The following is a 144179-nucleotide window of genomic DNA, read 5'->3' as shown; positions in this document are numbered from 1 at the left end:
CTATGTAAATTATCTTTCCTATCTCGGTTCAATGGGATAGCTCGGCGGGACTTACCATTCCAAACCCCACTGATTAGCACCAGTGGTCGATGACCATCTACGGAGGTCTAAGGTTACTACTTATACTAGGTAGATCGATAACCGGGGCTAACCCCTCCACCCACCTGCTACTGCTACAGAGGACAAGTGGACAATCTTCGATTGTTCATTAGGTTATATCTTTCGCTTATTGCGATGTTGTGTTACTCCCAGTACCCAGCGATGACACTTACATTATTACTTTTTCTGGACAATCTTCGGATGTTCATTAGGTTACATATTTTGCTTAATGCGATGTTGTGTTAGTCCTAGTACCCAGTGACAACACTTACAGTAGTACATTTTCTTGTTTACTTTATTTTGTGATACTATCACATAATCGATGAGTTAGACTAAGTACTTTAGTACTATACAATTAAAGGAAAACTATCATTTTACTTACAAAACATTCGGGTCTTGGTAGAAGACTACATTGTCATAAACAAAACATTCGGGTCTTGGTAGAAGACTACAGCTCAAACTGATAGAAAATAAGGGATTTTCTAGGGTTTTTCATACTTACATCATCATTTTCATTTAAAGGTTTACATGACTTTTAAAATAGCTTTTAGTAAGCAAGGCAATGACACTTAAATACTTATGAATTCACCAGCTTTAAAGTTGATACTCTCTTTCAAAATAACTTGTATTCTCAGGTCAACAGTAGACAGGTACGATGGCCAGGTTTTGAGAAGACGGAGCAGACAAGTCTCGTCTTTTATTTTGATTGTATATTTTTGGTGTCTTATTACAATGAAAGAATGCACATGTATTAAAACTTTACTTATAATGCAATGGATGATGTTGTTACTTGTTTATTATATTACACTGTTGTGATACTGTACATGACGTCCTCCACCCTTGAACGTTTCCGCCGTTCGTGGTTTTGGGGTGTGACAGATTGGTATCAGAGCATTGTTTATAGTGAATAAAGTATATCAACCCATAAAAGATATACTAACTATAAATACATCAGGATTAAAACACTCTGTCCAAGAGTTATAGTTTTAAATAATAAAATATTTAACAAAGTATACATGCCTGCATTCATACTAAAATCAGTGTCACAACGACAAGAACAAAAGTATTACGATTGTTGAATATCACAAGTAAGCCTGGGGATATATGGTTAGTCTTAAGAATGACATAGCCTGATCAACTATGCTGGTCCGAGGAGTGATTAGCATATTCCCAAGAATGGTTGTGATGTGGCAACAAGTCTAAAAACTTACCAACACAACCATAAAGAAATACCATAGGGGTATTTGGTCTTACTATAATTATCTTAGTCAGTTCATCTATTTAGCTATTTCCTACATCCCTTTTCTCATGTAGATTAAAATGGCTGGATTTCACCACGGCGATCCGTACTTCCCGAACCAAGGCAATGCTGGTTGGCTAGAGGCAGAACCAAAAGATGATCACCCAATCCCTTTGGATGATCACCATGCTGAGGGTTTTTCCGATAGTTCTGACTCGGAGCCAGAAGTCAACAACCTACCCCCAGCTGCTCAAAACCCAAACCTGAACCCCCGCCCTGTGTTTCAAGGACCCACACCCTTGTGGGCCACTAACTTGATTACATGGAGTCATGAACAGGGTCAGCCCATTCCTTACAATGGAGACCGAAGTTTCTACAACCTCACTGAAGGAGGTTCTGCTGATAGAGTCCTACCCATCATGGTGCGTAGGATTTCTCAGAACACGATATTGGCTCAGGCGACTATCAATCAAGTCTTGGAAGTTGACGCCAACTCTGGTGTTAACACTGTCCACATTTGCCAACTAGAGTTTGCTCATGTAAGGACTTTGGCCCGCAATGCAAATCTGCAGAGGGAACTTGCTGAAACCCAAGTTGAAGTTAGAGAACTTCAAGCTCAGCAAGCAAGGTCGGACAGGCGTATAAGGGACATTGAACGTCTACTGTCAGGATTGAGGACTCATGCTAGCAGTTCTCGTCGCCGATAGAATCTTGTCGACTCATCTTTTGGATATAACCTAGTTTATGTAAAACTTTGGTCTAATTTCCTGTCTTTATAAATCTTAGACCTTTTAGGTCTTGATCTAGTCTTAATTCTGTCAAAATTTTCCATCTTGGTTGATGTAAGGCCTACTTCTAGGACATTTTTCCCGAACTTGTTACATCTGTAATTCCAATATTATTGACATATATCTAATCTTACGAAAATTATTATCCAAATGTTGTCATTTTCAGTTAGTCCTTCTATTCATTCTGTTGTTGGGCTATGGGGATTTAGCCCATGGGATACATTCATTAATCATTTATTCTTATCCATTTCGTCATCTTTTAAACATATAGTTAAAGATGCTGCCACGCAGGAATCCAAGGAGAAACGCAAACAACAAAGCACCAATACCACCACCTCCACCACCACCAGTACCTCTTCAACCACCAAATCCTTTCGATGCCAACATGTTCCAGGCAGCTGTCACAGCAGCAGTTGCAGCTGCTGTGTCAGCAATCAACGCTCCTACCCCTAGTGGATCAGGAACAGGTGCACCACCCTCGAACCACGGCGAAAGCCATGGACACCCTCGGGAATGCACCTACAAGGACTTCACAAACGCCAAACCCCGCAACTTCAATGGTACTGGTGGGGTTATGGTGTTAAGACAGTGGATTGAGAAGATGGAATCTGTCTTCGAAATCTGCGGATGCCTTGAAGGCAACAAGGTCAAGTTCGCAGCTTGTACCTTCTCTGACAGAGCATTAACATGGTGGAACGGCCATGTTAAGTATCTGACTCTGGTGGTGGCATATTCCATCAGCTGGGAAAATTTGAAAGACATGCTGATGAAAGAATATTGTCCTCGAGGTGAAATACAAAAACTCGAGCAGGAGTTCTGGGGTCTGCAAATGGTTGGATCCGACATCACGACCTACACTAATAGGTTCTGTGATTTGGCAAACTTATGCCCTGATATGGTTGTTCTCGAGAGCAAGAAGATAGAAAGGTATATCTGGGGAATATCGCCCCATATCCAGTCAAGTGTGCTAGCCTCCAGACCTATCACTTTTGATAGTGCCAAGGAACTGGCACAATCTCTCATCGATCACCGGAAACCTTAGAACCCAACAATCCCTACACCCGTACCCCAAAACTCCAACCCCGACAACAACAAGAAGGGGTGGAATAAGAGGAAAAGAGGGGATTCGCAAGGATCCTCCAATAAACAACAACTTGTGGCGATCAATGCTGCCACAGTGAATCCTGTTGTCCCTGCGAACCCCTTACCAGCAAAAACTTATGCTGGGTCTCTCCCGAAGTGCAATAAATGCAGCTTCCACCACCGCGGGCCTTTCAGGGAGATGCAATGCACCAACTGCAATAGGAAGGGGCACACATCCCGTTTCTTCCAGGCTCCAACAGCTCAAGCCGCCCAGGTTCCTAATGCCGGTATTGGCCAAACTTGCTACGGTTGTGGCGAGGTGGGTCACTACAAGAGGAACTGCCCTAAAGCGGGGATGGCTGGAGGAGTGGGAAGAGTTATGGCTCTAGGCCACGAGGAAGCAGTAGTTGATCCTACGATAGTTACTGGTACGTTCCTCCTCGATAACTCATATGCTTGCATACTTTTCGATAGTGGAGCCGAGAAAAGTTTTGTAACTCACAAATTTGCACACCTACTTAAACAAAAACCATGTGCATTAGATAGTTCATTCACGGTAGAAATGGCTAACGGGAAAATAGAGAGTACAAACTGCATATACGTAGGTTGTACCTTAACTTTAGATGGCCATACTTTCAAGATAGATCTCATGCCAATCCAAATTAAATGTTTCGACGTTATCATCGGTATGGATTGGTTGAGTCTTCTTCGCGCCGACATTATGTGCTTCGAAAAAGCAGTTCGTCTTAACCTTCCTAACAACGAAACCTTAGTTATCTACGGCAACAAACCTAGTACGATCCTTCGCATCATTTCATGCATTCAAGCCAAGAAGTGTTTACGAAAGGAGTACCATGCATTCCTCGCACACGTCGTCGATACTAGTCAAGAACTGAAAGACATCCAGAAAATCCCAGAAGTATGCGACTTTCCCGACATATTCCCAAAAGAACTTCCCGGTTTACCACCACAAGGCCAAGTCGAGTTCAGAATCGACTTAGTGCCAGGGGCTACCCCCGTAGCCAAATCTACGTATCGTCTGGCACCGGCTGAAATGCAGGAACTTTCCAGTCAACTTAACGAACTTCTCAAGAAGGGATTCATTCGACCAAGCTTCTCACCATGGGGAGCACCGTTCTTGTTCGTCAAGAAGAAATATGGATCGTTTCGCATGTGCATCGACTATAGAGAACTCAACAAACTTACCATTAAAAATCGTTATCCCTTGCCCCGCATTGACGATTTGTTTGATCAACTTCAAGGAGCCAACTACTTCTCGAAGATAGATCTGCGATCCGGATATCACCAACTACGAGTGTTAGAGGAGGATGTTCCCAAGACAGCCTTCCGAACTCGTTATGGGCACTACGAGTTTGTAGTGATGCCATTCGGATTAACTAACACGCCCGCAGTATTCATGGATCTGATGAATAGGGTGTGTCGTCTTTACTTGGATCAGTTCGTCATCGTCTTCATTGATGACATACTCATCTACTCTCAAAGTAAGGAAGAACATAGTCAACATCTCCGTAAAATCTTAGAAACATTGCGATCGGAGAAGCTCTACGCGAAGTTCTCCAAGTGCGAATTTTGGATTCAGCGAGTCGAATTTTTGGGCCATGTGGTTAGCGAAGAAGGTATACACGAGGACCCTTCCAAAATTAAGGCCATCGAGAACTGGTCAGCACCAAAGACACCTACTGAAATTCGTCAATTTCTAGGTCTAGCTGGCTACTATCGCAGGTTCACTCAGAACTTCTCCCACATAGCAAAACCTCCTACAACCCTGACCCAGAAAGGCGTGGCCTTTGACTGGGAAGAGAAACAGGAAAGAGCGTTCCAGACGCTCAAACAAGCCTTGTGTACCTCCCCGATACTATCCCTTCCCGAAGGGATAGAAGACTTCATTGTCTATTGCGATGCATCCAATCAAGGACTCGGGTGTGTTCTGATGCAGCAAGGTAAAGTCATCGCCTATGCCTCGAGACGGCTGAAGACACATGAGGTTAACTACACAACCCACGATCTTGAACTAGGAGCAGTTGTTTTTGCTCTAAAGATCTGGCGACATTACCTATATGGTACAAAAAGCACGATCTTTACGGACCATAAGAGTCTACAACACATTTTCGAACAGAAAGAGCTCAACATGAGACAACAATAGTGGGTCGAGCTACTTAGTGATTACGAGTGTGAAATTCGTTATCATCCGGGTAAAGCCAATGTAGTAGCCGACGCCCTAAGTCGGAAAGAATATACTGGTCGTAGAGTCAAATCTTTGACTCTAACTATCCATTCACACTTGTCCACGCAAATAAAGGAGGCTCAGCTCGACGCTTTGAAACCTGAAAACGTGGCGGGTGAATCCCTTAGAGGGATGGATAAGACCTTGGAAGTCAAGGGTGGCGGAGCCTTATACCTCATGGATCGGATCTGGACACCGAAACACGGTGGCTTCATAGACTTGGTCATGACCGAAGCTCACAACACTCGTTATTCCGTCCACCCGGGTTCAGATAAGATGTATCTGGATCTTAAAAAGTTATACTGGTGGCCTAACTTGAAAGCAGATATTGCTACCTTCGTGAGTAAATGCCTTACTTGCGCAAAGGTCAAGGTCGAATACCAGAAACCCTCCAGTCTCCTACAACAACCGGAGATACCAGAATGGAAGTGGGAGCGGATCACTATGGACTTCATAACCAAGTTGCCCAAGACGACAGGTGGACTTGATTCCATATGGGTCATCGTCGATAGACTGACCAAGTCTGCACACTTCCTACCGATCAAAGAAACAAACAAGATGGAGAAACTTACCAGAACTTACATTAGGGAGATTGTAAGGCTGCACGGTGTTCCTTTATCTATCATCTCAGACCGAGATAGTAGATTCACTTCGAGGTTCTGGCAGTCATTACAAAGTTCCCTAGGAACTAGGCTGGACATGAGTACAGCCTACCATCCACAGACCGACAGGCAAAGTGAGAGAACTATCCAAACCTTCGAAGATATGTTGCGTGCCTCTATGATTGACTTTGGAAAAGCTTGGGATACTCATTTACCCCTTGTTGAATTTTCCTACAACAACAGTTATCACACGAGCATAAAGACCGCTCCATTCGAGGCCCTCTATGGCCGAAAGTGCAGATCCCCTCTGTGCTGGGCTGAAGTGGGTGATACCCAGTTAGCTAAGGGACTAGTTCCCAAAAGCATTCTCACGGGTCCGGAAATCATTCGGGAAACGACAGAGAAGATCGTTCAAATTCGTGAACGATTGAAAGCCTCTAGAGACTGACAGAAAGCTACGCTGACAAGCGTAGGAAACCATTGGAGTTCCAGGTGGGCGACCGAGTCCTACTGAAGGTCTCACCCTGGAAGGGCTTGATACGCTTTGGAAAGTGTGGGAAGCTCAATCCAAGATACATAGGGCCTTTCGATATTCTCGCGAGAATCGGCCCTGTAGCTTACAAGCTCAATCTACCGCACGAACTCAGTAACGTACATCCTACCTTCCACATGTCAAACTTGAAAAAGTGTCTATCCGACGAGACTCTTGTTATTCCACTCGACGAGATCGAGATCAACGAGAGCCTCAACTTCGTGGAGGAACAAATAGAGATCATGGATTGAGAGGTCAAGCAAACAAAGCAGAGTCGTATCCCGATAGTGAAGGTGCGCTGGAACGCAAAGCGTGGACCGGAATTCACTTGGGAACATGAGGATCAGATGAAACTGAAATACCCTCACCTTTTCACTTAGTTATTTGTAATTTCTTATTTGCTTAAATTCTAATTTCGGGAGGAAATTCCTTCTAACGGGGGGATGATGTGACAACCCGAAATTTCCATTCTGTACAAACTATATCACTTCATTAGAAGTTATAGCAGTCACAGTTAATTTTCAGACTTTTTCGCATAAGTTTGAGTAATTCAGGGTTTACACTTCAGGAAATATCAGGAGAGTGGGTGCACTAGGGTTTTGTGCAACACTATTATTACAACACTCTATTATATTAGAGATCATTTCAAGAATAAAAATATTTTTTGCCAAAAATATCTCAGGACTATAAATAGATTTCTGAACCAAATTCATTCATTATTCACATTTCCAACTAGAGAAAAGCCATTTTCTCTCTCACGGATCTTCGGTTTTTATACCAAAATGTGAGTAACTCTTTCTAGTAGTGTTAGAATGCTTATTATGTGTTTATAACATGATTTAGAATGCTAAATCACTAGATCTAGGAGTTTACTCCCCAAGGTGTTCTTGGGCGGTAAACTCCCGAAACAAAGCCGAGACTGACCCTAGTGTTATGCAACTGCTTTAGACTCATATGTATGTGTGTTAGGGACAAGAAAACAACCAAGAATCACCCAAGTTTGGGAGTTCACGGCCCAAGAATTTCTTAGGCCGTAAACTCCCTTTTCAAACTCAAAATGGTGTTTTAAGGCACCTAAAGCTTTAAGACTTTTATCAAGACTAGTTCCCATTTAATCTAAGGCCTTAAGCACATCAAAATCACTTATCAAAGTGAGTTTACGGCCATGACTTTGTTCTTGGGCCGTAAAGAATGGCACCAAAGTGTGCCTAATGTCTTCATATGCTTGGAATAAAAGCCTAGAACCTATACCACCTATGCTTGAGACTTGAAAACAACAAGAACACCATTCCAATGGATTTTACGGCCGTAAACTACAAAGGAAATGGCCTTAGGGCCGTAAACTCCTAAATGGAGTGTTTATATGCCTTAAACCCTTTCAAGGATGGAACCACCAAGTTGGAATAATTCTAGAAATCATTTGGGACTTCAAAACACACAAATACCCCATGGTTGGGAGTTTACGGCCGTAAAATCAAGAGTTTACAACCGTAAACTCCATGTGTGTTAGTATATGAGGAGTAAACTCATATATGGGGTCCTTTGGAACCCTAAACTCAAGTACCTTGTCCCACAATAGCTTAGATGCAATCCTTAGGGCTTAAAACACTTGTATAAAGTGTTTATTATGTCTAGGATGTCTTAACTTTATCAATTAGTGATTTAAGAATAATTGAATGCATATATGTGTGATTATATGTTCATTAGGATCGTAGTGTGTGTACAAGTCCTCGCTTGACACCTAGCCATCCTATACCGTTCAGTTCATCCCAATCACCAACTACAGGTGAGTTCATACCCCTACTCAATGCTTTAAATGATTTTAAATGCTTTAAAGGGGGGAATACAAGTGGAAACAAACATGTTATTAAATCATTAATATGTATTTTATAACAGTGTTTGTCATTTAATAGATTTCACATGTTACAAAATGTGATGCATGAAATGGTTTTAAATCTTAAAAACACATTCTTATCAAATGTTTTACCTTTGAAATGTTAATTAAAATGACATCAAGTCATTGTTAATTATTGTTCAAAACCCATAAGATGTATTACAAAACCATTTTACATTCTTGAACTAAACTATGCATATACACTTATATTCTTATATATGTATTGATGTTATAGTTTAAATCTTTCATTTAGTTTCCCACACCCTTGAGTAGTAAGAGTGTATAAACCTATATGATCAACCAGTTATATTACAGTAAATTATCATAGGGATAATTTGAAGATATCAAACATTACTTCTATTACAAGGAATCACACAAGAGTCAGTTCATTCATGAGTCTATACTAGTACATTACCTGATACATGAGTACTTATAGATGTTTGCCTGATACATGAATATCTTTACATATACTTACCTGTTACATGGACACACATACATGAATACCATACAGGAACACTTTTACATAGGTGCATTATCCTGTATTCACTTACCTGGATACTTGTACTTAGGACTACGAGGATGATTTATTAGTACTTACTGTGTAAATTATCTTTCCTATCTCGGTTCAATGGGATAGCTCGGCAAGACTTACCATTCCGAACCCCACTGATTAGCACCAGTGGTCGATGACCATCTACGGAGGTCTAAGGTTACTACTTATACTAGGTAGATCGATAACCGGGGCTAACCCCTCCACCCACCTGCTGCTGCTACAGAGGACAAGTGGACAATCTTCGATTGTTCATTAGGTTATATCTTTCACTTATTGCGATGTTGTGTTACTCCTAGTCCCAGCGATGACACTTACATTATTACTTTTTCTGGACAATCTTCGGATGTTCATTAGGTTACATATTTCGCTTAATGCGATATTGTGTTAGTCCTAGTACCCAGTGACAACACTTACAGTAGTACATTTTCCTATTTACTTTATTTTGTGATACTATCACATAAACGATGAGTTAGACTAAGTACTTCAGTACTAAACAATTAAAGGAAAACTATCATTTTACTTACAAAACATTCGGATCTTGGTAGAAGACTACATTGTCATAAACAAAACATTCGGGTCTTGGTAGAAGACTACATCTCAAACTGATAGAAAATAAGGGATTTTCTAGGGTTTTTCATACTTACATCATCATTTTCATTTAAAGGTTTACATGACTTTTAAAACAGCTTTTAGTAAGCAAGGCAATGACACTTAAATACTTATGAATTCACCAGCTTTAAAGCTGATACTCTCTTTCAAAATAACTTGTATTCTCAGGTCAACAGTAGACCGGTACAATGGCCAGGTTTTGAGAAGACGGAGCAGACAAGTCTCGTCTTTTATTTTGATTGTATATTTTTGGTGTCTTATTACAATGAAATAACGCACATGTATTAAAACTTTACTTATAATGCAAAGGATGATGTTGTTACTTGTTTATTATATTACACTGTTGTGATACTGTACATGACGTCCTCCACCCCTGAACGTTTCCGCCGTTCGTGGTTTTGGGGTGTGACATTCACCTTGATCGTCTTTGTGGAATATCGTATTTATGAAGAAAACTTTTTCCAAAAGGATAAGGTAGACCATAGTTGTTAGAACTAGACATCTATAAGGGAGAAATTGAAGTTTTGTTGATTTAAGTCCTTAATATAACACCTAAATGAAATATTGAGGCTATGACCCAGCACAATATTTTATAATTCGGAAGAGGGATGTCGTAATCCAATTGAAAATATTTGAAGGTAGGTAAATGACGATTCACCAATCTCTGCCATGAAAAACGAAATTGATTTTTAAGTTTTAAATGAATTGTAATTCCTTCATTATTTGAGATTCATTGAAATTTTCAATGGCATGTTTAAATCTCGAGTGTACCCTTCAAGATTGTGACTGGGATGCTGAGGATCACAAATAAGGTGTGAATAACCCTGCAAATGTGCTTGGTACTCTTAATGTTACAGATCACCTAATCAATGTGCTGGTTAACCACACACGCTCCATTGATCTATGATTAACATCAAGCTACCCTTTACCGCATACCGTCAGTCCCATATTAGTGTGCTGGTTAACCACACACGCTCTACTAATGACTTAACAAGGTGTAAAGTTCAATTTCATGGGTTAGCACCAAATTCACATTTTTCCTAAGTAACGAAGATTGGGAAGTTATAATTCATTTAGTTACTTAAAGTATTCATTATACTTTTAATAAGAATGTCCTATCCTACCCGTTCGGCGAAGGACCCTCTACAAGTCAAGGAAGCGATGGGTGAGAGTGGACACCCATTAAACTGTCATTTTATAGGCAGCAACCTTATACCACCCTTATAGACCGACTTCGTGAATGAGGCCTACTAATGGTACAACTAACTTGTCTTATACATTTATATAATTATTAAACTTTTAATTTTATATAGTATAAGGGTGTATTTTTAACTTTTAGAATACTAGATGGTTTAATCTATTAATAAATTATACTCTTAATTTAATTAAACATAAACAATGTCATTATGGAATTATTAATTCTCTTTTAATTAAACACTTTAATTAATTTAATAAAGTCCATAAGGTTCAATTTGAGCTACTCAAATAATTCAAGGTTCTAAATATAAAAAATTCAAAATTAAAAACTATTTAATTATTATTTTTTTAATTTATGAACCCAAGAGTTACACCTTTTTAATTCTTGAAAAACCTTTGGTTTCCATAACTTATGAGTTTAATGTGGTTTTTATGGAAAAAAACTTTTCATGTCCCATAACTTGAGGGTAAGTTATGGAGAACTTTAAAAACATTTAAGATCAAATATTTCAATTAACAAAATAATCAAATAATTTATCTAAGATCAAGTTAAACTCATAATTCAAGATAATTCACATCAACAATTTACAAGAAATTAGCCTAATTATATAAACTAATACCAATCTTGAAATTTTGACAATTATCTTATAATTGGATGAGCATGATCATTACCATACCAACAAAATCAAATTTTATGAACTAAAACATTTTGTGGTAATGATCATTACCCTAAATAGTTTGGATGAGCATGATCATTACCCTAAATACTTTGGATCTGTGTTTTCTCTAATTATACATGCAATATTGTTTCTAAAGCATAAAGCCTATAACTACCATATAATTAACATAAACAACATAAAAATGAGTTATAGAATTACCTCTTGTTGTAGCTTGTAGTTTTGGCCTTTAAGAACTTAGCACCCTAAGTGTGATTCCTCAAACGGTTCACAACACACCCTTGAACAATTGGATGACTTGAGAGAGATTGCTAGGCACACAAATTGGTTATGAACTCCAAGAACATTTGTTGTATCCGATTTTATCCATTGGGTTATATTATATATATGTAGGAATCCAAGAGTCATGGGTAAACCCTAATCCATACTCTTTGGGTTATGATCCATATTTCATGTGGGCTAACTCTTCATGGAAACTTACATAAACTAAGCCCATCATTGATCAATAGCACAAACCATATATATATATATATATATATATATATATATATATATATATATATATATATATATATATATATATCATTGATTTACAAAATCTGTCCCCGTTAATTTAATTATCTCTTCTGATCACTAAATTAATTCCAAATTAATTCTTGATAAATACTAATTAAATAATATGATTTCGTATTAATATATTAGAAATTATAATATATTAATAAATCATAAACAACCTCTTACTCAAATATCCATCCTCAAACTGTCCTAGTGATATGCAACCCGAAATGGACCATGCTACTCTTGGGTCAAGTACATACCAATTATAGTTATGGGCTTAGACACCTAATCCAACAACACACACCTCACAAATACGAGATGTGCACATGAAACGCACCCAATCACAGCCACCCTTGCGGTGGCGCATGTCAGTCGGAGGGAAAGGCGATGGAACAGTCGCTAGAGCGGCAGAGGTGATCGTGACTGAGGTGTAGCAACATGAGGGGCGGGGGGAAGGGGATGAGCGGGAACCATGGCGAACGAGATCGTCATTTGCGACCCCAAACCTCTGATCTTCTCGACTGACTCACGTAGGTTCGCGACTCCTCACCGCAAACCTCTTACTTTTTTTAACTACCCTTAGAATGTTGTCATAGTCATCCATTGACTTAACCATGTATTTAATTTTGTATCTCATGATATTACATAAATGGTGGATTCATTTGCCAAGCGAAAAGAATATGAATCATTTTATCTAGCTAAAACCTATGTGCCAGGTCCTTTTGATACATACTCTAAAAGTGTCATGTGACAATGCCAATAATCCTTCAAAGTAATCTTGTATCCTGACCTTTTTCAAGATATTGTTAATTCATGAAAAAGACTTTAAAACTTTTAACATTCATATTTATCTATCTCTATAGATTTTACATTCCAAGAATGTATCTTGACATTCATAAGTCTTTCATTTTAGAATTACTTTCCAAATAAAGGTGAAACGACCTTGTATAGTCGGAATGTTATTTGAAATGATTAAGTATGTCTCCTTCATTCAAGATTAGGAATATCACTATCATCCCGCTAGTTCTTAGTAAACACATATGTTCTTTTCATTTTGATATAAAAGCATACCATTTATCTTTATATTAAAATGAGTATTTGAATATTAAGATGTTTGCTTTATATCCACAAGTGGATCTTAAGCGTTAAAGCTTTTATTAGAATAACATGGATTAAGAAAACCTCCAAGCTAAGCTATATAAAAATCTTCTAGTAGATATCTATTAAATAAAGCGGTCTTTCAATGTATTCGCTATATCTCATATTAAGAATATTTTGTTTTAGTAAATACTATTCTTTTTGATCTAGTCAAAGCAACTTGTGAAAAGTTTTGATCATAATCAATGTCATGATTATGATAAGGACCACAATCAATGATACGAGCATGATAAAATCCTTTTATGACAAGCATTGCTAAATGTGTGTGATATCCATGTATTTATTCTGTCTAAAATAATGTCTTAATCCTTCCAACCTTGCTATAAAGAGGAAGATTAATCAAACCCATACTTGATTTTTATACATGAGTTACATCTCAATGTTCATGAATCTAAGTCATTTATCAAATTCATGATTTGATATAGCATCTTCGTAGTTGATGGATTTTCCAAAAACCTTCAAGAAGAACTCATCAATTAGAGATTCCACATTTATCAAGTCAAAGATGATTTCTACCATTAATGTGAATAGTTTGTATTTGTGAATAGCTATTATTCAAGTTCAATAACTCCTTGCGGAAACTAGTGATAACAATTGCCACATAAGGCAACGGATATTGAGCTGCTTCAACTTGCATGTGCCTCCCATTTTCTGTCGCCAGAAGCTTGGTTTCTACTGACTCGACATTCAAAAGAATAAAAGAACTAATTCTTTGTGGGTTTGTATAATCTAAATTCCCTCTTAGAATATTGTACAGATATGTAATTTGTTGGTGCTTATATTAAAAATACAATTAAAAGTGCTTTAGGTATAATCCCAAGATCACAAAGGAAGATAATTTCTACCGATTAGAAAGTAAACTTTATCTGGTAAGGTCTAATTCATCCTTTATTATCACTTAAAGCTTTAGATGGTTTGATCTTACAAATGAAACTAAACAACATGATTAATTTTTATTTATATAATGGATTATATAAATGTTATAGACAAACAAACATGATAAAGTATAATTGGTATAGTTTGGAAGCCACAAAACTACATTATCAGTTCAGAAAGGACTAATAATTATTTAAAGCTATAATTATTTCATTTACAAGAAAAAGGAGGTTTTCAGTTCACGTAAATCGATTGATATTGGTTGTGAGACATTGGGCTTCACCGTACCCACCAGAGTACACATACTTAAACCTGAATTATAACCAGAGTCTATTGTAGGGTGAGTGTGACACTTGTGTACAGATCTATATGGGATTGACAACCCCACGTAAATTGTTAGCTATAGTTAGACCGGCAGGTCTGGGGTGACAACTATCATAAACAGTTCCGACGTCCAAAGAGCGTCGTTCAGGCAACTAGTCGCATTAGTATGGTTATAATAACTCACATAGAGTATCGACAAACATTTGATTTACGGGTCAAAATATCTTCAGTAGTTTTATTAACATAAAACTACGTTACACAATTTTCCAGTATAATACAGTTTTATACATGAGGAAACTTGCTTTCAAATGGATTTATATACGAACGAAGCTATATATTACTACTTTCATGTACAACAATACTTATACATTTTTGGTCTTAGGATTTTAAGACTACAACTCATTTACAAAGAAAATATTGGATTTTCTGGAAGTTTTATATTATCATTTTACAAGAAACAGTTACAAACTCCTTCGCATACAACAACGCTTATGAACTCACCAGCTTAATTGTTGACGCTTTTCAAAATCACTTGAATTCTCATGAAACCAGTAAAAGGTAACCATAGAAGTTTTTAGTGGATGGGACGCCGCCGGATCTTGTTATTCATTTTTGTCGTACACTTTTGATATCATTTAAACAATGCTTTTGTGAACAAAAATGTAAACTTATTTAATATTCAATGTAATGGTGGTGATGCTTTGTTATATCCAATGGTTAGGATACTATACATGAAGTCATTCGCCCCCAGATGTTTCCCCCGTTCTAGTTTGGGGGTGTGACACGTTTGGTCTTGTACCAACTTAGTAGGTTCATGAAACACTCTATGATATGTTAAGTGGGATTCAATCTTCACTTACACATATTTAAGTTTACGATTATGAGGCTTACGCTTGTCGTGAAGTGCTCGACAATCTAAAACTTAAAATAGAGATGTGTTATCTCATTCAAGAACCCATCAAGCATTTGGATAATTGTTCAACAATCCTTTTGTGAACACAATGTATCTTTGTCAATGGATGTCTTCCAAGAAATGGAGTTGATCTCCAAAAGAGCTAGTAGGACCCAAATTGATCTTGATAAGATTGGAGAGTCAATTAACGAAAGCCTAAAGTTGGACCTAGCATTTAGTTCGAGGTTGAAAGAGCTATTGAGGAAACTGACATATTTCCACATCTTCCTTATAGATCTGATAGAGGAGGTCATACACCTAGTTATATAATAATTTCTATTACTGGGGTAAATGAGTCATTGGTATGGAGAAATCAAAGTCTACCCGCTATCGAAAGCTATGACAGTCCCTAAAGGCTACAACATGGAAGGAACACATGCAAAGCAAGATTCAGTCCATGTATGTCAATGCTTGGTAGATCAAGCATTTGGCCTTAACCATTAAGGATAAGTGGATCTTCAGGAATAGAAAAACATGGATAGGAACAAACACATAATCAAACCAAGATAGGTTATGAAGGATGTGTAAACATACTAAGTTCATTTATGGACCAAAGTAAGCATGTAACAAGTGGGATCATTATTTCAATGAGAAAATTCAAAGAGTTTGAATTTCAAGAAATAAAGATGAGCCATACATATGTCAAAGCTAGTGGGAGTAATTGGATTCTTTGTTTCAATTAGAAAGTTCAAGGAGTTTGAATTTCAAGGAACATAGATAAACCATATATATGTCAATGCTAGTGGGAGTATTATAGTCAGCCGTGTATTGTACATAGATAATGTATGATTCACAGGAACCTATATTCTAACTTAGAAAGTGTAAGAGCTTGGCTTGGTATGAGAATTGTTTCGCTATGATATACATGGGAGATACAAAACACGTACATAAGAAGGATCTATGGAGTTAGATCAATAGGATTCGCTGGATTAAGCAAAAGTACATAGAGTCTTGAGGAAACTCAACATACAGAACTTGGAAAGGTTCGTGCTTAATATGGCATGACATTGAGCAATGCTAATGTCCAAGTTCCACTATTGAGCTAGAAGTGATGAGTCGTATCCCACATGCTTCTATTATGGGATCGATCATATATGGCATGACATGTGTCAGATCTGATGAATCATATGCCTTGAGCATGACAATTTGGATTAGATCAATTTGGCAAGAATCAACGAACCAAAATCAAGAACTTTCTTAAGTGTTCTAGGAGGACAGAGGAAAGATCTTGTTGGTATGGAAGAGATCAATGTAAAGGTTACACTAATGCTAAGTTCCACACTAATAAAGACGATCTCATTCGCAGTAAGAAATCATGCTTTTACTAGAATGGTAATGTATTAGCTTGGAAGAGTACCAAGTAATACATCATAGTGGATTAAAAAAAATTAAAGTAAATTGAAGTTGGTTAAATTACCAAAGAAGAAAATGTGACCTGAAAATATTCATTAGTGACAAATTTGTTTAAATTCAATCATTGATGGTCCTTTTGAAGTTTCTTCTGACTATAAGGGTGATCTAACCTTGAGTATGGATCCCAAGTCACACAAGCTCACAAGACACATACTCAGTAAGTACCAACACATTTGTTAGTGAGTCAAATGTAAAGACATCATAGTTAATAAGTCATATCGAAAGATAATCTTGCTGATCCATTCCATAAGTCAATGTCATTGACAAGTCTGACAGTCAGACAAAGTCGAGAGGCATTAGATTTGCAAATAAATTGGCTTAAGCACTCTTAGTTTAGTTTGTTTAAAATCTAAGAACTTAAAGCAGTATAAGTGTTAATTAGATTTGGCAATTATTAAGTGGAGATCTTAATATATGATGGAGATCAGTCATTTCAAATAACTTACCATTGTTTTCTCCTTTAGCATATTTGGAAACCACTTCCCGAATATTAACTTACTCAAATGTCCACAGTTGGTCATATTATTGGAAGTAAGTAGTGATTCAAGACTGTCATGAGCATTAGTGGATTGTCCATAATGATTGGACATATCATAGAGATTGCGCTAACACTCATGAGTACTTAATATAGATTTATGTATTGGACTAACCCGCGCTTAGAGATTAATTCATGGTCATTGTCACGAGTAATTCTAAGATGATAATATATTCTATTATTCAAACCTACATACATGTGGGGTTTTGCTATGTGATTCTGTTATGCATTGGTCTAATCCAATGTTATCCGTAACTGGTAATTATAAAGGGTATGTCCATGTGTGACATGATGAAATAGACTAAAACTATGTAGTCGAAGTTTATTTGCTCCTTCTCCCTTAACAGGAGAAGCGATACATATGGGGCCCTCGATGATTTGGTGCTGACATTTACAGTTCTTGTCCAAGCCCTTACTGAAATTGATGTGTTAGATTCAGTAGTCAGATGCAGTCGTCACAAATCTAAAGTTCTTGTCTGAGATTGACCATTATCCATGTCTCGAGTTCATACATATATCATAGAATGAAGGGATACTTGATCACTTATTTAAGGGTTGAATCTTGATTAGATGAAGATTTCAGTAGTCGCACTGAATGTCTAACTTTGTGTTGATTATTAGAGAAGTACTGGTCCTCATATAGTTGATGACTTGTCAAAGTGGGAGATTGTTGGAAAAAGTGTCCAAAGTCATCAACTATTGAAAATATTTGTAATAATAACAGGGTCCTTTTGGGTTGCCCTCAAGACCCAAATTGAGTAGAATAAATAAAGGAGAAATTGGTTTATTAATTATTATGGTTAATAATTAATGATAAACTAATGGGAAATTTCTTTTGGGAATTAATTAACAGTTTAATTAATTAAAGGGCTGAATATTCATTAAAATGTTTGGGATGTCATCGTTAATACCGAAACATAAGCATAAACAGACTTACAATGATTTACACTAGTGATCTACATCTCTTTTAAATCTCTCAGTGTAATGTCACTTCACTTCGTCACCTGTGATATACATAAACTGAGTGGGTCAGGTTGGGAAACCTGGTGAGTACATAGGGTTTTCAACCCACAATAATATAATTATTATGTTCAATCAAACAATCAACCCAATTACCCATCCCCATTATCTTCTTTACTCTTTAAGGATTTAACCTAAGAGTCATCTATCCTGCATTCTTTTATTCCGAAGTCCCTTACTTCCAGGGTTATGGGACTGGCACTAAATCCATAGCTGCCAATGTTCGTTCATAAAGCACTAATTCCATAGCTGCTATAGTCTATTCATCGGGTACTAAATCCATAGCTACCAGTCTTTATCTAATAGGTACTAAGTCCATAGCTACCAATGTTCAACAGGTACTAAGTCCATAGCTACCAATTCCTACAGGTACTAAATCCATAGCTACCAACGTCTAAAAGGTACTAAGTCCATAGCTACCGGTGTTTGTCCCATAGGCACTAAGTCTATAGCTGCCAATGTATACTCACGTCATCTTCTATCTCTCATCATTCATCTACCCATCTCATACCCAACATTTTCATATATATAAAATACGTATACAGTTTAAGTCCTTTAAAACATGTATAAAACGTTCAACCAGCATAGACAGCAAGTATTCAGATAATGTGCACACATAGCACGTAGTTTATATAAAATACTTCATATCTATGTGTAAGATGAAAGGGACTATGCACTCACAACACGTAATATATATTAAATACTTCATATCTATGTGTAAGATGAAAGTAAGTATGCACTCACTTGAGAAGGTGGTGACTCGGTACTCGGACAACGCTTCGTTTACTTTAAAATAATTTCCTTCGACGAAACCTAGTATTATTACCACTAGATTTTAGTCTAATATTTACCGTGACTAATTATTAGTCTTATTATTATTATTATATAAGCGTTTAAACAATACTTTCCAACCACTATGTACAGACAGGGGCAGACATAAAACACCGGAGGGCAGGACCATTTTGGCATATAGCACTTCTGAAATCCAACAACCCTATGCGGCCCTTTAAACCAGATTCCCCGTACCGCGAGTAGTTAAAAAGATATTATAACGACACTTATATAAGTCATAATAATAGCTCAAATATTTATTATAAATTTATAATAACAATACTAATTTTAAATATAAACTATATTTAAAATAGGGTAAGCATAACTTACTTACAAGGGGATTTTAGCTAGGAGTCGGGCTCTGTAGGGGCAGAACTTCGTCGCTGAATCTTTCTAAGAAAGATTCGTGCAGCGCTTCAGCGCTCACCTTACTATACTAAAACTACAGAAAGAGAAGTCGAATCACGAGGGACCGAAATGCTCGGGGGATAAGGAGAGAAAGACTCTTGAATCAAGAGAATGGTGCAAGAAATATGAGAGCCCAACCCTCTTATTTATAGTAATTGAATTTACAAAAACTACCCCCATAATTACTTAATGACCTTATAGTTATATAAATAACTAAACACCCCTTTATAATACTATTTTATATAGATTTAAAGATATTTGTACTAAACTAATGTCGAAAGAACTCAACATTAGTCTTATAATGACCGCATCGTCGATACCTTTCTAATGATATATACATATGTATATATATGTGTACGTATATATGATTTATACTTTATTTTAATACGTAAATATGCTATTATAATTTGTAACTCGTTCATATGAACTCCGTTTTTGACGTTCTTTATATCCATGCGTAGGTGGAGACGCACTCTACAACTTTCGTTTAGACTCCTTCGGCTAATTTTGAATTTATTTTTGAAGTTATATTTTTAACAGGCCGGGACAGGATTGGTCTGTTATAATCTCATAACTTCTTCATCCGATGTCCATTTTCGTCTGTCTTTTTATTGTTACGCTACTAATAATGAGATCTTCAATTCTCGTTTAGGTTGTGTCGGCTAAAAATCGCTCGATCTAATATTCGAATTTCGGACTATACACTGCTAATCCGAAACTTCGAAAAATCGTAACTTCTTCATACGAAGTCAGATTTGGGCGTTCTTTTTATCGAAGTTCTTAGTTTAACATATTCTACGAATTTCGTTAAGAGCGCTAAATCTAAATCTCGCTCTATCATAAATTTACTATTTACGCTTCCCGGCGTCGTGCCGGTTCCGACGCGAAACTTCGACGGGTCATAACTTCTTCGTTATAACTCGGATTTCGGCGTTCTTTATATGTACGGAAACCCTGCGACATCTTCTACAACTTGGTTAAGATTATTTATTCTAAATAATCTTTTTGTCGAAAAGTCGTTTTCGACCCCAATTGCCTCTAAATTGACTAGCCCGGATCTGCGGGCGTTACAATTATCTCCCCCTTTGGATGATTACGTCCCGGAATCATCAACGAAACAGGGTCATATAATGACTCCATACGTCATCTCTTCATCCTAGGTAATAATTATAACTTCTACATTCCTTCAATTCTATCTCTTAAACTCATTGACTGTAAGAGTACTCGATCGTGCACCTGCTCTCTACCTCAGGTTAGACTCCAAATTATGACCTTCAAGTCACAATCTCGATCCTTGCTGGATACGGACTAGAGAGAAGTTCTTTTATTACTACTATAGATCGATGTGTCATATTCTAATGACCTATCATCGTATGTTGCAACACTTAGACTTAGGTCTCTTAGAGTTAAATTCTAAAACAGACTATGCCTTCCTTCATGTTCTAATGTGATATAATCACACTTTAACATTAGGCATTTCTAGCCACCAAATTCTTTAACAACGAGTGCGATACTTCTATTGATCGCTTTGATTTCAACCGTTTGGTTTAAGTCGGACGCTACATCAAACTTGGTCCTCTGAGCCACACAACATACTCATCGTAGTCGGACTCGATTCGATATGACCACTAGGGTCGGAATATCAACAATCTTCTTAGTCATTACCGAAACGATGGTAACAACACATTTGAATAAAACGAAATCAATTACTAGCTTCTTGGTAACCTTGTGACTTTCCCTGATCCAAGTGTGAGTCCTGTGCTTCCGGTAGTATAGGCCTCTACTACCATTCACACCTACTCATACTCGTCCCAAGTATTGTCTCACAGTTTCCCAAGTCACCATGCAGCAAATCATACAATCATTCAACACATCAGTTAACAAAACGAAGGTTTTATATTAATCCTTGAAACGATTACATAGGTGTTCAAGTTCACCCTAGACTATGCCTCTACTAGGCTACATCATACGAAACTATGGCTACTGCATAATCCGATCTTCGGGTAAGAAGTCCTCATTCTTGATTCCTCGCATGGTTCTCTGCTTCGTCGAGGATCATGTGAAATGCCCTTGGCCTTGGTGGCGTTTCTGGTCTTGCTACTTTATTTTTCCTTGGGCAGTCTCTGGACATGTGCCCCTTGCCTCCACATCCGTAGCATACTTTGTCATTATGTGTGCAGTCTTTGGAATAGTGACCCGTCCTCCCACACTTGTAACAAGTCACTTCTTCGTTGCACTTCCCACCATGCTTCTTCTTGCATTTATCACACCATCTTGTTTCACCTCCATCTGCTCCTCCAAGTTTTGAGAATTTGCTTTCCTTGTTCGACCTCGAAGATCCCTCAAACTTTCGCTTCTCTCCTGCCTTATCTTTTTCTAGACCCTTTTCTCTTATCTGGGCCTCTACGTTCTTAGCTGCCCTAATAGCTGCTTTTAAGGTAGTTGCCATTTTGACCATTGGACCAAAGTCAGTGGGCAGTCCGTTAGCAAACCTATCAATCTTGGAGAGTTCAGTAGGCACCAAGTAGGGAAATAGCTTCATCCTCTCGGTAAATGCGGTGGCATACTCATCAACACTCATCTTCCCTTTCTTCAGGTTCTGAAACTCGTTGTTTAGGTCTATCAGATCTACCTCCGAGCAGTACTGCATTTTCAACTATTCCAAAAACTCTTCCCACGACATCCTTAAGGCTTCTCCTCGTGGCATCGTATCTGCCAATAGCTTCCACCAGCTCAAGACTCCAGTTTTCAGCTGTCTTACTGCAAAGACAGTCTTCTGTTTCTCATTACAGCTGCAGCTCTCAAACACCATCTCCATCTCAGATATCCAATCCATAACCTCAACCGGCTTTGGGCTTCCTGAGAGGCTTGGTGGTTTCGCACCCAAGAAGTTCTTGTACATCCGCCCATCCTTGTTGTTTCTCCCTTCTGGGCCATCCCTTTGCTCACCTTGAGTCCCAACTTGACTCACTTGGCGGCTGTAGTTCCCTTCCTCAGATTGCTCGGGAATCAGTTCGGGTTGCTCAATGGGCATAGTAGGTTCGTCCCTATTCAACATCCATCTCATTTCTTCCCTTTGTTCAGCCAACATAGCCCGAATCATGGCATGAACTCCAGCCATGGTGACTGGCTCAGGCACAACTTCTTCTATAACAGGTATTTGCTGAACCACTGGGGGTTGGTTCCTGTTCCTATTTGCGTTTACGTTTCCGCTACGGGTCCTTACCATCTCGATCTATACACCGAATAAGGTGAATTTAGACCTTTACTTGACGTTTAAATCATCCTTATCACTCCGAAACATTTACATGCTAGTTCTAATACCGTAGTCGTACGTTTAGAATCCTAAACACATAAGGTTTCCAGATCCGGTCGGCAACAGACCATAGATCCGAATAATTAACAACATATCATGCACAAAGCATTTAGCACATAAAAGCATTTTAGGCACAATTCCTAAAATAAGCTAGTGCTCACACCTCACAATCATCGCTTAGCATTCTAAGTTTAAGTCTAGAAATAAATCCATATTCCTAGTTCACTTAAACTAATGCTCTGATACCAATTGTGACATCCCCAAAATCACGGCCAGAAAAGACCGATTTTGTTTATGCCTTATAAAAATCAGAGTACTTCATTTTATAAAAAGGTTGCGGAATTTGTTCCCAGAAAAACATGGTAAATACGTTATTAAAACATTTTCGAAGAAACATATTTATTTCATTTTAAAATGTTTGGGATGTCATTGTTAATACCGAAACATAAGCATAAACAGACTTACAATGATTTACACTAGTGATCTACATCTCTTTTAAATCTCTCAGTGTAATGTCACTTCACTTTGTCACCTATGATATACATAAACTGAGTGGGTCAGGTTGGGAAACCTGGTGAGTACATAGGGTTTTCAACCCACAATAATATAATTATTATGTTCAATCAAACAATCAACCCAATTACCCATCCCCATTATCTTCTTTACTCTTTAAGGATTTAACCTAAGAGTCATCTATCCTGCATTCGTTTATTCCGAAGTCCCTTACTTCCAGGGTTATGGGACTGGCACTAAATCCATAGCTGCCAATGTTCGTTCATAAAGCACTAATTCCATAGCTGCTATAGTCTATTCATCATGTACTAAATCCATAGCTACCAGTCTTTATCTAATAGGTACTAAGTCCATAGCTACCAATGTTCAACAGGTACTAAGTCCATAGCTACCAATTCCTACAGGTACTAAATCCATAGCTACCAACGTCTAAAAGGTACTAAGTCCATAGCTACCGGTGTTTGTCCCATAGGCACTAAGTCTATAGCTGCCAATGTATACTCACGTCATCTTCTATCTCTCATCATTCATTTACCCATCTCATACCCAACATTTTCGTATATATAAAATACGTATACAGTTTAAGTCCTTTAAAACATGTATAAAACGTTCAACCAGCATAGACAGCAAGTATTCAGATAATGTGCACACATAGCACGTAGTTTATATAAAATACTTCATATCTATGTGTAAGATGAAAGGGACTATGCACTCACAACACGTAATATATATTAAATACTTCATATCTATGTGTAAGATGAAAGTAACTATGCACTCACTTGAGAAGGTGGTGACTCGGTACTCGGACAACGCTTCGTTTACTTTAAAATAATTTCCTTCGACGAAACCTAGTATTATTACCGCTAGATTTTAGTCTAATATTTACCGTGACTAATTATTAGTCTTATTATTATTATTATATATGCGTTTAAACAATACTTTCCAACCACTATGTACAGACAGGGGCCAGACATAAAACACCGGAGGGCAGGACCATTTTGGCATATAGCACTTCTGAAATCCAACAACCCTATGCGGCCCTTTAAACCAGATTCTCCGTACCGCGAGTAGTTAAAAAGATATTATAACGACACTTATATAAGTCATAATAATAGCTCAAATATTTATTATAAATTTATAATAACAATACTAATTTTAAATATAAACTATATTTAAAATAGGGTAAGCATAACTTACTTACAAGGGGATTTTAGCTAGGAGTCGGGCTCTGTAGGGGCAGAACTTCGTCGCTGAATCTTTCTAAGAAAGATTCGTGCAGCGCTTCAGCGCTCACCTTACTATACTAAAACTACAGAAAGAGAAGTCGAATCACGAGGGACCGAAATGCTCGGGGGATAAGGAGAGAAAGACTCTTGAATCAAGAGAATGGTGCAAGAAATATGAGAGCCCAACCCTCTTATTTATAGTAATTGAATTTACAAAAACTACCCCCATAATTACTTAATGACCTTATAGTTATATAAACAACTACACACCCCTTTATAACACTATTTTAAATAGATTTAAAGATATTTGTACTAAACTAATGTCGAAAGAACTCAACATTAGTCTTATAATGACCGCATCGTCGATACCTTTCTAATGATATATACATATGTATATATATGTGTACGTATATATGATTTATACTTTATTTTAATACGTAAATATGCTATTATAATTTGTAACTCGTTCACACGAACTCCGTTTTTGACGTTCTTTATATCCATGCGTAGGTGGAGACGCACTCTACAACTTTCGTTTAGACTCCTTCGGCTAATTTTGAATTTATTTTTGAAGTTATATTTTTAACAGGCCGGGACAGGATTGGTCTGTTATAATCTCATAACTTCTTCATCCGATGTCCATTTTCGTCTGTCTTTTTATTGTTACGCTACTAATAATGAGATTTTCAATTCTCGTTTAGGTTGTGTCGGCTAAAAATCGCTCGATCTAATATTCGAATTTCGGACTGTACACTACTAATCCGAAACTTCGAAAAATCGTAACTTCTTCATACGAAGTCAGATTTGGGCGTTCTTTTTATCGAAGTTCTTAGTTTAACATATTCTACGACTTTCATTTAGAGCGCTAACTCTAAATCTCGCTCTATCATAAATTTACTATTTACGCTTCCCGGCGCCGTGCCGGTTCCGACGCGAAACTTCGACGGGTCATAACTTCTTCGTTATAACTCGGATTTCGGCGTTCTTTATATGTACGGAAACCCTGTGACATCTTCTACAACTTGGTTAAGATTATTTATTCTAAATAATCTTTTTGTCGAAAAGTCGTTTTCGACCCCTATTGCCTCTAAATTGACTAGCCCGGATCTGCGGGCGTTACATCATGGCCCTAACAATTGCCACCAAATTATTTCTACAAAATATTTGAGGTTAGTCTATCAAATTTTAAACGGATAATTTAAATAATAAAAAATAAAATGAAAGTGTTTGAATTTCAAATCCTAACGGATAGAATTTATCAGTTCAAAAACCATCATGAACCAGTCAAATTGGCCTTTCTCTTTCTTCTGCCATTAGCATAAAAAGAAGCAATCGATTATAGCTATTCTTCCCCGCGCCTTTTAGATTTCATCCAAGAACATTTTTTCCTCTCCTGAGGATGATTTCATGGATGAATGGGTCATGTTGTATGACGAGATCTGTTCTTTCGATGATGGTAATATCAAATGGTTGAAATCGGCCGGTGCTTTCCCCTCTGATGTTGTTTTCAAACCCTTCAATCCGAAGTATCAACCTGATTTTCTTCCTTCTATTGGGTCCGCTTCCCCGAATACCCCTTTTCTATGGGTTTAAAGTACCACTTTTTTGGAATCATCTCCAAATTCTTCGTGGTTACTAAAATCTCTTTCATCCAATCCATGCCTATTGTTTGGAGGATCTTACTACCTTTGGAAGCTCCCGGTTTCTTCTCAGAGGATCCTGGAATTCACTTTTCATTATTTTTTGTTGTTTTGCAGCTTTCAAGTTTAAAGAGCTCATTCTCATTGCCGAGCATACCGAGGAAAAGATAGAGAAGTTCCTTGTTGTTTCCATAGCTGATAGGTCTTTTAAATTTGATTGTTCTAGTCTCCAAGAAATTTCCTCCACCACTACACCCATGGATACTGGTAAGAGTTCTTATTTTGCCTATAATAGTTTAGAATTAGGAAGGACCCTGAACCATTGAGGATCCTGAACTATGAAGATCCTGCGCGATATGTAGGATCCAAGGTCACTCTCTATAATGCCCGATTTGGTTTGTCTGAACTCGAAGACGATACGTTAAGCGGCCTGATCGTGGTTAAGAAGGAAAAAACTTCCTTTACTCTTCCTCTTAAGAAATCTCACTTTGATCTTACTATGAAGACCCCGAGCTATCAAAAGATAAAGACCTCAGAAGCCACAAATTTTAACATGGAGAATCTCGTAGCCGAGAAGGCTCTTCAAAAGTTGGTTTCCTTTTCCCAAGCTATAAGTATCCATGTGATATTAGTTTCTGATTCCTACTTGCATTTATTGACGACATGCTTGTTCCAAGTTTCTGCTCATGTCTCCTAGTTTGTAGTTGATCTAAGGATCCGGGCTGAGGAGGCTGAGTGAACCCTGAGGGAGAAGGGAGAATGAGTGGAAGATGACCAATGAAGATCTCCTCAAGAGGGTCGAGCTATTGAGCAAGGAAAAGGATGAGAAAGAGGAAGAGCATGATGTGGAAATGGAGGAGGTGATTGCAAAGGTGAAGTCCAATGTTGTTATGGTCGTTTGGGAGACCAAAATCAAATTGGATGAGGATGTTGTCAATGTAGGATCTTTGGATTTGGTGGGGTGGCGGGAAGCTCTAGACAAGTTGAATGCTAAGCTTGTAAATACCAGTCAGGATCCCGAGGGGCAGCTGTCAAAGGTGGACGGGATGGAGAAGACTACAAGCAATCATAACCAGTTAACAGTTTAGGCTTGCAAAAATTTGGTTTAAGTAGTTTATGGTTTTCTTGGTGATGTAAGACAATATTACTATTTTCCTTTTTTGGGGGGTTGGTGGGAAAGCCCTTAATGCTATGGTTGTTTAATATTTCTCTACATGTTTGATTGAATTGTGTGGTTGTAGTAGTATTAGAATTTTCAGCTATTTTTATAATCAAGATCCTAATTACTTTTGGGTTTACAAGTACTCTCAGAATCCTAATATCTTAAAAACGGCTAGTAATCCATTTTGGATCCTAAAATAATTGAGATCCATTTAGGATAAATCTTCGTTAAGAAATACAAGTAAGAATGAGGATAGATGGAACCTGATTATCTTTGGAATTTGTGACATTTGGGACCCACCTTCAGGAGAAGCGTAAAATTACAATTATTTTCGCTCTATAGGATCCTAGGGTTCATTTATGGGAAGATCCTTGGCCGTCAAGGAGGATTGTTGATTGTCTATAATTTAGTGAACTTCAAGGAGTTACTCTAATTTGGGAAATGCCTGAAAGAACTTTTGCAACATTACAACACTACAAAATTTACATACTTTCTGGGGAGTATCCCATCTTCAAGCAATACGTTGGTATCGTAACTCTTGAAAAAACATGGGAAAATTCCAAACTTAGTAAATTTTTGGGGAGGATCCTGAACCATATGATAAAATAAAATTTTAATAAATTTTATTTATTTTTTGTGGAAGATCCCAACATGAAAGTGTTATGAACCCCGTGTGTTTTCTGTGGAAAATCCCAACTTTATATAACATGAAAATGTTATAAACCTTGTGTATTGTCTGGGGAGGATCCCAACTTGAGATAACATGAAAATGTTATAAACCTTATGAATTATCTGGGGAGGATCCTAACTTAAGATAAAATGAAAATGTCATAAGCCTTAGCAATTATCTGGGGAGGGTACCAACTTAAGACAACATGTGAAAGTTATGAACCTTAGATTTCAACTTTAGGATCTTAACTTATGTTCATAAATACGAGGGTTGCCAAGTCACTGCAGCATGAAATAATCCCCTTATTCACATCCTATAGTTAGTAACGTGCGTCCAAGCGAGGTGTATAAACCTTAACTAATGTGAAAGAGGTAATTAAATCTTTAAACCTTTGAGGGGATTAACTACCCTTATCCGTAGGAGAGATGATCAGTCTCTATTCTTAGGATATTCATGTTGTGAATCATAGGACGTTTGCAGTTATGGAAGTCCTTCGTGACATGGTCTTTAAACGTTAGGATCCTTGTTTATCAGGATCCTTGAATTTTCAGTTGTCAAGATCTTTGTACGTTAGGATCCTTGAATGTTAGGATCATTGAGTCCCTGCATACAACAAACATTTGCTAGGGGTGAGCATTAGTCTAGCTAATTCCCTTCTGATTCTTAAGTCGGTAATGGTATTTGAAGAGAGTAAATAATAATAAAAATAAAGGGTAAAAGGTAAATAGCATGTGTACCTTGAGAGTGTTGGAAAATGACTAGTTCTTAAACAAAATAAGCTTTGAGATGTATGGAATTCTAGGATCTTAGCAAGATATCTCCATCTAAGATAGCCAACCAATATACCCCCTTTCATGCTTCGACATCTATGAGATATGGTCCTTCCCCTTTAGGTGCCAATTTACCTGCACTAGGATCCTTGGTATTTTGGAATTTTTTCCTTTGTACCAAGTCTCCTGTTTGGACTCTTTTGACTTTTACATTTTTGTTCTACGCCTTGGTGATCCTATTTTGATGAGCAACAACGCGGATCTTGACAAGATCCCTGAGTTTATCTATAGTATCAAGATCTTGGGCTAGGATCCTGTCGTTGTCCTCTTGCTTTCGAAGTAGGTATCTTGCTATTGGGATTACCAATTTAGTGGGAATCATTGCTTCTATTCCAAACACTAAGGAGTTAGGAGTTTGGCCTGTAGCTACCTTGTAAGTGGTCCTATCTGCCCATAATACAAAAGGAAGTTCTTATGATCATTTTCCTATCTTTTCATCCATCCTTTTGTTCAAGTTGTTGACTATGATTTTGTTGTTGGATTCTGCTTGACCGTTTTCTTGAGGGTGGACAGGAGTGGACATTACTATCTTGATTCCCCAACTTATGCAAAAGTCTCTTGTCCTTTTGCATATTAATTGGGATCCATTGTCGCATATAATTTCAAAAACGATCCTGAACCTGGTCAAAATATTATGTTTAATGAAGGAAACTACCTCTATTACTCTTACCTGGACGAACGCTTCAGCTTCTATCCATTTTGAGAAGTAGTCAGTCATCACTAGCATGAAGACCTTTCCTCCAAGAGATATTGACAATTTACCCACTATACCCATTCCGCATTTCATGAATGGCCAAGGGGAAATGATAGAATGTAGAGGTTCTGTTGGTTGCATGATGTTGCTCTATCTTTGACAAGCATCACATTTCTAAGCATTAAGGAGGGAATCTTTCTTCATGGTTGGCTAGTAGTATCCTATCCTCAACACTTTGGAGCATAAGGATCTACCCCCAGTGTGTTTCCTTTAGGACTTATGTAGCTTCACGATCTACTAAGCATTTAAGGTATGGACCCGCCATAGATTTTTTGTATAACTTACCTTGGATTATAACAAACCTCAAGATCCTTTTTCTGAATGCCTTTTTGCTTTCTTCTTCTTTAGGGATCGTGCGATTATGGAGGTATTCCATAATGGGTTGGATCTAGGATCCTGAGGTTGGAGAGGGATCCTTAATGTTAGGATCCTGATATGGAAGTGTCGAATCTAGATCTTAGATTGTAGCGACGTTAGTAGTTTCCACATGAGCATCGAGATCCTTTAGTCTCTTAGCAGGATTCTCAATTCCTAGGATCAAAAAGTGGGTGATCGGGATCCTGGTTTTCGGTAGGATCCTGAGAGAGCATCCTAGATTAGCTAAAGCATCTTCTTCAGCATTGTCTTTGCTAGGAACTTGCTTTAGTCTAAATGTTTCGAGTTCTGAGGCCAAGTTTTTGAGGATCCAGAGATATAGTGCAAACTTCTCTCCTTTTATAGCATAAGATCCATTAAAATGATTAGTCAGTAGTAAAAAATCGACTAATACCTGAAGATCCTTGATTTGAAGATCTTTGGCTAGCTGTAGTTCCATGATTAGTGCCTCATATTCTCCTTTGTTGTTGGTTGCATTGAACTCACAAATGATTGCTTGGGGTAGTATGTCCCCTATGGTGATTATAGTAAGATCCACAAGCCAGTTCATCTTTGGTTTGGTGCTCCATCCGTCAATAGTGTCCATATTCCCATGTTTTCTTCTTCTATAAATTTTTTGGATTTTATTTCTACTTCAACCCTTAGATCATCACTAAATTCAGCCACAAAGTATGCCAATGCTTGAGACTTTACTGTGGATCTTGGCTCATACTTTATGTCATATGTGCTTAACTTCACGGACCACTTTTCCATCCTTCCTAACATTTCTAGTTTTCTCATAAAACTCTTAATGGGATAGCTAGTTATTAAAGTTATAGGTTGTGTTTCAAGATAATGATTTAATTTAGTAGAAGCAGTTACTAATGCAAGTAAAAGTTTTTCAAGGTAGGAGTACCTGGTCTTAGGATCCAGGAGACTTTTACTTACATAGTAGATGGGATGTTTCTCCCCATCAAGATCCTTAGCTAATACTACACTCACCACGTTTGAGGATACTAAGAGGTAGAGAAGAAGTAGATCCTCGTCTAACAGTTTTACCAATAGGGGTGGTGAACTTAAATATCTTTTAAGTTCTTGGAAAGCAACCTTATGTTCCTGGGTCCACTGAAATCTTTTGTTCTTCTTCAAGATGTCGTAGAAAAGCTTTCATCTTTCTGAGGATCTTGAGATGAATCTGTATAGGGCTGTTACTCTTCCTGTTAGTCTCTAAACATCAATTGTTGAGGATGGTGATCTTAGATCGAGGATGTCCTTGATTTGCTCTTGGCTTGCTTCAATTCCTCTTTTGTTCACCATGTACCCATGGAAATTACATAATCTCATCCCAAAGTGGCACTTGGAGGGGTTTAGCTTCATGTTATATTCGTCCAGGATGTCAAAGGCTTCCTCGAGAGCCTTGAGGTGATCATCAGCCTTCTAGGACTTGACCACCATGTCACCAATGTAGAATTCCAAGGGTCCCCCACTTTCTCTTTGAACATATTGTTGACTAGACTTTGGTATGTTTCACCTGCATTTTTAAGACCAAATGGCATGGCAGTATAACAATAGATACATGTTGGAGTTATAAAAACCATGTCCTCTTGGTCAGACGGTTCCATCTGGATCTGTTGGAATCCCGCCGATGCATCCTTGAATGTTAATAATTCATGACACGTTGTCACGTCTATCATGGAGTTTATATGTGGTAGAGGGAAAGGATCCTTGGGGAAAGACTTTTTACTATCCGTGTAATCTAGACACACTCTCCATTTATCGTTCTTCTTTAGTACAACGGCCACATTGGCTAGCCATCTTGAAAATTTCACCTCCTTAATCATCCTAGTTTTGAGGAGTTTTTCTTCTTCTTCTTCTTGTATAACTTGGTTTCTTTCCGTGCAAATTTCCTTCTCTATTAATGTATTGGTCTGAAAGATGGATCAATGTTAATTTTATGGGTTATTATACTTTTTTCTATACCTGTCATGTCCTCATGCTTCCACGCAAACATTTTGCTTCTAGCTTTGACGAACTTTAAAACATCATGTTCGATTTGATCATGCATTGAGGATCCTAAGAGAACTTTGGCTTCAGGATCCTCAAGGGTCATGGGCACTTCTTTTATTTCGTTTTCTCTTGTTTCCAGTACGTCTTGTTCCCCTTGCTTTAATTATTATGCTTCTCGTTGTATTGTCGAGGCTTTCATCGAAGTTTTGTAGCACTCCTTGGAATCTTGTTGGTCTCCTACGATCTTCACTGTCCCCCATGGGGTGGGCATCTTTACGCATTGATGATATGTCAATGGAATGAATTTCATTACGTGGATCCATAGTCTACCTAGTATGAAATTATAACAGGATAACATATCAATTACACAAACACACTGTATAGAGATTACCCCCTCAATGTAAATATGTAACTTTATCTTGTCGATGGTGTGTTTGGTTTCCCCACTGAATCCAATTAGCATTAAGGATCTTGCAACTATTTCAGACTCTGGGATGTTCGTTCTTTTTAATGCATCCAGGAGTATGATGTTGATTAAAGATCCCTAATTGAAGAGGATCCTTCTGACGAAATGGTTGGTGATGTATAGAGCGATCACCAATCTATCATGGTGAGGATCCTGGATGTCTTGTCTGTCTGCTTCGTCGAAGGTGATCTCTTTCTCATTTGTGATTGATATGTTCTTCTATGTTCCTTTTTCCTTATCCGTTTTGGATACCTTGGCATGCCTCTTTGTTGCAGAATAAGAGGTACCACATATGTCAGATCCTCCAGAGATCACATTGATTACCCTGGTGTCAGCAGGGGGTCCTAGTCTTTCGAGGATCTTCTGAGGATCTTGATCTTTTTCTTTGGTCTCTCCTTTCATATTCCAAGGATTTCTTTGAGGTATCCTTTTCATAGGAGGTAGCCAATCTCCTTCCTGAGAGCTATGCAATCCTCTGTGATGTGACCGAAGTCTTCACGGTATGCACACCATTTGGACTTGTCTTTCCAAGCAGTGGATTTTTCTCCTTTTCTTGGCCATCTTGCTTTGTCTCCAAGATCCTGCATAGCAAATATTACACCTGAAATATCCATAGAAAAACAATAGTCGGTAATCTTAGGAAAATCTTCTTCCTCTCCCTCATCCTCAAAGGCATTAACCCTATAATGGTCAAGTTTGGAATATTGTTTTGATTTATTGGATCCTTGGGCCGAGGATCGGCCTTTCTATTGGAGTGATTATAAGAGCTTGGTGGTTTGCTCCTATTTTGGATCTCCTTGTCTTCTTCGAGCCTGATGCATCTTAGTGCTCTGCTTATGACTTCATCCATCCTCTTGCATGGATCCATTACGAGGTCTTCGTAGAAAGGAGAATCCTTCTTTAAGCCAGTTTTGAAGGCTTCGACTGCAGTTTCCATGTCGATGTTCGGAATACTTACAGCTTCCCTGCCAAAACCTGTTCACAAAAGTCCTAAGGGATTCCTTAGGATCCTATACCACCCGATAGAGATCACTAGTGGTCTTTTTGAACGTTCTACTACAAGAAAAATGATTGTTGAATAATTTAATCAAATGATCAAATGATGTAATGGAATGAGGAGGAACATTAAGAAGCCATTTTAAAGTTGATCATGTGAGGGTTGAACAAAAACCTTGCACAGGAAAGCTTCTTTCAAGTGAGAAGGGATGGGAATGATCTCCATCCTTTCCCTGTATTGTGCCACGGGCTCCTCAGGATCAGTAGTTCCGTCAAAAGGCTTCATGTTGGGATCTGAAAGCGCTTTGGGACTTCGGTATCAGCTATCGCTGGAATGAATCTGGATATTATGTGGCTTGTATGGGATACTTCTGGTATAGGTTGAACTACTCCAGGCATGATTGAGATCATTTGTCTTAATTACTGGAGATCCTTAGCCATGATCGGGCTTAAACCTGTATCAAGATCCATTGTATTAGCAGTAAAGATATTATTATTGGTGGGGTTACCAGGATCTTTGTTATTGGGAATAACAAATGTTTCATTAGGATCCAGGGTTGTATAGGCTTGTTATCTCAAAGTCGCACCCCAGGCGGGAACAGAAGCTGGTGTTAAGCATCCTATCTCACGGTGAATCGTTGAAGATCCCGTGTTGTCAAAGTTCATGATCTTGGACTGCAAGATCGAGGGTGCTGCTTCATGAGGCGTGTGGATTTCTTTCCTCATTCTCTCCACTTCCTTGATTATTGTCCTATTATCCTCCTGCTACTAAGTGACTTGTCGTTCCAGTCTCTTCATCATATTGAAGATTTCGTTATTGGAAATCAGCACATGAGGATCTTAGAGTCCTGGGGTAATGATCGGAGAGGTGTTTTTCTTCTGTGCTTATAAGGCTTTCTTGGGAGCTCTGGCAGGAGGTGGTGGAGGATTTTTGAAGGAAATGGGACGAATTGAGGAAGAGGACAGGGTCGATTATGTAGACATGATTTTTTGAAGGATTTTGAACACCACGGCCCCATGATGGATGCCAAATTGTATAGGTCAAAAAATGAGTAATCAAAACTCAACCAAATTGTATGATAGGTTGTGATGTTCTGTGTGGAATGAATATGAAATAGTGATCAAAGCGACACGAGTGATTTACAAGGAAAGCCCTTGATTCTTGTTAGGATCTCCGACATAAAACCTTGGTAAGTGATAATAATCACCTGCCTTGATAGTTTTATTGATTGAAAATAAAGTTTACAAAGATGAATGTCTAAAAAAACAAATATAAGTATCGTAGTTCTACTAAGTGTCGTGTGTAGTGTCATGAATACATGTGTTTCTTTTAGTCTATAGCAAATAACAAGAAGTCCAAAATTTTTGAGATCCTCCAAGATCAACTTATAGACGTTACTTGCCTTAGTCTTCCAGGTCTTTAGCATGGTCGCGATGACTCTTTGTTGAGAATAAGTCTTTGGCTAACTATTTTTGATGGGTTTTAGCCATAAGAACTTTCCTATGTGCGCATGCAAAACCCTAATGCTTGGATCTAGGCTTTCTAATAAACATGCTTTGAATCCAAGACTTCTAATTACTAATTAGGTTAAACAAGAACATTAAAACAGATCTAGAATCATACCTTTGAGTTCCTTGTTGATCTTGAGGTCTTGGAGCTTCTAGAGTCACAAATGTCACTCCTCTAATGGCTTACAAACACCAAAGCAAGGAGGATGATTTGGGAGAGAGGAGAGGGGAAGGAATTCGACCAGAGTTCTCTTGCTTTTTCAGAAGTATCGAATTCCCGATGCCATGGGGTCTATTTATACTTGTAGATTCCTTAATGATTACAGATAAGTCCCTATCAGATAATCTTCTCTTAAGGCTATCCAAATCCATTCCTAGATAACTCTAATGGACGATTTTAGCTATCCTAATCCTCTTAGAATTCGTCCATAGTATATCCAAATGGATTTACAGTTTAAAGCTTAACTATCAAACAATTGACAGTTTATACCCCTTTATTTAATTAATCTCTTTAAGTCACCAAATTAATTCTAATTAATTCTATGACTTATATTAATCAAATAACAAATATATTATTCATTATATTATTCCCATAATATATTAATAATATTTATTCTCTCTTAATAAATCATCCTATCAAGTTGCTATGGTGAAGGCAACCCAAAAGGACCATGCACAACCGAATATAGTTACAGCCTTAGACACTATTCCAACAGTCTCCCACTTGGATAAGTCTAGTAACTATACAAGTACAATTTGGTTTGCAATCGTAGCTCTCAAAGACGCTGTCAACTCTGATCTAATCAATCTTGTCCTTTAGATAAGGGAACGTACAGTCCTCTGTTAGATATCATGCTGACAATCCTATGGAATGGTTAGTCAAGCATTTAGGTTTCTCGATCTCTGATTTATTTGACATAGAACTTAATCGAACACATCAATTCAGTTCTGACCGGGCCCGGCACATAAGTCAAATCAAATCATCGAGCAGCCGAGATATCGCTTCTACCTTATTAGATAAAAGTTACAGATAAACTTCGACTTATACGCATTTACTTATTCATTTACCAACTATACACAACAATACGTTTTATAACACCAAGTTACTGATGCGTTTTCGTATTATCAATGTACAATCAATTAACAAATAATAAACCATATATCTAGGTTTTAAGACTATATGATATTATCGTCTTGCGATCACCTTTTATATCTTATTCCATAAGGTGATTCCAGCAAGCGCGGGTTTTATTCCAATGCTCAAAACTAGTTCATAAGCACTCATGAACGTTGCAGCAATCCTTTGCTATGTCTAACATCATTTAGACATTCTACACACCAATTCACGACAATCTTCTTTCATATCTACTTCCAACATATGAACGATTGTGGACCATTTGAATAATTCGATTATTCCTAATAACCTCAATTATTCTGGAAGTCAAAACATGCAAAGTGAAACAATAGCTAAACAATTAACATAAGATAGTAACATTACTCATAAATAAAACTCCTTTATTTAATCATCAAATGTCAATTACATTTATCTATTACACGTTTCTAATACTATCTAATCTATGCTAATATCATCCTTCAGCCCAATACTCCTAGCATGCTGCAAGTGCTTAACCCTACTCAGTCCCTTCGTAAGCGGATCTGCTGGGTTATCTTCTGATGATATCCTCTTAACTACGAGTTGTCCTTCTTCTACACGATGTCTAATGAAGTGATACTTTCTGTCGATATGTCTTGATCTACTATGATCCCTCGGTTCCTTGGTTAAGGCAACCGCACCTTCGTTATCACAGAAAATCTCCATTGGCTCCTTTATGGCAGGTACGACTCCAAGATCACCGATGAAGTTCTTTAGCCATATTGCCTCCTTCGACGCTTCGCTCGCTGCAATGTACTCTGATTCGCACGTTGAATCAGCTACGGTTTCCTGCTTGGAACTTTTCCATGTCACTGCTCCTCCATTTAGGGTAAAGACCCAGCCCGACTGCGAACGGTAGTTGTCCCTGTCGGTTTGAAAACTGGCGTCACTATACCCTCGCACCTTCAAGTCATCACTTCCTCCGAGGACTAAGAACCATTCCTTCGTCCTCCGAAGGTACTTAAGGATGTTCTTCACCGCAATCCAATGTGCTTTGCCAGGATTCCCTTGATATCTGCTAACCATGCTCAAAGCGAAGGCTACATCAGGGCGAGTACAAGTCATAGCGTACATGATTGAGCCAACTGCGGAAGCATATGGTATTTGGCTCATTTCTGCTATCTCAGCTTCGGTACTCGGACTTTGAGTCTTACTCAATTTGGCATTACTTTGTATCGGTAGTTCTCCCTTCTTTGAGTTTTCCATACTAAAACGTTTTAGTACCTTCTCTAAGTAAGTATTCTGACTAAGTCCAATTAGTCTTTTACTTCTTTCTCTCATTATCCTTATTCCCAAAATGTAAGAGGCCTCTCCGAGGTCCTTCATAGCAAAACACTTCCCGAGCCAGGACTTTACCTCCTGCAGAGTCGGGATGTCGTTTCCTATGAGTAATATGTCATCGACATATAGAACGAGGAAGCTTACTATACTCCCACTGGCTTTGACATATACACAAGATTCGTCTTCGCTTCGTACAAATCCAAACTCTTTGACTTTCTCATCGAAACAAAGATTCCATCTGCGAGATGCTTGCTTAAGTCCATAAATGGACTTCTCAAGCTTACACACTCTATCCGGATGCTTCGGATCCACAAACCCCTCTGGCTGAGCCATGTAAACATCCTCAGCCAACTTTCCGTTAAGGAAAGCGGTCTTGACATCCATTTGCCAAATCTCATAATCATGAAATGCGGCAATTGCTAACATCACTCTAATAGATTTAATCTTCGCAACTGGTGAGAAGGTCTCATCATAGTCAACTCCGGGAGTTTGAGTAAAGCCCTTCGCGACCAATCGCGCTTTATATGTGTGTACGTTCCCATCCACGTCGGTCTTCTTCTTGAAGATCCATTTGCACCCAACGGTCTTACGTCCGGGCACGTAATCAACCAAATTCCAAACTTGGTTATCATACATGGATTGGATCTCGCTATCCATTGCCTCTTTCCACTTTACAGACTCCGGGCCTGCCATGGCTTCCTTGTAGCTATTAGGTTCATCAAGATTTACTAGTGTACCATCACTAATATACGTGTCCCCTTCGGTAGTAATATGAAAGCCATAGAACTGGGGATGAACTCTAACTCTATCGGAACGTCTAAGAGGTAAGGATTCGTCAATTGGTTCAACCGGAGTTTCCTCCTCGGGTTGAGCGCCAGCGGTAGAGGTTCCTTCATCCATCGACTCTTGAATCTCTTCAAGTTCGATTTGCCTCCCACTGTCTCCTTGGCTTATGAGTTCTCGCTCTCGGAAAACTCCTCTCCTCGCAACGAAGACAACATTGTCCTTCGGTCTATAGAAGAGATATCCAAAGGATGTCTGCGGGTAGCCGATGAAAATACATCGCTCACTTCGAGGTTCAAGCTTGTCGTGAGTATCTCGTCTTACGAAAGCCTCGCAACCCCAAACCTTGATATGTGCCAACGAGGGAGCTTTCCCTGTCCACATCTCGTGAGGTGTTTTGGCAACCTTCTTAGTAGGGACTCGGTTAAGGATATGGGCGGCAGTCTCTAAGGCATACCCCCAAAAAGAGATTGGTAGTGAAGCACGACTCATCATAGAGCGAACCATATCCAATAAGGTTCGATTACGCCTTTCTGCCACACCATTTAACTGCGGTGTCCTAGGAGGCGTCAATTGCGAAACTATTCCACACTCCTTGAGATAATCGTGGAATTCAAGACTTAGGTACTCTCCTCCTCGATCGGATCGAAGCATCTTGATTTTCCTGCCCAGTTGATTCTCCACTTCATTCTTGAACTCTTTGAACTTTTCAAAGGTGTCTGACTTTTGCTTGATTAAGTAGATATACCCATATCTACTATAGTCATCGGTAAAAGTCACATAGAAGCGGTTCCCATCCTTCGTGGTTGATCTAAATGGTCCACATACATCGGTATGTATTAGGTCCAATGGACCCTCGCCCCTTTCACAAGTGCTTGTGAAGGGCGACTTAGTCATCTTTCCAAGCAAACAAGACTCGCATGTGTCATCTTCCCTAAGGTCGAATGACTCCAACACTCCATCCTTTTGGAGTTGGGCTATGCGTTTCTTGTTGACATGTCCAAGACGGAAATGCCACAAGGAAGCTTTATCCATACTAGTGGAAGAATCAATATTCAAAACATCATTTCCAAAGTCATCAACAATCATAACAGTTTCATATATTCCATTACATGGTATAGCTTCAAAGTAAAAGACACCATTTAGATAAGCCAAAATAGAACCATTCTCATTATTAAAAGAAAATCTAAATCCTTGTCTAAATAAACCATGAAATGAAATGATGTTTCTTGCCATTTCTGGCGAATAGCAACAATTGTTCAAATCTAAAACTAAACTACTCCTAAGCACTAAGGAATACACTCCAATCTTGGTTACAGGCGACGATCTTCTGTTCCCCATGATTAGATTGATCCTTCCTTGCTCCACATCCCTACTTCTTCTTAGTCCCTGCACATTAGAACAAATGTGATAACCACAACCGGTATCAAGAACCCAAGAAATAGCATGATTAGAATCGTTAGATTTGATTGTATATATACCTGCGAAAGATGGCTTGATCTTTCCTTCTTTGATTGCTTGCAGGTAATCCGGGCAGCTTCTCTTCCAATGTCCTATCTTGTGGCAGTGGTGACACTCTGCCTCCTTCGGGTTAGAGCAGGGCTTGGCGGGATCAACTTTGGTCCCACTAGAAGAGGCACCATCTCGGGCTTTCACCTTGCGATAGTTCTTCGATGAAGCTTTCCTCTTCTTTCCCTTCCCTTGTCCAATAGCCAAGACAGGAGCAGCGGGCGGATTGGGAGTGGGTGCAACAGACTTGTCTTTAAAGTTGCTCTCAGCAACCCTCAAGAGACCTTGGAGCTTGCTTAGGGTGACCTCTTCTTTGTTCATGTGGTAGGTCATCCTAAATTGATTGTACATCGGAGGCAAAGAGTGAAGCACCATGTCGATCGCCAAATCCTCACCGAAGTCAACATTTAACTTGCGAAGGCGGTCGACATACCTTTGCATCTTTTGCAAGTGCACGGTAAGAGATTCTCCATGACCCATCTTTGCGGAAATCATGTTAGTGAAAATCTCGTACCTCTCTTGTCTCGCGTTTTGGTGGTACCTTTCCAATAAGTCTTGGTGCATCTCGTACGGGTACATGTCCTCGTAGGACTTTTGGAATTCGGAGTTCATGGTGGCGATCATGATGCAATGTACCTTCGTTGCATCTCGCTCATGAGTTTCAAAGGCGGTGATTTCGGCTGGAGTAGCGATTTCGGTGTTGATTTTCTCGAGCTTCTCATCAAGGACATACTCTTTGTCCTCATAGCGAGCAATGGTGCGAATGTATCCTATCCATTCGCTAAAGTTCGTTCCATCGAAGGTAAGCTTTTGGCAAAGGCTCATCAATGTGAAAGAACTAGCAGCAGCGTTGCTTGCGTTCGACATCTACAATTAGAAAAAAAAGGACAAAGATAGATTAGAATAAGAATCCCTAATTATCACCCAATAAGAAAATTAGGGCTAGGATCCAACAATGACATTTACATACTAGAAAAGGGATGCCGTAATCTAACATGCAAATAAATTGAAGGTAAGTAAATGACGATTCACTAATTTTCCATCACGAAACTTAAACTATTAGTCCTAAGTGTTTTTGAGAATTCCTAGGTTCGGATGAGATTCATTGAAACTATTCAATGGCATGTTTAAATCTCGATATGCCCCTCTTGTTTGTGACTGGGATGCCGAGGATCACAAAGCGGGTGTGAATTACCATGCAGATTCACATGGCGCCTTCATTGTAACAATCACCTATTCGATGTGCCGGTAAACCACACACGCTCCATTGAACTATGATAAACAACGAATCACCCTTTGCCACCTTCGCTTAGAACCAATTAGTGTGCCGGTAAACCACACACGCTCCACTAACATCTTAGCAAGGTGCAAAGTGTAATTTCATGGGATTGCATCAATTCACTTTTCCTAAAGTAACTAGGATTGGGAAATTTTTTTTTTTTTGAAATATGTGTAGTTACTTGTATTTCTTATTATACTTTTAATGAGAGGATGAGGTTGCCCTATCCTACCCGTTCGGCTAACGACCCTCCACCAATCAAGCAAGCGGTAGGTGTGAGTGTACACCCATTAAGCGCCATTTTATAGGCCGCAACCTTATACCCACCTTATAGATCGGCTTCGTGAATGAGGCCTACTAACGGTAAGACTAGCATTTAGTTATACATATATATATTATTCTAGTAATATCATATTAGTATAGGGTTGTATTTTAAAACTTTTAAAATCTAGGGTTTGAAATTTAAGTTGTCTAAATTAAAACTTTTAATCACAAAAGTAAATTTCAAAACATGAGGGTAGGTTTTAAACATTTAAAACATGGAGGATCAAATAACAAATAATTCCAATTAACAATTAATATCCTAATTATCTATATTTGATTTATTCAAGATTTCTTTTTAAGATAATTACCAAAATAATCAAAATAATTAATTAATTATCATATAAGGAAATTAAATATTTAATTAGTTGATAATTACCTTTAACTAGATCAAGATAATAGTTATATTTATCAGAAAAACGAATTAATGTTGATCTAATTAGTTTATGGTAAGTTAAGATAAGATAAACACAAAGAAATCCCGAATCTGGCCATTCCTGACGCCTGGACTCGCCGAGTGCACAAATGGACTCGCCGAGTCAGGCCTACTCGCCGAGTCCACTTTGAGACTCGCCGAGTCCATGACTGAGAAACCAAAAATTCGAATTTTGCAGGTTTGTTTCAGTTAATCAAGCAACAATTTACAGAAAACCAAGCTAGGCTCTGATACCACTGATGGGTTTTAGCCATAAGAACTTTCCTATGTGCGCATGCAAAACCCTAATGCTTGGATCTAGGCTTTCTAATAAACATGCTTTGAATCCAAGACTTCTAATTACTAATTAGGTTAAACAAGAACATTAAAACAGATCTAGAATCATACCTTTGAGTTCCTTGTTGATCTTGAGGTCTTGGAGCTTCTAGAGTCACAAATGTCACTCCTCTAATGGCTTACAAACACCAAAGCAAGGAGGATGATTTGGGAGAGAGGAGAGGGGAAGGAATTCGACCAGAGTTCTCTTGCTTTTTCAGAAGTATCGAATTCCCTATGCCATGGGGTCTATTTATACTTGTAGATTCCTTAATGATTACAGATAAGTCCCTATCAGATAATCTTCTCTTAAGGCTATCCAAATCCATTCCTAGATAACTCTAATGGACGATTTTAGCTATCCTAATCCTCTTAGAATTCGTCCATAGTATATCCAAATGGATTTACAGTTTAAAGCTTAACTATCAAACAATTGACAGTTTATACCCCTTTATTTAATTAATCTCTTTAAGTCACCAAATTAATTCTAATTAATTCTATGACTTATATTAATCAAATAACAAATATATTATTCATTATATTATTCCCATAATATATTAATAATATTTATTCTCTCTTAATAAATCATCCTATCAAGTTGCTATGGTGAAGGCAACCCAAAAAGACCATGCACAACCGAATATAGTTACAGCCTTAGACACTATTCCAACAATTTTTGCACATGTGAAAAAAATAACAAAGCACATACCGTAATAAACATTAGGAGAATAAATGATAATAGTCAGGATCCTGAAGTAGTTTTGAGGATCCTGAGGTTTGAGGATCCTGAATGTTATTCCGGGATCCTGGCCCTAACAATATATATATATATATATATATATATATATATATATATATATATATATATATATATATATATATATATATATATATATTAACACTTATATTGTTTTATGTCACATTGTAACATGAAATGACATATGATGTACACGTTTAAAAATTACGTTATCTTTCAGACACATTCTACTACTACAATTGTATAGATTGGATTGTTAAGGTTTTAGTTGGTTTCACATAGTTGAAATCTGGTTTTAGTTGAAACGCCATCTTTGTGCTTTGATAGGAAAACTTTTGTAGCTTTACATCTTTATTAAGCTTTACAAATTAAAAGTTTATGAACATAAACAATTGGGAATTATAAAAAAAACTTGTAAAGGAAAACCTTTGTAGCTTTACACATTTATTAAGATTTACAAACAAAGACTTTCCGAACATAAACAATTGGGAATTGTAACAAAAATTTGGATAGGAAAACTTTTGTAGATTTACATGTTTATTTAGCTTTACAAACAAAATGTTTCCAAACATAAAAATTGATAATTGTAATGAAAACTTGGATAATAAAACTTGTGTATATTTACATGTTTATTAAGCTTTACAACCAAAAGTTTCCGAACAAAATATATTTGCAATTGTTACTAACACAAGGATTGTTGTGGGAGTTTCTCATTCATCAAACTAAGAACACCACTTAGTAAAGTCCTCTGAAATAACCATTAATCCTTTGTGAGCGAAGAACGTGTATATAGATCTATATGGGCTAACTCCCCCGTCCTTGGTTGATAGCTATAAACTTCGTGTGACGAGACATAGCGGACGGTAAATTCTTGTTTTTATCTTACTCTTTTTATCACGACGTCGATGAAGCATCGTTAGGACAATAAGCATCGAAATTTTTGTGGTTCTTCACGGAGGCGTGAACATGTCATAGCTCGGTTATAAACTCCACAAAATCCTAAAAAATCTTCGAAAATACTAATACAAGTTAGAATAGAATTGTATGTAGTATAAGGATTTACTCTTAAATTAGGATTAAGTGTAGTATTTTTTTAATAAACTAAACACTTAACAAACACAACACAAAACTTATGTTGACTTTAACTTATATTTTATAAGTGAATCAACATCCATACTTGTATGGGAATACAAGTACATTTACACTTAGGTCAGGATGACACTTCTCATTGTTGTTTTACCACTTGAATTATAAATGTAACATTTTGGTACAATCTAATAATGGTTTACTTTTATACAAAAATCCTTTTAACAAGACCAACAGAGTCAAAACCTATAGAACTCATCAAAAAATTTTGTTAACATATTTTCACGTGTATTCTCAAGGAAATTGAAGCTGGATTCCAAGCCTCATGAGTTGGAATAACCTATCTTTTTGTTGTTGGCAAAACCGTTCAAGTCTTTTTTTTGTTAAATTACGCGTTGCTAAACTTGTTTTATAAACTCACATTTTTGAAGTTTGAATCAATCTATTCCTTGTATCAAACTCATGAAGACATGTAATGTTATTAAAGTATTGAATTTTTCAATGTATGTTTCTTCATTATGACCCTACTATAAACGTCGCAACCTCGGCGTTTCCGTCATCGGTCAGGGTGTGACATATTGATATCAAAGCTCACGACTATAGCGAACTAGTGCTTTCCTAGGAACGAACGACTATAGTTTAGGGCTTATTCTCGTAGAATTAGTCTTATCCTATAACACCAAATGCTTAGGTTAACTCTTTAGACCAATGACACTCTTCGAGTTTATCTTTATAAACCAATAATTTATATATAGAGTTACATATAAAAATGGGACCCAAATATGATGAAAGGTTTTAGGTCAGATACTTTAGCTAAGTTTTATTGTACATTGGTCAAAACACAACTGAACGTAGACTGATCACCTATGTTTAGTTTTGGTTAGACCGATGCACAACTGAATTTAGATTTGGTAGGTGATAGACTAAAACGCTTAGAAAATTCTAAAGGACTCAATAAAGGTCATAGTTCGAAATGCTTAGGAACTCTTGAAAATTTTTGTGAACATCTTAGGAATATTTGGTAGATATCTACTTCCAATCCTCGTGAAACTTTTTCACTTATAAACATCAATCCTGTCTGATGTTAAATGCAAAATTCTAATTACTCATATATGATATTCTATGAATACTCCTATTGGATATCTTATAAATACCTTCCAAAATATACGTAATTCTTGAATTCTTACAAATTCAATGTAAGTATTCAATCAATCCATTTCTTTCTTATATGAACAACTCAACCTATTTTTGAACCACCCAAGTTCAAAATAAGGCACATATACTTGACCTTCGTCTTCCATGGCCCTTTTGAAAGAAAAAACCAAAGATTCATCAAAAACAGAAAACATAAAAGTTGTAGGAAATTTTGTCTAGTTTCCTGAACATCTGAATTCAAATAAATCAGAGTCCCAAATCTTGAAATATGGTCAAAACATAGAGTAGTGGTCAAATTTCTCTATTTTCTTCACGCTTTTGCACAATACATGATACTTTCCTTCCACTCATTATTTGGGTAAATTTTATTCAGTGTAGTGATGTATAGTTACCTACCCATAATAATCATGGTGAACCTATACTTGGACGAACCCATGTAAAATTTAAAAAGATTGTGGTATTATCGCTTATATTTACAACGATAACTACGCATGACTCATTTTTCCTTGAACCAATTGTTTATAGGACGATACAATGTCTCATAAGAAATCAACAAGTGAGCATTCACCAATAACACAATCACTTGACATGCCTACGATCGACTTAATGATTGAACAACTAATTGCTAAAAATTTTGCTACTTACAAAATCAATAAGAACAATGCCTTTGAACATAGTAGAACTGGAAGCATTATCCATGGAAGTAATAAGGACGTTACAGAGGCATGAACATATAAAAAAATTATGAACTACAAACCTAGATCGTTCTACGACAATGAATGAGTTGTAGGAATGACACTTTTGATTGAAAAGATGGAATCAATATCCCATGACAGTTCATGTGCAGAAAACAGTCGTGTTAAGTTTGCCACCTGCACTTGTATGGACGAATCCCTTACATGCTGCAACTATTATATGAAAAACATGGGCATTGACTCTCTGTATGCTACAACTTAGGAAGAACTAAAGATAATTCTAATAGAAATACATTGACCCTGAGATCAGATACATAAATTAGAACAATAATTACAAGACTTAACCATGAAGAAAACAAAGATTTTAGCTTATGCTTTTCCATTTGATGATCTCGAAATGTTATGTCTGGGTCTTGTAAGTCCAGAGGACAAGACAATCAATATGTATGTAAAAGGTCTAACCTTACCAATATAAGAGATGGTTGCATCTCTACGGCCCAACACCTACATCCAAGCCAAGAAATTGGTTGTCATACTAACAAACTAGTTAGCCTGACAAGAAACCATAATCAAGAAGGAGGAAGCCACAAAAGTTAACGATAAAAAAAGGAAACACAATGGTAATCCCATGGATGATGATAGTGATGGTCTCTGAGTTTTTTGTGATTGAGAATAATGCAACAGAAGGTTTTTATTGTTTTAATAAAGAATATTGTGTATATTTGATGTTAAGAAACCATGTGAAAAAACATATGCATCAATACAATGTATATGTAAAGTGAAAACGATGCATCTGTTGGATGCATATAAATTATCTTTGTACTATAAAAGTTTATTTTATATAAAACTCGTGTGCTCATTAAAATACAAGGAATAATTATCATCAATACGTGATCCAGTCTTTGTATATAAATATTATGTTATGTGTGAAATGCAAATTAAATCTAAAATATCATTTGGTGTTTCAAATTGTCCAACTCAAATTTTGAATATAAAAAGAAACAAAACTATGCATCTGTTCCATGCATAAATATTATTTTTGTGCTGTAAAAGTTGTTTTTACATAAAAATCACATGTAAAAAGCAATTGACTAAGAGGATGTAAACGATTGCCAGAAATAAAATTTAATAATTAACTTCAATCACATGAATTAGAAATTTCAATATAATCAATTTTTAACTCAACTCTATAATCCTATGTTCAGTAGAAGTGAGTCACTCAACAGATATAATTGAAGACATCTTTGATATTTGTTTCGGTCTGTATATATCTTTGCTAGTATTCGTTCATATCTCTTCAATTGCCAATTCATTATGCTCAAGAAACATAATTGATCAAAAAGTTGATGTTCACTCCAAAATCTGTAGATTGTTATAATTAATAATAGTTATCTTATATGATTGAATGTTCAATGAATCAGATGACTGTTACGGTAAGTTTTTTTTTGATGGAATCGATAAATAAATTAAATCTGAAAGATATTATTAGGTTTGTTGGTTCGCTCCTATAACTGGAGTTCGTTGTTGATCTTTCATCTTTCTTTCTTTCTGTCACTCTCTCTCTCTCTCTCTCTCTGTCTATATATATATATATATATATATATATATATATATATATGGTTAGGTTATTTTGTTTATAGTAACTATTGTGTGCCAGAATGCACAGATCTAGACCATCGGATGGAATATAATCAAAGGTCATGATTTAAGGGACTATGATAGTACAATAAGGTAACATGTATCATATAATTATATAAATTTCAGCATAAGGGCATTTTAGTCAATTGAGACAAATTTAAAAAAGGAAAAATCGAGATTTGTGGGATAATTAATGATTGTAATTTGTAAGCATAAACCGATTTTATTCTATTATAATGTTATTTTGTTAGAATGATATTCTGTAATTCTGTCAGAATGGTATACAACTATGAACATAATATTATAAAAACATATTATAAAGACCAATAATTTTTAATGAATACAAATTTTATATAAGACGAAGTTTAATAGTTTACAATAAGTAATTACATTCATTATTAAAGAATACAACTATGAACATAAATTACATTCATTCTTGAAATCTCTTGCAAAAAAAATATCAGCATTCTAGAAAGAATCCTCTTTCACTTTCTTGTTTCGTTTCTAGATGTCTTGTGTATGTTTGACCTCTTAGTCACTTCAAAATATGCTAGCCTTCTATGAGATTGACATTTTGTGAGATTGGCATTCTGTCAGAATTGCATTGCATGAGAATGGTTTTATACAAGGAGCTGCAAAAAGGAGATTGGCATTCTTTCAGAATTGTATTGCATGAGAATGATTTTATACAAGGAGCTACAGAATTGTGAGATTGGCATTTTCGCAGAATCATTCTTATGTGATTCTCCAAGATTATAATACTTTTTACACATTATTCAAATAGAAGAATACAGTAGATACATAAAATTCTAAAAGAATGAAATAACTATTCTTAAAGAATGAAACAATTGAAGATAAGACTAAACACCCAATGATGAGGAAAGAAAGTCATTCTCACAGAATTAGCTTAATTAGCTTAAACTGAAAAGTATTTCATCAATCGATCAACAATTGGTCCATCTTTTGCTGCAATTAGAAGCTTGATTAGTGATATTTTAATTAAAGCAATACAACATACAATCGAATCAGTAGAATAATAGTGTATCGTTCATCATCTGTAGCCATTGAAGCTTGATTAGAATATATATAGAATATTCAACACAAAACATAAAACATAAGTAAAAAGTAGTTAGAATAACTATTATACTACATATATTAGAATAACTAGAATAATTTTAAGTGAACATTTTACCAACCAACATACAAAGAATAAATAAACATAAACCACAATGCTAAAAATATTTAAGGTATACATAACTTAGAATATCTAGAATAAATCAAAAGAAATCATTATCACATAAAAATATCTAGAATGTTTAAGGAAGAATGATGCAATGTTGGCATTATGTCGAACACCTGGTGGGTGAAAGTTACACTTTCACATTACACATAGCAGATTAACATGTCAAAATCAACATCAGATTCAACAACAAGGTAAACATCATGTACAACCAATCAATCGACTCAAGTTGCAAAATTATAAACCAATTAACATCATATTCCAGACACAAAACCGATAAGTAAGACATAGAAAAAAAACTGAGATTTAAAATTACGATTGATGTACCGAAAGAACTGAATCACCATCAAAAAATCAAAACTAAAACAAAGATGGATGAAAAGAGGGAAACGGGGGCGTCCATACCATACAGGTGCCGATCGGAGAACACTGTGATGGATGCAAAGAAGGAAACAAGCTCGATGTATCAAAGCATAATGGCTGACGGTGGCGCCAGTTGCCAAAGGGAAGAAGAACGGCGACTTGCTTGATTTCTTTAATGGAACCGATTTGGGTTTCAGACCTGTTGACGAGTCTTGATCGCAGTGGTTTTTTGGAGTGAAAAGATGGAGGTCGGGGAAGATCATGATTGTCTCTTGCTTCATATCAGGTACCAAAAATACCCTTGATCATAATACACTCGTTGGATGCGATTGTCTCCGATGAAGAAAGATACATCGGTGGCTCCGATTTGGTGTTTATCGACGGCTACTGTGGGGAAAGAACACGTTGATTATTTTTGTGTTATAGTGGTTTTTGTAGGGTATAAAACTGATTGCAATTTTATAGGGATTTGATTGATTTTAATTTTGGAATTTATTTAATATACATGAAATATTACTAATTTATCCTTATTGATTTATTTAAAAGTTTAATTTGTGCTAAATTCTGATTGCTCTATATGTGCACACAATACTTGTTGAAAACATTTGAACCTATATATATATATATATATATATATATATATATATATATATATATATATATATATATATATATATATATATATATATATATATATATATATATATATATATATATATATATATATATATATATATATGAAAATGTTTTATATAAAAATTGGTATGAGAATATTTTCGAAAATAGATGTTAGGCGAGGAAACATACGTGGCATGTGTGATGTAGGGTTTGTAAGCTGACAAGTGGCCGACAGTTACATGGTGGATGCTGATGTGGATCCAGATACAATTATCGATAGTTTAAAATTCAAAAATGTGGGCTTTTTCCAATTCCTTTTTTTCGTTAAAATAACATCACCAAATCTTCAAAGTAAAACCCAAGGATAAGTGAGATCTTGGCTTTTTATTGCTTTGATTTTCTTCCAAACTTCCCTCCTTTCTTTTGCCAACTTTCACTTAGATATTTTGGTTTGTTTCCTTTTTTTAAATTCTATTTTAAACTGTTTCATTTAACAATTGTCGCGACAAAAACTTATTGCTAAACCCTTTATATTTCACGGTAAATTCCTATACAAAAAATTATTTTAATAGTAATAAACTTTCTAATACGCTATTGATAGACTATAATTAAGAAATGTGAATTTTTCAACTTCTAAGACATGACATTTTGATTTATGGACAAAACCCACAAAGATATTTATTATTATTATTATTATTTATAAAATTTCGATTTTGACATCGTGTTATTTTCTCTTACATTTAAAACACTAAATTTTAATAAAAATCGGACTTTAATATTATATTTTTTAATTTGTTTCAATGTTGACCGTTTGACTCGTCAACCTAGTTGTCAGCAGATATGTTATTATGATGGATCAGTCTTTGCTGATATGACCTAATGGCTTTGACACTTTTTTGATGACACTCTAGTTGTTAAAACTAAAAAGTACATATACTGACTTAATTGAAAAAGACTTAATTGAAAAAAAAAAATGTTGAAATCAACCTTTTCTAAAAATTTAGTTTCATTTTTGTGATTTTCCATTTGTATAACATAATATTCATGATTTCTTGTAGTTTGTTTTGATGGAGAATAATGCCCATAATCATAATAAATTGTTAATATTATTATAAATAGCATAGGTCTGGCAATAGAGCGGGTTTTGACTCTGATATGATCCATACCCTTAACAATTATATGGGTTTGGAACATAGTTTTTGATCCATTTACCCGTTAACGACCCGTGCCCGCTAACCCTTTTATTAAAAGGGTCGGGTATGGATCATCACCGATCCGCTTCATTTATAACCCGCCCCATATAAGATTTAGAAATATAAATTTATATTTTATATTGCCTAAAGTTTACATTAAATTCCAATTAGAAGATCAAAGAGAAAAGCCCAAAGACTAAATGATTTTTACATAGGACTCGAGGACTCAACTTCTAGACTTCCAGTATTCTCCTAAGAGTCTTGATTTCATTTCATTTATATTTCATCATGTAATCACCAATTTCATTTATAAATCAGTAAGGTCATTTATCAACCGGAAGAAAGTTTGTAATTGTTATTCTCTATCAATGCAATCGACAGTCAAAAACCAATCGAAAGTAACTAAAATAATGATTTTAATTCCAATAGAAAGTCCTCGAGTACATAATGTGTTTTCTAAATAAAAACTTAGTTTTATTTAATAAATGTGATTTTATGATTTAAGTAAAATGTGTTTGATTATTCAAAAAACCTACGGGTTACGGGGCGGGTTTGGATATTTGCTGATTCGGTGGATAAGGGTATGGGTTTGATTACTCAAAACCATGCGGGTTACGAAGCGGGTTTGGATCGGATTTTGAAATTTGTTAAAAGGGTTTGGATTAAGTTCGATTCGCTCCAAACCCGCCCCATTGCCAGGTCTAAAATAGCAGTGTCCTTTTAGATTACAATCAAGATCAAAATAAAGTAGATTTATGAAGATATCTATATCAGAGACTTCTTTTCTTAATTAATTAATAGTTTAATTAATTAATAAAAAATAAAAGAATTTGAAATATTCCAGAATGATTTGAAAAATCAAGATAATTATATATATTAATTCCTAAAAGGGTTTGTGAACAGTAATGTTTTGAAATTTCGAATTTTGCCACGGATTTCTACCGACTTAAGAAAATTGTCAGGCCATATTCTTTCACGTTTTTTATACTTTTTGATTTTGGCCACACATTTTTGCCGGTTTAACATAATCGCTACTCACTTTTTTTAATTTTACATTTACCTCCTTTCACATCTTCTTTACCTTCTTCTTTTAACAATCGAGGGTGTGTTTAGTTACTTTTTCCCTTAGTATACACGTCTCGGGTATTAACTTCCTCACTCATCGTCGTGATTCACCAAAATTGGCACATCAATTCCCTTTTTTACCGACTCAAATACTTTTGCCCTAATCCCCCCCCCCCCTTAATTCTCATTCCCACCATCATTAACACCACCGCCGACCTTGCCTCCCTCAACCCTCCTCTGACGGCGTTTCCCTCTCTGACATAGGAAAGAGCCTCTTTTATGGAGAATCGACATATCGAATATGCTTTTCTGCTTAAAAAAAATTTCAACGTCTAAGTAAATCTGATCCAACCCAGCGCCATCAGCTCATGTAATTCCTACTAGTTATCATTATATTTTGTAATTATCTTTAAGGTTTGAAATCACCTCCCTATGAGGAGGGGTGAAAACCTGGTTTTGGTAGATGAGAAAAATACCCTCCTGTCACTAAAGTTCAGAACCCTAAGAAAACCCTTGTATCGTCGAATTCTAGTTCCCACGTCTTGGTCCACTGCTTATTCGTTTGATCAAGTTTAGTAGTTTCTGGTGCTCGAGGAAGTGCAGATTTGTGAAGTTTTGTCTTGGGTGTGACCACAAGAGAGGAACTCTACGTTGGGTTCTCAAGTTCGATCAATTGACTAGACCAAAGAAATCCAAGAAGAACATCAAGGTATGATTACTTGTATTATATGCTATTAAGTGACATAGATTTGTTTGAGTTAGATCTTCACGTTTTGAGACTATAGATCAAGAAAATTGTTGCTTCCGATGTCCCTATTTGGTCTATGACTAGGCTCGAAACCCATCAATGGTATTAAAGTGTCTGGTTAACTCAAGTCTCTTGCACTTAGACATTGTCTTGATTATATGTTAGGGGTTGTATGTGTAGGATTTATATGTTTAAATCGTTTTAAATAGTCTAGAAATCTGCCTTATTAAAAGCAAATCTTTTTATTCTTTGAAAAATGATTTTCGGTTCGTTCTTCCTCTTCGCCACATTGTGGCTGGTCCTCCACCATGTCATGGTACGTGCTAGATGTTGAATCAGTATCGTGACTGCCTTTATGCTACGTCATGGTACCTAGTTGGACATGTCGTGATGAGCTGCTAAAATCTTAAACCAATATTTTATAATAAGTATCGTGTATCCTCGTGCCCTACGTTGTGGTTGCTCATTCCCTACGTCATGGAACATGATGTTCCAAAATTATAAAAAGTGTTTCTTATTTTTTGTTTTCTTTAATCCTTTTTTCGATTTTAAAACGCATACAAACTAGCCTTTATACTAAAAGATAATGTCAATTTTAATTTATTTATAAGATTAATTAAAAGACAAAATATTAGGAATTTAATAATTTAACTGTTGACTTACATCTTATTGATTTTTAATAGAATTAAAAGACATATAAATTCCAAATCTGTACAGATATAGTAAAGTTGTATTTAAGGTAGGTCTCTTTGACCCTTAATAAGGTTGGCTTTTTAGTGGCATTTAGTGCTTGTCACCCTTACTATCATCTTGTGCTTGAAGTAGAGTTCTTGAAAGGCTTTGATAGGACAATTGTGTAGAGTTACAATTATTAACTTAATAAGTAATAAAACCAAATCCCATTTTATAATAATGTGTATCTTATGCTTGCCATGGAAATTGTGCCTTGTGGTATATTCTTGTTGACGTAAGCGTGTGTGGTTTACCGGCTCGTCAAGAGAAGAGTATAGTCAAAGAAAGGTATACGGTGATCGTTATTCTCAAGCGTTACTTGAGTTTAGTCTCATCGAAACTTTGCATGGTCACTTTACCATTTGGATTTATTAATCCTTAGCTAATCCAGACATGATTGATAAATAAGCATTAGAGGAGATTAAGATACTATTGACATAAGTCAATAAATCTCGTTTTCTAGGAATCTCATAAAGATTGAGATCGAAAATAGTTTTTCCACCTAAATAATCTTATTTTGTAATTTTCGGCTAATGCACATTAGATTGGGATGCCAAATATCGATCCTAGCCATTTGTTTAATAATTTGATATTGGGTAATTATATTAAAAGGATTTCTTGATCAAACTAATTATGTTTCTTTTACTTAAATAGAAGACTCCTGGTTTGAGAGCAACTCCTCCTCGTACAACAACATCTTCATTAAACTTCTCATTACTCCAACTCCTCTCGCGAGATAAGCTCACTGGTCCAAACTACCTTAATTGGATTTGCAACCTGAGGATCACTCTAGGGTACGAGAAAAAGAAGTATGTCTTGGATGAGTATGTGGAAGACGAGCTTCCTGACGATGCAACTGGAGAAAATGCTACTAAGCAATAAAAGCATCATTATCACTCTATCGAGGCTTAGAAATACCCGAAACACATAACACATAACACGGTAAGTATGAAGCTTAATGAGTTCCCCAAAATACCACACATTACTTGTGACATCCCCATTTTCACGACCAGAAAAGACCGATTTTGTAACGCCCGTAGATCAGGGCTAGTCAATTTAGAGACGATAGGCGTCAAAAATGAATATTTGATGAAAGATTATTTAGAATGAATAATCTTAACTAAGTTGTAGTATATGTTACAAGGATTCCGTACATATAAAGAACGCCGAAATCCGAGTTATAACGAAGAAGTTATGACATGTCGAAGTTTCGCGACAGAATCGGCACGACACAGCGCGACGTAAAAAAAGTGAATTTACGTTAGAGTGATATCTAGCCTTAGCAATCTAAATGAAAGTCGTATAATACGTTAAACCATGAGCGTGCATAAAAAGAACGCCCAAATCTGATTTCGTATGAGGAAGTTATGATTTTTCTAAGTTTCGACTTAGCGGTATGCAGCCTGAAATACTCGATTTGAGATCGAGCGGTTTTTAGCCGAAACAATCTAAACGAGAATCGAAGATCTCGTTGTTGGTATCGAAGGGATGAAAAGTTAGGCGAGAACGGACGTCAAGCGAAGAAGTTATGAATTTATAACGAAGTTTTCCAATCCGGGCCTACTAAAAATAAATAATAAAAATAAATTCAAAATTAGCCGACGAAGTCTAAACGAAAGTTGTAGAGCGTAGTCTCACCTACGCGTGGATATAAAGAACATCGAAAACGGAGTTCGTATGAAGAAGATATGAATTTCCGAAGTTTATTAAATAATTAATATTTAAATTTAATTATAAAACACGGTATTATCCGAAGGGGGAGTCACCGGGCATATCCGAAGTATGCCCAGCGTACTGTTGTACGCCCCGCGTACAACGAAGCATGACGACCTTCGCACTTGAGTTATTCGGATGACGAACGCAATGACGATTTCGGACCAGTACTCCCCGCGTACTCCGAGGCTCCAGCCTCCTATAAATAGGATGCGAGGGTTCCGGGCTTATTTGCTCATTTCTCCTCGTTGTTGTGCCGAAGCTCTGCGTGTAAACACCCGAAGCCATCCCGACACCCCGGATCTCATATCCAAGTTAAGAAGGAAGTTTTACGCTCCCGAGATCCCGTGAAGTGCAATTCCCGAGCCGGAGCTCTGCCCGCGAGAAGTCCGGTTTTTATGGAGATCTTCCAGATCTACCGAAGAATACTACTTCTGCAAGTCGTAGTGTTGTCCGATCATCTTCTGATCAAGTGAGTATATACTACCTTTCATAAACACGATAATAATACAAGTATGGTTTGAGTGTATTAAGTATATTGTGGTTTATACGTGTGAGTGTGTAGTTATTTTCTTCTAACACATAAATATGAAGTATTTGTTATAAAATACGTGCTATGTGTTTGTATATTGTTGTTTATTTGAGATGGGTATGGAATGAATGTTTTATATAATTTTTAAATGAGTTAAACTGTATATGTATTTTATATCTACAAATATGTTGGGTAGAACATGGGTAGATGAGATAATTGGTATGTGATAAAATGATGAGGTATGAAAGATGATTAAGAATGATATTGGTAGATGCACCAATTAAAGAATGTCATAAAACTAGCAGATGCGCTTGAGAATAATATCGGTAGATGCACCAAGTAGTGAATGTCGTGATCTTGGCAGATGCGCCAAATAGAGATTGTCATAACAATAGTAGATGCGCTTATAGGATAATCTTGGCAGATGCGCTTATAAGATAATGTCGGCAGATGCGCCTAAAAGAGAATGTCATAAACCTGGCAGTCGCGCCTCATAGTGTATGACGTAATCCTGGCAGAGGCGCTTAAAGGATAATGTTGGCAGATGCGACTTATGTAGCAATGGAAGTTTGTGTAAATTCCTTAGGAATGAATGAATGACGAGTAGTTGAATTCCTAGGATAAAATCCTAAGAAAGATAATAGGGATGAGTAATTGAGTTGATTGTTTGATGTTTGAATATAATAATTATATTATTGTGCGTTGAAAACCCTATATGCTCACCAGGCTCCCAAGCCTGACCCACTCAGTTTTCTTTGCATTACAGGTAATGGCACAAGAGTATAAGTTGGTGGACTTGACGAGAGATTTTGGATTATAGGCCAGTAGTTATGAATAACTGTTGTAAGGTCTATTTTATATTGTTTATGCTTTTGGTCTGTATCGGAACATGACATCCCGAGGTTTTATTATTTAATGAAAATACATTCTCTTTGAGAAATGTTTTGATAAATTGTTATCATATTTTATTTTGGGAACAAATTCCGCAACCGTTTTCTTTAAACGATCACTCTGATTTATAAAACAACGCATAAACAAATTGGTCTTTTCTGGCCGTGAAAATGGGGATGTCACAGATTTTGTTTATGCTTTATAAAAATCAGAGTACTTCTTTTCATAAAAATGTTGCGGAATTTGTTCCCAGAAAAATACAATAAATACGTTATCAAAACATTTTCGAACAAACGTATTTTATTCATTTTAAAACATTTGGGATGTCATCGTCAATACAGGAACATAAGCATAAACGGAACTTACATTTATTTACACTAGTGATCTACATCTCTTTAATCTCTCAGTGTAATGTGACTTCGTATCAACACCTGTGATATAAATAAACTGAGTGGGTCAGGTTGGGAAACCTGGTGAGTACATAGGGTTTTCAACCCACAATAATATAATTATTATGTTTAATCATCAAACAGTTAACCCAATTACCAATCCCCATTATCTTCTTTATTCTTAAGGATCTACCCTAAGAATCAACCATTCCTCGTTCATACATTCCTCAGGATCATCCTAAGGAATCGACACGAAGTCCATCGTCACCGAGGTTTAGGCACTAAGTCTGCATAGTCGCCAGAATTTATATAACAGGCACTAAGTCTGCATAGTCGCTAGGGTTTTGGCACCAAGTCTGCATGATCACCAAGGTTTAGAGTACACCGAGTGAACACATCGTTCACAACACTTACAGGTTGCGAGCCTGCTAGTGTTCCACTGGACTGTCTAGAATAGTCCGTGGTTTTCATCCATACTCTGCTGAATAACGAGGCCATCGTATGGGAAAAGGCTTCTCACATCGTTCACCTCTCACCCTCACCTCGTGGTCTATAACACCTCTCAACTCACCGTCCAAATTATATTCCATCTATTACATCTACCCATGTTTTACCCCAACATTTTTGTAGATATATAATACATATACAGTTTAAATCCTTTAAAACGTGTATAAAATCGTTCAACTAGCATATACAGCAAGTACTCAGACAATACGCACACATAACACATAATTTATATAGAATACTTCATATCTATGTGTAAGATGAAAGGGACCATGCACTCACATGAAAGGTGGTGACTCAGCACTCGGACATCGCTTCGATACTCTCAATACAATTTTCCTTCGATAAAACCTAGTATCAATACCACTAGGGTTTAGTCTAACGATAACAACGACAAATTAATAGTCTGACTATTATTATTATTATATAAGTGTTAAATAACACTCAATATAACTCATAATAATAGCCCAAATAATTATTTTAAGGACCTAATAACATTATTATAATTATTTGGAAGCTATATTAAAAATTGTGTAAGCGTAGCTCACTCAGCAGATTTTAAAGAAAATTGGGCTTTGCTCGAAGCAGCGTTTCCGAAACCGAAAGACCCCTTTTTCTCGGGACTCCGGGAGCCTCGGGGCTTCCTTAGGGTGCTAGGGGGTTTCCTAGGGTTTGGGGGGGTTAAAATGGGTTAGAGAGAGAAAGTAGTGAGAGAAAGAATGATTTTTGGTGTGATTTCCTCGGCAGCCTTCGCAACCCTTTTATAGGCGCAACTCATCGGACGAACATTGGGCGTTCAGTAGCGCTACATTGGGCGTAGCTCGGATAAGCATCCCAGCCTCGCACCAGCTGGCTCGCACCTGCATCGGATGGATAAGAAGAGAAGGTACGCTGGGTGTACCAACCTCAGACGCGGGGCGTAATAGCGAGGGTTACATGGCATGATCCGAAGCACGTTTCTTCATCAACGATGGGTGGCCCCGATGCTGCCACGTCACCAGCTCCTCACCAGGCTTCGCAAATTCGACTAAAATCTTTAAAAAATCATAACTTTCGCATATGAGCTCCGTTTTTAACGTTCTTTATATCCTCGTGAAGGCGGGAACGTACTCTACAACTTTCGTTTAGACTCCGGTTGCTAATTTTGACTTTATTTTAAAAGTTACATTATTAACAAGTCGGGACAGGATTGGTCCGTTAAATTCTCATAACTTCTTCATCCGACATCCGTTTTCGCCCATCTTTTTCTCGTTACGCTACTCGTAACGAGATCTTCAATTCTCGTTTAGGTCGTGTCGGCTAAAAACCTCTCGATCTAATATTTGAATTTCAGGTTGTACACTGCTAATCCGAAACGTCGAAAAATCATAACTTGCTCATACGAAGCCAGATTTGGGCGTTCTTTTTATGAACGCTCTCGGTTTAACGTATTCCACGACTTTCATTTAGATCACTAAGGCTAAATCTCTCTCTATCGTAAATTCACTATTTACGCTTCCCGGTATATTGTTGGTTCCGTCGCGAAACTTCGACGGGTCATAACTTCTTCGCTATAACTCGGATTTCGGCGTTCTTTATATGTACGGAAACCTTGTGGCATATTCTACAACTTGGTTAAGATTATTTATTCTAAACAATCTTTTGTCGAAAAGTTGTTTTCGACACTTATTGCCTCTAATTTAACTAGCCCGGATCTACAGGCGTTACAATTATCTCCCCCTTAGGATGATTATGTCACGGAATCATCAATGAAACAGGGCTTGTATAATGACTACGTATGTCGTCTCTTCATCCTAGATAATAATTATAACTTCTATATTCCTTCAAGTCTATCTCTTAGACTTACTGACTTTAAGTAGTACTCGATAGTGCACCTGTTTTTTTTATCTCAAGTTAGACTCTAAATTATGACCTATCATCATGTGATGCACGTTTAGACTCAGGTCTCTTAAAGTTAAATTCCAAAACGTACTATACCTTCCTTCATGTTCTAGTGTGAGAAAATCACATGTTAAAAGGTAGCATTTCTAGCTACAAGCAACTTTTCGTGATACCTCTGCTGTTCTCTTTTTATTCCAATCTTCCGTCTTAATTCAGATGCTTCATCGAACTTGCTTCTCTGAACCACGCAACATACTCATCGTAGTCGGACTCGATTCGATATGACCACTAGGGTCGGAATATCAACAATCTTTTTAGTCATTACCGAAATGATGGTAATGATGTGATTGAATAAAACAGTATCAATTACTAGCTTCTTGGTAACCTTGTGACTTTCCCTAATCCAAGCATGAGTCCTGTGCTTCCGATAGTATATACATCTACTACCTTTCACACCTACTCATACTCGTCCCAAGTATTGTCTCGCAGTTTTCCAAGTCACCATACAAGAAAATCGCATAACAGTTTAGCAGATCATATAACAAAACGAGGGCTTTATTATTTCTCGAAACTATTACATGGGTGTTCAAATTCACCCTAGACTATGCATCTAATAGGCTACGTCATACGATATTGTGGCTACTGCATAACTTGATCTTCGGATATGAAGTCCTCATCCTTGATTCCTCGCATGGTTTTCTGCTTCGTCGAGAATCATCTGGAATGCTCTTGGCCTTGGTGGTGTGTTTGGTCTTGCTGCCTCATTTTTCATTGGGCATTCCCTAGAAATCTGCCCTTCTTTGTTACATCCATAGCACACCTTCTTGTTGGACACACACTTGCTGGCGTAATGCCCTGTCTTTCCACATTTGTAGCAAGTCACATCCTCGCTACATTTCCCGAAGTGCTTCTTTTTACACTTCTCGCGCCACTTGGCTTCACCTCCTCCTCCTTCTTCAGTCTTTGAGAATTTCCTTTCTTTTTTGGACTTTGAATATCCTTCATGCTTCCTTTTCTCGCCAACTTCAGCTCTCTCCAGACCCTTTTCCCTATTATGGGTTTCAACATTCCTGGCTGCCCAGATGGCTACCTTCAAAGTGGTTGCTTACTTGACCATTAGTCCAAAGTCTGCTGGTAATCCATGGGCAAACTTGTTGACCTTGGAGAGCTCAGTTGGAACTAGATAAGGAACAACCTTCATTTTCTCCGTAAAACTTGCAGCATACTCGATGACACTCATCTTTCCCTTCTTTAAATTCTGAAACTCATTGTTGATCTCCAGAAGATCCTGCTCAGAGCAGTACTGCATTTTTAACTGCACCAGAAAATCCTTCCATGACATCTTGCTCGCTTCTCCTTTGGGCATCAAATCGGCTAGTAACTTCCACCAGCTTAGTACTCCAGATTTCAACAAAGGAATCGCGAGAGTGGTCTTCTGCCTATTGCTACACTCGCAACTCTCAAACATCGTCTCCATCTCATAGATCCAGTTCATGACTTCCACCGGCGTCGGGCTTCCAAATAGACTCGGTGGTTTGGACGCCATGAAATCCTTGTATTTGCATCCACGTTCATCATTTCCTCCATCATGGTGGTTTTGCTTAACTATCGGTGGGTTGGCTTGACCAACAGTCCCACTGTAGTTTCCCTCCTCAGTCTGCCCTTCGTTCAACTCAAGCTATTCAATCTGTATGGTCGCTTCCTCTCGATTTTGCTGGAGCAAACGTCTGGTTTCCTCCATTTGGCGATCCAACATCGCCTGGATCATCGCTTGCACTCCGGCCATCGTTATTGCCTCAGCAGCGGCCACCACAACCGGTATCTGCTAAATCACTGGGGGCTGATCTCGGTTCCCATTTGCATTCACGTTTCCGCTACGGTTCCTTTCCATCTTGATCTATACACCGAATAAGGTGAATCTAGATCTTTATTTAGGATTGACGTTTAAATCATCCTTATCCCTCCGAAACGTTTATATGCTAGTTATAATATCGTATTCGTACGCTTAGAATCCTAAACACATAAGGTTTCCAGATCCGGTCGGCAACAGACCATAGATCCGATCAAACTATAGCATAACAAATCATTTAGCACATAAAAGCAATTTAGGCATCATTCCTAAAACAAGCTAGTGCTCACACCTCACAATCATCGCTTAGCATTCTAAGTTTAAGTCTAGAAATCCTACAAATTCCTAGTTCACTTAAACTAATGCTCTGATACCAACTATGACATCCCCATTTTCACAGCCAGAAAAGACCGATTTTGGTTATGCTTTATAAAAATCAGAGTACTTCTTTTCATAAAAATGTTGTGGAATTTGTTCCCAGAAAAATACAATAAATACGTTATCAAAACACTTTTGAAGAAACGTATTTTATTCATTTTAAAACGTTTGGGATGTCATCGTCAATACAGGAACATAAGCATAAACGGAACTTACATTTATTTACACTAGTGATCTACATCTCTTTAATCTCTCAGTGTAATGTGACTTCGTATCAACACCTGTGATATAAATAAACTGAGTGGGTCAGGTTGGGAAACCTGGTGAGTACATAGGGTTTTCAACCCACAATAATATAATTATTATGTTTAATCATCAAACAGTTAACCCAATTACCAATCCCCATTATCTTCTTTATTCTTAAGGATCTACCCTAAGAATCAACCATTCATCGTTCATACATTCCTAACGATCATCCTAAGGAATCGGAACGAAGTCCATCGTCACCGAGGTTTAGGCACTAAGTCTGCATAGTCGCCAAAATTTATATAACAGGCACTAAGTTTGCATAGTCGCCAGGGTTTTGGCACCAAGTCTGCATGATCACCAAGGTTTAGAGTACACCGAGTGAACACATCGTTCACAACACTTACAGGTTGCGAGCCTACTAGTGTTCCACTGGACTGTCTAGAATAGTCCGTGGTTGTCATCCATACTTTGCTGAATGACGGGGCCATCGTGTAACAGCCCGGAATTCCAGGTATTGTTATATTTATGATTTTGGGTGTTTTAAGAGGGGACTCGGCGAGTTGGAGCCCAGACTCGCTGAGTAGGATCACGGATCTGGTCGCGGGTTCACGACTGGACTCGACGAGTCCGGATATGGACTCGGCGAGTCTGTGCTGTTTAGCGAAAACCCTAACCGTTCAGGTTTGGGACATATATAAGGGGCCTTATGGCCGTCATTGTTCACCCTAGTCCTGTGAGTGAAACCCTAATTCGATTAAGAGCATCTGGAGCAAGGTAGAAGGCCATTATTGATCTTGGAAGTGTTATTTTGCAAGGAGGAGGAGGATTGGTTAAGGGAACAACAAGAGAAGCCACATTCTGAGGATTTGGGGACACAGAGCACGTTATTCAGGTAAGATTTCGAGTTGCATTCTTCTATGTTGTTGTGTATATGGATTTAGGGTTTATTGAACCCTTTTGTGGCTAGATTGAGTGTCTCCTTAGTCCGCCAAGCGATTGGAACCTTTTATTGGGACCTTTGGAAGTCCAGAGTGTCCCATGCCTGAGCATTTCGGGAATCAATGGAGGTTTTGGATTGGAATCCTTATGCCTTAGGTCAAAACGTAAATTAGGAGTTATAGGGTGTATTATGAGCACCGAAATGAGGACTTTACGTGATGAACTAGCCTAGGAAGGCCAGACCTATGAATTGCCGGAGCAAATCTGACCTCAGAAAGCAGTTTGAGCGGTTGCATGGCATGGACTCACCGAGTCCGATGAACAGACTCGGCGAGTAGCTTGAAGATTAATTGGGACTCGCCGAGTTGTTCTTCAGACTCGGCGAGTTGAGTCGGGGTGGCCCCGCGATTCTTCCAGGAGGAACTCGTCGAGTCAGGGGAGATACTCGACGAGTAGAAACGGAATCTTAGAGAATTGGTGAGGACGTCTAGACTCGCCGAGTCGTCCTAGCGCTCGCCGAGTTCGGTCAAGTTGACTGTTGACCAGAGTTGACCTATGTTTGACTTCTTAGGGATAGTCAAACTTGGAAGATAAAAGTGTTAATAAGAGGTATGATATTATAGGGAGATTGTAGCTCGGCGGATCGAGCACGAGTGATTTCGGGATTTGCTAGCTTTCGATATTCACGAGGTGAGTCTTCTCACTATACTGTACCCGGAAGGGTTTGACTGTGTGACCGGAAGGTCGGATATGATATGATATATATGTGCTATATGTGATACATTAATTGTTATACGTGCTATGTATGTTATGTGGGCCGGAAGGCATTATGTTAAGGGCCGGAAGGCGATTATGTTATGGGCTGGAAGGCGTTGTGTTGTGGACCGTAAGGTTGGCGTGGGTAGGACCGGAAGGTTTACCCAGCAGGGACGGAAGTCCCCTGAGACACATGGACCGGAAGGTCAGGGCCTGGAAAGGCGTATGTGCGTAAGTTGTATTTTGGGGAACTCACTAAGCATTTATGCTTACAGTTGTTATGTATGTGTTTCAGGTACTAGCGAGGACCGTGGGAAGGCGCCGGCGTGATCTGTACACACTGATAGATGTTTTGTGATCTTGGGATTCTTATGAATTGTATTTTGACATGACACTTGGAATGTTTATGCCTTGTCTTGAATGAAAATACTTTATTTTGAAATGAAAAATTTGTTTGAAAATTTACGTTGTTACACATCGTCTGGGAATAGGCTTCTCACATCGTTCACCTCTCACCCTCACCTCGTGCTCTATAAAACCTCTCAACTCATCGTCCAACTTATATTCCATCTATTATACATACCCATGTTTTACCCCAACATTTTTGTAGATATATAATACATATACAGTTTAAATCCTTTAAAACGTGTATAAAATCGTTCAACTAGCATATACAACAAGTACTCAGACAATACGCACACATAACACATAATTTATATAGAATACTTCATATCTATGTGTAAGATGAAAGTGACCATTCACTCACATGAAAGGTGGTGACTCAGCACTCGGACAACGCTTCGATACTCTCAAAACAATTTTCCTTCGATAAAACCTAGTATCAATACCACTAGGGTTTAGTCTAACGATAACCGCGACAAATTAATAGTCTGACTATTATTATTATTATATAAGTGTTAAATAACACTCAATATAACTCATAATAATAGCCCAAATAATTATTTTAAGGACCTAATAACATTATTATAATTATTTGGAAGCTATATTAAAAATTGCGTAAGCGTAGCTCACTCAACGGATTTTAAAGAAAATCGGGCTTTGCTCGGAGCAGCGTTTCCGAAACCGAAAGACCCCTTTTTCTCGGGACTCCGGGAGCCTCGGGGCTTCCTTAGGGTGCTAGGGGGTTTCCTAGGGTTTGGGGGGTTTAAAATGGGTTAGAGAGAGAAAGTAGTGAGAGAAAGATTGATTTTTGGTGTGATTTCCTCGGCAGCCTTCGCAACCCTTTTATAGGCGCAACTCCTCGGACGAATGCTGGGCGTTCAGTAGCGCTACGCTGGGCGTAGCTCGGATAAGCATGCCAGCCTCGCACCAGCTGGCTCGCACCTGCATCGGATGGATAAGAAGCGAAGGTACGCTGGGCGTACCAACCTCGGACGTGGGGCGTAATTGCTAGGGTTATGTGGCATGATCCGAAGCGCCTTTCTTCATCAGCGATGGGTGGCCCCGATGCTGCCACGTCACCAGCTCCTCACCAGGCTTCGCAAATTCGACTAAAATCTTTAAAAATTCGTAACTTTCGCATACGAGCTCCATTTTTGACGTTCTTTATATCCACACGAAGGCGGGAACGTACTGTACAACTTTCATTTAGATTCCGTTGGCTAATTTTGACTTTATTTTAAAATTTACATTATTAACAGGCCGGGACAGGATTGGTCCGTTAAATTCTCATAACTTCTTCATTCGACATCTGTTTTCACCCATCTTTTTCTCGTTACGCTACTCTTAACGAGATCTTCGATTCTCGTTTAGGTCGTGTCGGCTAAAAACTGCTCGATCTAATATTCGAAATTCGGGTTGTACACTGCTAATCCGAAACTTCGAAAAATCATAACTTCCTCATACACAGTCAGATTTGGGTGTTCTTTTTATGGACGCTCTCGGTTTAACGTATTCCACAACTTTCGTTTAGATCAATAAGGCTAAATCTCGCTCTATCGTAAATTCACTATTTACGCTTCCCGGTATCGTGTCGGTTCCGTAGCGAAACTTCGAAGGGTCATAACTTCTTCATTATAACTCGGATTTCAGCGTTCTTTATATGTACGGAAACCATGTGACATATTCTACAACTTGGTTAAGATTATTTATTCTAAATAATCTTTTGTAAAAAAGTTGTTTTTGACACTTATTGCCTCTAATTTGACTAGCCCGGATCTACAGGCGTTACATTACTCATTAGCCGCTCATGGCTATATCTCATATAAGACCCTCTGGTCGATGTGTCTTAGTGGAACCCTCCGGTCCCACTACACGGGTTGACCCTCTGGTCCTATCCCCATAATGCAGAGGATAATACACAACACAAGTCACAAGATAGAATGCATGATATCGCATATCTCAGTATAAGCACATAAGATCAACGTACACACAGATTACTAATACAACATAGGTCACAAAGACAGTATGCACGATAACACATAACACATTATAAACAAATAAGACCCTCCAGTCGATAATATACTAAGATCCTCCGGTCAATAATGTACTAAGACCCTCTAGTCAATAGTGTAAACAAGACCCTCCGGTCAATAACACGAATAAGACTCTCCGGTCACACACAAATCACCACGTAGGTAAGTATAGTGAGGAGACTCACCTCAGCTGGCGAATAGATCCTATAAATGATGTTGTTGTACTCCGACCTCTAACACTGAGCCAAACCCACAATTAACCCCATTATGATCTAAGACCAAACCTTCACATATTAGGTCTAAATATGGTCCACCAACCTGACTCATAAATAAACCATGCCCATTGGGCCCACCAAGGCCCAATACCAAATGGGCACATAAAGGTCCACTAATGGCCCAACTATGGCCCAATTTTCCAAATTGGTCCCAAACACTCATTTGGGCCTTACCCTAAATCCCATCTACATATTCCAGTCCACATGATTGCTCTTGGATGGCCCATCAATAGCCCAATCACCAAAGCCCAATAGAAAGGCCCAACTCAAGGCCCATGCAAAATTAGGGTTTTCACATAAAATGACGATTAGGGTTAAGTGTTTCTCACTTAACCCATTAAGTCCTTCACTCCACTGGGCCATTCAAGCAATGAATTCAGACATAATTCACGATATCCATCTAACTGTCCAACCATGGGTCCCGACAAAATCCAAACTAACAAACCCAAAATTAGGGTTTTCTAAACCCTAATTATGGTGTCTAGCCCAATCGCAAAGCAGCCCAGTCCAAGATTAAGTGTTTAGGCCCATTAGGGTTCCAGTAGATCGGGCACCACCCATTGCCACCTCGGGTAGTGGTGGTTGGTGGCGGCTCACGGTGGTGTTGGGGGTTTTCCGGCAATACAAACACCCATTCAACCTCATAATTTCCTAAATCGACAATTACACTCAAACACAAACCCATAAACACACCCACAGCCACCTCCTACGGTGGCTGGTGGCAGCGATATATGGTAGAAACGACAGCCACCATGGTTGGCTACTATGGTGGTGCGCCTACTCCTCCGACCAACAATATTCATGAGTCTAGCAACATCACACGAACAAAATACGGCGATAAACACAGCCATCGGCCACCATTTGAAAGTTGGTAGCGCCAAAGGTGATGGTATCAACGGTTGAGGTCGGCAGCGATAGCTGGGGCGTACCCACGTCACACACACGTCGGAAGAATGAAAGTGGAGGAAGAAATCAGATTGCAGCTAGCTTACCAAGGCTTTTCGGTCATCCATGACTCACAACGACGTTCATAGTTTCGTCAGAGGATTTTGGTGGGTCTTTCCGGCATCACACCTCGTCTGCGGCAGCAACATTGGGGCGGCGCTCAATGGTAGGCCAGCAGGCGGCACCTTCGCCTAATCGGAATAGTGAGGAAAAGGGATAGGTGGCGGCTGAATGCTTACGCTAGGGCTTCACGACGAAACGAGGGAATGAATGGGTTTAATCCCGTGTCCATTTCAACTTATGCTCTTTTATTCACTTCTGGCCCCTCCCTATCATTTCATTTTCAAATAAAATCCAATAGTTCCCTTTTAACCCCTGATTCCATAAATTCATTACAATTTAGATCCAAACTAACCAAATAGCCCCTGCCCTCGGAAATCTTTACAAATTAAATTTGGAATTTACCATATAGCCCATACTTCCTAAAAATCTATTCGATTTAAGCCCCAATAGTTTACCAAGCAGTGTCTGCCTTCATAATTATGTACAAATCACTTCAGAACTTACACTTTTAACCCCCAACTTCTCAAATTGTATAATTAACTCCTAGCCCTCACAGCCGAATAGAGAGTTGGCCCATGCGAGGCCCTCTCACCATGTATAACCAGTTCTACCCCACTTGGGGGTCGAACCCTCACCAACTGGCGCTCATAATCAATCATGGCCCCGTTGGACCCCAACCAGTCCATCCCGACAATCACCTTTATTCCTCGTAATGGTAGCGGAACTAGATCAACACAGAACCTCTCCCCAAGCACATTCAAGACACAGTCCCGATACACCCTCGCTACGCTCACGGTGCGATCATCCACAATCTTAACCTCAAGAGGGGAATCCAAAGTCCATGGAGCATCCTGAAACTTCTTGCTAAGTGCAAGAGATACAAATGATCGGGTAGCCCCCGAATCAAATAATACGTGAGCAGACATACCACTGACCAAAAAGGTCCCTATACATAAGCATGATATACAGATAAGCAATGCAAATAAATAAATAAATAACGAGCAGGTGAATAAGTACATACCAGCCATGACATCTGGCTCTGCCCGAGCCTCCTCGGTGGTCAACTGAAACGCATGGCTCCTCACCACTGGAGCATCAGCCTTTGCAGGGCGGTCTTCTGTGATCCTCATCGTGGCGGGCGCGGGCGCCACCACTGCTCTCCTCCTCCTTGCAACCTTGGACATTCGACCTTTTTATGGCCAGCCTGGTTGCAGTGGAAACAAATCAATCCCTTCTTGAGCCAATCTTTGCTCACATGGCCTTGCTGATTACATGTATAACATGTCAGACCCGTCCCCCGGCAAACTCCACCATGAGATCTCCCAAAATAGGCACACCGGCCACGACCTTGCTAGCCCCTACTCAATGAATCCGAGGTCTTAGGATTTTTAGCCTGACCCACTATTGTCTGAACCTGCTCAGGCTTCTGCTTGCCGTAGAAATCCAACTCCATCTCCCGCTCACGGGCCTTCTCGACCATCTCATTCAGGGTTTTGCACCCTGTAAAGCTCATAAACTCTCGGATATCATCCCTCAGCATAGAATGATATCTCTTCCGCCTCATATCCTTAGTCGTAGCGTACTGTGGGATCAACAAAGCTCGTTCCCGAAACATGGCGGTGATCTTCGCAACAGTATCAGTGGTCTATTGAAGCTCGTGAAACCCTCACAAGCCGTTGCACCTCAATAAGTGGTGCAAACTATGCATCGAATTGTTGAACAACCTCGGCCCACGTCATCTCAGCCACACTAGCTGCTCCCACCTGAGTAGTAACCTCGCCCCATCAGTATCAGGCTATCTCCCGCAACATACAAGAAGCAAAACCCACATTTTCCACATCTAGGCAAGAACTCGTGCGCTAGTCGTTCTTGATATCCACCACCCAGCATTGGCTAACAATGGGGTACCTGACCCCAACAAACTCCGATGCTCCGCATGCCTTGAACTACCAGAATGAGGGAGTTCGAGCCCCAACCTGGCCTGCAACAATCCCAGCTATGAATGCCCTGAGCCTTTCCTCCATAATCTCCATCATACCCTCCTTGACCATACCAAAGATGATTAGGGGAGCGTCAAGGATGCCCCTCGTAACCTCGGCTACAATAAGCTCACTGAGCCTCTCGTAAATGACATCGGTAGTGTTGCCTAATCTAGCCCTAGATCCAGATCCCGATCTTGACCCCCCTGCTCCAAAATGTGTCACCACCATACTGTACTGCAATGCCACAAAACATAATGACCAGGATGTCCATAATAGGGATCTTACCACACTAGTCCTCCTTAGAGCTCCCAGGTCTAACATTGGTTCGGGTACAGGTCATGTGCTTTCAGTAGTACGGGCCTAATACTACCTTCCACACCTACCTGTACCTTTCCCAAAGGCTCTACCTGACAATCATAACAAGTTGCTTTTATGCATGCAAATTATACACGTAAAAGGATCAAATAGACTTTCAAATAAAAGATTCTACCCTAGGACCACAACCATACGAGGAACAGGAAATAAGGACAAATCAATCATTCTAAGGCTATAATCTCCTAACCATATACAATTTTAAAAGCATACACATAGCAAGTTCCATACGATCATCAAACCTCAAATATCAGTATAACATGGCTAACACATTGGGGAACTACTTACTTGGCTCGGATGATCACGTATGTTGCACTCTCATCTTTTCCTTTCTATAAAAGCTTTAACTTTTATTTTTGAAAACAATTTTACCATTTCCTTAGTTTGAGTCCTGACACACCCGAGAGTGTGCCCGAATCCCTCAAACCAAGGCTCTGATACCAACTTGTAACAACCCAAATTTGCAAAAGAAATTTTCCATTTTTAATTAATCGAACACATTTCTGTAAACCATGAAATCCCAAAACAATTGTTTTCAAATCCACATCCATTACAACTTTATTTAAAAACATCAGAGTGTCCCAGAAAACATCGGTGAGAGAATGCACGTCGCGCCATCAAGCCTTGCCCTTGCCTATTGGCTCAGATGTACCTGTAACAAATCCACAAAATGTAAGCTAATGCTTAGTGGGTTCCCCAGAGCATACCGCACATACAATCCACATATCACATATGATATTACCCATAAGGCTACATATACCACATAAGCCATGCATACAACATATATGGATTCCCTGGAAACCCTCTAGGGTCTTACTCCGGGTGCCTCAGGAACCCCCGAGGTCTTAGCCCAAGGATGCCCTGGGAACCCTCCAGGGTATTACTCTGAGTGCCTTGGGACCCCCCCCCCCCCCCCCCCCCCGAGATCTTAGCCCACGTGCCTCGGGAATCCCCCGAGGTCTTTACCGAGGAAGCCTCGAAAACCATCCAAGGTCTTACACCTAGATGCCTTGGGAACCCCTGAGGTCTTTTATGTAAATGTCACAAATAACAAGCATATCACATATTCCATAACCCACTATCACATCACATAACAATTAATGGGCCAGCCTTGGTGCCTTATACCCATTGGTATGGTGAGGAGACTCAAATCTGTCTGCAAAATCCAAAGGCTGCTCTCCTAACAATCCGTAGACACCCATGCTGGACAATAATATCATCACTAAATGTTAGGATCAAACACTATCTCAGTGGGGAACCCAAATCCCCAAATCCTTTCATAAAATCCCAAAAGGTCTTCCTTAGTTAATGGGCCCAAAGTCCATATCCAAAGTCATTAATGGGTCTCATGGCCTAATAAAGCCCAATCATAACATCCATGGTCCAAAACAGATAAACTGGACCACTAACCCATGAGGCCCAAAAGTTCAAATCTCCAAAAGAAATCCAAGTCCAACTGTTGTGTGTACGCTTAGCGTACCATCCTGGTACGCGCAACATAATAAGTCCCTGGCCCTTACACGCTGCGTATGCTAGGTTATGCCAAGCATACTAACAAATTAAGCACTTTCTCCATTAATTGATTAATACTCGAGTTTCTCACATCCAAAAGTCAGATCTAAGTTTATTAAGACGACCTAGGGCATAAAGTTGCCAACTTTATGCCTTTTCATGTCTCATATGTTCCCAACAACCCCATTAAGACCTTTTTATGGATATTAATCCATGCATGAGGTCAAAGCCCATCAAGACTTCATTTTTATGTTATGAATGGACCAAAGGACCTCAGATCAGACATTTCCAGCTTCTGGAGTTGCTCAACTCACAACGAGATGTCCAAAACCAACAAAAGGGACAAAACTCAAAAACCCTAACTAGAGCTAATGAATAATATGGAAAGATCAAAGCTTTATACCTCCAGAAGCTCCTTAAGGTTAGCTAGGTGAAGATTCTTCAAGCCCATTGGTACTCCAAGCTTGCTTGACAACTTCTCCTTCTTGAATGGACACTAAAATGGCCACAAATGCACTCTCTAAGCTGAAAAATGATCTCACAAACTCTCTCTGGAGTAGAAGGACAAAATAAGGCTCTGAAGGCTGTCTAGGGTTAGGTCCAAGAGGCTTAAGGATGTTTAAATAGGCCTCAAGATCGGAAATTAGGGTTTGGTCATCTGGCACGTACACCCAGTGTACATGTTGCCCCTCCGTGATCCTCCTTGCAAAGTACGCTAAGCATACCCATAAGTACGCCCAACATACTTAAGGGACTTATTATGCTATATTTAAAATTCTTCAAGGGCTTCAAGGTAATACCTGATTTGGGAGTGTTACAACTCTCCCCTACTTGAACTAGACTTCGTCCTAGAAGTCCGTAGCTGTGAAAAGATTAGGATAATGCTCCCGCATCTCCTCCTCCGACTCCCATGTCCATTCGGAGCCCCTACGGTTTTGCCATTGCACCTTTACCAGCTTCACTTCCTTGTTCTGAAGACCATTTGTCTTCCTTTCTAAGATGACAACCGGCCTCTCGATGTAGTTCAGGCTCCCATGTACCTAAGTATCGTCCAGTGAAATGACTGCAGAGTCATCTGTGACAACCCGAAACTCCTAACCTATGTAATTGATCTGCGTATCAGCATTAAAACTTGAATTCATTATCTTTTATTAAATCTTGTGGTTCCATATGGGTGCTGTAGACTTAGTATAATCTAGATATGAGTCTTAAGAAGGGTCGGAGAGTGTTTAGCATCCCAAAATCGGGCCAAACTCATCAAATAAGGTGCGTGTGGCCACACACCTGTGTGTGCGGCCACACATCCATGTGTGCAGCCACACACCCAACCGCAAACACCCTCAACCTGACACCCAACCCCATATATGGATGGATACCCCTTTATACATTCATTTAGATGTTCCTTTTCACTCTCTATACTTTCTCTCTCTAGATCATCAACCAAGAACACTTTGAAGGCTTCATATTCGCGATCTACTCCATCTTCAAGCTGATTATAGTGGTAAACACTTGAATCCCAAGCTTAAAACTCATCATGTTGATCATATTCATCGTCCCTTGAAGGTGACCACCGCACACCTTCATATGGGGGCAGCACACATTCAAAACTCCCAAGTATGAAGAGCAAACACTTCAAAAATCATCATATGGACTCAAATGAGGAGTGTACGGCCGCACACTCCTGTGTACGGCTGCAAACACCCTCTGTACGGCCGCACACTCTTGTGTGCAGCCTCACACACACTCCTAGCCACACTCCCCAGCCGCACACTCATTTTCAAGACCATACACCCACTCTAATGCCCATATTTGGCCCTAAACTTGCATAGATCATTAAGTATGGATCATAAGACACTTATTCTTAGTAAATTCCAAGCCCTAAGAATGTTTTCCCATCGTGTTTAGTCATGAAACACCTTAGTTCTAACTCATTTATGTGTCATCACATGAATAATAGGGGCCATTGGCGTTCAGGGCATCCGTTGACACTCAAACCCTACGTTAAACTGTGAGTTCATACCCCTACTCTTTTTCAATGTTTTTCACTATTTTCAGGGAGGAATACAAGCAAAGTACAAGGAATACTTGTACTCAAAACTTGTTTTACATGTGTTGCATTCCATATTACATATGCTTTTAACACTGATAATTTTAACAGATAAAAGTTAGAACTTGCAGAACACATTATCGTATTATTTGTGAAAAACGTTATAAAATGTTGTATTTTATATTTTCACAAATGGTTTCCATATTATAACAGTTAAAAGCATAACCTTCGAACTTTGAACATGAAACCTAGTACATTGTTTTGTCCTCGGTAACACTCCACAGAGATACGCGAGTGGAGGATCATCGTTTGTAACAGCATCTCTCTGTATTATTACTAGTAAATTTGTTATTCCTATAAATTGGAGACACGTCCTCGGGAACACTCCACAGAGATACGCGAGTGGAGGACCACCCCCGTATCCAGAATCTCTTAGATAGAGAGCGTGACTTGAGTGTATAGATCTATACGGGGCTGACTACCCCACACTTGGCTGCTAGCTACAGCCGAACCGAAAGGTTCAAGGGTGACGAAAGTCATAAGGTGATGTGGACTACTTATTGCCATATCTAGTCGATCGTATGGTTATGGATCTCGCAATTTGGATAATATAGATTTACTTGTTAGTAATAATGGGTTAGTAACTAGTATACACTTATTAGTTTTATGTACATGTTACAACTAATACATTTCACAAGGATAACCAGGTTTTCAGAATACATCTTTCTCATTACATCTCAGCTCGGTAACCAACTTTTAGGAAAATATGGGATTTTCCTGGGATATCAGTTGTACATAACCAGAACCGTGTAACAAACCAGATGAATAAACTTTACAATTAAGAAAATATGGGATTTTCTTGGGTGTGTAACTCTTTCAGAAAACGAAAGGAAACTTGTACATTTTCAGAAAACAAAACCACTTATGAACTCACCAGCTTTATGCTGATTTTCAAACTGCTTGTATTTTCAGGTCCACATTAGACAGGTACCCAACGATCCTTTTTGGCGAAGACGGAGTGCGTAGAAGATGCGTCTTTATTTTTGTTCAAATATACATATGTATAACAACTGTAATACTTGGTTTTCAAACAAATGTAAATTCTAATATGTAATGTAATGTTTGTTTACTTCGCTTACTATGTACATTGGTTGTGATACTCAACATGGAGTCTCCTCCACCCCGAAACGTTTCTGCCCTGGGTTTCGGGGTGTGACAGATTGGTATCAAAGCCCATGTTTATAGTGAACTAAGTATACCAAACCCTACATGGTATAAGACTATAAACACTAAGGGGCCTAAGTGCTCTGAATTAAAAGTATACTTTAAAATATAAGTATTTTCAAAAAGTATATAAGTATACCTAACCGTCGAGATTCGTAATTACAACTAGAACAAAACATAAATAAATGGGTGTTGTATGCTACGGTTAAACCTGGGCAGTTATGTAGTCGTGTCTAGGATCAATATAGCCTGGCCAACTATATTCATTCGAGACACGGCCAACATGTGCTTGGGAGTGACTTTAGTATGCGGCATACCTAAAACTTATCCAATACCCAAACAATGAGCCATCGTCGTAGCGAATCATGAAATACTATGGGAGTATTTCTAGAGCCAGCTTCGTTATAGAAATCCTCATTCCAACGTTGCTCCTCGATCATTCTTTTAGCGATAATTTTCTGCTTTGATAATTCATTCCTGCTTTATCGCTTAATAGAATTTAATATCTATCATATCTCTTGATCCAATTCAGAGGACTTACCATCCTCTTTTTCCTGATCTTTATAGATCAAGATGCCTCCAAAAAAAAGACCCAGCTCAAAGAACAAAAATCCTCCTCCGCCACCACCTCCTCCTCAATTTGACCCTGTGATGTTCCAGGCAGCTGTTACTGCCGCAGTAGCAGCCGCCATGTCTCAAATGAACCCTGGTGGTTCAGGAGGTGATCCCCAGCTCCAAAACCAAGAAGATAGCCAGGGACAGCGAAAATAGGGTTCCTATAAATATTTCATGAACGCGAAACCCACTTCCTTTAATGGCACTGGAGGTGTCCTTTCCCTCACCCGATGGTTTGAGAAAATCGAATCTATCTTTGAGATCTGTGCCTGTTCGGAATCTGACAAAGTAAAGTTCGCAGCCTGTACCTTTATCAATAAAGCCTCGACTTGGTGGAACGGCCGAGTCAAATCCCTAACTCTACCTGTAGCCAATGCTATGGGTTGGGAAGCCATGAAAGTACTTCTTCTAGCTGAATATTGCCCTTGGGGAGAAATACAGAAGTTAGAGCACGAGCTCTGGAACCTGAAGATGAAGGGTTCCAATATTGTCGCATACACTTCGAGATTTGATGACCTGGAGCTACTATGTCCGGGATTGGTTACCCCGGAGAGTAAGAAGATAGAGAAATTTATTTGGGGGCTGACTCAACCGACAAAAATAAATGTCTTAGCTGCGAGGCCGGATACATACGACAGTACTAAAAGCCTAGCCCAAACCCTGATTGACCACATTGATGATGTTGAGGAAACAACCGCCACCCCTGAATCGACCAATAGGAGTGGTGAGAAGAGGAAGTTTTGGAATAAGAAGAAAGGTCAACCTTCTCAAGGATCTTCAAAGAAACTGCAGACAGTAGCAGTCCATGCTGCTACTACCCCTGTTGATGCTGCTTCTATTGTGGGATCCACAGCTCAAACACCTACTAATAGGTATGTTGGTAGCCTTCCCCAATGTGAAAAGTGTAAATACCATCATAACCCCGGCCCGTGCCTTGAACTTTCATGCACTAACTGTGGTAAAAAGGGGCATACGGTCCGATCCTGCAAGGCACCAGCCCATTCAGCCAATCAATCTTCCAGAGCAGGTGTTGGTCAGGCCTGCTACAATTATGGAGAAGTCGGGCATTTCAAGAGGAACTTCCCCAAGAAGACGACAGCTGATAACACCCGAAGAGTCCTAGCCATGGGACGGGAGGAGGCATTCGCCGAGCCCACCGTTGTTTCGGGTATGTTCCTTCTCGACAACTCTTATGCTAGTATTCTTTTCGATTCGGGTGCTGAAAGAAGCTTTGTTAGTCATTCGTTCAAACATAACCTTAAACATAATTCCCAACCATTAAGCGAAAAGTTTACCGTCGAAATGGATAACGGTGAGAAGGAAAACACTAGCGATATCTTCATAGGTTGTACCCTTACCCTGAACGACCATTCTTTTCCCATTGATCTTATGCCAGTTTCCATAAAGAGCTTTGATGTCATCATTGGCATGGATTGGTTGAGTCCCAATCATGCTGATATCCTTTGTTACGAAAAAGCCATCCATCTCAACCTTCCCTCTGGTCAGACTCTCATGATCTACAGAGATAAGCTTAGCTCCAATCTTCGCGTCATTTCCTGCATCAAAGCTCAAAAGCTTCTGCGGAAGGAGTGCCAAGCATTCCTAGCCCATGTCATCAACGAGAAACAGGAAGTTAAAGACCTCGCTAGCATCCCCGAAGTCTGCAACTTTCCTTATGCCTTTCCCGAAGAGCTCCCGAGAATTCCTCCTGAACGTCAAGTTGAGTTTTGCATCGACCTAATCCCTGGAGCTACCCCCATAGCCAAGTCTCCATATCGCTTAGCTCCAGCAGAAATGCAGGAGTTATCCAGCCAACTCAACGAGCTACTCAGCAAAGGGTTCATCAGACCGAGTTCCTCACCCTGGGGAGCTCTGGTATTGTTTGTAAAGAAGAAAGATGGATCCTTCCGGATGTGTATCGACTACCGCGAACTTAATAAGTTGACCGTCAAGAACCGATATCCCCTTCCGCGAATAGATGACCTCTTCGATCAACTTTAGGGAGATAGCTACTTCTCGAAGATATACCTTAGGTCAGGGTACCATCAGTTACGAGTTCATGAGAGTGATGTTTCCAAAACAGCTTTCAGGACTCGGTATAGACACTACGAGTTCGTAGTGATGCCCTTCAGTCTAACCAATGCACTGGATATGTTCATGGACCTGATGAACCGGGTGTGTCGTCCCTTCTTAGACAAGTTCGTCATCTTGTTCATTGACGACATACTTATCTACTCCAGAAGTGAAGAAGATCACAAGCAACACTTGAGGTCAGTATTGGAAACCCTTAGATCCGAAAGGCTGTACGCGAAATTTTCCAAGTGTGAATTCTGGATTCGAAAGGTAACTTTCCTCGGTCACGTGGTAAGCGAAGAGGGTATTCACGTGGATCCATCCAAGATCAAAGCGATAGAGAATTGGTCGGCACCGAAGACACCCACAAAAATTCGTCAACTCTTGGGTCTCGTCGGCTATTATCGAAGATTTATCCAAAAATTTTCCAGAATCGCCAAACCTCTAACCACTCTAACACAGAAAGGTGTACCTTTTTTGGAGTGAAAAGCAAGAATCTGCGTTCCAAACATTAAAGCAAGCATTGTGCAGCGTGACTGTTCTGTCCTTGCCCGAAGGGACGGAGGACTTCGTTGGTTATTGTGACGCGTCTAACCAGGGCTTAGGCTGTGTGCTTATGCAGAGAGGAAAAGTAATTGCATATGCCTCGAGACAGCTGAAGGCACACGAGGTCAATTATACCACTCATGACCTGGAGTTAGGAGCCGTAGTCTTTCCAATGAAAACTTTGAGACATTATCTTTATGGAACTAAGTGTACGGTCTTCACTGACCATAAGAGCCTACAGCACATCTTCAATCAAAAGTACTTAAACGTGAGGCAACGGTGATGGGTAGAGCTACTCAGTGATTATGAGTGTGAAATCTGCTACCATCCCGGAAAGGCCAATGTGGTGGCAGATGCCCTTAGCCGAAAGGAAAGTTCGAGTTGCAAGACGAAGATGCTGACTATCACTATCCATTCCCAATTATCCATACAAATTCGAGAAGCCCAGTTAGAAGCCCTTAAACCTGAAAACGTGTCAAGCGAAGCCTTGAGGGGAATGGATAAGAAACTTGAGATCAAAGGTGACGAAGTCTACTATTTCATGGACCGAATCTGGACTCCAAAATTCAGAGGATTCAGGGATGTTGTCATGGAGGAAGCACACAAGACCAGATACTCTGTTCACCCGGGTTCGGATAAGATGTACCTTGATCTCAAGAAACAATACTGGTGGCCAAACATGAAAGTTGAGATAGCTACATTCGTGAGCAAGTGCCTGACTTGCGCCAAGGTGAAAGTTGAGTACCAGAAACCCTCGGGTCTACTCCAACAGCCCGAAATACCTAAATGGAAATGGGAGATGATTACCATGGATTTCATCACCAAGTTACCCAAATCTCCGAGTGGGTACGATACCATTTGGGTAATTGTCGATCGTTTGACCAAATCCGCTCACTTTATTCCAATTAAAGAATCGTTCAAGATGGAAAGACTCGCGCGGATCTACATCCAGTAGGTAGTTCGACTGCACGGTGTACCTGCGTCCATTATCTCTAACCGAGATAGCAGGTTTACCTCCAGGTTTTGGCAATCCCTTCAGAAGGCTCTTGGATCTAACTAGACATGAGCACCACTTACCATCCTCAGACAGATGGACAGAGTGAGAGAACTATCTAAACTCTGGAAGACATGTTGAGAACGTGTGTCATCGATTTCGGAAAGTCGTGGGACACTCATCTACCCTTGATCGAGTTCTCGTATAATAATAGTTACCACACCAGCATCAAGAATGCCCCATTCGAATCCCTCTACGGTCGCAAGTGCAGATCCCCTCTATGCTGGGCTGAGGTAAGGGACACGTAGTTAGCCAATAGTCGATTCCCCGACAGTGCTCTCACTGGTCCTAAAATCATTCGCGAAACCACCGAAAAGATCATCCAAATCCGGGAACGATTGAAAGCTTCACGAGATCGCCAAAAAGGTTACGCTGATAACCGACGGAAACCACTGGAGTTCCAGGTTGGAGACCGTGTCCTGTTGAAGGTCTCACCCTGGAAAGGCATGGTACGCCTTGGAAAGCATGGGAAACTTAATCCGAGGTACATTGGACCCTTTGAGATCCTCGCCAGGATCAGTCCTGTAGCCTATAAACTCTGATTACCTCGTGAGCTTAGTAACATCCATCCTGTTTTCCACGTCTCGAATCTTAAACAGTGCTTATCCGATGAAACCCTTGTGATTCCCTTAGACGAGATTAGGATCAACGAAAACTTGAACTTCGTCGAGGAACCGATCGAAATTATGGATCGAGAGATCAAACGCACGAAACAAAGTCGCATCCCGATAGTGAAGGTTTGCTGGAATGCCAAGCGGGGACCAGGATTCACTTGGAAGCGAGAAGACTCGACGAAACAGAAGTATCCGCATCTCTTTCCAAATCCATGATTTGTTTCTTAATTCTGAATTTCGAGACGAAATTCCCTCTAACGGGGGGATAATGTGACAACCCGAAACTCCTAACCTATGTAATTGATCCACGTATCAGCACTAAAACTTGAATTCATTATCTTTTATTAAATCTTGTGGTTGCATATGGGTGCTCTAGACTTAGTATAATCTAGATATGAGTCTTAGGAAGGGTTGGAGAGTGTATAGCATCACAAAATCAGGCCAAACTCACCAAATAAGGTGTGTGCGGCCACACACCTGTGTGTACGGCCACACATCCATGTATGCAGCCACACACCCAACCGCAAACACCCTCAATCTCACACCCAACTCAGTATATGGATGGATACCCCTTTATTCATTCATTTAGATGTTCCTTTTCCCTCTCTCTACTTTCTCTCTCTAGATCATCAACCAAGAACACTTTGAAGGCTTCATATTCGCGATCTACTCCATCTTCAAGCTGATTATAGTGGTAAACACTTGCATCCCAAGCTTAAAACTCATCATGTTCATCATATTCATCGTCCCTTGAAGGTGTACGGCCGCACACCTTCATATGGGGGCAGCACACATTCAAAACTCCCAAGTATGAAGAGCAAACACTTCAAAAATCATCATATGGACTCAAATGAGGAGTGTACGGCCGTACACTCCTATGTACGGCCGCACACACCCTCTGTACGGCCGTACACTCTTGTGTGCAGCCTCACACACACTCCTGGCCGCACTCCCCAGCCGCACACTCATTTCAAGACCATACACCCACTCTAATGCCCATATTTGGCCCTAAACTTGCATAGATCATTAAGTTTGGATCATAAGACACTTATTTTTAGTAAATTCCAAGCCCTAATAATGTTTTCCCCTTGTGTTTAGTTATGAAACACCTTAGTTCTAACTCATTTATGTGTCATCACATGAATAATAGGGGCCATTGGCGTTCAGGGCATCCGTTGACACTCGAACCCTACGTTAAACTGTGAGTTCATACCCCTACTCTTTTTCAATGTTCTTCACTGTTTTCAGGGGGGATACAAGCAAAGTACAAGGAATACTTTTACTCAAAACTTGTTTTACATGTGTTGCGTTCCATATTACATCTGCTTTTAACACTGATAATTTTAACACATAAAAGTTAGAACTTGCAGAACACATTATAGTATTATTTGTGAAAAACGTTATAAAATGATGTATTTTATATTTTCACAAATGGTTTTCCATATTATAACAGTTAAAAGCATAACCTTCGAACTTTGAACATGAAACCTAGTACATTGTTTTGTCCTCGGTAACAATCCACGGAGATACACGAGTGAAGGATCATCGTTTGTAACAGCATCTCTCTGTATTATTACTAGTAAATTTGTTATTCCTATAAATTGGAGACACGTCCTCGGGAACACTCCACAGAGATACGCGAGTGGAGGACCACCCCCGTAACCAGAATCTCTTAGATAGAGAGCGTGACTTGAGTGTATAGATCTATACGGGGCTGACTACCCCACACTTGGCTGCTAGCTACAGTCGAACCGAAAGGTTCAAGGGTGACGAAAGTCATAAGGTGATGTGGACTACTTATTGCCATATCTAGTCTATCGTATGGTTATGGATCTCCCAATTTGGATAACATAGATTTACTTGTTAGTAATAATGGGTTAGTAACTAGTATACACTTATTAGTTTTATGTACATGTTAAAACTAATACATTTCACAAGGATAACCAGGTTTTCAGAATACATCTTTCTCATTACATCTCAGCTCTGTAACCAACTTTTAGGAAAATATTGGATTTTCCTGGGATATCAGTTGTACATAACCAGAACCGTGTAACAAACCAGGTGACTAAACTTTACAATTAAGAAAATATGGGATTTTCTTGGGTTTGTAACTCTTTCAGAAAACGAAAGGAAACTTGTACACTTTCAGAAAACAAAACCACTTATGAACTCACCAGCTTTATGCTGATTTTCAAACTGCTTGTATTCTCAGGTCCACATTAGATAGGTACCCAACGATCCTTTTTGGCGAAGACGGAGTTCGTAGAAGATGCGTCTTTACTTTTGTTCAAATATACATATGTATAACAACTGTAATACTTGGTTTTCAAACAAATGTAAATTCTAATATGTAATGTAATGTTTGTTTACTTCGCTTACTATGTATATTGGTTGTGATACTCAACATGGAGTCACCTCCACCCCGGAACGTTTCCGCCCTGGGTTTCGGGGTGTGACATCATCAGTGACACACTTCCGAAGCTGAGACACGTGGAAGGTTTTGTGAGTCTGGCTAAGCTTCTCCGGCAGATCCAAATGATATGTCACCTTGCCCACCTGGGCTATGATCCTGGAACTCAAGATCTGATCGTCGTCGGTCAGCATAACTTTTGCGATGGCTCTGTGCGACTCGTATCCGGTCACGCACCTACTGAATCAGCCCGGTAGTCTTGAGCACTACTTCAGTGCTCCTCAGGACCCGGTACCCAACCTCATCCAATTAAACTGGAGTCCTGGACCTCCAACCATATAACATCTTGAATGGAGCTCGGTTGATACCGGCATGATAAGTATTATTGTATGAAAACTCTACTAATGGGACGTATGTGTCCCAACTCTCTCCAAAATCCAACATGCATGCTCGAAGCATGTCCTCCAGTGTCTAGATCGTCCTCTCACTCGGGCCATCAATCTGGGGATTGTACGTCGTGCTAAAATGTAGCTGAGTGCGCAGTTCCTCGTGGAACTTCTTCCAAAACCCGGATGTAAACCGAACATCCCTGTCAGAGACTACCGACAATGGCACCCCTTGTCTAGCCACCACCTCTCATAAATAAATGTCAGCCAACTTCTACACGGATATACTCTCATAAATTGGAATGAAGTGGGAACTCTTCGTTGTTCTGTCCACGATCACCCATATGGCATCTACGCCCTTTTCCGTCCTCGGTAACTTCGTGATGAAGTCCATAGTGATTACTTCCCAATTCCACATAGGAATGGGTAGCGGCTGAACCTTGCCATGCGGCCACTGATGCTCGGCCTTGACCTTCTTGCAGGTCAAGCACCACTCCACAAACCAGGCGATCTCCCGCTTCATGCAGGGCCACCAATAACTCAATCTCAAGTCCCTATACATTTTTGTATCCCCAAGATGTATAGAAAACTTGGACCTGTGTGTCACCTCTAATATCTTCTGTCTCACTCCTCCAGTCACCGGTACCCACACTCGGCGACACTGTGTCAAAATATCGTGACTATCCCTAACAAACAAAGGATACTGACCCCGAAGCCGCTCTATCTTCCAGTTCTCCTTCTTCACCCTGTTGACCTGAGCCTCCTTGTTCATATCCAACAATGGAGATATAACGATCATCCTCAAACAAACTTTCCCAATTGGGGAACCTTCCGCCTTGCGGCTCAAAGCATCAGCCACCACGTTGGCCTTCCCCGGATGGTATAAAATCTCATAATCATAGTCCTTCAGAACATCCAACCACCTCCTATGTCGCATGTTGAGGTTCTGCTGATCCATCAAGTACCTCAAACTCTTGTGATCAGTATAAATGTTACACCTCACTCCATACATGTAATGCCTCCAAATCTTGAGGGCGGACACTACTGCCCCTAATTCCAGGTCGTGAGCGGTGTAATTCGCCTCATGAGGCTTCAACTGCCTTGAGGCATAAGCTATAACGTGCCCCTTCTGCATCAGTATATATATATATATATATATATATATATATATATATATATATATATAAGATTACTCTAGAATTTCAAGAATATCTTATCATATATGGATAATCAAAGGAGGTGAATAATTATCATATTTGAGATAATGATATTTTATTGAGATTATGGTTATCCATAGCATCCTTGGTGCACTATATAAAGGGTTCTAAACCCTATGATTTTTTGCCAATATAATTCTAAGAAGAAGAAACCGAAAATTTTCATTCATCCTCCTCTCTCATATCATTCGCTCGCTTTGTGTGTTTATGAGCCATTAGCGGTGTTACACTTCTAACACTATGTTCTCAAGCTTCAAGATCTACAAGTGAATCATTGTTATTACAATATAACAATCAAGGTATGTAACCTAACCCAAGTTCTATATTGATTTTGAAAATTATAGTTACATCCTAGGATTTTTATTTTTCTGTTCAAGTTTGCATGTTCAATTAGAGAAAACCTAGATCCAAAGTATTAGTGTTACATGCAAACATAGGAATTGTTGTTATGCTAAAACACCATCAATATATTGCCTTTTCAAGCTACTTAGTGCCTTTGCCTAATGTTGATCATCTTTGCTCTGGGATATGTTGAAGGCCTTTGTGTACGGTAAAGATAGTGCATTTGGTTTCATATAAGTATTGTCTCTAGATTTTAAGGGCGGATACTAACGTTCCTAACACTAGGTCTTGTGTGGTATAGTTCTACTCATGCACCATCAATTACCTCGAAGCGTATGCAATAATCTTGTCCTTCTGCACAAATACACAATCTAGAGATTAGTGTGATGTGTCACAATATTTTGTAACATTGTCCACGCCCTTTGGTATAATTAGGGTCGATGTGTTGCACAACTTGTATTTTACCAATTTGAATACCTCGTTTTATTGTTTTTACCAAAATAACTTCCTAACGTTTTCGGTCACTGTATTTAGTGGTTGGGCGATCTTAGAGAAGTACGAGGCATTTTATAGTTAGTCGAATAGATTGTTGATTCAGGGAAGAGATTATCAGTGTTTGCTCACCAACTTATTTGTTCCTTATAATCGATGTACATTCGACCGATCCATATTTCTCTTTAACGAATATCGCCAGTGCACCCCATCATGATGAATTCGGATGAATGAACCCTTTTTTCGAGGGTTTTCTAGAGTAGACCAGATAGCTTTTGTATTTCGGAAAGGTGCTAAGTGGTATGAAGCTTTAGTTATATGTGTTGCCCCATAAATCATGTCAATTCTAAACGTGACCTGTCTAGGCATGGAAAGTTTAGGCAATTCCTCCAGAATTATTTTTTAGTTGAAGGCGAGTCATCTAACATGTTGGTTTTTCAATCTACTTGCTCAGTTCAATCTTGTCAATTCCCCATAAATCATGTCAATTCTTCTTTAGTTTTTTTTAATCATTCTAAGTTCTTGCAAAATGACCCTTGGTGGGTAAAAAAAATGGTTTTAGTTTATTCAAACAATAAATGTTTTCATTGTCAATTACGTCTAATTTTATGACTACAACTGGATTGTTTTAAAATAAAAATCCATCAAGTGGTGTGAGAGCCATTCTTGTAAGATTAGTTAGATTATTTGTTAAGTTGATAAATTCTTTGCTTTTGGAAAATATGGTTGGTTTTCTCTTAGCAAGAAATATCCATACATATTTTCTTTAAAAACTTTATAATTGTTATTTTTTGTGAAAGCAGTTTACATGTATTTTTTGTCATAAAAGTTCTTGTAGAAACAAAGTGTTGTTTTATGTAATTTTGAATATATATATATATATATATATATATATATATATATATATATATATATATATATATATATATATATATATATATGTGCATTAACTAGCCATGGACCCTTCTGTTGTTGTTTGTGTTGATTTGTTTAAAATGGTTGTAATAATTTATCAATTCATATGGTATGTAATAATGAAATAGATTAGTTTTCATTTTTTTTACTATTATAAGTGATAGATTTCTTTTAGATATAATTTATTTTGTACAAAACTATTACAAGAAATGAAGATGGAGCCATTTTTGAAGATCAAATGTGATTGCTTTCACAAATTTTATGTGCATGTGCATATGAAACCTTCTTTGAAAAGTGTTGCTAAAAATGTTGTTGTTGGAAAAGTGTTGCATTAGATTCCTTTAGGTGCAGGTCCTAAGGACTTGGAATTTTTGTGATGCCTCACAAAAATGCATTGGATGTTTTCTAAAATGGAAGCTTCAACAATAACATTACTATAACTTTTTGGTCCCTTAAATTTCCCTTTAGGAAGGACTTGTAATTTTTTGGATGCCTCACAAGAATGTCACTAGACTTGGTTGGTTTATGCACATATGTTTTTTTTCTTGTTATTGTAGTTCAATTTATCTTTTTCTTATTATGTTATGATTGATAAATTTCTTTTCAAATGATAAATAATGATTGAAAATAAATAACATCACAATGGAGTGTGGTTTTAAAATAAAACAAGATTTATTTATTGAAATTTGTAACTGGTAAAACTTTGAGATTAAACTTATTTTAAAATAGATATTTATAAACTTATCAAACTCCAAACCTTATTTTATAAAAAGGAAGTTTTATTAAAGGTTTTAAAATGTTCTAAATCGCTAAAATGGTAAAAAAAAAAAATGAATTACTAAACTTTGCAACTTGGATCCTAGACTTTGATAATTGATGATTAAATATTGAAATTACTGAATAAATTTTGTCAAAATTTTGTAAATATAAATAATCTATTCTCATTATCATCGATTACCATTCACTTAATGATCTGGAAAACAAGAACATTCAATATATACTATTTCAACGAATGGGTTTATGTTTTGAGAAACCGAAAATTGTATGAATGGGTTTATGTTTTAAGAAACCAAAAATTGTCACTTGGTGGCTAATCATGTCACTTGATGGCATATCCTACCACTTGGTGGCATCTCCTGTCACTTCGTAGCATATCCTATCACTTGGTGGCATATCAAGTCTCTTGGTGGCATATCATGTCACTTGGTGGCATATGAAGTCACTTGGCAACATATCAAGTCACCAACATAGCACATCTCTAATACTCCATTCTCCTTTCTGATGCTCTATTCCAACTCAGAGCGCTCAATGTGGATCCAAGTGCTCCGTCTTGGACAAGACTTCATACCCCAACAATCTCTCACTTGAAGGCTTGAACAACTTCATCTTCCATTCAAATTTCCCCATTAATCAAATTACTCACTCTCTTGCTCTGTCTCTTTTTTTGCCAAGCCCTTTTCTTCAAAATTTTGAAAAACTAGTTGCAGCCATGTAAAGCTTCGACTTCTCTTTGGTAACCACCTTGGTGAACAAATCAGTTGGATTCTTCTTTCCAATGATTTTTATCGGGTTTAGAGTTCCTTCATTAATTACATCTCGAACGAAATGATACCTCATTTGAATTCATTTTGTTCTACTATAAAACATTGTATTCGTTGCCAAGTGAACAGTACTTTGGTTTTCATAATGTAGTGCACAATCCTCCTATTGTATTCCAAGTTCTGACAAGAAACTTTTCAAGCACATCAGCTCTTCGGTAGCTTCTGTAAGTGCGATGTATCTGCTTCTTTAGTTGAAAAAGCAACACTCTTTTGTAACCTTGACATATATTTAATTGTTGTACCTCCAATCATGAATACATAGCCCATTATATTGTTTCCTAAATCTACACATCCACTTAAGTCTTCATCATCGAACCCTTCTAAGACTACTCCTTTCCTTCTGAAACATAAGGAACAATCAGGCGTACCTTTTAGGTAGCATAGCAACCATTTCAATCCTTCCCAATGTTGTCTTCCTAGATTTGACATCAATCTGCTCACAACTTCCATTGCATGAGCAATGTTTTTTCTGGTGCATACCATTGCATACATTAAACTATCCACTGTAGATGCGTATGGAACTTTAGCGATGTATTTTCTATCTTCTTCTATGTTTGGGGATTGCTTCGTCGTGAGTCTCAATTGACTCCCTAATGGTGTACTTCTGGCTTTCGCATCTGCCACGCTAAACTTTTCTAAAACTTTCTTGATGTACTTGACTTGTGAAAGTTTTAGTGAGTCGGTAACTCTGTCCCTGGCTATGCTCATGCCTAATAATTGTTTAGCGACCCCTACGTCCTTCATCTCGAACTCACTGGCCAACTACTTCTTTATCTTGTTGATATCATGCATGTCATATCCAACAATCAACATGTCATCAACATATAACAATAAGATGATGTAAGAGGATTTGAATTTCGTCAAATAATAGCAATGATCCATCTTACATCTTTTGTACCTATTCCTCTACATGAAGCTATTAAACTTCAAGTACCATTGCCTTGGATCCTACTTCAAACCATACAGACTTTTCTTGAATTTTCACACAATATTTTCATTTCCAACTGTGGGAAAACCTTCTTGTTGTGCCATGTAGATGTATCTTCAATATTGTCATGGAGAAAAGGTTTTTTCACAACTACTATCATCCATGCTCCCACTATCTCCATTTTCATTAGAGCTCCTACAGTTTCCTGAAATTTCACCTATCTCTAGGGTACTGATAGGTTTTATAATTTCGTCTTCTAAAGTTTCTTTTAACTCAACTTGTTCTTCAAATTTTGGTTGTTTTTTACTGCTTGAGCTCTTAGGAACTTTATCCTTGTATAGTGCATTCTCACTGAACACCACATCGTAACTTCTGATAACCTTTTTGTACTTGTTATCCTAAAAGTAGTATCCCATCTCATACAACCCATAACCTATAAAGGTGTACTTCCTTTAATTTTCCTCTAGATTGTCTCTCTTAGAGGCTTTGACTTTTATATACAATACACACTCGAAGACCTTCATGTGTTAGAATCAAAGCTCACGTCCTTGCCACTCTTTCTCTCGAATCATGAAGCCTATCGGGATTGAAGGTCCTCTATTGATTAGGTATGCAACTATATTGACCATATCTGCTAAGAAAATATTGGGTAAACCAGCATGCAATCTCATGCTCTTCTCCCTTTCCCTTCAATGTTCTGCTCATCTTCTAAGCTACTCCATTCTGCTGGGGTATTTCTGGAATAGTCATATACATCCTGATTCCATGTTCAGCACATAAATCAATGAAGTCTTTTCTATTGTATTCCCTACATTATTAGATCTGAAACACTTGTTTTTCAAGTAAGTTTCATTCTTAACAATCTCTTTCCATTTCCTGAAAGCACTGGAAACTTTAGACTCATGCTTAAAGATATATACCCAAACTTTCCTTATGCAACCATCGATGAAAGAATCATAATAGTGGCATCCTCTCACTGAAGCAACTTAGGTAGAACCATAAACATATGAATTAAGAAGCTCCAATTTCACTGTCTTGGACAGATGTCCCATCTTTGCAAAAGTGACCATCTTCTGTTTACTGAGAACTCATGGCTCATAGAAATCGACTGTCATGGATCTAGAAGTCTTCCTTTGAATGTAAGCATATTCACTCCCTTCTCACCCATATGCCCAAGTCTTAGGTGCCATAGATTGGATGCCCTAATTTCTTCAATAACATGTGCGTCATTATCATAAACTTCCACATTGTAAAGTGTATCCCGCTTCTGACCTCTGGCAACTATTAAGTTTCACTTTGTCACCATCCACCGATGATCACCAAAAGTGACAAGGTGACATTCTTCATCAAGTTTCCCCACTGATATCAACATTCTTTTCAAGTCCGAAATTCACTTGACATTCTATAAAGTCCATTTCCTACCCAAAGTAGTATTGAGGACCACATCTCCAACACTTGTAAAATCAAGGCTCTTGTTGTCTGCTTGTGTGACCTTCCTTCGTACCACTTAAATTTTTGCATTACTCCTCTGGAGTAACTAGCATGGATTAATGCACCAGTATCCATGATCCAGGATTCAATTGAGTTTTCTATTGCACATATAAGAGCATCTCCTTTAGAGTATGATGCAATGTTCATCTCACTCGTTCCTTTACGTACAAGAGGCTTCAGGCATTGATTCTTGAAGTGACCCTTTTCTTTACAGTTCCAACGGGTGATGTCCTTCATGTTCTTCGATACCCCGCTCTTCCTCAACTTTGATATTACTCTACCTCCACTCCCTCTCTTGGACTTCCTTCCTCATCCCGTCGTACTAATAAGACTGTTATAGGATTCTCCAGGACTTCGTCTATGCACATCCTCAGCAAGGACTAATTCATGTATGCCTTCGAATGTCAACTTGCCACCTCCAACTAAGCTACTGATTATTGTCACTATCCCTGACTAACTTTTAGGTGATGATGATAATATTAGCAATGTTTGGAGTTTATCTTCAAATTTAATCTCAACCGATGTCAAACTTGATAGGATTGAATTAAATTCATTGACATGATCAGTCACTCAGCCACCTTACTTCATCTTCAGATTTACTAATTGTCCAATAAAGTAGACCTTATTCACTGCTAAAGCTATCTCATACATGTTAGATAGCACTTTGAACGACCCATAAGTTGTCTTTTCATTGACAATGTTGTAAGCAACATTCTTTTCCAATGATAAATGCACCACACCAAGTGCCTGCTGACCTAACAACTCCCAATCCTAATGCTTCATAAGGAACGACGTATATTCTGAAACAGGTTCATGTAAATTCTTTTGGTAGACGTAGTCTTCAACTTTCATCTTCTAGAAACCGAAATCTTTTCTATTGAACTTGTCAATCTTAACTATCCTATCTGTAGCCATATCTGTGATACTAGTTTGTTGGTTGATAACAAAACAAGTTAAGCACTTCAGAGAAATATTAAAACAAACTCGATTAACTCGCGAAAAACTTCAGAAAAACGTAAGACAAAAGAGCACAATATTTAACGTGGTTCGGTCAAGGTGACCTACATCAATGGACGAACGAGAGAGTGAGAGAGAGAGGGAGAAAGAGAGAGAGAGAGAGAGAGAGAGAGAGAGAGAGAAAGGATTTTATTAACTTTCTGGAACTATTACAAGCACTTCAATTTGTATCTCACTTTATAGAAATTTACAATGATGGGTATATAAGCCTATTTATAGGCATGCATGGGAAACCCTAATTCTGATGGGCAGGCCCATCCATAATTAGCCCATTTAGGTGATGCCCAAATTTCCAACCTATAATGGAATGTCATGCAGTGACTTACAGAACCATCATCCTTCAGATACATAGTATTGGTACCATCAATATTCCACTAACACATCAGGTGTCATTGAGTGGAATTTCATGTCACTTCGTGGCATATCATGTCACTTGGTAGCATATCCTGCCACTTGGTGGCATCTCCTGTCACTCTGTGCCATATCCTGTGACTTGGTTGTATATCTGGTCACATTGGCATATCCAATCACTTGGTGGCATATCTTACCACTTTGTAGCATATCTTGTCACTTTTTAGCATATCCTTTTACTTCATTGCATACCCTATTACTTTGGCATATCCGGCCACTTCGTAGCATATCCTGTCACTTTGTGGCATATGAAGCCACTTGGGGGCATATCAAGTCATTTGGTGGCATATCATGTCACTTGGTGGCATATCAAGTCACTTGGCAACATATCAAGTCACCAACGTAGCACATCTCTGATACTCCATTCTCATTTCTAATGCTCCACTCTAACTCTAAGTGCTCAATATGGATCCAAGTGCTCCATGTTTAACAAGACTTCATATGCTAACTAGTTCAAACAATGGAATAATGCAAGGCCGAAAAGATTTACCCTGTATGATCTAAGAGGCCCGTATTTTATGGAATGAATATCTTTATGCCCAAGAAATCCAATAAGACCCATAAAGATGGATCTTGTTACTTCTATGAAAAAACTATGATACTAGAAGATGAATTGCTCCTCTATCTGAAAAAAGAATTTAGAAGTGACTGTTACTTCAGGTATCTACTAGATGGAATTTATACATTCCTAATAACACTCGAGTACTTGGTACTTAAATGTTAATCTATTATTTGTAAATTGCTTGCAGATATTCAAGAAGAGTAGCCATCTGAGCACATGCAAGTTGAAACTTCACTCTTGGAGTTTATTTTATAATTTATGCATAAAAGCTAACGTACTTGTATTTTAAAACAATGTTTGTTTTGGAACAATGTATGTTTTAAGTTTACTATGTCTAAATATATGTCTCAATAAATTTGTTAGAATTTAACTATTTACTTAAAATGTTTTTCATAATGATAATATTCATCTTCTGAAATGATCATTAACTTCTATTATTGAGATTATATCTCTTAATAGAATTAAAAGTAAATATCAATGTTTCATAAATAACAAGTTCTATATGCAAACACTTTTAACTTAAATGTGTTTTGAAGCATAGTTATCTAAGACATTGTTATCTTTATTACATAAATGAAATATACATATTCCAATTTTGAGAAAGGGATATTTGAAGGCAAATAATGTAGTTTATTTAACATATGTGGATCTTATTTATATATAAAAGATTCCCAATGAAATTTTCACTATATGTATAAAAAATAATTATTATGGAACTATACAATGTGATGTGTGAGTTCCTTTCTACTGAATTTCTAAGATTAAGCACTAGATACCAAATTAACTTTATTAACAACTACAATAGTTATAATTATATTTTACATGTTAAAACATAATTGTGAAATCTTTTGAAGTTTTCAAATATATAAAGTTGAGATACAAACCAGTAAAACCATCTAAAGTCTTAGTGAAAATAAAAGATGATCTAAACCTTACTAGATATGGTTTACTTTCTAATCGGTAGATATTATTCTCCCTTGTTCTTTTTAGGATTATATCGTAATCACTATTACATGTCTTTCGAACACAATAACTAACTAATAAATAGATAAAACAATTTTAATAAGATTTAGTATGGAAAGGTTCCATCCTTACCTTACTTGATATTTTATGGATTTGAAGCCTATGTGAGACTAAAGCTTATAATCATAAAATCTACTAAATACATATTTGTCGAATACTCTAAACGGTTGTTTAGATTATTATATAAAAACCCACCAAGAATAATTTCTTTTTTTCATCTAAATGCTAAGTTAGCACAAATCAAGCTTCTAAGGACAAAGGGTATACCCATCTTTCTAAAGGTTTATCGAGCGGATACACTTCAAGTATAAAGAGCAAAAATAAACTCAGACTAAGAAAAACAAGGATGAGAATGTAAATAATACACAGAGCTCTCCAAATTGTTCTTTCTCCAAGAAAGGGTTTTGTCTTCACCAAGAAGATGGTTTGTCACAAAGATGATTACAACACCAAGCGATGTATGTACATTCGGTTTTCTCCCTAATTTTCAATATATACTAATCTATACAAGTATATTCCTTGATTGAACGGATTATATCTTATCTATATATATTAAGAACCGATCTTCATACCAAAGATATCGGATCTGCTATGTATTCTATAGTACTATCTATATCATTACCTAATATACAAAAGATTACATACAATAAAGTATACTAAGAGTTGATGTTGATAGGCTTGATACCTTGGCCCTGATGGAGATGTAGAAGTATTTGACTCATTAAATCATATGGTGTGACCTTACACTCTCCCCTATCTGATGATTTCAAAACTAATCTTCAATGAATTCTTTAGCTCAAGCTCCCCCTGAGAGTAAGATTGAAATTTTATGTTCTTCAGCATTTAGTGCTCGCCCTGAGAAGATAACTTTCCATTTATGATTGTCAATCAGTCGAGGCAGTATGTACGAGTTGCAGAAGACAACAGACGGATAGTTACAAACTGATAATCTTGATGTCCTCTTGACTCTCCTTTTGATTGATAACATCTAGGAGTTTCCTCAACGAGGAGTTTCTTCAGCTTTATCTAGGTTCTCCCCCTTTTTAACATCAACATAAAAATAGAAATCGAGGAAAAGATCATACTATTAGTGTTGCAGCTTGTATTCTAGAAAGATTGTAATGTCTCCTGATATTTTGGGCTTAAACTACCATTCACTGACATAGTATTGCGAGATTTCATCAGCTTGTGATTTCATATGATGAATCGTGAATCACTTTTATTAGAAGAAAAGAGCAAGAGTAGTACATTGCTTGTAATGCATTCCGATATGAAATTTACCCATCGGCAAAGAATGTCGAAGTTTTATTAGTGTATGGCTAATACAGTGAATCATTAACTTCTTAATAAAAGAATTGTTGGGAAAGAGTGTGTTGGTGCATGTAATAAATCACATAAAATGATATACCTATCGACATAGATTTTTCGAATCCTCATCAAAGCTTGGTATCATACGTCGAATCATAAAATTCTAAAGAAGAAAATAGCGATATAATGGATTGTCTCTGTTATGTTGAGGTGAAATCAACATAAATCATTAACACATATAACCCATCAGTAAGAAAAGGTTTAATTCTTGTATCATAGAGTTTTAGTTGTAGTCTATAATTAAAGATTCTCCGTTAACTCATAATGGTACCATGTCGTACCTCAGACTAGGAGTTCAAGGACATGAATAACACTTTTGTCACTTAAGGACCAGAGAAGTATCTCTTATGTTGATGGTTGTGCAATAAGTTTAAGTCATTGGGTTATGCTCAATGTTTTAGCAGAACATGCGACTTGATGCATACGGAAAACATGCTTCTAGGGACAGGGTCAGGTAAGATAGTGAACTAATAATAAACACCCAATCCTATCTATCAAATTTTATTTGGAACGGGCAATCTCACTTAGAAAGTTTAGACAATGCTAGACAATCAGCCTGTGGGGTGACTCAATGTTCTCAATAGCTGGTCTTGCTGATGAGAAATTTAGAGAGATTTAGTCACATACAATAGCATGCTTCTAAGGACGGTGATTTTTTAGAAGTTGCATACTAGGCTTAGAATTTCCACCTTCAGATCCCTTTAAAAACGGTACAAAATAATAAATAATATATGAATAAACACAAAAAAATAAGTTATTCAAACAAGGAATTATTCTAAATAGCAAAATGTGTGTAGTTTTTTCATAAAGGTGACAAAGAACCGATCCATCAAATCTTTTGAATTGAATGGTTATAATTGTACTTCCATTTTTTTAGATATCTACGCCTTGAATTCTGGCTATAAAAGAAAACACAATTAAAGATAAACTCATCAGTTCACAATACATCTCACTATAAATCCAGAGTGACGAATCCATTTATCATTGAACCCTTGCAGATGATTTACAAGCTTCATATTCATTAGGAGCAAGAAAAGAGCAGAAAACAGTCTTTGTAACCAACAAGTTAATTAGCTCAAATCCATGAAACCATTATTTTGTCAAGATCAACACAAGGGCATTCAAGGTTTTATCAAATTATGAGTCAGTAGATTAAAATAAGACTTACTGCATTGATAGTTGCTCTTTGCATTCATAACGGTGAGTGGAGGAGAAAGGGGGCATACACAAGAAGAAGAGGACATGATGCCACTCATTTTCTCAACACAAAGAGCATTGAGATCTTTCAGGAAGCCACTCTTTTTCTCAACACAAACTCTAAAGAAGGGAGATGCAGATAAATCTTAGATATGCCTGAAAGATAGTGAAAAGAGAAAGAATAATACTTGTAAATACTTGAAACAAGACTTAAACAAACTATGTAAATATCTATAAACATAATAAAAGTAGCATTTTTTCGTGTTTTTATGTTTTTTAGAAAATAAGTAGAGGAAATGTTAAATCAAAAGAGTTTCAAAAGAAATTAAGTCATTAAAAGCATGCAATGATCTGCAATCAGTTTGTTTAAAGTCTTCTCAACCAATGCCTTTGTGAAAATTTCAGCTAGCTGATCAGTGGATGGAATGTAGAACAATTCCACTTTTTCCTTTAGAACTATGTCCCTAATGAAATTATGACGGATGTCAATATGCTTGGTCTTGGAATGATGCATTGGTTTTGTATCATCTAAATCGCACTGGTGTTGTTACAACAAACGAGATTCTTTAAGAAGTTTAGACCATAATCTAAGAGCTTATTATGAATCTATAGGATCTGAGCACAACACCTTCCAATGGCTACATATTTAGCTTCAGCGGTAGAGCAAGTTGTTGATGTTGGCTTCTTGCTGGACCAGCTTACAAACTATTTCCAAGCATTTGTGCTCCACCTGAAGTGATTTTGCGATCAATGCCACATCCACCATGATCGTAGTCAGTGCATGCCATCAGCTTGAACTCATAATAATGAGGATACCATAACCCAAGATTGGGGGTATGTTTTAAATAACGAAAGATCCTTTTTCACAGCAAGAAGATGATATTCCTTAGGATTCTCTTCATAAGTAGCACACACTATAGTAGCAAACATAATGTCATGGACACTGGTTGTAAGATAGTGTAGAGATCCTATCATTCCTCGAAACATATTTTCATTTACATCAATGCCACTTAGATCAGCGCCAATAGACAATGATGAGGACATCGGAGTCTTTGACGACTTGCAATAAGTGAAAGCATACTTCTTCAACATGTATACAATATATTTAGCTTGACAAAAAAATCCATCAGATAATTTTTTAACCTGTAATCCCCAGGATTGGGGGTATGTTTTAAATAACGAAAGATCCTTTTTCACAGCAAGAAGATGATATTCCTTAGGATTCTCTTCATAAGTAGCACACACTATAGTAGCAAACATAATGTCATGGACACTGGTTGTAAGATAGTGTAGAGATCCTATCATTCCTCGAAACATATTTTCATTTACATCAATGCCACTTAGATCAGCGCCAATAGACAATGATGAGGACATCGGAGTCTTTGACGACTTGCAATAAGTGAAAGCATACTTCTTCAACATGTATACAATATATTTAGCTTGACAAAAAAATCCATCAGATAATTTTTTAACCTGTAATCCCCAAAAGAAAGTTATTTCACCCACCATGCTCATTTCAAACTTCCTTTCCATGATCTCAGTGAATTCGGAACTTAGTTTCTGATCAGTGGATCCAAAGATGATATCATCAACATACACTTGAGCCATAATGATGTGAGATCTTGATTGTTTGATGAACAAGGTGTTGTCAAACTTTCCTTGATTGTATCCACTTGTAAGAATATAGCTTGCTAGTGTCATACCATCCTCTATGTGCCTGCTTTAAACCATAGACAACTTTATCCAGACGATACACGTGATTTGGAATCTCTTCACTTTCAAACTCTGGTGGTTGTTTTAGGAATACTTCTACTTGAAGATCTCCATGTAAGAAGGAAATCTTGACGTCCATTTGAGAGACTTTGAATTACTTAAAGGAAGTAAAGGCAAGAAACAAGCGAATTGCTTCAAGTCTAACAACAAGAGAAAATGTTTCATGATAGTCTAACCCTTCCAGCTAATAAAAACCTTGAGCCACAAGAGTTCACACATGATCACATTCAAATTCATTTAATTCATCCTGCATAGCCTTGATCAATTCAGCTTCATTTAAGGCATCAATTACATTCTTTGGTTCAATCATTAAGATGAAGTTTATAAACATGCAAAAGTTGTTGCTGACTCTACTACGAGTGAGAATTTTGGTTACATCTCTAATGATTTGGGATTCGATATGATCTCAAAGAATTCGTGGATTCGAACATTCATTTGTATTGTTTTGAGTAGAGTCTTCTTGATTGGATGGTTTAGCTTCTTCTGGGATGACAGGCTGATCTTCAGAGATAGGTTGTGAGCTGATGAATTAATCAACGTTGGGAACAATAGGTTCAACGTTATTTGGAAAAAAATTTAGGAACTAGATATGAAGTATTGTAAGTAAGTTCATTTATAATTGATAAAGGGTGATCAACTCTATCATGAATGAACGAGTCTTCATCGAAGGTGGCATAAGCTATTTCTTCAACAGATTGCCTTGAATGATTGAATAACCTAAAAGCCTTGGATATGCTGGAAAAACCTAGAAACACTCATTCATCAGCTGTAGCTTCAAAATTTGAGCGTTAATCTCTTTGATTCAAGATGTAACAAACATATCCAAACACATGAAAATAAGAGATGTTTGGTTTCCTTCCCTTCAGCAGCTCATTAGCAGTTTTCCCATGATGCTTAACAATGATGGATCGGTTTTGGGTATAACACGTTGTATTGATAACTTCAGCCCAAAATGACAAAGGAAGACTAGCTTCAATGACCATAGTCTTCCAGCTTGAATGAGAATTCTATTTCTTCTATCTACAATACCATTTTGTTGGGGAGTTCTAACAGTAGAGAAATTTTGAGATATTCCTAAGATTGAGCAAAAATCTTCCAGAGAGGAGTTTCTTAATTCAGTTCCATTATCAATATGTAATTCCCTTACTTTTTGATCATAGAGAGCTTCCCACTGTCTGATGAGAGAAATGATTTCATCAACGGCATGACTCTTCTTTCTTAAAAAGACTACCCATGTAAACCTTGAAAATTCATCCACAATGACAAGAGTGTATTTCTTCCAAACTATTGACTTAACTGGAACTGGTCCAAAAAGATCTATGTGAAGAAGATGAAGAGGTTTGATAATCGAAGAGCAAGACTTTGGTTTGAAGGAAGATTTGGTTTCGTTTCCCTCTTTACACGTTGAGCACATCTTATCCTTGACGAACTGCATCTTAGGAATTCCACTTACAAGCTGATTCCTTGAGATCTTTGATATGTTCTTGAAATTCGTATGCGAAAGCCTCTTATGCCACAACCAATTTAAATGGGACTGAGCACAAGAGAAAAATAAACGACAAAGAGGGTTGCCTGTAGAAAACATTCCAAAGCATATATGTCATTATGTTAGTTTGCAGTCAGAACAGTGACCTTCTTTTGATCAACAATCTTTCATTCTCTTTTTTTGAAGAGGACTTCATAGCCAGCGTCACATAGTTTGCTAATTGAGATCAGATTATGCTGAAGACCCTTCAAATAAGAAACATTCTTGAACACAACTGAATTGCACTTGATAAATAAATATCCTTTTGTAGCCCCTTACCATTATCTCCATATGTAACAATAGGACCATCCTTCTTTTTGAAATCTTCAAGAAGAGACTTGAATCTGGTCATATGTCATGACCAGCTGCTGGCTAAATACCAAATATGTTCTTTACCCTAAAACTAAAATATACAATAAGCACTTAAAGAAAATAAGAAAAAATACACACAATATACACTAACTCATTTTGCAGCGAGTCACTCAAGAAAAAAAATTATTATAACAATCATCAGGGAGACAGTTCAACAAGTTTCCCTTGTTGAACCAGTTATCATTATGAGACATGATCTTTTCAGTGCGAACGAAGCTTTTTTCAAAATTGAACTTGCCAACTTTGTGAGAAGCATCGCCACATCGATAACAAACTTTGATTCCAGGATTCTTTCCTTTAATAATCGATTTTGATTTATGTTCAACTGTTGAATCCTAAGAACTTTGACAATCTGATTTAAGAGTTCTTGTTTTAGTTCTGGAACAAGGAATGTTATTGATGGTATGCTAAAAGATACCTTTTCATGAGTCCCATGAGTCGTTAAGGTGTCATCAAAAGTAGAAGACTTTGATCGATCTTCAGGTTTAGAATGGCTAACGGAGCACCGAGGAAAAATGCTAAGAATTTTGTTTGCTGAATGAACTTCACCATTGCATATAGGAAATTTTAGCAATATCTTAGTGGAGGGAAGAACATATTCATGATGAGAAGGATCAAGAGTAGATAATTGAGTAATACACTCGGTTATACCATTAGAATCAGTGGAGCAGTGAGTATCAATAAAGTTTGATTTATAAAATAAGAGCTCACAAATCTATTCTTAAAATCTTCTTTTAAACATTCAGCTTTATAGAAGGTTTGTTTACTCTCAACAACTTGGGTTAAGGAAAAAAAAACCTTCAATAACACCTCTAAGAATTTTCTCACACTGATCTGGAATCTGAGCATTAATAATTTTTGGGACGTTTAAGTGAGAAAAGGCCCAGTTTTTCAAAATGATTTGAATGAATATTGCATGATCAACAACTTTTTCTTTTTCAGTATGAAGAAAATTATTGATCAGTGAGAAGAGATTTTTCAACCTTTTTAATGCAAAAAGAGATTTTTCAACAAAAAAATAAGTTTTTCTTCTAGTTTCTTTAACTCAAAACTATGAGAAGATCTTTCTTTATTTGATACCAATAAATTGAAACGAAGGTAATCAATCTTGTCATTATTTTTGATGTTTTCAACCAAGAGTAATTAACAATATTTTTTAACTAATACGTTGATGTAGCGTCCCATTCTATATTAAGGTCTGCAACAACTTGATGAGGATCATCGTCAAGAGTCTCAATGCTGACATTTGAAGTGTCAGTGTGAGATTCAATGATCTGGGCCATGAGACACTTACCTCCATCATTTGAGGAGTTTTCTTTTTAAAAAGCAGATGATAGTCTAAGCATCATCTCTTAAGCAATTGAACTGTTTTGAACCAAATGATAGACAAAATAAGGGAGTAGTTTCCAATAGCAGTTCTCACCTTTACATCGAGATTCAACATCCATTTCACTTCCCTATTATATCCATGCACAAATTTCCCTTTCATCTTACTACTTAATGCACCATTATTGGATGATTATGCATAGCGGCCATAGGAACTTTGTTGACGGTATCGAGCATATCAATATCCATGAACTCGTGAGAATCATGGCCTTTGATTTCCAAGCAGAGACGTTGTGTTTATCAAATGGAAGGATTTTGTTGTAGACAGTTGATTTTAGAATAAAAGAGATCGACATGATTTACTTGAGTGTATCAAAAACCTGCTCTGATACTAATTGAAGGTTTGTATCGATTGGATACACTTCAAGTATAAAGAACAAAAGTAAACTTAATCTAAGAAAAACTAAGAACAGAAAATAAATAACACATGGAGTTCTCGAAATTGTTCTTCCACTAAGAAAGGGTTTTGTCTTCACCACGAAGATGGTTTGTCACATAGACGATTATGATACGAGGCCATGTACCGTACATTAGGGTTTCACACTAATGTTCAATATATACTAATCTATACAGGTATATCCCTTGATTGAAGAGATTATATGATATCTATACTAAGAACCGATCTTCATAACAAATATATTGGATCTGCTATCGATTCTATACTTATCTATATCATTACCTAATATACAAAAGATTATATACAATAAACTATACTAAGCATTGTACTAATAGGCTTGATATGCTAGCGCTGACGGAGAAGTAGAAGTGTTTGACTCATCAGATAATAAAGTATGACCTTACACTTTCACCTTTCACTTTTTAAGTGTTACATCAGCTTTCCACCCACTCACATTTCACTCACCAAAAGACAAGAAACGGTCACCTTTCACATCCATTCACTTTTATTTTTTTAACTAAAAATAATTGATTTTAAAGATTTATAATTCAAAAAATAAATATAAATTCTTAATAGTGATTAATAAACTTAAAACCTAATTAAATTAAATATATTTCATTACTTAAAATAAAAAAATAAAAAAATAAACAAACATTAAAACAACTAGAAAACAACCACCATTAAAAAATGGCCTACATTTAAAAAAGCAAAACGATCTACAAGAAATATTTGTTTCATAATTTTCTCCTTCTTCTTCAAAACTAGCTTGAGGGTCGATCTCGAAAGATGATCAGACTCTTTTATTAAGAACTTCAGATTGTTCATTTCTTTCCTTTCTGCATGCTACTCCTTTTTTTCGACTTCTTTGTCTTTGTCGAAGGTTCAGCGAAATTTAGATTGTATTGATTAAGTGTCCCTATAATTTTCCGTATTTCGTCAGCGTCCATGCTGAAATCCGCTACATTGGAAGAAGTCCCATTCCCCTTCCTTTTTTCTTTATTCCTACCTTGAATCCTCTGAAATGTCAACCCAAGCTTTTGTCAACACTTGCTCCTCGTGGGAGTCCTTGCTATCGGCCTATGTTTTGTAGTCTCTTACACTAGTTGTTCTCATTTACGGCGTGGTGGTAGGGGGTTGAGTTTCTTGTATAGTTTTTTCATCCGACACATTAAGGCCTTCATATTGTGGTTGAGAATAAAAGGGTGGTTTTTGGCTTTGGGTTTGAGATTGATAGTGTGGGCTTTGGCTTTGGGGTTGATTTGGTGGAAGTTGATCAGGAAAAATGACAAAGTTGGTGAACATATTTGGACTAACATTTGGCACTTATATGGGATAGTATTGTCTAACATTTTGGTATTAGATTGTGGAAGATTGAATGGGGGCTTCAAGTTGGGGATGATAAATTGCTTGGAATGGATTGATGGTGAAAATGTTTCGAGTTGGAGGTACATGAACTCGAAACATTGGTTTTTTTTCATCTATAGAATTTAGGGGTTGGATTGTTGGGGTTTACTTTTATTTTTTTAAAAATAGAAAGAAATTTATAGAAGAAGGCGTGAATTTGAAGGTGAAAGTAATGGGTTACTTTATATATATATATATATATATATATATATATATATATATATATATATATATATATATATATATATATATATATATATATATATATGAACTGTTGGAGAGGAGGCTTTCCCAAAAAAATGAAAATGGGTTAATGAGGTGAAGAGAGAGGAGGCGGGAAAGCCTCCCCTCGGTCCAACCCCGCCCAATCCAACCACGGTCACGGTGTTATGTTTATGGTCGCGGTTCCGGCTTTGACATTGTGACATCCCCAAATTTACGTTCATTTTAAAACATTTTATTTATGCCTATTTCAAATCAAAGTTATATTTACAAATCCAGAATTTGTCCCATTAAAAGTATTTCTGAAGAAAATGTTTTTTCATTGATTATTAAAATTTGGGATTTCATAACTGATACAGAAACATAAACATAAACAGACCTTATATCAATGCTCTAGCAACTTATGTACTCCTTAAATCTCTTAGTAGATAATTACATTATCTATCAGTGTCTTCATATCATTACTTGTGGTACAAAGAAACTGAATGCCTCAGGTTAGAAATCCTGGTGAGTACATAGGGTTTTCAACCTATAATATTATATTCTTTATATTATATATTCTTTAGCATTCAAATTCCCCAATTACCCCATTACTATTATCATCACTCTCTAATCCTAATATGATGAGCTCGATGGATCTTCCTTAAAGGAATTTGTCCACAAACATCTATATTTCTTATATGAATAGGAACAGCAATTTGTCCACAGGAATGACAGTACAAATAGTACTTTGGTGTGGCTTGGCAAGTCACAACTTATTATTTCGTACAACTCTCACTAACCTATCAGATGCATTATCTCAGACAACCCTATCACAACCTCTCATTTATTACTTCACATAACCCTTTACTACCTAATTGTATTATTATTATTATTAAGTATATAGTTTAATTATGTAATAACTATATCCTGTTGCACATATATATTAAACACAACAAGACAATTCACATAGCATCTAAGCATTTAGAATATGTATATCTAAGTGTAACTTGAAAGTAATTATACACTCACCAAACTTAGGTGAATGACTGGTGATTTCGGTAGAACTTCGCCTAACACCTTTAGGTTTTCCTTTGACGTGACCTAGTATAATGATTACAATGTATTGGCCTATTCTCATATTCCTTTCAACTATAATATTAATATTCTAGATTCCTTAATAATCACAATCAATAATGAGACTCTTATCAAATGAGGATCAGCCAGGCAGGAAAGTTGGCAGGCAGGACCATTTTTGCATATAGCCTTTCTAAAATCCAACAACCAAGCCAATCTGACCATTCTATACACCTCTCCCATAAGTAGATCAATCAATATAATGACTAAAATTACTGGTAAATCTTATTTATAGGTTCATAATAACGACTTATTGCTACAAACATAAGTTATACTAAAAACAAGAGAGTTTAGATTAACATCAGAGATTTTAGCGAAAACTGGGAAAACATGGATAAAACCTTAAAATAGAAATCTATTTCTTCAGGCTCTTAGCTACTCAAGAGCCTAGCTAAAATACTCATAAGTTCCAAAAATATCGAATTCAAAGAATGGATGGTTTCCATAGAAATTGGAATGATTTTAGAGTGGAAAATAAGGAAGAATTAAAGGGTATTTATAATTGTTCAAGAGGAATTATTCTATGTGTAATGAAGTGCTACGCCATGCATAGCAAGGATGCATCTGGTGCTGACACATGCCAAAAAAGTGGTGGTCCACGCCTAATCTTCTCGAAGTGTGCACGTTGCGCCTTTTTGCATGAGGTGCACTCGAGAAATTTCAAAATTTCGTAACATCTTCATTTGAACTCCATTTTTTATGTTATTTATATCCAAGCGTAGCTTTCAATGAGATCTACATCTTTTTTGTAGACTCTATCGGCTAATTCTCATTTTATTTTTTATTTATTATTTTTAGAAGGCCTAGACTGCTAAAGTTTGTGTGAAATTCATAACTTCTTCATGTGTACTTCGTTCTCAACCGTCTTTTTATAGACGGGTTCATATTCATGAGATCTTCAGTTCTTATTTAGATTGTTTCGGCTAACAATTAACCGATTATAATTTCGATTTCTGTGTCGACACTGTTGAGCTGAAACTTTGAAAAATCATAATCAAAGTCGGATTTGGACATTCTCTATATGCATGCTCTAGGTTTAATGATTGATATGAATATCATTTGATCTCTTAGGCTAAAAAGTGATTTATAAAAAAAAATCACTTTTTACAATACGTAGGGTCGTACCGATTTAATTGCGAAACTTCGAAGAAGCATAACCTCTTCATACGAAGTCAGATTTTAGCATTTTTATATGTACGGAATCATTGTCACATATACTATAAACTTATTTAAGATTATTTATCTTAAATAGTCTTCTACCAAAAGTCATTTTTTACGCTTAATATATCTTAATTGACTAGCCCGATTCTACGGGTGTTACAGCTATCTCCCCTTTATGGTGATTATGTCTCAGAATCATCAATAAAATAGGGCTTGCATAATGACTCCCCACATTACCTTTTCATCCTAGGTAATAATCGTAACTGTTATGTCTCTTCTATCGAGCTTCTAACTCTTTGATTTCTTGATTGCTAACAATGCTCACTCATGCAACTTTTCTTCCTTCTAAATCCAATATCCGTTGGAGGCTCATGCTCCTTCTAGAATTGACTTAAACTAAGATAAGCTCTTTACTTTCATTATCTTGACAGACCAAATAGTCATGCTCTAATGATCTTTCATCGTATGACGCAACGGCTAGACTCATGTCTCTTTGAATTAGATTCTAACAAGAAGGATACATTCCTTCATGTTCTAATGTGATATAAACACATTATAGCATGTAGTACTTCTATCTATAGGCTTCTTAATCCTAATGGTGACTGAAATACTTCTATCGATCACTTCGATTTCCTTCAGTTTATAGTCGGATGCTATGTTGAACTTATTTTGTAGATTAGTCGGACCCGATTCGATATGAACATTATGGTTAGAAATAACATTCATCTTGTTAGCCATTACCGAAACAATGGTAACGACAGACATGAACAAACAATTTTAACTACTAGTGGCTTAGTAACCATGTGAGTCGTCATGATTTAAGTACAAATCTTGTGTTTCTGGTAGTACGGTCTCATACTACCTTCCACCCCTATTCATAATTTTCCCAAGAATTGTCTCGTAGCCTCCAAGTTACTATTTCCTAAAGATCACAAAATCAATTTAACACATATAGATGTGTCCAAGTAATTATATACAACAAATTTCCTAGACTCAACTAGGATTTCTTTCATGTGCATCTTCAACCATAATTCTATTTCCTAACCTTTGGTATAAATTCTTTCTCATGTAGTGTTCTGCCTACAAGGCACATGATACCAAAATTTATTCTAAACCAATCCATTATGTTGAAATCATAATTTCTCCATTATGTTGAAATCATAATTCCTTAGTTTCACACTGCAATGTAACATAACTAGAATTTTTATAACCTTAGAAAATGACTAAAACATTTATTATGCCTCTTATATCAGGCTACACATCCTATTACTATCTATATGGAACTACCACTCTCAATTTGTCCCTATTAGTGTGTTGGTTAACCACACACGCTCCACTAACAACTTATAAAGTGTAATGTGCAATTACATGGGTTGGCATACAAATTTACATTTTTTCTAAAGTAACTAAGATTGCAAATTTTAAAAAAATTAAGTTTAGTTACTTCATAATTCATTATACTTATTAATGATAATTAATTGGACATATCAAACCCATTTGTCTAACGACCATCCACCAATCAAGGAAGCGGTGGGTGAGAGTGGACACCCACTCAACCGTCATTTTATACACAGTTTCCTTATACCCCCCTTATAGATCGGCTTCATGAATGAGGCGTACTAGCGGTTCGACTGACTTGTATTATACATATAGTAATATTAGACTTTTCATGTTATATATAGTATAACGGTGTATTTTTAAAGCTTTTCAAAAAGACTAGTTTATATTTTTAAATTTCGAAAATTAAGAAATTAATTTTTAATTTAAAAATTAAACCAATCATGAATTCAAGATAAGGATATCAAATTACTTACATAATTATTCAGGCTTACATAACTAAAACATTATTTATGGTAATTATCCTAATCAATTCATGAGATAAGCAATAAACTATTTTTATGGATTTGAGAGTCCACCACCTCGTGGTAAACAATTACCACGCCGTGGTCGAACAAAATCGCAGGTCACCACGTCATGGTGGTGGAACAGACTGATGATTTTGTTTTGCGTCTCCTTGTTCAAGTTCAACAATTGTAAAAATTCAGCAGAAAACAAACCCTACTCTCTGATACCACTTATGGGTATTATGCAAAACATATAATTTCCTATGTGTGCATGCAACCCTAATACGTGATCTACGCTGTCTCTAATTGAAGATACAACGTTGGGCAACATATAAGAAACCCTAGGACTTCTAGCATATTTTCAAAAATTGAGTAATTAGGGTGAAGAGAAACATACCTTGATTGTTATTAACAAATAACAAATATCCTTGTGTTATTGAAGCCTTGAGAGCAAGCACCACAAATGTCGTGCCTCTAGTGGTTCACACCCAACACTAGCAAGAAGATGAAGATAAAGAGATGAGAGGAGAGCTTAAAATTTTCAGCTATCTCTTCAAGAGAATGAGTGGCCGAAAGTTGAAGACTTATAGGTCTTTATATAGTGCAACAAGAAACCCTAGATAATCCTAATTTGAATTAAATAATATGAATTCAAATTTGGTAATTATCCACCTTCTTATTATCCACATGGGATATTATAAAAATCCTAGAATACCCTACAAAAACCGTTCATGCCTTCCCTAGGAAGGTTCAGGAGCCTTTTTCTCAACTATTGAATAATTTCACTTTGGACCCTACACTTTTAATTAATTCTTTTAATCCCAAAATTAATCTCCATTAATTTCTGAATAAATATTAATTAAATATTACTATTTCTAATTAATATATTATTATCATAATATACTAACAAATTATTTATTTCAATTTATTAATCAAATAATAAATCAATCTCTCTCAAAAAATCATCATGTCTAGTTGCTAGTTTTTAGTGCAACCCAAAAGGATTATGCTACTATCAATTCAAGTATACCAATTATAGTTATGGGCATAGACACCTAATCCAACATAATACACACTTGAAGATGCACCTTTAGACTTTGATCCTACATATCCACCAATGGCCAAATCGACCAGAAATGGTCCGAAAGAACAGATTCTTGGTGATCCAAATTCTGGTGTCTTGACACGGGCCCAGATTCAAGCAAAAAATGAGGTGTTGAATGTTCATCAAGAATTCTATAAAAGAGTGCATTAGAACATCCTAATTGGATTGTTGCAATGCAGTCTGAACTAAACAAGGTTTCACGATTGGTTCCTAAACCTGAAGACGTTTCGTTAATTAGTCTAAAATGGATTTTTAAAACCTAAACTGATAAAGAGGGCAATATTAATCGAAACAAAGTGATAATAGTCGTAAAAGGTTATTCTCAACAAGATGGTATTGATTATGAGGAAACTTTTGCTCCTATCGCAAGACTCGAAGCAGTACGAATTTTTCTTGCTTGTGCAGCTTAAAAGGACTTCGATGTGTATCAAATGGATGTTAAATGTGCATTACTCAATGGTGTTCTAAAAAACAGTGTATGTCACACAACCACCTGGTTTCAATAATGATAAGTATCCTTATCACTGTTATATTTTATGCAAAGAAGTTTATGGGTTGAAACAAGCACCTCGTACCGCATATGCAACTCTAACAATTTTTTTTGAAAATTGCTAGATTTAAACAAGGATCAGCTTATCCTCCTTTTTTTCGAAAGAAAATAGGGGATCATCCGATGCTCATTAAATTTATGTCGATGACATTATCTTTGGTTCGGTTCTGATCATTCATTGTTTAAGGAATTTGAGGAACTAATGAAAAGTCAATTCGAAATGAGTATGATGGGTAAAATTAATCCTTCATTGTTCAAGTACCTATGGCAGTCGGCATACGCTTAAATCCTTCATTAGATAAGCCTGTTGTGGATCTAACGACGTATAGAAGCATGATCGGTTTGATTTTATATTTAACTGCAAGTCGACCTGATATAATGTTTTGTCTATGTAATTGTGCCAGGAACCAATCAAACCCAAGAGAACCCCATCACAATGTAGTCAAGCATATTTTTCGATACCTCAAAGGAACAGTTTCGTTGGGATTGTGGAATCCTCCGAAGACAGAATTTTTTATCCAAGCATTTTCTGATGCTGTCCTGGTTGGATGTCAATTAGATCGAAAGAGCACAACTACAAGGTGTCAAGTTTTGGATAGGAAGCTTGTGAGTTGGCAATTGAAAAAGCAAACTTGTGTTTCGATTTTGATTGTTGAGGAAGAGTATGTTGTTGTTTTTGTGTGCACATCACAAGTGATTTGGATTCAAAGGCAATTGCATAATGTGACATCCCCTAATTTCTCGGCCAGAAAAGACCGATTTAATTTATGCTTTTTAAAATAAAATCAAAGAAATCTTTTTAAAAGATGTTGCGGAATTGGTCCCCAAACAACATATGATCAAAGTTTATCAAAACCCTTCATTAAGAAGGTATATGTTTTCCATATATATATCAAAACCTCGGGATGTCATGTTCCGATACAAATCAAAAGCATAAACAAGACATTATAAGCCTTTCAACAGTTATTTACAACTACTGGCCTATAATCCAAAAATCTCTCGTCGTCCTCTGACTGTGCTCGGGGTCCACTACCTGTAACATAAAAAGCTGAGTGGGTCAGGCTTGGGAGCCTGGTGAGCTTATAGGGTTTTCAACCCACAATAATAATAAACTTACTAAGTTCATCAATCAACAATAACCCTGATTACCCGTTCCCGTTATCCTCATTTTATGTCCCCAAACACTTATCACAACGGACCTAGCCTAAAGAATATCATCGGGATGGACACTACTGCTAAGGGGTTTCCTCAGCGATACATGTCCTAAAGGCAACCATGAGGGGGATGGAGTACAGCGAATGAACACTCTCAGTTCACTAATACCTACAGGTTGCGGACCTGCTAATGTTTCCCACTGGACTGTCTAGAAAGTCTGTGGTCGTCATCCAAACTCCGCTAGATGACTGGATCTCAAAACACATCGAGGCCTCTCATCAATTTTATTTTATCACACTTCACCATCTACCCATGTTCTACCTAACATATTTGTAGATAAAAATACTTAGATAGTTTAAAACTTGTATAAAACATCAACACAACAATCACTTCAAATAAACAATTAATATATTTACACATAGCACGTATTATAAGGTAAATACTTCATATCTATGTGTAAAATGAAAGTGACTATACACTCACTTGATTTGATGATAATTGGGCAGCAATTCGTTTCCTAAAACGTTCGTTTCTAATAAAACCGGGAGTTTTATTGAGAAACCGGGCTTTGCAAAAGTCGGGCTTCGAAACCGAAAAGATAAATTTTTCGGGCTTCACGAGCACTTCGTGGCGTATTCCGGGGCTTACAATCGATACCGGGGCTTTGGGGGATTCTAAGATGAAGAAAATATGAAGAGAGGGGCTAAATATGGCAAAACTCCAAAAGTACCCGAGAGGCTTCGCAGGTACCCTTCTATTTATAAGGTTCGAAGTCCTGATCCAACGGCTGAGAAGCTTCTGATCCGACGGCTGAGAGGCTTCACAGGGGGTGGCTCGCACGAGGGTAGCATGTGCGAAGGGGCTGCTGGCTTCTTGTGATTGGTCTGAAGCGTGTGTTCGATGCGCAGGTGGTCAGCACGTGCGAGGGCCTCGGTGGCACTCGCTGATTGGACTGCGGAGTCGTAACACATGTGCGAGGCTCAGAGCTAGGGTGCGAGGTTCGGTCCATATGCGAGCCTCGGATTGGACCTCCCTTCGGTCAAATCAGAATCCGACACGTGGCTTCGCATGACTCAGCAGCTTGGTGACTCAGCAGGACACGTGGCACTCTTTCAGCGAAGGTGACGTGGAAAAGTGTGACTATGCGAATCTTCTCGATTTTCGCGCCAAAACTTCTAAAATCCATAACTTTCGCATACGAGCTCCGTTTTTGACGTTCTTTATATGCACGCGTAGCTAAAATTACGCTCTACAACTTCCGTTAGACTTCATCGGCTAATTTTGAATTTAAATTTTATATTATTATTTTTAACAGACCGGGACAGGAAATCCGTTAAAAATTCATAACTTCTTCATCCGACTTCCGTTTTCGTCAGACTTTTTACCGTTGTGCTCCTAATGACGAGACATTCAATTCTCGTTTAGGTTGTGTCGGCTAAAAATCGCTCGATCTAAAATTCGAGTTTTTTGTTGTCTACTGCTAAGCTAAAACTTCGAAAAATCACAACTTCCTCATACGAAGTCAGATTTTGGGCGTTCTTTTTATCGAACTTCTCGGTTTAACGAATACTACGACTTTCGTTTAGATCACTAACGCTAAAAAGTAGTTTATTGAAAACTCACTTTTTACGACATTCAGCACCGTGCCGGTTTTGTCGTGAAACTTCGACAGGTCATAACTTCTTCGTTATAACTCGGATTTTGGTATTCTTTATATCCCCGAAATCCTTGTTTCGACCACTACAACTTTATGTAAAGATATCGGGCTTATCTCACACTTTAATTTCGACACTTATTTTTATTCTTAATTAATTAAGCCCTAATAATTAAGCATAAAACACATAATTCACATAATATTCACATAATTCCTTTTCATTTCTTCAAAATGAGTTACAAAGGTTAACTTAGACTATCAACTCAATATAAATGCCTAGGCTAGAAACACGAGTGTTACACATAATTATGCAATCAACATGAAGAAAATACCTTTGTATTGTGATTCACAAGGTGCAATTCGAATTTGTCACAATCTAGTCCAACACTCGGAAAAAAAAACATATTGCTCTTCGATATCATTTTATCAAAGACGATGTTGAAGATGAAAACATGGAAGTCTATTTTGTCAAAACAACAGATCAACTTGCTGACATTTAACAAAACCTTTAGATGAAAAATCATTCTTAAGGATTTTGAATGGTCTGGGTATGATGGAATCATGTTCAGTTCCTCATATGGATTGAATCTAACTCAATCATAAGTTATATCATACTTCCGATTGTTATTGTTACTTTCGAGTAGTAGGTATTTCTTTCGTGTGTTTTAACTCAATTTCGACTGTTTGTGCTCTATTCAGAGGTTACTATTCACGTTTAGTGTTCGACTGTGTTTGCATTCGACTTCTCTCTGAGTCCTTCATAACACAATTTGCATTTGATGAAAGATGTTCGATGTGCAGCACATGATTGATGACTGCTAGACTATGGGTCGAACATCTCTAGGTAACATTTTATAGTTTGTTTATTTTTATTTTTGTTTTTTATTTTTCAAAAATCAAAAATTCAAAAAGATTTTCTTATTTTTGTTTTCGCTTTTTCAAAAATCAAAAATCCAAAAATATTTTCTTATTTTTTGTATTTGTTTTCTAAAAACCAAAAATCCAAAAAGATTTTCTTATTTTTGTATTTGCATTCAAAAATCAAAAATTCAAAAAGATTTGACTACATTTGTTTTATTTTTCTTTGATAAAGTCAAAAATACAAAAATATTATTGAAGTCTCATTTTAACAACATGATGCTATTTCGCATGCCAAACGAACATATTCTTCAATGGAACATGTATTACTTGAAATTGTGTACTAGTTAAGTGTCTCTAGATGCATGATGTTGCATGTTGTCCTCTAAGCCTCAAAGACTCAATGTGTTCGAAGCCTTAATGAAATCTTTCATACGAAAGTTTCTTCCCAATCAGTTTGTATTCACATTCGTCAAAGAGCTACCTTACTCTTCTCATAATGAGTCAAGAGTTTTCTGCTTGGTCAAAATATCTAGCAGAGGTACAATAAGTTTTTTCGCAAAATCTTTTTCACCAAAATCTTCTTTCACGATCATACACTACACTACATATCCTAGACATCTCTATGCGAAACCTCCCAAATGTAGATATGTCAAAACTTTGTGTTTATGATCCTGGTTCATTCTTTCATGATGATGGTGAAACCTAACGAACCTAACTATCAAGGAATTGACATTGAACATCATTGCTCATGTTTTTCATGAAGCATTTGTTTCTGTACCACTTTGATATTCAAAATCTCATTCTATTCGAATTGTGTGATCTTGATAAAATGTTCTAACACCAAGACATTTTTTCCTAAAAATATCCAGTACTTTACGTTTTTTAATGAGCTTTAAGTCTTGATATCTTTTCTGAACCAATGTCACTTATAATAATCATCAGCCATACTTGTTCTTGACTACACTGGTCATCCAAGTAATTTTGCTCATTTGGATCACACTTATGTTAATTTGAGGCTTTGTGCAAAATTGAAACCGCTTTCGAAACCAATGAAAAAGAATCCCTTCGATGCTCACCAATGAGTATTCGATTGTAATTCACGGGATACCACATAAACAATTCTTCATCTCTCTTGATGTCGAATGAAGAGATTTTTCCCGGGATCATTTCTCTTTCGTATCAAATGAGATTTTATATCGTAATATCCATATTTTGTTTTAAATTAATTCTATCTTATTCTTTAACACATGAACACACTGAAATCCTTGTGGTTTTGGGTATTACCAACTCGAAACCCAGATTTTCCAAAGTTTGGCATATGATTTCGCTTTCACATCCCAAAAGCGAATAAGCCCAGCCTCCATGCTGAAGGATTGGTTTTATCTTGGTGTCGAATCATATGGCGTACTTGTTTGAGCAACGAAACTTGTGACGGTTCTTATCCAATTGGGAATACTGAAAGATCCAATGGACATGACGGTTCAGGATTTTTACACGAATCAAGGAGAATGTGATGATCACTTTTATGATGTGGCGATGATTACAGGGCTAGTTAAGTAACCAACACAATATGTGCCATTTACATATTGGGTACCGGTTCAAATTCAAACATAACACCGAGTATAAAAGGAAGATGATTGTTTCATTATCAAACATTATGCTCTCTGACCAAACCTCCAAGAACCCTTACTGTTCATCGTTTTCATATTTCTCCACAATTCTTTGCAATGGCTGCTTCTCAACATAATGTTGATCCAACAACCACTAATGATGAAGAAGTCTCGCAACCAATGATGAAGATCCAGACAACTAATCTTCGTCTTGTTCCATCACTTGATCAATATGTGGAGGAATTACAGATGCTTGTTCAAACTTTGAACAACTTTGTGTTGTCGTTTTCACTTTCTGCAACTTATGCAATTCTGATGAAATGGATTTCACTTGTTTCTTCAACTGTTGTATTCAACGAAACTACTAAGGTGGTTATATTTCAGCTCTCGAATTCAAAGATCAAGAAGCTTACTCGGAAGCAATTTGCCCAAATTTTGAAGTTATCAGTTTTAGGTACATTCTATGAAGTCACGAATCATCACGTGGTTCGTATGTTCAAGAAGTCTAGTATTCCCTGTATTTGGAGCTTTTTGTTTGGAATTATGCTACAGTGTTTAACAGGAAGAAGCTCTAGGCTCGACAAATCCATGCTTGAAGTTTATTATGTAATGGCGGGGCTATACTATGGTCTTGATGTTGACTATGCCTCACATTATGGGAGGAGTTTGGAACTTCAATTTCACACGTAAATCTAACAAATGGTGTTTCGAGTGCTCGATTTTGGAGCTTAATTTTGAAGGAATTTTATAATCAAGAGCATATTCTAGTTCCAACTGGTGTCGAATCTGCAGAGTTTCCGACAATGGCTGCTTCAAGGGTTTTTGTCGATGATACTAGTATTTTTCCTATTATTTCTTGCATTTCGGATGCAACGCTCAACCTTGTGGATCCCAAAAATCAACTGCTGGTGCAATATCTTACCTCGATTGATTCTTCTAATCCAACTGGGGTTCTTCCACAAAAGGGGGTAAAATGAACATCTAAAAATTCAAAGGCTCCAAAAAAGAAGAAACAAGTCGAAAAACAACCAACTATGGAGGAGGAAGTTGTTAAAGAGACTATACCCACGGAAACTGGGGTTCTCAAAAGGACGAAAAACTAGAAAATAAGCCTTCTAGATCACCAATCAAGCCAACTATACATGAGCTTGTAGTCAAAAGTGTTCAGCCCAAGGATGTTGAAACTTCAAATCAGGTCACTTCTAAGGGTGGTCCAACGAAGGCTCGAAAACCACAATTTACTAGGTAGGGTGTTTTGTTTCGAGAAGTATCGGTTCTAGGCTTCTAGCTTCACCAGCTTCTAAGAAGCATCGAGCTATTGATATGGCTCAAAAGTTACACAATAAGAAGAGTGAAGTTCTAGTACCACTAGCGAATGCGACGGTGAAAACTGATCATGACAATGGTAGCGAAAGGTCTGAGGTTCGCATAGAGGATTCTTTTATCGCTTCACCTCGAAAGGATTCTCATGTTGATTCTAATCTCGATGAGACAAGGGATCATGATGTCAATGTAAACATATATGATATGGATACAAACATTAATTCAAGTGATCCACAAAGCATCAATGTCCCTAAGAAGGCAATTATTAAACCATCTCGGGTTTCGAACACCGAGTCTGGTCTGGAGGAGGTTTGAACTCTAGACATAATTGTGAACTTATCTAACAAGGATACAAATTTCAATATGGATGAAGGGATGATCAACAACGAATCTACTGCCACAACTTTCATTCCAACTTCAGCAGTTTTACCACCACCTTCATTACTCATTCCAACTTCAGTTCCAGCTTCAATTATCTCACCACATTTTCTGGTATCATGCAAGAACCAATCATCAATCTTTTCTCGTCTCAATCCACTAATCCCGAGAAAGTGAATCATGATGAGGAACCTAATGATGATGATGTCATGGTGTCATTTGCTAATATTCATTTCGATCAAGAGAAGGAAAATATTCCTGATGATTTGATCAATTTAAAATTTAATTCAAGATCCTCAATTTAAAATTTAATTATTTTCTTCAGATACAAGTAGATACGGGAGGAAAGAATTACATCACTGGGGTTGAATTGGAATACTTGCATAAAGCTTAAGAGTCTCGTTTGTGAACCTTCATAAAGGGAATGGAGCAAAACCAAGCTAAAAGACTTTCTTCACATTCCAAGATCTTTGATTTTGAAATAATAAAGCTTTGTGATGTGCCCAAGGAACTTCATGATCTCTTCGTGGAACAAGTGACTACAACGAAGGAATCTCTTGATAACAAAATTGTTGAACTCAAATCCTTTTTGTCGAAAAAAGTCCAGCAGATGGAGGAAAACTATACCTTGTTGCATGGAAAACTCGATGTCATTGTTGGTGCCATAACTAAATTGGTTGGGTTCAATTCTTAGTACACGAAACGTTTTGAATACAATTCAGAGAATGATAAAAAAGTGTTTGAAAAGATAGAGGAATTTTTGTCAAGTATTAACGAATCTCGTTCAAAGGTTGATCTTTCGAATCAATCAGCATGTCACACCCCGAAACCGAAGGCGAAAACGTTCCGGGGTGGAGGTGACTTCATGTTAAGTATCACAACCAATGTACATAGTAAGCGAAGTAAACATAACCATTACATTATATAAAAGTATTTAAATGTGTTTGGAAAAAAAAGTGTTACAAGTTTATACATATACATCATATAACAAAAGCTAAGACGAGTCTTCTATACACTCTGTCTTCTCCAAAAGATCGCGGGTACCTATCTAATGTGGACATGAGAATACAAGCAGTTTGAAAATCAGCATAAAGCTGGTGAGTTCATAAGCTATTTGTTTATGTAAAAAGATCATGTTTCCTTTGGTTTTCTGAAAAGTTGTTATCCAAGAAAATCCCATATTTTCTTATAAAGACAGTTTAGTTAAACTTCTGAATTCCGTTCGGTACAACAGTAGATAGTTTAGTACGTAAAACTATATATTGAAAAAAACCCTAGATTACCATCCAGTACAACAGTAGGTAGTTTTAATATATAAAACTATAGATTAAAGGAAGATATAAAATCCGTGAACAAAATTTATATTAATACGTATTGTGAGTCGGATAACCATGCTAACATGACACGATACCTCCTTGATGTTCTTCAGGCATCGGACGATATCCAGAATTTGTCACCCCAGGCGTGCCCGCCTAACTGTAGCTAGCAATTAAGGTGTGGGATTTTCAGTCCCGAATAGATCTATTCACAAATTCCATGCTCTCCCTCCAGGAGACTCTGGTTATACTTCCGGGGACGATTTACTGATAACCCGAAGGGTTAATGAAGACAAATCTCACAAGCTAGTATTAAATTATTCACGGGCTAAAAGTGTAAATATGGAAGGGCAACTCGGCGAGTCCATGGATGGACTCGGCGAGTAGAGTCGTGACTCTGGTCGCGTGTTAAGTGACCAACTCGGCGAGTAGCATGGGTGGACTCGGTGAGTTGGAGCTGAGTGGAGAAAACCCTAATTCCGGGGGTTGAGCCCTATATAAAGAACATAACACTTCTTCCCCAGCCTCTTTACCTTCCCTTTGAGTTCCAGAAACCCTAACTTCGCGTGAGCTTTCCTTGGTGAGAGATTAGAGCCTTGGAGGAGGTAATCTTGGAAGGAAATTAAAGAGCAAGAAGATTGGAGCAAGGGGCTTTGCAGAGAATTGGTTCATTCATCAGTGGGAGCCTTCATTTAAGGTAATAATCCTCTGTTTGAGCTTTTGTGCATCTAGATCTATCATTTGTGGGGAGTTTTGGGGCATAAATGAGGTCCTTCTCAAGTTTGGTGTAAGATCCGAGGTTGCTACCTCAGATCTAGGTTGCTAATGATCCAGGAAGCCATAAAGTCTATGCTCAAGAATTGTTGGTGAAGTTCTTTTGTCCCAAACCCAAACCCTAGAGTGTAGCATGCTTAGATCTACTTGGATTCACGTAAAGTTTGCCACTTTACGTGATGGATGGCTTGTAGAAGGGTAGATCTATGGTTTAGAGCTTCTGCATGGCTTGGAAAGCCTCTGTATGGTTTCAGATCTAAGGGTACTCGGCAAGTCACAAGGGTGTACTCGGCGAGTTTCTTGAAGATAGGTTGGAACTCGACGAGTCGGAAGAACAACTCGGCGAGTTGGATGAAGATGAGCAGGGACTCGACGAGTTGGAAGAACAACTCGGCGAGCCTGTTGAAGATAGCCTTGGACTCGGCGAGTCTGTTCTTCGACTCGGCGAGTCTGTTCTTGGACTCGGCGAGTCTGGTCATGAGACACTAATCTTTCTTCTAGTTGAGCTGTGAATCGGTGAGTCAAGGGATGACTCGATGAGTCGAGTGTGATAGGACTCAGGGTTGTCGAACTCGGCGAGTCTCGGGGTGACTCGGCGAGTTGAGTCGCGGATTGGGGAAGTTCTGTGCAGGAGGACCCGGCGAGTCATCGGGTTGACTTGGCGAGTAGAGTCAGTCAGGGGATGACTTTGACTTTGACTTTGACCCAAGGGTTGACCAGTTGATTTCCAGGGGCATTTTGGTAATTGTTGGCTTTTGTTTTGAGTTCAGTGTTTTGGTGTTGATCAGTGGTGGAGATCGCATCAGTAGTCGGAGCATCCTGGGTTTATCGGTTCAGTCGGCAGTTGCGAGGTGAGTTATCCTCACTAAATTAGCAGGGTCTAAGGCACCAAGGCCGGCCCTTTATCGGATTGAGATCCGGGTATTTTTGTTATGTTATTGCTTGCTATGTTTGCATCCTGGTAGTTAGGATGGTATATGTTAGAGACCTAGTTAAGGTCGGTATCCTGGTATATAGGATGATGCTACGCTAGTGATCAGTTAGGTTGGTATCCTGGTTAGGATGATGATATTTTATGTGATCTGCTAGATCTACTTGGTTGGATGCTAATTGTCAGTTCGGGGATTGAAAACATGCGAGGTTCCTATGTAATATGAAGAGATACATAATTTGTATCTAATTAGACCTTGATCAATTAATTAAATAAGAATAAACACTTCTAGACGCGAAAACACTTCAATTCAAGTGTTTGGAGTGACCCTGGTGGCATCTACAAGGGTATAGGGCCTAGATATGGAGTTTTCCCTTCAAGAATAAACTCCTAAAGGAGATTACGGCCCATAGACCATATCCCCATGAGTTTACGGCCATAAACTCATGGGTGGTCGGTTCTTGGTTGCTAAATGGCCTTATAACACTTGTGGGGTGATGCTAGGATCAAATCTAGGGCATAGGAAGTGATTTAACTATCAAAGGGACCATTTAATGGAGTTTACGGCTGTAAACTAGGAGTTTACAGCCGTAAACTCTCTCATACCCAATCCTTATGTGTTTTAGTGGTCCAAGATTAATCACATGTGATTCTAACTCATTTTACAAGTCATAGGATGAAGTTAAGGCACCATTTGACCCATTTATAGGAGTTTACAGCCCAGGAACCCATCCTTGGGGGGTTTAAGGCCGTGAACCCCTAAGGGGGTGGTTTTTATCAAGTTTAAGGTCCCTAACACATTTGTGGATGCTTCTAGACATTATTCCAAGGCTTACGAGGTGTTTAAGGGGCATCTTAACACCTTGAAAGGTGTTTACGGCCTATGAAAAGGGGTTTACGGTCCAAGCATGATCTTGGGCCATAAACACATGTTTACCCCTTAAATTATGAGTTTTTGGTGTTCCAAGTCCGGTCTTGAAAGCCCCTAAGTCATATCTAAGCTCCAAAGGTGGTTTGGAAGGGTTTTGGGGGTCCAAAACCCCCTCTATGTGTGTTTTCGGCCTAAGGTTGTTCCAAGGCCGTAAACACATGTTTATGGTCCTATTTCATAATTTAAACACGAATTTGAAGGCTAAAGATGTTAATCTATGAGCTAGGATAGTTATCTTACCGATTTGGAGCTTGGAATGGGGTGATTTTGGATCAAAAGCTTGGAATTGTAGAGAGAGAGTAGAGAGAGGTTGAAAAATCATCAAATGAGGTGCTTTGAACTTTAAATATGGATTAAGTTTGAGACACGGTGGAATTCTACCCGATACTGACGTTAAACGAGGCTTCTGGTCGCACCCGATTAAATTGTCGTGACCCGACGTGGTCGAAACTAAAAATTATCCATTTAAATATCGAAAGTGTTTTCACGTGTTTGGACACCCATTAAGTCGCAATAGAAGTCTCAAATTTAATGACTTAATTTAAAAACGTAACGGAAACAATTCGAAAAAGGACGAATTTCATTGATGGAACGGGTTACAATGATGGAATAACTTCGGGTTGTCACTTTATCCCCCCGTTAGAGGGAATTTCGTCCCTGAATTCAAAAATTAAGATACAAATAATGGAATCGGAAAGAGATGCGGATATTTCGGTTTCATTGAGTCTTCGCGCTCCCAAGTGAACTCGGGTCCCCGCTTGGCATTCCGGTGAACCTTCACTATCGGGATGCGGCTTTGCTTCATACGTTTGATCTCTCGATCCATGATTTCGATTGGTTCTTCCACGAAGTTCAGGATTTCGTGATCTCGATCTCATCCAGAGAGATCACGAGTGTTTCATCGGATAAGCACTTCTTAAGATTCGAGACGTGGAAGATAGGGTGGATGTTACAAAGCTCTTGGGGTAATCAAAGTTTATAGGCTACAGGACAGATCTTGGCTAGGATCTCGAAAGGTCCGATGTACCTCGGGTTAAGTTTCCCGCGCTTTCCGAAGCGTACCATGCCTTTCCAGGGCGAGACCTTCAACAGGACACGATCTCCAACCTGGAATTCCAGAGGTTTCCATCGTTTATCAGCATAACTCTTCTGTCGATCTCGTCAAGCTTTCAGTCGTTCTCGGTGGATTCACGGATGATTTTAGGACCAGTGAGAGCACTGTCGGGGACTCGACTCTTGGCTAGCTGCGTGTCCCCTACCTCGACCCAGCACAGAGGGGCTCTGCACTTGTGACCGTAGAGGGCTTCGAACGGGGCAGCCTTGATGCTAGTGTGGTAGCTATTGTTGTACGTGAGCTCAATCAATGGTAAACGGATGTCCCACGACTTTCCAAAATCAATGACACATGCCCTCAGCATGTCCTCCAGTGTTTGGATAGTTTTCTCACTCTGTCCGTCAGTCTAAGGATGATAAGCTGTACTCATGTCCAGCTTCGTTCCAAGAGCTTTCTGAAGGGACTGCCAAAACCTTGAGGTAAACCTGCTATCTCGATCGGAGATAATGGACACAGGCACACCGTGCAGCCATACTATCTCTTGGATGTAGACTCGCGTGAGTCTTTCCATCTTGAATGATTCATTAATCAGAAGGAAGTGGGCGGATTTGGTCAAACGATCGACAATTACCCAAATGGTATCGTACCCACTCGGAGATTTGGGTAACTTGGTGATGAAATCCATGGTAATCATCTCCCACTTCCATTCGGGAATCTCGGGTTGTTGGAGCAGACCCGAGGGCTTCTGATACTTGACTTTTACCTTGGCGCAAGTCAGACACTTGCCCACGAAGGTAGCAATCTCGGCTTTCATATTTGGCCACCAGTATTGTTTCTTGAGATCCAGGTACATCTTATCCGAACCCGGGTGAACGGAGTATCTGGTCTTGTGAGCTTCGTTCATAAAAACATCCCTGAAACCTCCGAACTTTGGGGTCCAGATTCGGTCCATGAAACAATAGACTCCGTCACCTCTGATCTCAAGTTTCAAATACATTCCCCTCAAGGCTTCGCTCGACATGTTCTCTGGTTTTAGGGCTACCAACCGGGCTTCTCGGATCTGTGCAGACAAGTGGGAATGGATAGTCATCACCAATGACTGTACCTTGCGGCTTGAATTCTCCTTTCGGCTAAGGGCATCTGCTACTACATTGGCCTTGCCGGGATGGTAGCGGATTTCACACTCGTAATCACTGAGCAGCTCTACCCATCGTCGATGTCTCATACATAAGCCTTTCTGATTGAAGATGTGTTGTAGGATCTTATGGTCAGTGAAGATCGTGCACTTGGTTCCATAGAGATAATGTCTCCAAATCTTCAGTGCATAAAAACCACTGCTCCTAACTCCAGGTCGTGTGTTGTGTAGTTGACTTCGTGTGCCTTCAGCTGTCTCGAGGCATAAGTGATAACTTTTCCTCTCTGCATAAGCACACAGCCTAAACCCTGATTGTACACTTCGCAGTAGACAACGAAGTCCTCCGTCCCTTTGGGCAGGGACAGGATAGGTGCGCTGCACAAGTCTTGCTTTAACGTTTGGAACGCAGTTTCTTGCTTTTCACTCTAACAAAAGGGTACTCCTTTCTGTGTCATAGTGGTTAAGGGTTTGGCAATTCTGTAAAAATTCTGGATAAATCTGCGGTAATAGCCGGCAAGACCCAAGAATTGACGGATTTCTGTGGGTGTCTTCGGTGCCGACCAATTCTCTATGGCTTTGATCTTGGAAGGGTCCACGTGTATACCTTCCTCGCTTACCACGTAACCAAGGAAAGTTACCTTTTGAATCCAGAATTCACACTTGGAGAATTTTGCGTACAGCTTTTCGGATCTAAGGGTTTCCAACACTGACCTCAAGTGTTGTTTGTGATCTTCTTCGCTTTTGGAGTAGACAAGTATGTCATCAATGAACACAATGACGAACTTGTCCAGAAAAGGACAACACACCCGGTTCATCAGGTCCATGAACACTGCTGGTGCGTTGGTTAGATCGAAGGGCATCACTACGAACTCGTAGTGACCATACAGAGTCCTGAAAGCTGTTTTGGAAACATCACTCTCATGAAATCGTAGCTGATGGTACCCTGACCTAAGGTCTATCTTTGATAAGTAGCTGGCTCCCTGAAGTTGATCGAAGAGGTCATCAATTCGAGGAAGAGGATATCGGTTTTTAATGGTCAACTTATTCAGCTCACAATAGTCGATACACATCCGGAAGGATCCATCTTTCTTCTTAACAAACAATATCGGAGCTCCCCAGGGTGAGGAACTCGGTCTGATGAACCCTTTGCTGAGTAGCTCGTTGAGTTGGCTGGATAACTCTTGCATTTCTGCTGGAGCTAAGCGATATGGAGACTTGGCTACGGGGGTAGCTCCGGGGATTAGGTCGATACGAAACTCAACTTGACATTTAGGAGGAATTCCCGGGAGCTCTTCGGGAAAGACATCAGGAAAGTTGTAGACTTCGGGGATTCTCTCAAGGTCTTTAACTTCCTGTTTCTCGTTAATGACATGGGCTAGGAATTCTTGGCACTCCTTCCGCAGAAGCTTTTGAGCTTTGATGCGGGAAATGATACGAAGATTGGAGCTAAGCTTATCGCCATAGATCATGAGAGTCTGGCCAGAGGGGAGATTGAGATGTATGGATTTTTCATAACAAAGGATATCAACATGGTTGGGACTCAAAAAATCCATGCCAATGATAACAGCAAAGCTCTTTATGGAGACTGGCATAAGATCGATGGGAAAAGAATGGTCGTTCAGGGTAAGGGTACAGCCTATGAATATATCGCTAGCACTTTCTTACTCACCGTTAGCCATCTCGACGGTAAATGTTTTGGTTAATGGTTGGGGATTATGTTTAAGAAGGCGTTTGAATGAATGGCTAACAAAACTACGTTCAGCACCAGAATCAAAAAGGATACTAGCATAAGAGTTGTCGAGAAGGAACGTACCTGAGACAACGGTGGGATCGACGACTGCCTCCTCTCGTCCCAAAGCTAGGACTCTCCCAGTGATGCCAGTTGTTGTCGCTTTGGGACAGTTCCTCTTAAAATGCCCGACTTCACCACACCCATAGCAGGCCTGACCGACACCTACTCCGGAAGTTTGATTAGTTGATTGGGCTGGTTTTCTGCAGTTTCAAGCAAGGTGGACCTTCTTGCCACAGTTGTTGCAGAGTCTTTCACGGCGTGGCCCGGGAGTACGATGATGGAAGCTGCACTTGCTATACCAAGGAAGGGTGCCAGTGTATCCGCTTGTAGGAGTCTGAGCGGTGGATCCAACGGCAGAAACATCAACAGGGGTAGTAGCAGCGTGGACTGCCACAGTTTGCTGCTTCTTAGAGGATCCTTGTGAACCTTGAGCCTTCCGTTTGTTCCAGAATTTCTTTTTACTACCACCACTACCTTTAACCGGTTCGGGAGTGGTGACCTCCTCATTAGGATTGTCTCCGTGATCAATCAGGGTTTGCGCCAAACATTTAGCGCTGTCGAAAGTATCTGGCTTTGCGGCCAAAACATTCCCTTTGGTTGGCTGGGTCAGCCCCCAGATAAATCTTTCAATCTTTTTACTTTCCGGGGTAACCATTCCCAGACAGAGAAGCGCTAGGTCTTCAACTCTGGAGGTGTAAGCGGCGATGTTGGAACCCTTCATCTTTAGATTCCAAAGTTCATGCTCCAGTTTCTGCATCTCGCCCCGTGGGCAGTACTCGGCAAGTAGAAGATCCTTCATGGCCTCCCACCCCATAGCATTGGCTACAGGTAGATTTAAGGATTTGACTTGGCCATTCCACCAAGTCAGGGCTTTATCGGTGAAGGTATAGGCGGCGAACTTCACCTTATCCGATTCAAAGCAGGCACAGATTTTGAAAATAGATTCGATTTTCTCAAACCATCGGGTTCGGGCAATGACACCTCCAGTGCCATCGAAAGATGTGGGTTTCGCGTTCATAAAGTCTTTATAGGAACACTCCTTCCGGTGTCCCTGGCCACCGTCCTGGTTTTGAGATTGGGTACCACCTCCTAGACCACCGGGGCCACCGGGGTTCATTTGAGACATGGCGGCTGCCACTGCGGCAGTAACAGCTGCTTGGAACATCACAGGATCAAATTGAGGAGGAGGTGGTGGTGGCAGAGGGTTGTTGTTCTTTGAGTTGGGTCTCTTTCTTGGAGGCATCTTGATCAAAAAAGATCAGGAAAGAGAGGATGGTAATTCCTCTGATTTGAATCAAGAGATATGAAACAAGAAATATCTCATTATGACAGATATAGAATTTTATTAAGCGGTAAAGCAGGAAAGAGTTATCAAAGCAGATAAATTATCGCTAAAGGAATGATCGAGGAGCAACACTTGAATGAGGATGTTTTATAACGAAGTTGGCTCTAGAAAATACTCCCATAGTATTTTATGATTCGCTGCGAAGATGGCTCGTTGTTTGGGTATTGGGTAAGTTTTAGGCATGCTGAACACTACAGTCACTCCCAAGCACATGTTGGTCGTGTCTCGAATGAATATAGTTGATCAGGCTATATTGATCCTAGACACGACTACATAACTGCCCAGGTTTAACCGCAGCGTACAACACCCATTTACTTATGTTTTGTTCTACTCGAGGTTACGGATTCCGGCGGTTAGTTATACTTGTATACTTTTGAAAATACTTATATTTTAAAGTATACTTTTAGTTCAGAGCACTTAGGCCCCTTAGTGTTTATAATCTTATTGTTGGGTTTTGAGCATTCTAACACTCCTAAGTGTACATGCAACCCTAAATACCTTGGATCTATGTTTTCTCTATTATACATGCAAATATGAACTTCCAAGGTATTATCCTAATCTAGCATACAAAACAATGAATATAACAAGATAGAATACATACCTCTTTGATGTAGAAAGTCTTCATGAAGCTTGAGTGCCTAGTGCCCCAAGTGTGACACCTCAAATGGTTCACACAACACCAAAAACACTTGGAATAACTTGAGAGAAACTTGAACACTCCTTGAAATCGTCTAGCCCTCACACTCACACATAGTGCACGATTTCTTGAGCCATGGCATTCTTTTATATGGTGGCTATTAGGGTTACACCATGTAACTCATGACTTTACCCATTCCTTATAAGGAATCTTGGATCACAAGCCCACATATATAAGAATGAATGATTTACACAATCAACCCATATATTTAATTAGTCTCCTTTTGATCACTTAATTAATTCCAAATTAATTCTTGATCAATACTAATTAAATAACCTTATTAATATATTAGATCTTATAATATATTAACAAACCTTAAGTGTTATTTCTCTCATTTTAGTCTATCCAAATGCATGATGCCATGCAACCCAAATGGACCATGCCGGTTCGGGTCAAGTCTCACCAATTATAGTTATGGACTTAGACATTAATCCAACAGTCTCCCACTTGGATAACTCTAAAACTATTATTGCGTATGACTTCAAGAACTGACTAGCAATTGTAGCTCTCAAAAGCTTCTGTCGAACTCTGACCTTGTAGATGAACTCTGACCTTTGTCAATGACTTGTCCGTTAGATAAGGTATCATATATTCCTCCATTCTAGATATCATATAGACTGAGACATGGATTATAATCATTCTCTCTGTCCATTTGTTGTTTCCCGATTTCCGATTTATGACGACTAACTAATTGAACAAATCAAATCAGTCCTGGCCCGGCCGAGCACTTCCATTTGTCATCATCAAATCATCGAGGAGCCCACAGATATCGCTTTTATCCCGAAGGTAAAATGAATGGATAAACTTTGACTCATATGGATTGTTCTACTACTTGTTGAATCATACACAAAGGCACGTTTTATAACATCGAGTTACCGAATGCGTTTTCATGCAACCAATGTACAACCAACTCATAGTAACAACTCATATCTCTAGGTTTGAAGAATATAAGATATTATCGTCTCATGATCACTCGTGATAAAATCCATCAAGTGATTCCAATGAGCGCGGGTTGAATCCAATACTTAGAACTTATGAGCACTCATGAGTGTTGTAGCCCTTTGTCCAACATCTTAGACCTCTACAAGCCAACCCATGACAGTCTTGATTCATTCTACTTCCAACATATGACCGACTGTGGATGGTTTGAATAACTTAGTCATTCCGGAAGAATAACCTAGTTTATTCTGGAAGTCAAAACATGCAAAATGAAACACAAGAATAATTGAATCCAATATGGTATCAAAACCTATGAACATAAATAAAACACCTTTTATTTATCACCATATGATTACACATTATTCATTGTATACTGTTTCAGCTATCACCTTTATTCTTGAATTTAAAACAATAGTTGTCCCATGCTCCAAGCATGTACACTATGTTTTCTAAACACTAGTCATGTCATACACCAAGTATGCATACTATGTTTGTCTATGATCTTTACATTGTGAAATAGATCAATTGAACATAACTCCAATGATCCTCTTTTCACAGTCCCAAATCCTTACTGCAAATTCAAAAATTCCAAATTCATGCGATTTACTGAAATCTGTTAGATTCTAAACTTATATGCATTGATCCTCTTGTAATGATTATGCACAAAGTCACAAGGACTTGACAACAAACATTACAAAGTATTCCAAAGGAGATTAACTCCTTGGAAACATCCTTCTTGCATTAGGTTTCCTTAATCTTACATAGATTGAAAATTCTAACTTTGAAACATTTCCAGATTCATTTTGACTATCACTTTTGAACAAGAGTTGCCTCCTTACAGATTATGTCAATATGGTCCTTCCATAATTATCACTATACTTCCAACTGTCCTTGACCAATCAATCTTTGGTAAACCTTAGATTGTCCTCGACAATTGATTAATCCTTTTAGTCATATCCAATTCTAGACCTTTGCCCTTCTTAATGCCCCAGGCATTTGGAAAATTTTAGAAAGGATGAATATAGCACATGTAATCGATCCTATATCCGAAGCATATGGGACACGATTCATGATGTCTCACATAAAGACTAAACCAGTCTTTTGCTATAACATTTCCATTCTATTTGCCAAGTTCTCATAATTCAGATTATGAAAAGGGATGTCGTAATCATAATTGAATTTTAGAACGCAAATAATGGACCCATATACTGAATTTTCTTATGTTGAGCCATTCCAACATGAAATTCATATATATATATCCTTGACTAAATACGATTAAAACCTCAATTTAAGCTTTTAGATTTGAGATGAAGTATAATTTCCTCTCCCTTAATTATAGCAAAACAACTCTTTCCCAATTGAAACTTTTGTTTTCTATAATTAACATTGCTAACTTGCAATACTTATCATAATTATCATGCTCCCACTAACATGATGATTATTAGCATGACACTTATGCTCCCACTAGCTTTGACATGTACTCAGAAATCAACTGACTTTCTTACCAAAGTTCAAATTTCTGATACTAGATTGTTTTGATAAAACTTTACTAAAATCATACACCTTCCCTTAGATAGCTCATAGGTGTGTCTAAACAATTATGAAGAGGGATGTCGTAATCATAATGGTTAGACCTTTTTTCCACTTCTCACAAGTCCAGGTTAGTGTGCCGGTTAACCACACACGCTCCACTAACGACTTTGAGAATGCAAATATCGCAATTGCTATCTAGCTAAAATCTACTTAGTGAAAGTGTTTCCTCACCATCATTTTCATGAATCAGAGAGAAACCTTATGACACTTAGATTTTTATGGTGTATGAGTTCCTACCCATATGAATTTGTCAAAACCATAATCACAAGACAAGGATAATGACAAATCCAAACTCATATGGATTGAACTCAATCTTAATTACTTGCCACCTGGCAGCTCAAGGGCCTGCCATTGCTTCCAAGTTGTTGTGCAACCAATTGAGAACTCTACAAACTTATATGCAAAGCCAACTTTAACTGGAATGGGCACAGAATATGTCAACATGATAAGTTATAAACCTCAGGTCGTGTGCTAGTGAAGAACTTCAGGTTTTATTCTGGATTAGTTCTTGAGACTTTCAAGACCTTTAAGACTCCCACTGTCCTCTTGACCTATAAGACTCCCTTGTCAAACATCCAAGAGATAGTGCGGATTCTAATCAAGACAAACACTTCACATAATTGGCCTTAGTTGGTCTTTGTTTTATCCAAAACATCACAACTTACCAATTTCAAATGTAAAAGAGTAGGAAACTTTTACTCTTACATTTGAAAAGTGTTTTAAACCTTCTTTAAGACATGTCACTCAAATTACAATCTTGGAGTATGACTCTAAGACTTGTATTGGAACGAAGTATGACTCATCTTCTTGATTTAACCATTTCAACAATTCAAGATTCCTCTTCTTAGTCATAAGAATGCACTAAGATTTCCTTAGAGAACTAAATGTGCTATGGTTTCTTAATCATTAAGATGATCACAAAACTGATACTAAAGTACTCTCCCATCTTTTCAGATTTGAGAAACTTTTATCCTTCTGCCTAATTTGATTCTTCTTATTCGCTCTACCATACATTGGAACCTTTTCCAATGTATCAGAGTTACACTTAAGCTTGTAAGTATAATCATATTTACTGATCTTTAGTAAACCATGACGAATAGTCTTATCAATCTTTTGTGGTGGACTTGACCAGTGCACAAGAATGTGTACTCGATCCCTTAGTCCTTCACTTGACTCACACATCCATGTGAACAAGTATTTAGTCTTAATTTTTTTTCAATGCTTGAAAGTTCTCATTCATCATGCTATACAACTTGCATGATTCCAAGTTTCTATCCAACTGAAACTTGGGTGATGAGAATCTTTACTTATTTGGTAAATTTAGACACTACCACAAATGAAAGAATCAAATTCACATTCCAATATTTCTATCAGTGGAATCTTATAAGCAACAACTTTTCACAAATGCCATTGTAAGGATACTTAAAATAAATAAAATCAAAACCTTTTTCTTTTATTTTAAAACTTTGCGGAAAACTTATCCTTACAGTCCATATGAAAACCTTGTTTTTATCTATTCCTAAGCAATATAAATATCATAACTCTTAAGTAATAACCCAAAATTCTGATCACCGAACCATGCGATTGAAATCCATCTTTGCGATCAGAATCAGCATGCACTTAATAGAGTTAGACAATGGACTTTACCTGAAGTAGAGCCAAACTTATTGACTTTAACATCCTTAGGTAAATTTGGCAGCTTCGCAACCAACGCCCCTTCCTTTGGCAATAGTTACGTATGGACCCTTGATAATGGTACTATCTCAGACTTAGCCTCTCTCTTTACCATTTGGTCAACCGATTTGACTATGGCCGATCCCTTTCCATTGGAAAGATAGAGCTTTACTAGATATCCAATGTCATTATTGTCAATGTCCACAAGTTTTAGGAAGTTGATCTTAGCAAATAGATAAGATCATTAAGGGTCTTGTCATAGTCTGTTTCATAGGAGTCCCAAAGGAACTCACTATGTGACTTAGAAAGTAGTTGAGGCACCAACTTTCTCAACACTTTGACACCCAACTCTCCCGGCTTGTCAATATGTGACTACATCTCCAAGATGTGATCACACATAGACCTTTTCTTGCCAATAGGGCTTGAGTGACCTTAAAATTTTCAAGAACTTGTGGGTTAGGGAGAATAATTGGAGGAGGTGAAAGAAGTATGATTTCCATGGGACATCATCTTCATTTAGGAAAGCTTGTTTCAAGAGATTTAGGAAGATCATAAATGTCTAAACCAGACATCTTTTTGGGAGATATTCAAGATAGTTGATTTAAAGTCCTTAATATGACACCCAATATGAAATATTAAGGCCAAGACCCAACAAACTATTTTATAACTTAGAAGAGGGATGTCGTAATCCAAGCTATAAAATATTCGAAGGTAGGTGAATGACGATTCACCAATTTCCACCAAGATAAACGAAATGTATTATTAGGTTTTAATTGGTTTTTGAAATTCCTAGATCTTTGAGATTCATTGAACTTTTCAATGGCATGTTTCAATCTCTAGTGTGCCCTTCAGGTTTTGTGACTGGGATGCCGAAGATCACAAAACAAGGTGTGAAGTAACCATGCAAATTACTTGGTACCCTTAAGTGTTTACCCCTCAATCGATGTGCCGGTTAACCACACACGCTCCATCGATACTATGATAAACATTAAGTTACCCTTTGCCTACCTTGTTAAATACGAGTTAGTGTGCCGGTTAACCACAAACGCTCCACTAACCGACTTAAACAAAGTGCAAAGTGTAATTTCATGGATTAGCACCTTATTCACATTTTCCTAAGTAACTAAGATTGGGTATTTATAAGAGTTTAGTTACTTAGTATTTATCATTAATACTTTTAATGAAGGGAGAATTATAGTCCTTGTCCTACCCGTTCGGCTAACGACCCTCCACCAGTCAAGGAAGCGGTGGGTGAGAGTGGACACCCATTAAATTGTCATTTTATATGCAGTAACCTTATACCCCCCTTATAGACCGGCTTCGTGAATGATGCCTACTAACTGGAAGACTGACTTTACTCTTATACATACATATATATATATATATATATATATATATATATATATATATTATTAACTTATAATATTATAAAGTATAAGGGTTGAATTTTAACTTTTAAAATTCTAAGGGCTAACTTGGAATTAAAGTATTCATGGGGAAAACTTTACAAATTCCAAAACTTGAGGGCAAGTTTTGAAACTATTCAAAACTCTTGGATTTTCATAACTTATGAGTTTAATTAAAGTTTTAAAAACTTTAATGAAGTGACTCGTGAACATCCATAACTTGAGGACAAGTTATGGAGTCATAAAACAATTTAATGAGGAAAAAGACTCTTCATTTTGTAACCTATGGCAAATTTTATGAGTTTTAAGATTCATAAATGTGACATATAAGTTACATAAACACATTTTATGAACTTCTTTTAGATTAATTTGGATTAAAACCAACTATTAAATAATTTTATTCATTAATCTAAATTCACTCATAAAACAAGGTAACACAAAAAACTTTTGGTGATCCATAACTTATTCTGAAGTTATGGAATCCTTTAGAACATTAACACCAAATTTGGTAGCTCCATAAAAACTTTGAATCAATTTTTTTAAAAAACCTTTTCATCTCCATAACTTATGGAGGTTTCAAAAAATAAAACTCTTTAGATCAAACTTTTAAAACTAATAAAATAATCATATCATTTTATCTTTTATTAAATTTGACCTAATTCAACGCATAAAGCAAATTATTCAAATTTTACAAATAACTAGTTTTTCACAAGAACAAGTAATTATCTTAAAATTTGACAAACTTCATGTTTTTTTTTCCTTTTTTTTCAACTTTGAAAATAAAATATTCGCATCAATATAACAGAAAACAACCAGTGGCTCTGACACCACTGTTGGGTTTTGAGCATTCTAACACTCCTAAGTGTACATGCAACCCTAAATACCTTGGATCTATGTTTTCTCTATTATACATGCAAATATGAACTTCCAATGTATTATCCTAATCTAGCATACAAAAAAATGAATATAACAAGATAGAATACATACCTCTTTGATGTAGAAAGTCTTCATGAAGCTTGAGTGCCTAGTGCCCCAAGTGTAACACCTCAAATGGTTCACACAACACCAAATACACTTGGAATAACTTGAGAGAAACTTGAACACTCCTTGAAATCGTCTAGCCCTCACACTCACACATAGTGCACGATTTCTTGAGCCATGGGATTCTTTTATATGGTGGCTATTAGGGTTACACCATGTAACTCATGAATTTACCCATTCCTTATACTCCATGGATTTTAACCTCCATGGAGCATCCATGGTTCACCCCATGGACTTAGTCCAACATAAGGAATCTTGGATCACAAACCCACATATAAAACAATGAATGATTTACACAATCAACCCATATATTTAATTAGTCTCCTTTTGATCACTTAATTAATTCCAAATTAATTCTTGATCAATACTAATTAAATAACCTTATTAATATATTAGAACTTATAATATATTAACAAACCTTAAGTGTTATTTCTCTCATTTTAGTCTATCCAAATGCATGATGCCATGCAAGCCAAATGGACCATGTCGGGTTGGGTCAAGTCTTACCAATTATAGTTATGGACTTAAACATTAATCCAACACTTATACCATGTAAGGTTTTGGTATAGTTAGTTCACTATAAACAAGGGCTTTGATACCAATCTGTCACACCCCGAAACCGAAGGCGGAAACGTTCCGGGGCAGAGGTGACTTCATGTTAAGTATCACAACCAATGTACATAGTAAGCGAAGTAAACATAACCATTACATTATATAAAAGTATTTACATTTGTTTGAAAATATAGTGTTACAAGTTTATACATATACATCATATACCAAAAGCTAAGACGAGTCTTCTATACACTCTGTCTTCTCCAAAAGATCGTGGGTACCTGTCTAATGTGGACATGAGAATACAAGCAGTTTGAAAATCAGCATAAAGCTGGTGAGTTCATAAGCTATTTGTTTATGTAAAAAGATCATGTTTCCTTTGGTTTTCTGAAAAGTTGTTATCCAAGAAAATCTCATATTTTCTTATAAAGACAGTTTAGTTAAACTTCTGAATTCCGTTCGGTACAACAGTAGATAGTTTAGTACGTAAAACTATATATTGAAAAAAAAACCCTAGATTACCATCCAGTATAACAGTAGGTAGTTTTAATATATAAAACTATAGATTAAAGGAAGATATAAAATCCGTGAACAAAATTTATATTAATACGTATTGTGAGTCGGATAACCATGCTAACATGACACGATACCTCCTTGATGTTCTTCAGGCGTCGGACGATATCCAGAATTTGTCACCCCAGGCGTGCCCGCCTAACTGTAGCTAGAAATTAAGGTGAGGGATTGTCAGTCCCGAATAGATCTATTCACAAATTCCATGCTCTCCCTCCAGGAGACTCTGGTTATACTTCCGGGGAGGATTTACTGATAACCCGAAGGGTTTAATGAAGACAAATCTCACAAGCTAGTATTAAATTATTCACGGTGTACTCGGTCGTTATCAAACATCGTAATCGTTTTGAAACATAATACAGTAAAAACAATTGAATACAAAGAAACTATCTGGCATGATACTCTAAATTAAACATAGACAAACTGAATCAGACATAGTTTATCTATTAACTTTGCATGAATCTGTACTCGTAAAACAAGAACTAAAGATCCCAAATTATTCCCATAATAATTTGATTGTTTTGATTGTTTCTTACATTGTAATTGAAATCTACTTAGTTATATTCATAAAAACATCCCTTATGCTCCGCATGATACAAAAGGGGTAAAGATATCTAAAAGTTTGCCAGATATTTATAAAATTACATCAGTTTTAAGTTTCGAAAACATTTATAGTTTGCTTGTATTCTCCCCTGAAAACATTGAAAAACTCGGAAAAGGCGTAGGGGTATGAACTCACCAGACGAGAAATATGCCGGTTGGATGCTAATTGTCAGTTCGGGGCTTGAAAACACACGAGGTTCCTATGTAATATGAAGAGATACATCATTTGTATCTAATTAGACCTTGATCAATTAATTAAATAAGAATAAACATTTCTAGACGCAAAAACACTTCAATTCAAGTGTTTGGAGTGACCCGGGTGGCATCTATGAGGGTATAAGGCCTAGATATGGAGTTTTCCCTTCAAGAGTAAACTCCAAAAGGAGATTACGGCCCATAGACCATATCCCCATGAGTTACAGCCATAAACTCATGGGTGGTGGGTTCTTGGTTGCTAAATGGCCTTATAACACTTGTGGGGTGATGCTAGGATCAAATCTAGGGCATAAGAAGTGATTTAACTATCAAAGGGACCATTTAATGGAGTTTACAGTTGTAAACTAGGAGTTTACGGCCGTAAACTCTCTCATACCCAATCCTTATGTGTTTTAGTGGTCCAAGATTAATCACATGTGATTCTAACTCATTTTACAAGTCATAGGATGAAGTTAAGGCACCATTTGACCCATTTATAGGAGTTTACAGCCCAGGAACCCATCCTTGGGGGGTTTACGGCCGAGAACTCCTAAGGGGGTGGTTTTTATCAAGTTTAAGGTCCCTAACACATTTGTGGTTGCTTCTAGGCATTATTCCAAGGCTTATGAGGTGTTTAAGGGGCATCTTAACACCTTGAAAGGTGTTTACGGCCTATGAAAAGGGGTTTACGGTCCAAGCATGATCTTGGGCCGTAAACACATGTTTACCCCTTAAATGATGAGTTTTTGGTGTTCCAAGTCTGGTCTTGAAAGCCCCTAAGTCATATCTAAGCTCCAAAGGTGGTTTGGAAGGGTTTTGGGGCTCCAAAACCCCCTCTATGTGTGTTTGCGGCCTAAGGCTGTTCCAGGGCCGTAAACACATGTTTATGGTCCTATTTCATAATTTAAACACGAATTTGAAGGCTAAAGATGTTAATCTATGAGCTAGGATAGTTATCTTACCATTTGGAGCTTGGAATGGGGTGATTTTGGATCAAAAGCTTGGAATTGTAGAGAGAGGTTGAAAAATCTTCAAATGAGGTTCTTTGAACTTTAAATATGGATTAAGTTTGAGACACGGTGGAATTCTACCCGATACTGACGTTAAACGAGGCTTTTGGTCGCACCCGATTAAGTTGTCGTGACCCGACGTGGTCGAAACTAAAAATTATCCAATTAAATATCGAAAGTGTTTTCACGTGTTTCTAACGTGTTTGGACACCCATTAAGTCACAATAGAAGTCTCAAATTTAATGACTTAATTTAAAAACGTAACAGAAACAATTCGAAAAAGGACGAATTTCATTGACGGAACGGGTTACAATGATGGAATAACTTCGGGTTGTCACACAGCAGTATCTCAGGAATCTCTCTCAAAAATGATTTCAAAAATTGAGTCGAATATCAAAACTGAACTCACTCTTATACTTGATTTGGTACTTCAGTTACCAACTAATGTTCCACGTGCGGTACAAATGAGACAAGGCGGAGAAAAAGGAATTGGAGGAGTTGGTTCTTCAAAGGATTCTCTTAAAGAGAAAGGACTAGTCGTTAGGAAAGTAATTTTGACTCAAATACCAACTTCACTTCCCATGAAACCTATAATGGTTTCTTCGACTACAACTTCTACAACAACAACAACAACAACAACAACGAGGCCTTTGTCAAAAGGAATTTCGATAAATGAAGGATTAGGAGGTTCAAGTTCAATCCCAAACAAATCAACTTCGAATGTTGATCAAAATGACAAAGGGAAATCAATCTCAGTTACTCCTTCAGATGAAGAGAAAAAAAATCAACAGGCCATCGAAATTGAAAAACAATGGTAGATAAACAACATTTTTAGGTGAAGAGCAAATGACCCACCGGGCTTGAAAAAGGGTGATCTCAACAAGTAATGGTGTTATGAAACAATATAAGATATTGTTTCTATTGGAATGAATGATTTTTATATAAAAGTGCCTAAGAAAAGCTACGATACATAAAACTCTATTTTTAATCAGCTTGACTTTCCGATCAATCACATGTTGTTCACTTCTTCACAGTCCAAGATTGTAGAGAACTTCAATGATAAGGAAGAATTCAGAAGATTGAAGATTCGCTTTCACGAAGTCTTGGAGAAGAATGAAGAGGAGGTATGGTCTTCTGTGAAGATAGTAAAAGTGATGATAATTATTTTTGATATCCTGTTCGAAGGTCAGCTACAAAATTTTCGTTATGTTGTTGTAAGGTCAAATAACGTTGTTTTTTAGTTCACGGTAGGATATTTTCCACTGGTGAACTTAAATGATTTATTCTTGATCACGAAGATATTGAGAACTATAGATGTTTCGAAGATATCAAAGACCAATAAAGATGATTTTGTCATTGGGTTCGCACACATAAAAGCCTTTCTTGACAACTACTATGACTACTTGGCGATCACAAATATTTATCTTGCCACAATTGTTAAGAAGTCTTCGAAACTACCTTAACTTTTGCTAAGGGGAAAGCTGAATATTGATGAATATGAAGATGGTGAAATTATTCATCAACCCCTTGGTGTTGTGTTTCTTGGAAAGAACAAAAAAGGGTGAATGACTAAGTTTCTGTTTTAAGTTAGTGATATTGAGAGGTAGACAAACTCTCATTATACTAATCTTCTCATTCGAATCAATAATTGTAAGAAGAATGATAGTAAAAACAAAACTGAGATTCGAAAAAACTATTATATGGTACATGGAGGTTAGAAGAGAACTATTGATGACTACAAAGTTGATTGCTTAATTTCGACATCTCTCACTAGGGGGAGATTATAGGGGTTAACAAGTGTATAGTGAGAAGTCAAAATAGTCAGAGTCTTTAAGGAGTCGAAATTAGCATTACTTCAAATCTCTAGCTATTTTACAAGGCGTAGTTGTTTTCTACACTTAGATGTTTAGTCCTTGTAACTTTTTGCAAGTCTGATGTACCCTATAAATAGTAACATCCCTCATAAGGGTAGTATGAAATCATCTTTAAAACATTTAGAAAGTATGTAAAATGAAAGTAATGGCGAACATCGCAATTAAAACACTTAAATATTTCATCAAAACAATAAAACAGTCTTAAATGTATGAAGGAATGTTAATATAAATAACTCTATGAATATAAGTGTTTGAAACACCCATTTTATGTGTCATTTTTGTAGTAGTTTGTAAAACCAAGTTTTCAAAGTTCATCATTTTTCTTTTTTCGGTAGTGCGGAATATAGGTCCAAAGTCCATGGAAACATAAATTGTTAAAATATGAAAGGAAAGTAAAAACTCACACTAAATCAAGCTAAGTATAGACATTCAGAATAGATGTCTTGAAAATATCCATAATCTTCTATGTCCGATCTTCATCTAGAATTTTAGCATGAGTATGTGTCAAAATATAAGTATTGGGCTTGGAAAGCCTAGTTAGTATATTGAACGCCGACTTTTAAAAAGTGTTGAATGATGGCGATCATCCAAAATCAAAGTCAAGCTTCTAAAAAATTTCAAATTAAACATTCCCAATTCAACAATTCCAATAAACCAAGTCAAGGGTGTTAGGGTGCAAAGTTCTCCTGGGATGTGATTTAGGCTTACCATATTAGATTTTGTAACGGGTTCAGCTTTTCCTATAAATAAGAAGTGAGTATCTCACATTTAAATTAAGAACCCATTTGTGTGAGATTTAGTCTAGATAGAGAAATCATTACAAGACCCACTTTGTAAACTCTTTCCAGTCTAATGGAGCTAAAACAGAGAATTATTTACATTGTGTGTTCTTCCATTATGTTTGATTCACATTAATCATTACTATTCCACATTCGTCATCATAATCAGGTCACTACAATTGGTATCAGAGTGGGTGCTTGAAGTTCTCAAGAAATTGATCCATTGTGACATTTTTGATTGCGTGAATCATTAATCAAACTTCATGTTGTAAGTTTTCTTTCTTTGAGAGTATTTTTGGTTGTAGGAATCGAGTTACTTCTTTGATCATGATTCAAATTCGATTTTCTCTCTCCAAAATTTTGATCAATTTTTCTTTCTCTCTCTAGAAATTCAATCGAATTCACTTTCTTTCTCTAGAGATTTCTTTCAAATTCACTTTCTCTCACTAGAAATATCCAACTTCTTGTGATCTTTTTGTTTTTGGATTTGAAATGAAAAAAGAATTTTGTGATAGGTTGATTGTAGTTCATGGAGATATTCCAATTCCATACAGTTTTGAAGGACTTATCCGTTGTTTTACAACTAGGTATCTTAAAGAAAAATCACTCATTTCTTGTTGTAAAAAACATGAATGTCGAGAGATGATTGGTTATCCTCTTGATCATGATAATCATAAATTTTGCTTAATTGTTTCGTTACAACTTATCATGAAGAAGAAGGAAGAAGAAAGAAGATAAAATCAATAAAGGAATTTTCCTGGATGAATGCAAATATGGTGTCAATGTGCTTGCACTTTACCCGGTTGTTCATGTGATTCAAGACAAAGGAATTCAATGCGGTTCTCTTGAAGTTGTGAATTTTTTTTGTTTAATTTGAGTTCAAATCGATGATTGTTTGTGTTCAGGTGATTCATATGAAGGAATGGTGCCTTATAGAAAGCCTTCAATCCAAGATATGATTCAAAATGCAAAGTTGAAGTTGTGAAGAATGATGTTGTTTTTTTATTTCAAATCTTCAAGATCCAAAAAGATGACGAAGAAGAAAAAGAATATCAAAAACAATAAAATTTGGTTTTCTAAGAAAAATTCTTCAAATGTCGGTTTGATGCCAAAATCAGTGAAGAAAATTTGGGTTCCAAAGCAAAAATCATCAAATGTTGCAATGGTTTCGAATTTCAAAGCCAAAATTGTTGTAGATTCTCAAATTCAACATGATGATGAAGTTAGATCTCGGAGAAATGAGAAGAAGTTCCATGGATGGTACAATGTGCATCATGGATGGTATAATGTGCAATTTGGAAATTTCATAGTTCTAAACATGGAACCTAGATCTTCCATGTTCGATTCATGTATTACAAATGGGAAAATGGTTTTCAAGGAGGTTTCACAAATTCACAAATGGATTCTGAAAAATTCTTGTTGAGATCGATACATCGTTTATTAAAGAACCGATAATGAAATGAAGATGATGGCAAAAATTCTTATGATCTCATTACTGTTCATTGTGAGTTGAATAACTGATCCATTCAATTTTTCAAACCCAATCTCATTTTCTTTCAATTTTTCGAATCCAATCATATTTTATATTCATTTGATCAACCTTGAGCCTAAAACAAATCATCGATTATTATTCATTTGAAGCCCATCGTATGTGACTTTACAGTTCATGAAGCCATTTCAATTTAAACCCGATAACACTTTTCAGGTTTCTCGATTGAAAAAAAACTCTAAATTGAATGATTAAGTTTGCAATCGAAACATAAAATCTATAGAGTCGAACTTCTGGTTTTATATTCAAACTAAGATTGAAAGGTTAGAGACTACTAAAACAAAAGCTTGATAATCGAAGTCAATTTAATTGAAGAGTCAAACAAAAAGTAAAAATCAAATTATCGATTGTGATTCGGTGACTAGAAGTCGAAATTGTTTGTTGAATGCTTGAAACGAAATCAGATAATGAGAGTTCTATTCGAAATAAAGTTTGTTATTTAATCGATTTTGGAATCGAAAGTGGAGGAAATGGTCTGATTCGAATGGTTGAAAGTTTCTGGGAATCGAATTTGATTTAGATAGCAAATTGTTGGATTTCAGTTGAGTTCAAGGAATCGAAAGTTTCAAATGTGAATGATCGTGTTAGAGTTGAAAATCAAAATATGGAATCGAATGTTATATGGAATGGATTCGAACGATTGATATTTATGGTCGAAAGTCCAATGTATATTCAAATTGATTCTGTAATTTCGATTGGAAAGATGAACTGGAATGAAAGGTTAGAAATTGAAAGTGGTTCTTGGGATCGAAAGTTTGACAATCAGTTACTTCGACTGTAAATCAAAGATAGATCGAAATTTTGAAGCACTTTGCTTGGATTCGAATGTGAATGGATTGGTGATTCAAGTCGAGAGCAAGTATTTCTATAGGGTTCGAAATGTGTACATTGGGGAGTCGAAATAGTCAGAGTCTGTAAGGAGTCGAAATCCACATGACTTTGACTCTCTATCTATTTTACAAGGCATAGTTGTTTTTGACACTTAGATGCTTAGTCCTTGTAACTTTTTGCGAGCCTAATGTACCCTATAAATAGGGTAGGTGCATAAAGTAAACAAATGTTCAAGCACTTGGTGAATTCTCTCTTGTACTCTTGTTTATTCTTGTACTCATTCAGACTTAATTGAGCCAAACAGACATTATTTACATCTTGTATTCATTTACAGCTTTGATTGTCTTAATCATTTGTGTTCGTAATCAATACTAACTCACATCACTTTCACATTTTGATAAAATTGAACCAAGTATGGAATCGAATGTGATTTAATTTCAATTTCAATTAATGTTTGCTTGAATCAAAAGTATTTTGTGATCTACAGTCAAAAGCCAAAATATTGATAGTATCGAAAGAGATTTGGATTGATAGTCAAACGTTCATTAATCGACAGTTCAAAGATGAATTCAATTATACGAAAATTGAGTCTGAGTCAAACTTGTTTTGAGTTTGATAGTCGAAAGTTAAATTGCTTTGCTTGGTCGAAAGTTCAAGGTTGAGTTTGACTAGTATGGTAACATGTTTGGAGTTGATTTCGACTAGTATTGTGTTATTTCACATCAGAAGGAATTGGGGAAGAAGGAGTTCAAAGGTTTTGAATATGGTCCCTAATCTTTCAACATTTTGACAGTTTATACCCAGTTTCAAATCAGGGGTATATTTCTGTGAAGTGGGAAGATTTTTCGAATTCGGTCCCTGAAGTTTATGCAAAAATGCACTTTATACCTACTTTCACATTTGGGGTAAAGTTTCACATTTGAAGCTGATTTTTTGCAATTGGTCCCTAACGTTCTTGTGAAAATGGATGTTTGTACTGATTTTTCAAAATTCTTGCAACTCTCACCCAAAAGTCGAATTTTTCACAATTCTTGAAAAAATTTCTCGGCTTTTCATGATTTTTTTGGTGCAAGATTTTTTCGTGGTATATGAACAATGTGTGTTCATTTTCAAGTCCGGGAAGTCAAAGATTTGAAGACATCGGCATATTTTTTGGATTTTCTCGGATTGAAGAGTTTTATTTTTGTCTCACATCAAGGGGGAGTTTCGTATGGTTTATTCCTTGAGCGTTTCTCATACCCGTGTGGGTTTTATAATCATTTGTTGATTATAAAAAGGGGGAGAAATTTGAAATGGGTATTCAAAGATTATTGGATATTCTTTTTTAAAGTGGATTTGAAGACCGGTGTTACTTCGAGGGGGAGTTGGTCTTGATCGCTTGGAGCTCGTTTGGATATTGAAGCTGGGACATCCAATCCTAACTTTGAGGGGGGGAATGTTAGGGTGCAAAGTTCTCCTTGGATGTGATGTAGGCTTACCCTCTTAAATTGTGTAATGGGTTGAGTTTTTCCTATAAATAGGAAGTGAGTAGCTCCCAATTAAACTAAGAACCTATTTGTGTGAGATTTAGTCTAGAGAGAGATAAATCATTACAAGACCCACTTTGTAAACTTTTTCTAGTCTAATGGAGCTTAAATAGAGAATATTTACATTGTGTGTTCTTCCATTATGTTTGATTCACATTAATCATTACTATTATGCATTCATCATCATAATCGGGTCACTAAAAAGGGTACATTAGATACATAATTCAAAATATAAACATCTTAACTGAATTAACAATACCAAAATATCTATTTGGAAAAGTAAACCAATTTTCATAAACTTCAATAATTCAAAATGTAATAAATAGACAAAATCAAATAAGCACTACATATGCTTATATTCCCAACCCTAAATTAATCTCAAGGTCCAATCTCACCACCAATTTTTTGTAAACATTATTTAGTTTCCATGTTTTACACTCCCAGCTTGATTTCAGATAGTGGAATAATCGAGCATGTGTAAATAATGGGAACATAATACGCTTTACACTCTCAACTCATTTATTACGTACTAGGTCCACCACCTATGTACCATATAGGGAAACTAACATCCATTGTGCAAGTGATGGTTATCTTGAAATCTAATCACTTGAAACAGTAAAACCGCATGTGTCTATCATTAATGACTACCAAAGTCACCAATCTTATGTGTGTACACAAGTAGGATGCTAAAAACATTTTCAAATCAACTAAGGTTATCTCAAAGTAAGAAATCCTCCTTTCTTAAAATAGATTTCATGAAATACACAAGTTATTTATGTATTCACATTGCACATAGAATTATATCATATGAAATCAATTCAATCAAATCGTGAAAATAGGATTAGGAGCATGTACTCCACGTACAAACTCACCTTACCTTATTGATATACAACTCCACTTCTATCTTTGATTGGAAGGGTCAATGATTTCTTGATAAATAATAAATACTTTGAGTTATAGGTACTTCTTCGATCCAAAAAATTTCATCAGTGTTACTATAGTTTATTAGCCTTCTATCACTTTTAACGAGCATTTCTAGTCACTAGAGTAATAATGAAAGTGGCTTATTGAATTTTTGATGTCCCAAGATTAAGTTGAAAAACATTTTAGTGGTGGATTCAAAAGACTAAACGACCCTTGTCTTTTTCCAAAGGAAAGCACATGGACCTTGTGAATAATAGGGCACATCATTTGGCCAACAACACCAACCTACATTGCTACATCCGACTTTAATACTTCAAACACCATTTTCAATGAAATTTATTAATTAAGATATATTCCAAAAATTATTCCTCATTCATTAACATTCTTATATCATCATTAACATGATTAAATCAAGGATTAAAATGTAATTAAATATAAGGTATTACAAGTTGACATCAGAACCATAGTTTAAGAAAAATAGGTTTGGATTTTCCACACCTAGGCTTAAACCATAAGGAATAAGAAAAGGACGAGTACCTAAAGACCATTATTAGTGACAACATTAAGTCTTGTGTGCTTATTAGAATTGTATGGTTAGGAATTATCATGTTATATACTTTAAGTACACCCTTTAATTTAATAATCTCGATATATAGTACACTAAATTTGGAAATATTGTAGCAAATGATGAACATGAGAAACGATTTTGTTTTAAAATATGACATAAACGATTCTGAGAAAATGCATTCTTAAACAAGGCATTCACCCTATACCAATATTGAAGACAATGAAAATCCCGAGTCGATTACAATAGAATCTCTTCAAAAGCGTCTTCTAAATATGCAACAGAATAAAAAGAAGGAGATGCATCGTTTAATTAAGGAATGATATTAAGTTTGTTTTCAAACTCCATCAATAAATCTCATAGGAACTAGATTGATCAATAGTACCACACAACCCTAAAATCCTTTTTAAGAAAAACCTATTTTATAAAAAAAAAAAAAACAAACAAACAAACCACAACTAGAAAAACTTATCGATATATTTCAAATATAATAAAAAACCATTTTAAAATTGTTCTTCAAATTATGGACTAAGGTTTATCTTTCTCATAGTAATATTGATATTATTTTTGGTTCTTAAGCTAACTACAACTTCAATCAAGACTTGAATAACCTAAATACATCATGACACATACCGAAAAAAAATTATATTTTATTTGGAAAAACAAAGACATCTGGATTTGTTATACGCTCTTCTAACACAACTTTTTGGACTTTTTAACTACAAATCATTGAAACAAAAAAAAAAACATATAACTAATATGGTTCAAGGTATTTTTCCTCTATTTATGAATCCATATTTCTTCTCGTCGCAATTTTTCAGATAATCTAGAGCAAATTTTTGGAATGTGTTAGGCACCACATATGATATTTTATTTGTGTGTGTGGAGGGGGGGTGTAATATGGTAAGATCCGTCGGATCTCGATTCCAAAACATCCCATTTCCAAATTTGATGTTCATTTTTCTGGAACATTGTTCATTTTTGTTAAGTGTTAAAATCTTGGTTATTTCATGTAATAGTAAAGATATATGTAGTCAAATTTGTAAATATCTTTATGTAATAGTAAAGATATATGTAGTCAAATTTGTAAATATCTTTATTTTTAAATATAGTAATTACTATAGACTAGTAAAAGAAAAAAGATAAAACAAATAGAAAATATATTTTAGTTCTTTGGTACCAAAAGCTCGATAAAATCCAAAATTATGGCCGGAATAAGAAACATTTTTGTAACCTTTAGCAGAATTTATATTGAGAAATTATGTACGTAACCCCCCCCCCCTCCCCCTCCCTCCAAAATTGTTTTGTATACCCCAATATAAATATAATAGTGTTTGTGTACCCCATGATGTGACGATTTATGTGAATGAATGAGATACATATAATAGCACCCATTATATTAATTTGGAATTGTTTGTGTTATTTAGCATTTTTACTTCCAACATTTATATGTTATCGACTTCTAGATAAGTAGTTACTTAGTTGGTAAGGCGAAGTATTTGTTGAAATGTTTTATGTGCGAGTTTTACAAATATTATAACCTTTTAAAAGGCATATATATGTTAGTCAAAAGAAATAAGATCCATTATATTTTGATGTGTAAAACCTTTTAATCTCGACAAGTTGAATAAATATAAATGTTTTCAACTTTGTATATTTGATGTGATCTTTTCCCTTTCAATCTCAAGATTGATCCATTAAAAATATGAAAGAAACATGGAACAGTATAAATTTTCATTATTGGAAGATTATTTCAAACTTAAACTGTACATGTCGTGTTCAATGAAATATGTTGTCAATTTCCGTTGAATTATGTTTCCTTATAAGGAGATACTTTCTTTGTCTAAAAGAAATATCACATCTAATCGGAAGAAAATGTTTGGTTTTCACCTGATATATCTAAAACAATAGTAAACAACATACGAAAATGCTTCTAAGGAAAACTAGTGTTCCTGATATTTATGTATTTATTAACGGGTTTAGAATTAAAATTAACGAATCTCAAACTGGTTTTAAGTACAATCATGTAAAAAGTCAATAGATAAAAGATTGATTGTTTTGAATTAAAGGTGGATAAGTTTTTATTATTTTCTTCGTTGAAAAAATATATTTAAGTATTGAGAAATTAAATATTC

This window comes from Lactuca sativa, chromosome 6, assembly GCF_002870075.4.
Source record: "Lactuca sativa cultivar Salinas chromosome 6, Lsat_Salinas_v11, whole genome shotgun sequence".
Lineage (NCBI taxonomy): Eukaryota > Viridiplantae > Streptophyta > Magnoliopsida > Asterales > Asteraceae > Lactuca > Lactuca sativa.
The sequence above is the reverse complement of the archived record's forward strand: the minus strand, read 5'-3'. Positions refer to the sequence as shown.